Source organism: Papio anubis, chromosome 3, assembly GCF_008728515.1.
Source record: "Papio anubis isolate 15944 chromosome 3, Panubis1.0, whole genome shotgun sequence".
NCBI classification, from domain to species: Eukaryota; Metazoa; Chordata; class Mammalia; order Primates; family Cercopithecidae; genus Papio; species Papio anubis.
In genome coordinates, this window is record NC_044978.1 from 44955050 (window position 1) to 45099228 (window position 144179).

The following is a 144179-nucleotide window of genomic DNA, read 5'->3' on the forward strand; positions in this document are numbered from 1 at the left end:
ATAAAATTCTGTTTGATGCAGTAGTAAAAACTCCATATTCAATCCTCCTTTTTAAAAATGTTAACATTTTCCCCCTAGTTGGTAAGTGGGCTCACTAAATGGAGGCCTTTTTTTTTTTTTTTTTTTTAACATGGTACTTTCCTGTTTTCTAAACAGAGCTGGTATGCATGCTCTCTGGATTATATACAACGTATTGTAGCTTTTTTAAAAAGCAAAACACCGTTATAAATTTCAAAGATAAAGCATTACAGAAAATAATTGTGTAAATTATTTTACATTTGCACTACATTTTCTATTATTTCTCATTTGTATTTCCATATGTTTTTAAAATAACCATGCTCAGACCCTAAAATTGTAATAATATCCTTAACAGATTTATTTACTTTTTGTTTTACAGACTAAAAGTTTATGAAAATGGAAGAATTTGCTTTGAGCTGTTAAACAAGATTTTGTGTGTGTTAAATTCATTTTAAGATCTTACTGTTTGAGAGGGTTTCAATGAATAGTGGAGGCAGTAAAACAAAACTGTATAATCTGAAATAAATAGTAATAACTTTCCTATTAAGATAATAAGAGAATCAATATTCATTTACTTCTTGTAGCCTGCATTTACTAAGATTAGAACATTATTTATTGTTGATTGCTGTTACAGACCACAAATAGAGCAAGAATGAATTGGTAACATTCAGATATCAAAATTCTGCTTTAGGTGACAAAACCAGCTGGAAAAATTAAGTGTCCCATAGAAATAAATTCATGCTTAAAAAGATCATTAAATTCTTATTTGCGTATACATATAGCAGTGGTCTTATTTTATTGTGGTTTTAGATCTGTTTTTCCTACAGTTCTGATATTATTCACACCGTTTTGCCAAAATGCGGAAGTGTCTCATAGGACAGGTTGAGATTGGGATCCTAGAGCTGGACAGGATGTGGTTCAGAAAGCATCTGTATCTAAAACTTTGTACAATGAAAAACCTAAAATTATTTTGGGGGTATCCCAGGACACAAAGAAGCATTGACCAGCTTCCCACGGAGCCTGCAAGCCTCACAGAGTAAACCAGTATTCATCATGGCATCTAAGCAGAAGAGTAGTAATTGTGAAGTGAACTGGTTAGGTGAAATGCACAGAATCCCATAACCCCTAGCGAGATGAAAAGGAGGTACTACACCCCCAAGAGGAACACAGAGGTGGCTAAGAGAGGGCCAGAAGAGAAATCCTTCATAGATAGGGAGAGGAGAATAAAGAATAACCTATTCTTAGAAAACAGAGATTAAAGGGAAACATTCATTTTGATTTGGATGCTGTGGAGCTAGGTGTTGACAAGCAAATATAAGCAAGGACGGCACATCTTGGAACTCAATGGCAATGGACCAGATGCCTCTTACTCCATGAAAATAAGATTCCTAAATATGGAACAAAAAATAGTAGTCCAAGTAGTGCAAGTAGTCCAAGTAGTATGGACTGAATTGTATCCCGCCTGCCAAATTCATATGTTGGAGCCATAACCTCCAATGTGATGGTATTTGGTGACAGGCCCTTAGAAAGGTAATTAGAGTTAGATGAAGTCATGAAGATGGAGCCTACGTGATGGGATTAGGGCTCCTGTAAGAAGAAACACCAGAGTATTTGGTCTTTCTTTCCCTACCATGTGAGATCACAGTGAGAAGGAGACCATCTGCAAGCCAGGAAGAGAGCCCTCACCAGAACCATATCATTGCTGGCATCCTAAACTCAGACTTCTAGCTCCAAAACTGGGAGAAAATTAATTTCTGTTGTTTAAGCCACTCAATCCATAGTATTTTGTTTTGGCAACCTAAGCAGACTCAGACACTGAGTACCTAAGCAGACTCGTAACACTGACATTTTGAGAATGAAAGGGGGCCAGGGTAGGGGGGAAGAAAGGAGACATTAAAATTAATCAGAATTATACTGTTGAAATATTTATTTGTACAACCAATTGGCTATAGTATTTATATGGGCTGACTTGTAAAATAAGCTTTTTTGCAAAAATTATTTTTTAAAATAAAATTCTTTCTAAAAAATAAAATCATATATTTCCTTGTAAATTAATGCAAAATATTAAAAATTATATAGATTATCTGGACATTAAAATAGCACATCACATTTTTCTCTAAAACTGATTCATTGATATTTTTCTGTAATATGATTTTATATGCAATAATGTATTATTATTTCAATATGCTCTGATTCTTTTTACTTTTATTCTTTTTAATTTTTCAAAAATTGCCTGTAATCTTCTTAAAGTTACTTTTTATATGACTATATTTTAAATGGACACATGTTTACTTTTCTCTGTAGTCTATAACAATTTAATTGAGAAAATATTCCTATTTATGGGTGCCGATGTACCTAGTAAGCTCAGAGAAAATTCTATTAATTGGAGGATAGTCTCAATTCTAATTTTTATGAAATGTATAAATGTGCATATATTTTTATAGGTACTGTCTTTTTGGCCTCAATTTAGAGTTTCTCTTTTCCACAAATATTTTAAAAGGCAAAACTCATAAATTCTCTATTTATAATTCTTTTTAATGTTTTGCCAAATAGATGCTGCAAAATCCTAGGTCTTTCAATTTCATTCCATTCCAGTACATAATATAATCCAATTACAAAAAAGAAATGAGTTTGATCAAAAGATTTTTTCCTACAAGTCATTTCAAAGGCATTTACAGAATTTTAAAATTAAATCTTGTTCACTGTTTGAGGTCTCATCATTTAATTTGTTCATCTCCCTGCTTTTGTAGGGATACATTTTCTTTTGTTTGTAGTTATTGTGAAACTTGGAAGATTTCTGGCTTCCAATTCATTGAAGATTTTGATAAAAGATTTCCAGTCAATTATTTTTAAATGCAGAGTTATTTGAGAAAATGTGCAGAGCCATTGTGGAGACTTGCAGGTTGACTTACAAAGTAGGTCTCCATAAGGCAGAAACATTTATAAAATCTGACTGAAAATGAACAGAAAGAGAGAAAGCACATATGGTCATGCAAAAGGTTTGTTTGCTTGTATTTAACATAAAATGTATCATAATGCTTTTGTAGTCAGTTACTTTAATGCTTAGAAATCTTGATATCTACAGTTTCTATTTCAACAGATAGATTACTGCAGTTTGGTGGATATAGTTACCACAGCCAATCTCAAGAATATTTTTCTCTATATGTCTTAATTTAGTAAGACCATTATATTATTCATGATATGCTGCATTCTGCCACATTTGTATTCATATTAGTACTACAAAAATTTGTATATTAATGTTGAACTTTTTAACTGAAAACACTATAGATTCATCTTCAACAGATTGTTACATGAGCTTGATGAAAGAAATCTAACCAATAATACAAATAACTGATTTTCTATGAATAGCACCTGATTACACTTCTACAAAATGGCATTCTTTAACTGGTTACAGATGTTTTCTGCTATAGTGTGAATGTTTGTATCTCCCAAAATTCATATGTTGAAAACTAATCACAAATTGGATGGCATTACGTGGTGGGGACTTCAGGGGCCATTAGATTATAAGGTGCTGCCCTTATAAAAAGAGTCCCCAGTAAGCTACCTTGCCCTTTCCACCATGTGAGAACACAACCAGCAGGCACCATCTATGAACCAGGAAACAGGCCCTCACCAGACACTGAATCTGTCAGTGCCTTGATGTTTGACTTGCCAGCTTTAGTGCTGTGAGAACTAAATTTCTGTTGTGTATAACCTACCTAACCTATGGCATTCTTTTTTCATAACAACCCAAACAGACTAAAACATTTTCCCTTGCCAGTAAAAACAACATATTACAGCCATCACTTCACTATTCATGGGTGCACAAGAAACAGATCCAAAAGTGAATGAAATTAGAAGGACAGTTATTTGATCCAAATAAAAAGGCCTACTTCAAAGATATATATATATATACGTGTGTGTGTGTGTGTATTCGAAGATATATGTATATCTTCAAAGATATATATATATATAATATCTTTGAAGTAGGCCTAAATATATATATATATATGTATATATATATCTCAAAGCCCTCAAAGTGTATATATATAGAGAGAGCCCTCAAAGGTCTCTCTACATATACACACTTTCTGCAGATGTACCTGTGAAATTGATATATTTGGGTACAGGTTTCTAAAAATAGTCAATAACCTTTAAGTGTATGTGGTATCTTCAGCATATTTGTTTATTTCAGCTTTTATGTGATTAGTAATACCGATACACCTTCATAAAGTCAAAAATATTTTGTGCAATTTATATATTTGCCATTAACTCTCTTAAGAAATAGAAATGTACTATGTAATTATTGATTACATAGTATCAATATGTTTCTCAGGTGGATCACCTGAGATTGGGAGTTTGAGACTAGCCTGACTAATATGGAGAAACTCTGTCTCTACTAAAAATACAAAATTAGCCGAGCATGGTAATTTTACATGCCTGTAATCCTAGCTACTCAGGAAGCTGAGGCAGGAGAATCACTTGAACTGGGAGATGCAGCTTGCAGTGAGCCGAGATGGCACCATTGCACTTCAGCCTGGGCAACAAGAATGAAACTCCATCTCAAAAAAAATAAAAATAATAAAAATAAATAAAAATAAAAAAAAATATATAAGTAAAAGCTCAGGTCTTTCAGCTCTCAGATTAAGGTTTTATTATTATTACTTTTTGATAGAGAGTTTCTCCAATAGCCCTCAAAGCTCTCTTATTTTTTTTCAGAAATAACTTATTTTTTACAGCAACATGGCCAATGTTGGAAAATTAAACCCAAAATTTAACGGTGTAGGTAGCAGAATTACAATGTCAATTAAATTCACAGCTTTTCCAAATATGTTATGTGAAAGTTAAGGCATTGATTGGGCAGGAGAAGAACCTGAAATTTGGAATAAAGAATATCTGGCTGGATTCAGAGGAAGCTGTGATTAGGGATTCCCAAATCATGAGCCTTCTTTGTCTGTGAAATAGCTTGCTTCCCATGTCTGTCCCTATGTTTGAAAAGCCTATGACTTCACTTTGGGAACTTGTCATGCAAGAGGATTCTTGGTCTACTTAAGACCTATCTAAATTATCTGGTTGCCACTGTACTCATATCTAGGGCCAGATTTCATTGTGCTCCAGGAAAAATGAAAAAGATAACCTAGGAGGAAATAATTTATATACCAAAAGAAATTTTATATTGGCAGAAACATGGGAAATATGTGTTGGAATAAATTTTCAAGGTGTTAGACCAAGCAGGACAGAATATACCAACAGATTAGGCCAAATTTAATTATATGGGTTTACTTTCGAATGATTCCAGATTGAATGTATTAGCTCTTTACGGAGGATTTATACTATGCAAGCTTAGCTAGGCTGGAACTACATTTAGCAGAATTCTTTTTCATGGAGAGTTCTGGGACTTAGTGTGGGCCACAAGACACATGTGTGTGAGACTGTTAAAGTGGAGGTGAAGTAGCAGCCATCTTCTTTTTGTGCTAGGAAGTTTTGTACAGATCACTGTGTGCTATTGCAGTCCACTCACATTGTCACTGATCTGCTGAGTTACCTTGTTGGTGTGTGATGGTAGCCTGACCACAGCTCCTCTAGCTTCTATTTTATTTTCTCCTTTAGCTTCTCTGAATTTTAGATCAGTTGCCATGATAAAGGGCACCAACGTTTTGTGATTATACTCATAATCAAAGCTGGAAGCTTAGAAGTGATGGTGTATTACTTTTGTATCTCTGTCATAACAAATTACTACAAACTTAGTGTATTAAGAACACACAAATTTATTGTCTCACAGTTCTGTAGGTCAGAAGTCTAACACAGCACTGGCTGGACTGCATTATTTTCTAATGGCATGTATTTCCTTACTCATTGAGGTTGTTGGCATAGTTCAGCTCCTAGCTATCATAGCATTGAGGTTCTTATTTCCTTGCTGGCTGCCAGGTAAGAGTCACTTTAGTTCCTAAGGGATTTCCCTCATTCCTTCCACCATCTTCAAAGTGAAAAACAGTGGGTCTAGGCCCTCTCATGCCTCATCTCTCCTGCCTTTTTCCCATCACACCTCTCAATCTTAATATCTGATAAAATCTTAATATCTGATAAACAATCTTAATCCTACCTGCAAAGTTAATTCCCTTTTGCCATGCAATGTAACATAGTCACAGGGTCCAGGAGTTAAGATGTGAACATGTCTAGGGATGCCATTATTGTATCTACCACAGAAACCAACATGGGTTGCAACTCATTCTCAGAGATTCCAACTTTTTCTTGCTCATCTCTGCTTCAGTGTTTATCTTTTCTTCCCAACTTCCTCCCTATTGACATCAGGACCAGCACCAGTTGCAGAAGCAACAGTCACATGTAGACTAATTTTTTTCTACAATTCACTAAGGTCAGGTTTCTATAATAAATCTCATATCTTGAATCTCATTCCTACTTGTTCTGTTTTTTCTTATTGAAGCATTGATATGCTAATGCATATGGAAATGGCTCTAGCCATTTATTTGTCTAGTTGACTAAACTTTCAAAGATTTCTTTTTCAAGTTTTATTTTAGGTTTGGGGGTACACGTTCAGGTTTGTTACATGGGTAAGTGGTGTGTTGCTGGGGCTTGGTCAGAAAATTATTTTGTTACCCAGGTGGTGAGCATAATACCTGATAGGTAGTTTTTCAACCCTCACCATTACCCTCCCACAATCCTCAACCCTCAAGTAGTCCCCGGTGTCTATTATTTCCTTCTTTGTGTCCATGCATGTTCCAATGTTTAGCTCCATTTATAAATGAGAGAATGCAGTATTTGGAGTTTTGTTCCTGTGTTAAACTAGTTAGGATAATGGCCTGCACTGCATCCACATTGCTGCAAAGGACATGATTTCATTATTTTCTTTATGACTGCATAGTATTCCGTGCATAGTATATGTACCACATTTTCTTTATCCAGTCAACGTTTGATGGGAATTCAGGCTGATTCCATGTCTTTGCTATTGTGAATAGTGCTGCAATTAACATACAAGTGCATATGTCTTTATGGTATAATAATTTATATTCCTTTGGATATATACCCAATAACAGGATTGCTGGATTGAGAGAAATCTCAAAACTGCTTTCCACAGTGGCTGAACTAATTTACATTCCCACTAGCAGTGAAAAAGTTGTCCCTTTTCTTTGCAAATTCACCAAAACCTGTTATTCTTTAACTCTTTATTAATAGCCATGCTGACTGGTGTAAGACAGAATCTCATTGTGGTTTTGATTTGCATTTCTCTAATTACTAGCAATGTTGAACATTTTTTCATATGTTTGTTGACTGCTTGTACGTCTTCTTTTGAGAACTGTCTGTTTCATGTCCTTTACCCATTTTTTAATGGGATTGTTTTTTGCTTCTTGATTTGTTTAAGCTCCTTACAGTTTCTGGATGTTAGACTTTCATCAGATGCATAGTTTGCACATATTTTCTCCCATTCTATGTGTTGTCTGTTTACTCTATTGATGGTTTCTTTTGCTGTGTTAGAAGCTCTTTAGTTTAACTAAGTCTCATTGCCAAGTTTTGTTTTTGTTGCAATTGCTTTTGGGGACTTAGCCAAAAATTATTTGCCAAGGCCAATGTCAAGAAGGGTATTTCCTAGGTTTTCTTCTAGGGTTTTTATACTTTTAAGCCATACAGTTAAGCTTTTAATCCACCTTGAATTGATTTTTGTATATGATGAAAGGGTGTGGTCCAGTTTCAATCTTCTGCATATGGCTAGCCAGTTATCCCAGCTCCATTTATTGAATAGGGCATCCTTTCTCCATTGCTTGTTACTGTCCTGACAATGTTGTTGAAGATCAGATGGTTGTAGGTAGTAGTTTATTTCTGGGTTCTTTAACCTGTTCCATTGGTCTTCTTGTCTGTTTTTGTACCAGTTTTGTACCAAACCATACTGTTTAGGTTACTATAGCCCTGTAGTATAGTTTGAAGCCAGATAGTGTGAGACCTTTAGCTTTGTTCTTTTTTTCTTAGGATTGCTACGGCTATCTGGACTCCCTTTTTTTTTTTTTTTTTTTTTTCACAGTCCGACTCTGTCACCAAGGCTGGAATGCAATGGTGTGATCTCAGCTCACTGCAACATCTGCCTTCTGGGTTCAAGCAATTTTCTTCCTCAGCCTCCTGAGTAGCTGGGGCTACAGGTACATGCGACCATGCCTGGCTGATTTTTTCTTTTTTCTTTTTCTTTCTTTAGTAGACATGGGGTTTTACCATGTTGGCCAGCTTGGTCTTGAACTCCTGACCTCAAGTGATCCACCTGCCTCAGCCTCCCAAAGTGCTGGGATTACAGGTGTGAGCCACCAACCCTGGGCTCCATATGAATTTTATATTAGGTTTTTATAATTCTGTGAAAAATTATTTTGGTCATTTGACAGGAAGAGCATTGAATCTGTAAATTGCTTTGAGTAGTATGGTCACTTTTAACAATATTAATTCTTCCTATCAATGAGCATGGGATGTTTTCCCATTTGTGTCATATCTAATTTCTTTCAGCAATGTTTTGTTATTCTCATTGTAGAGATCTTTCACCTTCCTGGTTGACTGTATTTTTAGGTCTTTTATTCTTTCTGTGGCTGTTGTGAATGGATTTGTGTTCTTGATTTGACTCTGAGCTTGGACGTTATTGGTGTATAAAACTGTTACTGATTTTTGTACACTGATTTTGTATCCCAAAACTTCACTGAGGTTGTTTATCGGTTCTACGAGCCTCTGGGAAGAGACTACGGGGTTTTTTTTAGGTATAGAATCATATCGTCTGCAAAGAGAGATAGTTTAAATTCCTGTCTTCCTATTGGGGTGCCGTTTATTTCTTTCTCTTGCCTGATTTGCTCTAAGACTTACAGTACTATGTTGAATAAGAGTGGAAAGAGTGGGAATCTTTCTCTTGTTCCAGTTCTCAAGGAAAATGCTTCCAGCTTTTGTCTATTTAGTATAATGTTGGCTGTGTGTTTGTCATAGACAAATCTTATTATTTTGAAGTGTTTCTTGGATGCGCAGTTTATTGAGGGTTTTTAACATGAAGGAATATTGAATTTATTAAAAGTCTTTTCTGCACCTATTGAGATAGTCATGTGGTTTTTGTTTACATGATGAATCACATTTATTAATTTGTGTATATGAACAAACCTTGCATCCCAGTAATAAAGCCTACTTGATTGTGGTGGATTAGCTTTTTGATGTGCTGCTGGATTCAATTAGCAATCCTTTTGTTGAGGGTTTTTGTGTCTACCTTCATCAGAGATATGTGTGTGTCTTTTCTGTGTATGTCTCTGCTGAGTTTTGGAATCAGGATGATGCTGGCCTCATAGAATGAATTGGGAAGGAGTTCCTCTGTCTCCATCTTTTGGAATCGTTTCAGGAGGAAACTGTATAGTACTAACTTTTCTTTACATGTCTCATAGAATTCAGCTGTGAATCAGTCTGGTCCAGGGCTTTTCCTGTTGGTAAATTTTTATTACTAACACAGTTTTGAAACATGTTATTGGCCTATTCAGGATTTCAATTTCTTGCTGGTTCAATTGTGGAAGGTTTTTTGTTTCCAGGAATTTATTCATTCTCTTTAGATTTTCTAGTTTGTGTGCATAGAGGTGTTTGTAATAGTCTCCGAGAGTTTATTATTATTATTTCTGTGGGGTTGGTAGAAATATCACTTTTGTCATTTCCCATTGTGTTTATTTGGATCATCTCTTTTCTCTTTGTCAATATGGCTGGCAGTCTATAAATCTTATTTACTCTTTCAAAGAACCAACTTTTGGTTTCATTGATATTTTCTATGCCTTTCTGCTTCTCAATTTTGTTCAGTTCAGCTCTAATGTTGGTTATTTCTTTTCTTCTGCTAGCTTTGAGGTTGATTTGCTCTTGTCTCTTCAGTTCCTCTAGGTGTGCTTTCAGTTATTAATCTGAGATCTTTCTAACTTCTCTTTTAAATTATACTTTAAGTTCTGGGGCACATGTGCAGAATGCACACGTTTGTTACATAGGTATACATGTGACATGATGGTTTGCTGCACCCACAAACCCATCATCTACATTAGGTAAAAACTCTCAATAAACTAGGTAATAATGGAACATATCTCAAAATAATAAGAGCTATTTATGACAAACCCACAGCCAATATCATACTGAATGGGCAAAAACTGGAAGCATTCCCTTTGAAAACCAGCATGAGACAAGGATGCCCTCTGTCACCACTCCTATTCAACATAGTATTGGAAGTTCTGGCAAGGGCAATCAGGCAAGAGAAAGAAATAAAGGGTATTCAATTAGGAAAAGAGGAAGTCAAATTGTCTCTGCAGATGACATGATCATAAATTTAGAAAAACCCATCATCTCAGCCTATCTACTTGATATAGGTATTTAGTGCTATAAACTTTCCTCATAACATTGCTCTGGCTGTGTCCCAGAGATTCTGGTACATTGTAGCTTTGCTTTCATTAGTTTCAAATAATTTTTTGATTTCTGCCTTAATTTCATTCTTTATCCAAAGGTCATTCAGGATCAGATTGTTTGATTTCCATGTAATTGTATGATGTTGAGAGATTTTCTTGGGATTGATTTATATTTTTGTGCTGTAGGTTGAGAGTGTGATTGGTATAATTTTGGCTTTTTTGAATTTGTTGAGAACTGTTTTATGGCTGAGTATGTGGTCAATTATAGAGCATGTGCTCTGTGCAGATGAGAAGAATGTATATTCTGTTCCTGTTGGGTGGAATATTCTATAGATGGCTGTTAGGTCCATTTGCTCAAGTGTCAAGTTTAGGTCTTGAATATCTTTGCAGTTTCCTGCCTCAGTGATCTAACACCACTAGTGGGTTGTTAAAATCTCCCACTATTATTGTGTGGTTATCTGAGTCTCTTTGTAGGTCTATAAGAACTTGTTTGATGAATCTGGGTGCTCCAATGTTGGGTGCATATATATGCAGAATAGTTAAGTATGGTTGAATTGAATCTTTTATCATTATGTAATGCTCTTCTTTGTCCCTTTTGATCATTGCTGGCTTAAAGTCTGTTTTGTGTGAAATAAGAATAGTAACTCCTGTTCTTTTTTGTTTTCCATTTGCTTGATAGATCCTTTTCCATCCCTTTACTTTGAGCTCATGGGTGTCATTGCATGTGAAATGGGTCTCCTAAAGACACCATACAGTTAGGTCTTGCTTTATCCAACTTGCCACCCTGCCTTTTAATGAGGTGCTTAGGCCATTTACATTCAAGGTTAATATTGATATGTGATGATTTGATCCTGTTATTGTCCTGTTAGCTACAGTTTGTATGTAGACTTGATGGTATACTTGCTTTATAGGGTCAGTGGGCTATGTACTTTAGTGGGTTTTTGTGGTGGCAGGTAATGTTCTTTTGTTTTCCTGTTTAGCAGCTCCTTAAGGACCTCTTGTAAAGCAGGTCTGATGGTAACAAATTCCCTCAGCATTTGCTTGTCTTAAAAGGATTTTATTTACCTGTTGTTTATAAAGCTTCTTTGGGCTGGATAAGAAATTCTTGGTTGAAATTTCTTTTCTTTAAGGATGCTGAATAGAGTCCCCCAATCTCTTCTGACTTACAAGGTTTCTGCTGTGAGGTCTGCTGTTAGCCTGGTGGGGTTCCCTTTGTACAGGATCTACCTCTTCTTTGTAGCTGCCTTTAAAATATTCTCTTTCATGTTGACCTCAGAGAATCTGATGACTGTGCCTTGGGGATGGCCATCTTCTACAGTATCTCACAATTTCCTGAATTTTCAGGTCAGCCTCTCTAGCGAGGCTGGGGAAATTTTCATGTATAATATCCTCAAATATGATTTCCAAGTTGGTTGCTCTCTCTCCATCCCTTTCAGAAATGCCAATGGGTTGTAGGTTTTGACTCTTTACATAATCCTATATTTTATGGAGGTTTTGCTCATTATTTTTAAAATTCTTTTGTGTTTATTTTTGTCTGCCTGCATTGGTTTGAAGGAGTGGTGGCTGAGCTCTGAGATTCTTTCCTTAGCTTGGTCTATTCTGTTATTAATGCTTCCAATTTCATTGTGAAATTCCTGTAGTAAATTTTCATTTCCAGAAGTGAATTTGGCTCTTTCTTAAAATGGTTATGTTGTCTTTCAGCTCTTGAACCATTTTACTGTTTTCTTTGGATTGAGTTTCAACATTCTCTTATATCTTCATGAGCTTCCTTGCCATCCAGATTCATAATTCTGTGTCTTTTTTCAGCCATTTCACTGTGGTTAAGAACTATTGCTGGGGAGCTAGTGTGGTTATTTGGAGGTAAGAATAACCTCTGGCTTTTAGACTTGTCTGAGTTCTTGTGCTGATTTTTTCTCATCTGTGTGATGTTCTTTAATCTTTGAAGCTGCTGCCTTGGATGAGGCTTTTTGCCTTTATATTCTTTGATGCCCTTAAGGGTTTGACTGTGGCATAAGTTGGGTTTAGTCTATTGGCTTCATTTCTGGATGCTTTCAGGGGGCCAAAGCACAGCTCAGCACTCCTAGATGTGTGCTCTTAACCTAGGGGGCTGGGACTAGGTCAACAACTTTGTTTTCTAGCTTCTCAAGGTTAAGCATTTGCTGCACTGGGGGGGACTAGGTGTTCACAATCCACTGGCAACAACAATTTGGCTGGTGGCTGCTGACAGAAGTGTTCCAGTGGGATGGCAGGGGTCCCCATGCATGTGCATGGTGGCAGGGTGACAGGGGTGAGGCTCTAGATGAGTGTGCACTGGTGGGAAAAATCTGCAGCAGGTGTGCACTGGCGGGGTCTGTCTGCAAAAGCACTCTGGTAGATAGGCAGGGTCTGCTGGTAAAAGAGCTATGGAGGAGGCCTGAAGCAAGTACTTCAGCTGAACAGCTGAGGCTGAGCTGCAAGTGGGTGCAGCCAGGAAGGGACCCTGGGAGAGGCTGACAGACAGGGAGGTGCTCAGATCAGTTAGCCCTATCTGTCTGGGCCTGGCAGCTAACAAAGGCTAAAAGTACCCAAAGAAGCATAGCGAGACTTGGGGGATGGGTGTCCATGGCCATACTCCACTGCAACCATTCCTGCACCAAACCCTCTGGGTTCTGCACAGGCTAGAGTTCTGTCTCTGTCAACTGTCAGGACAAATTTCCCTACCAGCTCAAATGTTTGTGGGAGTCATGGCGTCTTCTGCAGCTAGGATCTCGGAGGTTCCTGGCAAGAGCAGACCACTCCATGCCCATTTTATTCACCCCTTCCGTAGGAGCCACTTGGGACCAGGAATGAGTCCTGGTACTTGACAACCACGTGCAGGGTTCCAAGCTTCCTCTTCTTACAGCCTGGGGTCTACGTCCTCCTTCCGTCCACTCTCAATGCCTTCTTTCCAAAGATCTGTTTGGAGTGTACCAGTCTATTTGATAGTCTGACCTCTCTCAGTGAGAGGAGCTCTTCTTGGTTCCATCTAGTGGGCCCTCTTGGCTTTTCGTTAACTAAACTTTAGACCCAACAGTGGCCCATGCCAGAACTCCTCTGGCCTAATGTAGATGAAGAAATTCAAGGGTGTCGGGAGATTAAAATTTTAGAGTGGAATCATTATGTGCAATCTGCACTTCTACTTCTCAATTCTATCCTATAAAAAGGCCCAGTGAATGCCTCTTTCACTAATACTTTGAGAAAAATAATTACTGAGGAAAGCACCTGCACCCTTGAAAAGATGTCTGGTATCTGTTCTCTGTTGTTTAGATATGATACTGGGGATGCTGCCATCAAAATGGGCACCCTGATTTCAATCCAAGGGTAGCAGAGGTCAGAGCACTTAAAAGCCAAAGACAAAGTGGGTATATTTACAATAAAGGGAATGAGGGTTGTAGTGTAAGGAAAATGTTTTTACTACAGGAATCTTTGGAATTAACTAATTTGTCACAGTTTCTCTAAGAATACAAATATATACATATATTTGTAGCCTTCTAAAATATTTCTTCATGTATGTAACAGGGAAGACTCCAGATCTAGTAACTAAAATCTAACTTCAGTCATTACAATGGAGACTCAATGACCTCTTCCCAGTTTCTAGACCTATGCCAGCATACAAACCCATGTGTTTCTCCTTGATGAGAAAGCTTATTTCTTTGAGCAAGGAACCTGCAACATTGCTACAATTATATACTGTAAGTTACCTTCTAAGGAACCTTCAGCTATTTACTAGTGTGGTTGAAAAGGAAAAATATATATCCTTCATTGATTATTATATACCAACTTTGAAATAATGGTTATTTCTTAAAATTCAAAACACCACTCTAGTTCATTAATTACAATAGGAGTTTATGGTGATCAAATGACTAAAAGTAGTCTTAGCCTAAGTGTGAATCACAGTGGATCTAATAGGTCCACAAAGCCACCCTGTGGCTGGAATACATACACTTGACAACTAATAGAACTCCTACATTAGCCCCCTGACTTAGGAAGAACCAAGTGGAGGGTCTTGAACTTCTTCTCCCTACCAGGGCAGTAAATCAAGAGTACTATCACATCCCTGAGTGCAACGATGAATGCTAGCACCTAAGACCCAAAAGATCCATGGTGGTGATATCTATCATAGTCCCATTTTACTTGCTCATCTTTTCTGAGAACAAGGCAGATAAATCTTAGAGGATGTTTGTGGATTATTGCAAACTTAATTAGTTGATCACACCAATTGTAGTTATGCTTCAGATTTAATGTATTTACTGGAACAAATCAATACAGTCTCTGGCACTTGATATGAAGCTATTTCTTAGGAAATGCTCTTTTCTCTATACTAATGTGCAAGAACTCAAGAGACAGTTTTCTTTTACCTGGCATATCTAACAGTATCTCTTCATGCCCTTACTTACCACAGGGCTGGATCAACATTTTATTATCTACAATACTTTACTCTGCATGGATCTTGATCATCTTTACATTACACAGAACAGCCCACTGGTCCAATACAGTGATGCCATTATTCTGAATTCATCTAATGAGAAGGAAGTAAAAAGTTACTTAGATGCCTTAGTTACACATATGTAATACAAAGGATGGAGGATCAACTCTAAGAAAGTTAAACAGCTTTCAAAGAAAGCTGTTTCCTCAGAGAAATTTGGGGAGGTCCAGGAATCTGAAACATGTCTAGATATGCTCTTCCCAGTGAAAGATAATTTGTTTTTTCTTGTGCCATCTTCTGCTAAAAGTGGGGGACAATACATGGTTGGATTTTTTAAATGTTGAAGTCAACATACACCATATTTAAGTGTGAGATTCTGACTAATTAGCCAAGTAATTTATAACATGAACAGTTCTAAGTAGAAACCAGAGCAAGAGAAGCAGCTGCAGCAAGTCCACACCTAAATGCAAGCTGCTTTACCACTTGAGCCTCATAATTCAGCACCTCTGATATCTAGATTGTCTTATGGCAAATAAGGAGGCTATGTGGAGGCTCTGGAAGAATCACATCACAAATCTCTGGGTTTGGAAGAAAATCCATGCTCTCTGCTATAGGTAAATACATCAAGAACCCTATGACCCAAACTTCTAATAAACTGAGTGTTATTGACCATCACCAGCTGAGAAGGCCCTTCTTCTCAGAAATTTGAGTTTCATTGCATTGGGGCCTCTCTTATGTTTCTAAGTTTTAACAGTTCCAACTATTTCCCTTTGTTCCTTCAGTCTTAGGTTAGGTAACTATTTTCTCTACTTTCTGAGGTAGCTACCTCTATGTTATCTTATAGGGTTGGTTTTTTTTTTTTTCAACCTTTTCAATAACCTGGTTAACTATATACATCTAGTTAGCAAGTGTTTATATTTAAATACCTCTTCAGATAACTGGTGTGGTATCTGTTTCTTGGACAATATACCAAATAATACATTAAATAATTTGCTTTAGATTTACAATGTACAATAAATAGCAAAACTACCATGGCAAGAGCAATCAGAATGTTCTTTATATTCTATAGCAAGAATGCTCAACCTCTATTTTTTGCACATATTACATGATACTCAATGTATACACTTTTTCACACTTCCCATTCTGCTTCCAATGCCTCGAGCTGAGGGGCTGTGTGCGTAACAGCTAGTCAACTGGCTGTTACACCATGTGACCAGCAGGGGCAAATACTTTCCCTACTACCACTTGAGATATAAATGAGCTTACCTTCCCTAATTGCTCATGACTTGGTGCATTTCATTTTGTGGTAAGTGCCTCACACACTAAGAGGGATATGTTAGTTTCCTTCAGTCTGGGAAAGGTTAATAAAACAGAAGCAGGTTGTTACTGGTCATCTTTCAGATTTGTCAAATGTAAAGTGAGAACTCTGTTCATTGCACATGTGTCACAAGTGGGAGACCAAGGTAGAAGCTACAAGTACAAAGGGCAGTTCTGCCAAACTAATTTCATATTATTTTTACAAAATTATCATTTATAATACTTCATTAAAATGTAAAACTTTGGAATAATACCAAGTCAGATTAGACCCCAGGACAAAGAAATAAGCCAAAGTCACAGCAGGCAAGTTGGGGTATATATAATTACTATTTATATGCACACACACACACACACTCATACATGCATATATACTTTCCTCCTCACCTCCACCTACTCCACTTACTCAATAATGTGGATTATTACCAGAGAAAAATTCAATTGACAAGGTTTGGTTTGAACTGTCAAGATTAAATGTTGTACCATCAAAGGAAATGAACCCTTGAGAATAAAAATAAAATCAGGAATAGAGAAATTTCTAATGTATACACTTAATATTTATGATTGTGGAATTTATTTCTGCTATAAACTCTAGAATGATAAAGCATCTATGAATCTTTTCTTACGTGCTCTTTTTTCTTCTACCCAATTTCTCTACCATTGTCTTATATATATTCCAGACTGACTGGACTACCGCTATCTTTAGATTATACCAATTTATTTCTTTCCTCAAGGTATTTGTACTTACCATTCCCTCTGCCTGAAATTTCCTGGCCTTCTGTTTGGCCTCTTCTATTTTTCAGGTCTCTTAGCTTTAATGGAAATTCTAAAGAGAGGTCTTTCATAATTACTATATCTAAATTAGTCCTTAGACTCTTTTTCTTTATAAATAACTCCTTGTTACTTACTCTATGGATTTTTTTATCTTGATCCCTATTTTTGGTTTATTTATTTGTTCACTGCTCTATTATTTCTCTACCATTTGAATATAAGTTCCACTAAGGGTAGGAAAGTGGCACGAACCATGTTTTTCCAAAGCATTGTGAGATCTCCAGTGAATAGTGAAGGGCCCAAAACAGAGCAGGTACTAAATAAATACTGAGTGAATGAATCAATGAATTAATGCCCTTTAAGGAATCATTGAAGAAGTTGATTCCTTCTCTCATTCTCTTATTCAGCAAAAGCTACATGAAAGATTTTAATTCAGTAAAGAACTTCCTGACTTTATCAAGATCCATATTCTTAAGCTAGATTATTTTTTTGAGATCTCTCATCATGTATGTTTCATAGGTGTCTCAAAATCAATATATCTAAGTGCACTAATTATTCTATCTTCAAATCTGTTTCTCTGTTTCAACTCATGGTAGATGGTGTTGTTCAAGCAATGACAAAATCCAAACAATTCTTGCTCATTAATATCTGTTGTATTTGTCTATTGCTTCTTCATTTCCAGTATTCCCCCTTTAGTTTCTCCTAATCTGCAATGAATTCCTAATTACTTTTCTGCTTCCAGCTTTGTGTCTTTCTTATTGTTCCCCACTATGGTCTTTAAGGCAAACTAATGCACAAAGCTAATAAGCTTAAAACTCTATAATTATTTACCATTTCCCATAGGAAAAAAAGTACAAATTTCTTAGCATGGTATAAAGAACCACCAGGATCTGGCCTTTTACTAACCTCCCTGTCTTTACTTCTCAAGACTTTTACCTCTTTCTATTCTCAAACATATCTTATAATTTTGTCCTACAGAACTACTTTCAATTCTCTGATTTTGCTGTACCCTTTCATGTTCATATCTGTACTCATCTTCCTCTCTATGCCAAAAATACCCTTTTTTTGGCCTGGGGAGAGATTTGCCTTTCAAGATTTGACCTAGACAACATGACTTCACAAAGTTTTGATCTCTCATGGAGAAAACTACAGTTAAAGATGGAATATACTGTTTTCTAAGATGTTATATTACTGATGTTTAAGAATCAATGTTAAAAGAACTAAAAAGATTATTGAGCCAGTTGGTAATTAAAGTCTCTTCATTTTCTTAGATTCTGGGACATTCAGCATCAACAAATTATCTCAGCATCAAAATTAAAATACAATGAGAAAAGGTATGGAAACAATCTGCTGAAAACTCTTTTAAATGTTGTTGTAGGCTCACATACATGGATGACCACTTTATTGCTCAATCACATTAAAAAACTTAACGAAATGTAACAGTAAAATAAAGTTGAAATAAATGAATAAATCCCCTGGTACCAACAAGAAAAATTCAAATTTCTAATGAGAATTTCAGCCCTATACACTGGATACTGTGGGTTTTCACAATCTTAAGGGAATGATTGATGTGTTCTTAAGCCCAAGAGATGTAGGGAGCTGGAATTAAGCTTCTTGCACAAAACCAAAAACTTTCTAGGCATTGAACCTGGAAGGAAAGTTTTCCCACTGCCCAGGAATTCAACAATGTAGGCATCCATCTGAGAATGTGGATAAGGAAAAAAAAAAAAAAAAAGAAACCAAAGGGCAACCCCTGGTCAGGCTTAGGGACTTGAAATAATACTATCATAATTGAGTTGAGTCTCAAGACAAAAAATAGTATAAAATATATACTTAAAAAGAAATAATATAAAATGGAATACATAAGAAATTAATGTAAAATATGAAATTACCAGATCGGGTAAAACAATCTTGAAAACAATTTCTAGGGCCATTCACACAACCCAGAGTGTGGGACTTTCACAGATTTGGAAAAAAGAGATAGAGATAGAGATAGAGATGATAGAGAGACAGAGAGAAAGCGAGAGAGACAGCTCACAATAAAAATGTGTCAACCACAGTAAGATGTTAATAACAATGAAGGAAAATTAACACATTCAATAGACAAGATAGTCCCACAAGAACTAATGGTATAGAATAATCTGTAAACAATCGTTGTGGGAAGTCAGGGACCCCAAATGGAGGGACTGGCTGGAGCTGTGGCAGAGAAATATAAATTGTGAAGATTTCATGGACGTTTATCAGTTCTCACATAATACTTTTATAATTTCTTACGCCTGTCTTTACTTCAATGTCTTAATCCTGTTATCTTGTAAGCTGAGGATGTACGTCACCTCAGGACCACTGTGATAGTTGTGTTAACTGTACAAAGTGATTGTAAAACATGTGAGTTTGAACAATATGAAATCAGTGCACCTTGAAAAAGAACAGAATAACAGTGATTTTTAGGGAACAAGGGAAGACAACCATAAAGTCTGACTGCCTGTGGGGTCGGACAAAAACAGCAATATTTTTCTTCTTGCAGAGAGACTATAAATGGACGTGTAAGTAGGAGAGATATTGTTAAATTATTTTCCTAGCAAGGAATATTAATATTAATACCCTGGGAAAGGAATGCATTCCTGGGGGGAGGTCTATAAACAGCTGCTCTGGGAGTGTCTGTGTTATGCAATTGAGATAAGGACTGAGATATGCCCTGGTCTCCTACAGTACCTCAGGCTTACCACGGTGGGGAAAAAACTCTGCCCTGGTAAATTTGTGGGCAGGCTGGGTTCTGTTGTTTAAGATGTTTATCAAGACAATACGTGCACTGCTGAACATAGACCCTTATCAATAGCTCTCCTTTTTGCCCTTTGAAGCATGTGACCTCCTCCCTGTTCTTACACTGCCTCCCCTTTTGAAACCTCAATAAAAAACTTGCTGATTTGAGGCTCAGGTGGGCATCACAGTCCTACTGATACATGATGTCACCCCCAGTGGTGCAGCTGTAAAAATCCTCTTTTTATACTCTTTCTCTTTGTCAGCAGGCCGACACTTATGGAAAATAGAAAGAACCAATGTTGAAATATTGGGGGCGGGTTCCCCCAATAAACAATTATGTACTAAGTTTGCTTAAATTATGGTAAAGGTAAAAATTAAATAGAAACAAGGGTGGAATAATTAGTCTGTATGAAAAACAAAAAGACAGATTTGAAATAGAACCAAACTGAACATTTAGAAAATTTTTTACAAAGGTGTGTAGTCACTGAAGTTGAAAACTTATAAAATGAGTAAAGAAGTAAATTAGACGTAGCTGAAGAGAGAATTAGTGAACTAGATGATAGGTCTTAGGAAATTATATAAAAAAACTAAATAGCACAGAGAAACAAAAATATGGAGAATGTGAAAGAGGTGCTAATAAACATGAATAGCAGAATGATCAAATCCAAGTTATGTTTAGAAAGAATTTCAGAAGGGTAGAGAATGTAGAGAATCTGGGAAGGCAATATTCAAAGAGATAATGAGTAAGCATGATACAGAGTTGGAAAAAAATAGATAAATAAAAACAGAGAAAAGGTAAATCACCTACAAAAAAGGTGCTAGGGAGGAGAGAGATCATCATGGTGGATGGGAGGCAGGACTATATTGCAGCTCCACACAGAGGAGCATGTGGAGGCTTGCATTGTGAATTTTAGCTCCTGATCAGCTGCAAGAACAAACCAGAAATCCTGAGAGGATCACAGACCCTCTGAAAGAAGCAGACTGCTCCTGCAAGACTTGGGAGATATACCAAATACTGTGAGTACCCCAACTGTGGAATTGGGAAAGGGAGACCCTACTCTCCTGAACAAACACTCCCACTGGAGAAGCTGAAGTTCTGTTAGCAGGAAAAGTCTCCAACTTTACCTGGAGCTGAGTCAATTTGGGGAGCCTAGTGAAATACAGGGGTAGAAGAAGCAGCAGAAAGGCCCTGGAAGCTCACTGGGTTCCCTAGCAGGCCATTCCTGCCTGGCACCACAAGGATACATCCAGAGGGCAGCTAGGGTGGCAGAGAGCAAAACTCCATAGGGAGAAGAAAATCACTAGCTGAACTTTGAACAATTTGAATGGGATGAGAAGCCTCCTGGCCAGAACTTGGGAAGGGCACAAATAGGGTGCACAGACTCCACAGGTGGGTGAAAAAGCAAGTGCTTTTCTTTCACAGCTGGGAGACAGATAGCCTGGGGCAGGCTTTTTAGGCCATCTTGCTCTCCATGTAGAAACAGACTCAGGGCTGTTGGCGGGGCATGGTAGGAGTGAGACTGGCCCTTCAGTTTGCATAGGAGCTGGGTGAGGCCTGTGACTGCTGGCTTTTCCTCACTTCCCTGACAACCTGCATGACTCAGCAGAGGCAGCCATAATCCTCCTAGGTACACAACTCCAGTGACCTGGGAATCTCACTGTCATCCCCCAAGGCAGCTGCAGCAAGACCCAGGCGAGGAGAGTGTGACCTCAGACATGCCTAGCCCTGCCCCCACCCGATGGTCCTTAACTACCCACACTGATAACTGAAGACAAAAAGCATATAATCTTGGTAGTTCTAGGGCCTGCCCACCACCAGTTCCTTCCCATACTACCACAGCGGATGCTCTTTGGAAAGTATCACCTCCTGGCAGGAGGCCAACTGCTCAATAATAGAACATTATACAACCAAAGATAAGAACCCTACAGAGTCCATTGCACCCCTCCCCCACCATCTCCACCAGAACAGGTGTGGGTATCCAAGGATGAGAGACCAAGAGATGGGTCACATCACAGGACTCTGTGCAGACAACCTCAGTACCAGCCTGAAGCTGGGTAGACTCACTGGGTGGCTAGACCCAGAAGAAAGACAACAATCACTACAGCTCAGCTCACAGGAAGCCACATCCATAGGAAAAGGAGGAAACTACAACATCAAAGGAACACCCCGTGGGATAAATAAATCTGAACAACAGCCTTCAGCCCTAGACCTTCCCTCTGATAGAGCCTACCCAAATTAGAAGAACCAGAAGGCTCTTCAACATCCCCCCAAAATAACACTAGTTCACCGGCAATGGATCCAAACCAAGAAGAAGTCCCTGATTTACCTGAAAAAGAATTCAGGAGGTTAGTTATTAAGCTAACCAGGGAGGGACCAGAGAAAGGTAAAGCCCAATGTAAGGAAATCCAAAAAATGATACAAGAAGTAAAGGAAGAAATATTCAAGGAAATAGGTAGCTTAAAGAAAAGACAATACAAATTTCAGGATACTTTGGACACACTTTTAGAAATGTGAAATGCTCTGGAAAGTCTCAGTAATAGAACTGAACAAGCAGAAGAAAGAAATTCAGAGCTCAAAGACAAGGTCTTTGAATTAATCCAACAAAGACAAAGGAAAAAGAATAAGAAGATATAAACAAAGCCCCCAAGAAGTGTGGGATTATGTGAAACAACCAAATCTAAGAATAATTGGTGTTCCTGAGGAAGAAGAGAATTCTAAAAGCTTGAAAAACATATTTGGAGGAATAATTGAGGAAAACTTCCTGAGTCTTGCTAGAGACATAGATATCCAAACACAAGAAGCACAAAGAACATCTGGAAAATTCATTGCCAAAAGATCTTTGCCTAGGCACATTGTTATCAGGTTATCCAAAGTTAAGACAAAGGAAAGAATCTTAAGAGCTGTGAGACAGAAGCACTGGGTAACCTATAAAGGAAAACCTATCAGATTAACAGCAGATTTCTCAGCAGAAACCCTACAAGCTAGAAGGGGTTGAGGGCCTATTCTCAGCCTCCTCAAACAAAAACAATTATCAGCCAAATATTTTGTATCCAGCAAAACTAAGCATCATATATGAAGGAGAGATACAGTCTTTCTCAGACAAACAAATCCTGAGAGAATTTGCCATTACCAAGTCACCACTACAAGAACTGCTGAAAGAAGCTGTTAATCTTGAAACAAATCCTGGAAACACACCAAAACAGAACCTCTTTAAAGCATAAATCACACAGGACCTATAAAACAAAAATATAAGTTAAAAGGCAAAAAAAAAAAAAAAAAGGAAAGTACACAGGCAATATAGAGCATGATGGAAGCAAGGGTACCCTCATTTCAACAGTAACATTGAATGTAAATGGCTTAAATGCTCCAATTAAAAGATAAAGAACCACAGAATGAGTAAGAACTCACCAACCGTCTGCTGCCTTCAGGAGACTCACCTCACAAATAAGGACTCACATAAACTTAAAGTGGTGAAAAAAGGCATTTCATGCAAATGGACACCAATAGCAAGCAGGGATAGCTGTTCTTATATCAGACAAAACAAACTTTAAAACAACAGCAGTTAAACGAGACAAAGTGGAACATCATGTAATGGTAAAAGACCTTATCCAACAGGAAAAATATCACAATTCAAAACATATGCATCTAACACTGGAGCTCCCAAATTTATAAAACAATTACTAATAGACCTAAGAAATGAGACAGACAGCAACACAATAATAGTCGGGGACTTCAATATTCCATTGACAGCACCAGGCACATCAAGACCAAAAATCAACAAAGAAAGAATGGATTTAAACTATACCTTGGAACAAGTGGACTTAACAGATAAATACAGAACATTTCATCCAGCAACTACAGAATACACATTGTATTCAACAGCGCATGGAACTTTCCCCAAGATAGACCATATGATAGGTCATAAAATGAGCCTCAATAAATTTAAGAACATTAAAATTATATCAAGCTCGCTCTCAGATCACAGTGGAATAAAACTGGAAATCAACTCCAAAAGGACACAAATAAATGGAAATTAAATAACCTGTTCCTGAATGAGCATCGGGTCAAGAACAAAATCAAGATGTAAATTTAAAAATTATTTGAACTGAACAACAATAATGACACAACCTTTCAAAACCTCTGGGATACATCAAAGATGGTGCTAAAAGGAAAGTTCATAGTCTTAAATGCCTACATCAAGAAGACTGAAAGACCACAGAATGACATTTTAAGGTCACACCAAAGGAGACAGACAAACAAGAAGAAATGAAACCCAAACCCAGCAGAAGAAAGGAAATAACCAAGATCAGAGCAGAGCTAAATTAAATTGAAACAAATAACAACAGCAACAAAAATTCAGAAGATAAATGAGAAAAGCTGGTTATTTGAAAAGATAAATAAAATTGATAGATTATTAGCAAGATTAACCAAGAAAAGAAGAGAGAAAATCTAAATAACCTCACTGAGAAATGAAACAGGAGATATTACAACTACTACCACTGAAATACAAAAGATCATTCAAGGCTACTACTGAGGGGTGGAGTTGGCAGGACTTCCTGGGCCAGTTCAGGGACGTTTGCAAAAGACCCCTGTGACTCAGGGTTTTGAGTTTTTAACCAATTGAGTGAAGGATTCAAAATTAACCACTCAAAGGGAGGATTGAAAAAAGAACCACTCTCAATGGACAAAAAGAAAGAAAGGGGAGGAGGTAACACAGGGATATAACCCTAATCACCCAAGCCAGCAATGGCAACCCTTCCAGATCCCCTTCCACCACGTGGAAGCTTTCCTCTGGCTTTGTTCAATAAACTGTGCTGCTGCTCACTCTCCTGGTGGACTCTTTTGGAGCTGTAACACTCACTGTGAAGGTCTGCAGCTTCATTCTTCAAAGTTAGTGAGACCGTGAACCCATTGGCAGGAAAAAACTCCTGATTCACTATGAACACCTTTACACACATAAACTAGAAAACCTAGAAGAGATGGATAAATTCCTGGAAAAATACAAACCTCCTAGCTTAAATCAGGAGGAATCATCCAATTCAGGCTATCTACCCTGAACCAACCAATAACAAGTAGCAAGATTGAAATAATAATTATGATAATTAAAAAATTACCAACAAAAGAAGTCCAGGACCAGACAGATTCACAGCAGAATTCTACAAGACATTCAAAGAAGGATTGGTACCAATCCTTTTGACACTATTTCACAAGATGCAGAAAGAAGGAACCCTCCCTAATTCATTCTATGAAACCAGCATCACTGTAATACAAAAACCAGGAAAGGACATACCAAAAAAGAAAACGGATATCCTTGACGAACATAGATGCTAAAATCCTTAACAAAATAGTAGCTAACTGAATCCAACAACATATCAAAAAGATAATCCACCATGATTGAGTTGGTTTTATACCAGGGATGGTTTAACATATGCAAGACAATAAATGTGACCCCACATAAACAGAATTTAAAACAAAAATCACATGATCATCTCAGTAGATGCAGAAAAAGCATTAGACAAAAATCCAGCATCCCTTTATGTTTAAAATTCTCAGCAAAATTGGCATACAAAGGACATAACTCAATATAATAAAATCCATCTGTGACAAATTCACAGCCAACATAATAACCGGGATAAGTTGAAAGCATTCCTTCTGAAGACTGGAACAAGAGAAGGATGCCCACTCTCACCACTCCTCTTCCACACAGTGCTGGAACTCCTAGCCAGAGCAATCAGACAAGAGAAAGAAATAAAGAGCATCCAAATAGGTAAAGCCCCAAGTCAAACTGTCATTAAGTTCTCCTCCAGAAACTCCTAGAACCGATAAAAGAATTCAGCAAAGTTTCCGGATACAAGATTAATGTACACAAATCAGTAGCTCTTCTATACACCAACAGTGACCAAGCAGAGAATCAAATCAAGAACTCAACCCCTTTTACAATAGCTACAAAAAAATAAAATACAATACTTAGAAATATACCTAACCAATGAGTCAAAACACCCTTACAAGGAAAACTACAAAACACTACTAAAAGAAATAATAGATGACAGGAATAAATGGAAACACATCTCATTCTCGTGAATGGGTAGAATCGATATTGTGAAAATGACCATGCTGCCAAAAGCAATCTACAAATTCAGTGCAATTCCCATCAAGATACCATCATCATTCTTCACAGAATTAGAAAAAACAACTCTAAAATTGATATGGAACCAAAAAAGAGCCTGTATAGCCAAAGCAAGACTAAGCAAAAAGAACAAATCTGGAACTACCTAATTTCAAACTATACTATAAGGTCATAGTCAACAAAATAGTATGGTACTGGTATAAAAATAGACACAAAGACCAGTGGAATAGAACAGAGAACCCAGAAATAAACACAAATACTTACAGCCAACTGATCTTCGACAAAGAAAAAAAAACCAAAACATAAAATGGGGAAAGGACACCCTTTTCAACAAATGGTGCTGGGGTAATTGGCTAGCCACATGTAGGAGAATGAAACTGTATCCTCATCTCTCACTTTATACAAAAGTCAACCCAAGATGGAATAAGGACTTAAACCTAAGGCCTGAAACTATAAAAATTCTAGAAGATAATATTGGACAAACCCTCTAGACATTGGCTTACGCCAGGATTTCATGACCAAGAACACAAAAGCAAATGTAATAAAAGCAAAGATAAGTAGCTGGGACCTAATTAAACTAAAGAGCTTTAGCACACCAAAAGGAACAGTCAGCAGGGTAAATGGACAACCAACAGAGTGGGAGAAAATCTTCACAATGTATACATGTGACAAAGGACTAATATCCAGAATCTACAACGAACTTAAACAAATCAGTAAGCAAAAAACAAACAATTCCATTAAAAAGTGGGCTAAGGACATGAATAGACAATTCTCCAAAGAAGAAATACAAATGGCCAACAAGCATATGAAAAAATGCTCAACATTACTAATGGTCAGGGAAATGCAAATCAGAACCACAATGTGATACCACCTTGCTCCTGCAAGAATGGCCACAATCAAAAAATCAAAACACAGTGATGTTGGTGTGGATGCAGTGAACAGGGAACACTTCCACACTGCTGATGGAAATACAAACTAGTAGAGCCACTATGAAAAACAGTATGGAGATTCCTTAAAGAACTAAAAATAGAACTACAATTTTATCCAGCAATTCCATTACTGGGTATCTACCCAGGGGAAAAGAAGTCGTTATTCAAAAAAGGTACTTGCACATGCACTTTTATAGCAGCACAATTCACAATTACAAAATCATGGAACCAGCCCAATTGCCTATCAATCAATGAGTGGACAAAGAAATTGGTATGGGCAGGCACCGTGTCTCACACCTGTAAACCCAGCACTTTGGGAGGCCGAGGTGGGTGGATCACAAAGTCAAGAGTTCAAGACTAGCCTAACCAATATGGTGAAACCCCATCTCTGCTAAAAATAGAAAAATTAGCCCGGTGTGGTGGTGGGCACCTTTAATCCCAGCTACTCAGAAGGCTGACGCAGGAGAATTGGTTGAACCCAGGAGGCGGAGGTTACAGTGAGCAAGATGGTACCACTAAATTCCAGCCTAGGCGACGGAGCAAGACTCCGTCTCAAAAGAAAAAGATGGAATACTATATGGCCATAAAAAGGAATGAATTAACAGCATTCACAGTGACCTGGATGAGATTGGAGACTATTATTCTAAGTGAAGTAACTCAGGAATGAAAAACCAAACATCGTATGTTCTCACTGATGTGTGGGAGCTAAGCTATGAGGAGGCAAAGGCATAAGAATGATACAATGGACTTTGGGGACTTGGAGGGAAGAGTGGGAGGGATGAGAGGAATAAACAACTACAAATATGTTGCAGTGTATACTGCTGCTTGGGTGATGGGTGTAACAAAATCTCACAAATCACCACTAAAGAACTTACTCATGTAACCAATACCACCTGTAAATACCAAATACCACCCCAATAACTTATGGAAAAAAATAATAATACTAAAAAGAAGGTGTCCTTTATATTGATGGCAGACTTTACATCATAAAAGACAATATAACTTTATCTTCTAAGTTCTCAGGGAAAATAAATTTTAATTAAGAATTTAAGCCCCATGAAATTATCACTTGATAAAGGTAAAATGAAGACCTTTTTATATAAGCACTAAGAATTTTTATCACTCACAGGCAGACCCTTACTAAACCAACAAACAAACACTAGAAAATATATTTCAGAAGAAAAAAAAGATGCATCTCAGAAAGGAGGAGTGAAATGCAGGTGCAATAAATTTATGTCAAGTATATGTGCCAAAAATAGATCTGGGTTGAGTTACCAGCTGTGGGACTTTATGCATTCAATTGTTTTTTCCTCAAAATGAGATTGTGCCAGATTATGAGTTAGTTACTATAAGGCCTTATCTGGTGTGATATATGAAATTACCAGAAAAGAATTTATGCTTGTGAAAAAAAGAGCATTTTAGAATTATAAATAGATACTCACATTTGTAAAGTATCTTAAAGGTTATCGAGTTCAAACTACTGTTGATATTTTAGTCTCCTCATTAGTGGCAAATGCATATTAACCTTAAATAGTTTCTTGGCCATACCCCATACTTAAACGTCATTCCTAACAGACTCCAAATTGTTAGTTCATGGAGGATTGGTGTTGGAAAGCAAGGTCATAGTGAAGCCTTTCTCTAAGTAAAAGAAATAGATTTCCTTCTGAAAGTTATGTGAGGAAGTCTTCTGCAAGTGGATCAGGGATGGGTTTGGAAAGTCACTTTAGAAGTGCAATAAGTAGCTCCCACGCCTTTGATGCTTTATTATAACCACACTGAATCTATAAATAAGGTTATGTTTGTGATGAAGAGTGTCCATCTTTGAAAGTTTAGAGAAAGGAAAGGCTCAAAGACATACATTCTTACTGAGCTCTAGTGTTTTCTGACAAAATCTGCAGAATTTCCAAGAGATATGAGTGCTACAGTATGAGGGGTAAAGCCGTAATTCTCTATCAGACCTTAAGAGAGGAAGACTTAGGGCAGGTGAGTTTTAATGGTGAAAAGGAATTTAGAAAAGATTAGGCACATTGGAGACTATAAAAGTCAGGCCTACATAAGAGCCATGGTGGGCAAGGAGGCAGCTTTACTTTATATACTTTGCACAAAGACTCTCCTGAAACAGGGTGTGTCTTATATGTGGACAGGAGAGATCCTAACGACTGTACATACTGATACATTAACATCTATCATACTGAGAGAATTGCTTCATATCTTCATTTAACAAATTTGCATCTTTCGTAACTCGTCTGACAAGCTGGAGGACATGTGAATAATTTTAGTAAAATTGTTGCTTTCTCTTGTGAAATCACATAGCCATTTGATAAGATTTTTGCTAGTACTGCCCCAAATATAAAACCAATTTGGCTATGCTTGAGGACATAATTGGGATTTATCTGTTATTTTCCTCTGAAAATAAAATTATTCTTTTATACCCTTTAATGCCTCTCAAATTGTTCTGTACTCACAGCTAAAACTGTAAAGGAAAAATTGGGATCTTCTAAGACCTTTGTCCAGCCAGGAATATGGTGGCACGTACAATGAAAGAGGAATTGCATTTGAGGACAGATAGAGTCATTTAGGAGCAAACTAGAATACAGAAATAAACAATATGCATACAGAAAAAACGGAGAAACATTAATTTATTTTCCCAAAATTATTCTGTGAAAAGACCTGCAAACTGGTTTAAATACGGATTTGGTTTGCCATGGAACTACACATTTTAATTTGTTCTTAATTGAATCAATGAATTAAAATGTCTATGTAGAAGGCTTTTGTGTATTTTCAAAATACACAGAATTTGAAAATCTGTTGTGAACTTGGTAAAATCGTGGTGGTTTGGTTGTGAGCTTTTAACCAGAGCGACCACAGGCTGCCTAAAATATGCCTAGACTATTCCTTCTAACCCAGTTTTTGTACCAGTGGTTTGGAATTTCAAAGCTCTTTACCCACCCTTGTCTGCATGTAAACAATGAAAAGCTTCCATTTATCAATACTTTGATAACCTATTCCAATATTTTTCTTAAGACTGCCAAAACTAAGCTTACCACGTCTGGCCAATTTTCCAGAGCGAGATAACCAGTCTGCACCTAATTATGATATTACTTGCCATTGGAAATAGCCTGGTATTAGCTTAACTTACAACTGGAATTAGCTTAACTTACAACTGGAAAAAGAGTATGGATCTTGAGAAAATCTTCCCCCTTTCCATATTTTAATAAATGAAACATTCATTGTAACTATAAGGAATACTTTACATCAACATAATAAACTGTAGGATTGTTGTCAATGCTTTTAAAATGATCATCAGTTCATAGCTGACATAAAAGGCAGTATATAAAACAAGGAAAATACATCATTCCTGTCCTCATATAGTTACATAACATGGAAAAGATGGGTGACATAAACATTTTGGAGCTGTTTCATATTTTGAGGGAATTATTTTGAAGCTTTTAAAATTGTGAGCAAGATTGGAAGGGATTTTAAGTATTATTATCTGTAGTGTTTCACTCAAAAGTGGCATTGCTCTTTGGGGAAGGTGCATGGGAAGAGCATGTCTTTATAGATCTCCTTTCTTTTTAAATCGCAGTCTCTTATGGGAGGGAGAATGAGTGTCCTTGAGTCATAGCATCATTTTTCAACCACTGGATAAAGTGATATCCAGTCAAGAGTTTGGGTGGTGCATTCTTTTTCCTAACACACTATATAAAAATGTATAGAGAACTATATCAATTTTATTTTTGCAGGTGGAGGGAGGGTTTTGTTGGCCCTTGAAAAAGGATGCCGTGACTAATATGACAACATTTGGTCCCCCACAAAGTCAGCTCTTCTACTTAGGAAGTGGCAGCTGTGAGAAAAGCAAGCGTCTTTCTAAGCACTAGTGCTAAGTTCATTTTTGCTTATGGAAAGTATCTATTATTAAGAGGGTTGGGAGAGAGGGTATAGGACTGATAACATCTGAAGACCTCCAACTGTGGTGCTAGCTGAGGATGCTGAAAATCTAACACACATGCAAGGGATTTGTTGATTTGTTTTTGAGCATTTCATGCACTGCTGTCCAAAGTGGACAGAGAACTCTAGAGGCAGAGTCTGTTCAACACCAACCCTGGCAAACACCAAACCTGACAATACTTTACGGGATGTCATTTCCCCGTGGGTCTCAGCTCAGACTCTTTCTTCTCAGCTCAGGTTTTCTCCCTGGCTCTGATTCGTATAAATAAATACCTCTTCTCCTCTTCTTCCATCAGCATTAGTTATATCCAAAGGATGAATGTAACTATAATTTGGGAGCAGAGAAAGGGCACTTCTGCTGATGAGCAAACTGGTGGGGACTCCTAGGATACATCAAGCCTAGATTAAATACCTGCACTCAAATCTTCACATAAGGTGATCCACTTTTGACAGGCACAGTTCCGTCTCCTTTCAGTTACCATAGGCTTTTCTAGGGAGATGGGAATCTTTTTACTCTCAACAATCTTTCAGGGTTTCTGTTTGTTAATTTACTGTGGTCCTTGGATGTGAGCTGAGACCTCTATTCCCAGCTCAGTTAGCACCTCAGTGGAGGGTGGGCTGGAAAGTGAAACTCCAAGCTAGCCATTTAGCAGCTCCAGAGGTGTGGTGGGAACGAAGGGTGAAATTGATGACTAAAATGAGGCTTGAGAATTCACAAAGGACCTTCATTAGCCATGTTCCCCCAACCTCATGGATAAGCAGCAATTGGCTGGAGTCAGACCACTTCCTGGGGTCTGAGAGGGAGACCAGAATGTTAGGAGTCAGAGGGGCAGTGGAAATGTTTTCTCATGGCTATCAAATTTCCGTAATGATCCATTTGCACCCCACTGTTATTCAGAATAGAAACGTCTTCTTAGGCGTATTTTCTAAAAGAGGTGTGAGTGTTAACATTTCACTTTTCCTTCATACCAAAATTCATCTGGTCTCAGGACACGTCTGGTCTTGCTGTTCCTTTCTGAGCAGTAGAGAGCCTGTTTCCCACTTAATTCAAAGCATTTTTTGTCATTGGATTTTAGCCTGGGAGGAGGCTAGGTCTGGCAGAAGAAAAATGAGTCTGAGTTGAAAATGCCATCAGGGCAGCTCTGCCCAGGCAGGGTCAAGAGTGTGTGCCCAGAAAGACTACCAGCTGCAGACTGCAAGGAGATAAGAGAAAAAAATGGGGAATCCTGGGAGTGAGAGAGGTGGTGACAATGACTTCAGACAGTCTTGCTCTGAAATTACATCATTCTTTCTGAATGGCTCTGGTATGGTAATTACAAATGGCCCTTAAAAAATTTAAACTACACCTAACTTGTCTGCACTAGTTAGGTTAGGCCCAACATGGGCCTATCCCAGAAAGTCAGCTAAGAGAACGGTGCCAGTTCCCTTGCCAGCAGACCACCACACCAGATAGAGTTTCCAAAGGTCCCAGAGGTAACTGGACGTTTGGGCAGTCACTGGCCTGACTACCCTCTTACAAGTCAGGGAGTGGTGAGATATCAACATTATAGGGTCAGATTTTTTTTTCCTATATACTTTTTGCTTTCTTGTGGCATCCAAACAGCAACTATAGGATGGGAGCATAGCAAAACAAAACTCTCCGAGGTAGAAAGGAGTCTCAGGGGAGTTAGCAAAGTTAGCAAGTTGTGAAGGCCCTCATCTTGTGACTTGAAGACTTACATAGCTACTTGAAAAAGTTTCCTAAGAGCCAGATAAAACTCACCGTCATAGACAACCAACTTTTATTGTGTACCTACTGTGAAGGAGGCACAGCCAGGCACTCCATATACTAACATGATGAAAATAGTCATGACTCTTAAGAAACTCACAATAAAGTACAGGATAAGACATATACATACATATATATACACATATACATATATAGATATACAGTTATATGTATATGGCAGTGTATATATGCATAAAGGTGTGCATATATGTGTGTATGTATACATACACATGACAGTAAATATACACACATATATGTATATGTTTATACACTGCCACTATATCAGCGTTGCATATGAACTGGTGTGCATTTCCCAGTAGCTTCTTCCCTAAGGTCTTATTCTCTAATTGCTATATTTTTAAATGGCATCCAAGGTTTCTAATGCCCTTGGATATCATTGCCACAGTAAATGCTCCCTGGCTTAGCTTCTAAAACTAGCCACTCAAATGGGATTGCTTCCTATGGTTAGTGGTTAGAACTTTCTTTGGTGGCTGATTATTGGTCTTGGCCTCCTCCCTTGGAATTAAAACTTTTGGTCTTCCTGAGCCTTCCTTTAACCAGGAATCAGACTTAGGTTCCACTTCCTCTGCACTTTAAAGTTTTAGGCCAGTGCCATATTCTTCAACATCAAGACCCCAGCCCTCAAAGAGCAGAGTTTCAAATCTTTTCAGAGGAGGTTCAGAAGAAGTGAGGGTGGGCCCTTGCAAAAGTCACTCCAATTCTCTGGGCCTTAGTTAATCACTTGTGTGAAAGAGCAAACAGATTAATTATTATGTAAGATCCCTTCCAACTCTAAAATATTGGACTTCTATAGAAAAAAAACATATGATAGTGATCCAATCAGTGGTAGAAAAAGAAAGTCCTAAAGGAAAATGAGAGTGGGCTAAATCTCCCAGGGCTGGGTCTGTTGGAGGCAGTGTCCATGAAGGTGGTGAGACTCGAATTTGATTTTGAAGGATGACTAGGCTGAGGCAAATGGGGAGGAATCGGGGAGGAAGAGGATACTACACAGGCAAGCAGATTGTGAACCAAAGTAGCATGAGGCACAGTAGGCAGGCATATTAATAAGCTAACACATCTGTTTGCCTTAGACAGTGAATGACAAGAATGGAACTTTTGGTGGGCACTGCGCATCAAGCATGGCTTTGAGATTGACTCCTTTGGGCCCTGAGAATGAAGAGCTGCTAGAAGGACAGCATGAACTGTTATGGGCACTGTGGGCAAGGGTGACCGGGGATGGCACAGAGTGAAGTGCTTCCTTATTGGTGGTGTATAGTCTCTTCAGGTGATAGCATTCCTGGGAGCAGGACTGTGGGGAACAGCAACTTCTCAGGGAGAATTATTCTGCCCAAAAATAGATCCAGCTGGTAAGGTTGGCATCTCAGAACAATTATAGCACCCTGTAAGAAGCATGGGATTTCTTGGAATGTAGTGATTGTGGTAGACAATGGATACAATATGAGCTAAGTATGGCCGAACAGCTGTTGCTTTTCGGCAGCAGGTCAGAAAGGAAGACAGATGTCTTCAGGATGACCTTCTTGAATGAGTGTGTTTGTGAATATAGGAATTCCCTTGGGGGCTAAAACATGTCATTGCTTGGTAATCACTGTGAACAGTGAAGCACTACATACCTCAGGTGCAAACAAACCATAAAACTCTGACAGGATGGCTGGAGAGACTATAGCAACCAGGTTTAGGAGGGTGGTGAGTACAAATAGATTTTACTGAAATAAATAGGGAGAGAGGAATTGAGGAAAAAAGCAAAGAGGCTGAAATCACCTTAGGAAGGATTATGAAACACAGAATTCTGTAGATTTAGATAAGACAAGAAAACAAAAACTGAGGGCAAAACTGAAAAACTAAACTGTAGGTAAAGTTAAAACTGAGACAGAGTCTTGAAGACCTCAGTTGCATTCACTTAAATGAAATGGGATCATCTCACAAGGGAACTATTGACAGCCTGTCTCAAGGCTACATAAAAAAGGAGAGAATTTCTTTAGTCCAAATTCCACGGACCACGTTGTGTAGTCCCATGTAATACCTTGATCTTAATCGTGGCCACAGCCTGGGAGGGCATCCATTTCTCATGTAGTATATCCAAAGGCTTTAATGACCACAAAGAAAAGAAACATTGAGTCTCCTAATCATCTAGAGATGCTAATGCATCTAAAAACTGAAAGTGCTACTATACATTAACCAACATTTATGTAAGTATATTCTGATTTTACTTTAAATTTTAAACACATACGTATGCAAATCAAATTTGCAAGGTAATTCACATTACAATAAGAATTTCTCATTTCACAAAAGGGATAGTTAACGCTCTTAAATTTCCAAATATTCTGCTTGTACCTAACTTTTCAACAATGCATCTGTCATTAAAATCATGTAAACTTGACTTTCTCTGTTCTATTTACTTGAGTAAAAACTGTTTAATAAAAATAGTCATTTATATGCACACATTTCAAAACTGATATGTATTTATCATCTATACCTATGTTATTAAAATAATATAGATTATTTTTCATTTTGAAGGGTTGTTATTTGATTTTTATTCTTCATTTCAGAAGTGCTAATTTTATTATGAATCAAGAACACCATGTAATTAGTGTGTTTAATACCTCATTAAAGATCAAATTAGATTTCTTACTACTTATAATCAAATAACATTAATACTACTATACATACTAACTTTTCTGCAAAAGTGGGAGGCATAGAGTTTTATATTTTAAAAGATACCCAGTTTTTCAGTTGGAATTGAAGAGTATGTATAATAAAACATAATAAAGGGTATTGTATTAGCAGGCATCTACCTAGAACGTAGTCATTTCCAGTTATTCATAAGTTCTTTATGCATAATGACTCATTTAATCTTTACTACAACTTTGTGAGGTAGTTACAATATTAATTCTTTTTACAGAAGAGACCATGAAGACCCAGAGAGCTTAAATTCTTTGCCCAAGTTCACAGAGCTAGTCAGTGGCAGATCTGAAATTCACATCCAGGGACTCTTGCCCTGATATACATTCTCTGAACAACACTCTTCTGCCTCTAGAAGTTTGTTTGTTTAGCGTTTTTAAAAAGTAGTCTGTTACCTTCAGTGTATAGAAGGTACCTCTTCCTTATTTTTGCTTTCTGCTACTGAACTAAATGTTTCTAGATACAACTGGCATTTTCTAGTATGTTTATTCTCTTTATATGTAACATTAAATAAAATGACTAGAAATGGAACCAGGACTGGTAGAAATGGGATCTATTTCTCCATCTCCTCCACAGCTGTTTCTCCCAACATTTTCTGAATCAGAACAGATCCGTTTAAGAGGAGCATATGAGCATTGTTCCTGCTGCATTTTCTTCAGGTTTTTTATTTGTTTTGTTTTGTTTTGTTTTTTTCTAAGCCTCCCTTATCCCTTAGGCAGAATTTCTTAAGACTGACCCCAAGTACAGCTAAATGCCTGAGACGGGTATAGGAGACTAAGGAGACTAATGTCCATCAGCTAAGGCAGCATATGCAAATCCTATTTTGACTGTCAAGAGTTTTCTCTGCATTCCTTCCCGAGTACAACATGTGCATTGCATCAAGAATGGTAATGTTCCGTGAGTCCTCCTTCCTGGGACACTGGCTACCATTGACTGCACATAGAAATCTGCCAACAATTCTTTCCTTTCCCCTGCTCTCTAATTTAGCCCACCTCCAAGGGAATAATAAAGATGTTGTAGTTTGTGGCAGGAAAATCAATTTCAGGGGCGTAGCTTGTGACACAATCTAGTATTAGTACTGGTGTAGTCCCTATGCCAGCCCCTGCCCTTGTACCATTTACTTTTTGAAATGTTTATCATCAATCTTCTTTCTTCATTTAGCAAAAATGTAAAGCTATCTGCTGGAGATTCCCATTGTAATACACTCTGCCAGCTAAACTTTATATTTAGTTCTTATAATTTCCAGGGTTCTTCTTCTAATAGTGTGTCATTTAGTTTAGCCTGTGATTTACTTTTTTTTTTAAATTTAATTTCTCCTTCCTTTATTTTCATCAAGGAAAAATGTGACATTAGTTATCAATGTGAGTAGAACATGCTTTCTCTTCATACATGCCTACTGACAAAATTTTAAAATAACCAACCCCCAAAATAAACATATACATTAATGAAACAGAATTGAGAGTCCAGAAATAAACTCTTATATTTAAAATCTATTGGTTGCCAACAAAGGTGCCACAGCAACTTCACTAGGACGTTTGGATGGCTATATGCAAAAAGGTAAACTTATCTCACACTATACACAAAAATTAACTCAAAATGGATTAGAGTTAGAAATAAACCCATGCATTTATGGTCAATTAATTTTAGACAAGGGTGCCAAGAAAATTCCAAGGACAACTGAATATCCACATGCAAATGAATAAAGTTAGACTCCTGCCTCACACAATATGTAAAATGAATTCAAAGTGGAGGCAACAGCTAGATGTTATACTTAAAACTATAAAACCTCTAGGAGAAAGTTTATGTGTAAATACTTGTGTTCTTGAATTAGGTAATGGCTTCTGAGATATGACACCTAAAAAATAAATAGACTTTGTCAAAATTAAAAACACTATTAAGTCTTTGCTTGTCTGTGAGTGTACTAAAGAATAAAAAAGTAAAATAAAATTTAAAATTTAAATTAAAAATCAAAAAATGCTATGAAGTTCTTTGTGAAAAGATAACCCACAGAATAAGAGGAAATATTTTCAAGTAATATATCTGATGAGGATCTATTAATGGTACCCAGAACATATAAAGAACCTTTACAACTGAACCATAAAAATAAAACCCAATTTTTAGAATTGGTCAGAAGATTTGAATAGATGCCTTTTCCAAAAAATATGTAAAAATGGCCAATAAGCACATGATACAATGCTCAACATCATTAGATGTAAGAGAAATTCAAGTCAAATCCACAATAAGATACTACTTCACATCTACTAATTATAATTTAAAAATAGGACAGTACCAAGTGTTGATGAAGACGTAGGGAAACTGGAATGTTTGTACACTGGTGGTAAGAATATAAAGTGAGTCTGGGCACAGTGGCTCATGCCTGTAATTCCAGCACCTTGGGAGGCAGAGGCAAGAGGATTGCTTGAGATCAGGAGTTCAAGACTAGCCTGGAAAACATAGCAAGACACTGACTCTACAAAATTTTTTTTTAAAAATTACCTGGGCACAGTGGCACAACCCTGAAGTCTCAGGTACTGGGGAGGTTAGATCAGGAGGATCTCTTAAGCCCGGGAGTCTAGGTTGTAGTGAGCAATGATCACACCGCTGCATTCCAGCCTGAATGTCACAATAATACCCTATCTCTTAAAAAAAAAAAAAAGTAAAATGGCACAACCACTTTGGAAAATAACTTGGTAGTTCCTGAAAGCTTAAAGATAGAGTTACCGTAAGACTTAGCAATTCTACTTCTAAGTATATGCACAAGATAATTGAAAATATATATTCACACAAAAACTTATACATGAATATTTATTGTCACATTAGCCATAATAGCCAAAAAGTAGAAATAGCTCAAATGTCCTTCAACTGATGAATGATTAAACAAAATATGGTATAGTCATACAATGGAATATTATTCAACCGTAAAAAGGAATAAAGTACTGATATGTACTACAAAGTGGGTGAGCCTTGAAAACATTATGCTACATGAAAGAAGACAGATTAAAAAGGCCATGTATGGTATTATTGTATTATTCCATTTAAATGAAATACCTAGAATAGGCAAATCCACCTAAGAAAGTAAATAGAGTTTGCCTGGGGCTTGTGTGGGAACAGTGATTAGCTGACAATGAGTATAGAGGATCAAATTAGAGTAATGAAAATGTTCTAAAACTAGATTTGGTTTTGGTTTTACAACTTGATAAATTTATTCAAAATCATTGAAGTTAATACTTAAAATGGGTACATTATATGGTATGAACAGGATACATCAGTAGAATTATAGAGAAACAAAACAAGAACCAACTCTGAGGGAATGCAGGAACGAGAGATGCCAGCAGACCCTGGAGTACCTGGAGTATCCCTCAGAAATGAGGTGTGCATCTAGGTCAATGGCTAATCCTTCCTGGCCCAGGAGGCAGGCAGAGGCTAAAGGACAGGACCTCATCAGGCCCGGAAGGGAAGTTAGAATGTGGTTAAGTTCTGCACATAAAGAATTTTGCTTGTATCTCCAAAAAACTCCCAAATAATAGCTAATATTAAAATGCATTTATTAAATTCTTTATGTGGATTATTTTATGCAATCTAAAACACTATGAAGTAGACATTTTCTATCATTTTCATTTTTCAGAAGAGGAAACGGAAGAAAGAGATGCTGAATACCAAAAACCATGCAACTCGCAAGTAGCTTACCTGAGAATCAAATACAAGGCAATTTGATCCCAGAGCCACTGAACCTTTTTGAGATGTGACACAGATGCATAGTTATTCAGTAAATCATGCTTTGGGCCTTATTAGGCAAAAAACATGGTCCATGGCTCAAACAAGTTTAACATGATGGGCTCACCAAGAATGCCCTTGGTGAGATCTCATTTCAGAGGCATTGAATAGTTCTCTAAATCATTTTTTAAAGGATAACAATAAAAATGACTTTTAAAAAATTAACTGTTATGTACAATGAAACCATGAATCATTTTTTGTTTTTTTATATATATATATACTTTAAGTTCTAGGGTACATGTGCACAACATGTAGGTTTGTTACATATGTATACATGTGCTATGTTGGTGTGCTGCACCCATTAACTTGTTATTTACATTAGGTATATCTCCTAATGCTATCTCTCCCCCCTCCCCCCTCCCCACAACAGGCCCCAGTGTGTGATGTTCCCCTTCCTGTGTCCAAGTGATCTCATCGTTCAATTCCCACCTATGAGTGAGAACACGCGGTGTTTGGTTTTCTGTTCTTGCGATAGTTTGCTGAGAATGATGAAACCATGAGTTTAGCAGAAAGCAAGTTAGGCTGGACAAGGCAAGGTAGAATCTATTACATTAAGTAAATGGCAACTCCCAGCCTGCCTGCAGTGGCCACAGTGACCTCCTGTGCCTCTGTCTCCTTGCTGGTATTTCACTTTACTGTGATTCATATCCTAAAATTCTGTTTGTAGGAGAGTTGTTTCAAGATTGGAATACATACACACTTTTTTATAGAAATAGTGTAATACATGCGAACACACAGATAACACACCAAACTATACAATGCATTGCAGATCCACAAGAAATGCGGATATTTTTAGAGACAGAGTCTTGCTCTGTCACCCAGGCTGGAGTGCAGCAGAGCAATCTCGGCTCACTGCAACCTCTGCCTCCCGGGTTCAAGCAATTCTCCCGCCTCAGTCTCCTGAGTAATTGGGACTACAGGCGCACGCCGCTACGCCCGGCTAATTTCTGTTTTATTTTAGCAGAGATGCGGTTTCACTGTGTTACCCAGGCTGGTCTCGAACTCCTGAGCTTAGGCAATCCGCCCCCCTCAGTCTCCCAAAGTACTAGGATTACATGTGTGAGCCACCATGCTCGGCCATGTATTTTTATAGTTTTTTTTTTTTTTTTTTTTTTTTTTTAAGAAAACACTATTATAATCAATAATGGAAATAATAGACTTTAAGGTAGATTGTTAAATCTTAAGTGGTAACTTAGTTGCCCTGTAAGATTTACTTACATGGTCAATTTACCTAACTTCTCTGAGAGTTCCTCATAAAAAAAAAAAAAATTAAAAAGGAAATTACCTGCATCACAGGGTTAGTTAGGATAAAGATGTACTTTATTTAATTACCATTTCCAAAAAGACATATATGATGGATAAAACACATAAAGCACTTAGCCCAGTGGCTACAATAGATCATGAATCTAGAATAAATACAAGTTTTCTTTCTTCTTTCAAACAATCTCATATAATAGAGGATTAAGCTTGAAGTCAAAGGACTGGAGGTTAAATCCTAACTCTATAATCATGGAAAAGCCACTTTTCCTGGCTAAATCTGTTTCTTCAGAAGCAAACATAAAACCTCTCTGAGGAATTTATCTTCGACTTCAATTATCTTTCGATTTTTTTAATACAGTGTCCAACACTCAATAAAAAGGCATATGTTCGACAGATACACATTGAAATATTTACAGGAGGTAAGGAAGTGGGTGGAGGTATAACTGAAACAAGTTTGGTCATGACTTGGTAGTTGTTGAAGCTGGGTCGCAGGTACATGGATATGTTTAACATTAGTAGGTCTATTTTTGTTTATGTTTGACATTTTTCATAATGAAAAGTTTTTCAAATAACCAAAGCATTTTCAACCCAAAGCTTTCTTTTTCCTAATGTAAACAAGCATACCACGGGCACTATGGTTAGAAGATCAGGCATGACTGTGTGTTTTCCAGATGGAATTAACACATAATAATTCTATTCAGAAGGTTAAACTATCAAAAACTAAAACTCTCTTACATCCAACGTACAGTTTCTCCTCATTCTGTTTCAGATTCATGCTTTCCATTCTGACCTGCTCACAATCTCTCTATTTCAATTTGTGTGTTTCAGGCTGACTCCTCTGGCCTCTTGGTATCCATATATCCCTGTCTAGGTTCTAAGCAGTACCACCTCATCTAAGCTCAGACTGTTCCTATGTTCCTTACAACACTCCATGATGACTCTCGGGCCAAAGACTATACACAATACAGGCCAAGTAACAGAACTGTAACCCACAGTGGCTTCCAAATGACCAAGGTAGGCCAGAGGCCTGACTAGTGACAGAAGATCCACGCCTCCTGTCCATGTCCCGACACTAAACCACAGACCACTGGACTCTAAAAAGAGATACCAGAGAAGGGAGAAAAGCCACTTAGCCTCTTTGAACCCGTTCATTCATTTGTAAGGTGGAAATAATTCACTTTTCTAATGTAACAGAGTTTGTGAGCAGCACAGAAGGTAACAAGTGCGACAACTTTTGAAAGCTAGAAAGCACTGTAAAAAACCAGGTCATCATTATTCATGTGTAACACATTTCATGAATCTAATCTGATCTTGCTCCAGACTTCTACTATACACAGATTTCCTTTTCAAGCTAAGTTTAAATCTGGCCATCATCATTACTGAACATCAATTTTACAAAATCAGACCTGTCCAAAAACATTGCCATCATAATTCAAAACTTTGGAAAAGTAAATAATGTATGGCATTGGAAAAACTAAACATTAAATCTTCCATCAAAGTTTTATTATTCACCTACCAACATGAAAAAATTTCCTATAAATACCTTTTAACCAGGTATTACTTTTTCTTTAAAATAAGTTTAAAGAAATTAATATTCTACTATCAAAGGGAAAGCTGAATATTCCTTAACATCCCAGTTAAGCTTTTGTTGGTTTTCTTTATCTTCTGGGATTCATACCTGTATTTAGTGGTAAGACAAAGACAACCTTTATTTGACTTTTGTTCCTTGGGGGGATACGGGGGCGAGGAATGAAGTTCATTTGCTGGTATCTGGAGAATTTTAAACCTCATTCTTTTATTTTTTTTTTTATTTTCCCCCAAAGATTAGTCTATCCCCTTGTGCCTTCTTAACCCCCTTTCCGTGGAATCCCTGTGTGTTCACACAAGTGTTAGAATTTGTGTGGCTGCCCCTGCTTCAGATTATTTAGTGCACATTGCAGAACCAACGTGTGTATTTTACTTGTCCGTGGGTCATTTCATTGCCACATACCTAAGCAGCTAGAAAGAACTGACACTCAGTGTTGGTAATTCACTCTACGTGATGTTTGCATTTATGTCTTTTTTAGTAATTTAAAGGCTAGTTTGGGGGTGAATGTCAATTTTAGAAACTTCTTTTCAGCCAAATTTAATTTGATTTATTTGCTTTTTGGTATACTTACCTTATCTTTAATTTTCATTTATCCATTACAAACAAATATTCTCATTAAAAGTATAGATTATTGTGCATTTTTAGCTGAAAAATTAAAAGAAATTTGTAGCACTGTGATAGATCAGAGGACAAAGATGCAAATAAGAAAAATAGGCCAATATTCGATCAATAAAATTCATTTTTATTGGATACTGTACATTGATCTATATTGACAGTTACAGGTAGAGCAGTACATCTCTAACAAGTTTAGAAGCAAAGAGAAAAGTACACATAACTCAATTTTGAGCAAGGTTTTACGAGGAAAGTTTTTATATGAAAAGCAAAATAAAGCAGAAAAAATAATTTTAAAAGCATATAAAGTTTTCCACTGAATGAGTTTATTCTTAACATACAATCACCATCAATATTTTATTTTCTGTATGTGTGTATTTCTATAATCTATTTTGGCTAATATAGCCCTATTATTAGTTAAGGCAAGCATGCTTTTACTTGTGTATATATCTAGCTCTCCAACTTTATTCTCATTTAGACTATATATACATATAGAATATATATTCAACATATATACACACATATATGTATGTGTGTATGTGTGTACATATATGTGTGTGTGTGTATGCCAAAGGCAGATCTATCTATCTAACTTCCTTTGATTTGACTTCTGTTGTAAACTAGGTAATGTTCATAATGTTAAGTCATCAGTAGAACATTAGGGAAATTGTGCATGGAATTGCCCCAGTTGTTCTTTGGCTGTGTCTATCTCCCCAGCCAACAATTTGGACCCTCTTTCACTAACAGAAGATCTATTCAGTCAAATCATTCGACTTATTTTTCACCAAATTGATGAGCTTACATTTCTTTTTCTTGAAAAATTTCTTGAATAGCTTAGTTGCCTCATTCAACTAAATCAGCCAAGTAGATCATACAACCTATGGTGAAATCTATACAATTTAAATATTTTTGGAGGGAGTTGCTTGTCAGAGTTGGGTATGTGATGTTTCTCTAGTGAAGAGCTCTGGTCTCTCTCTCTCTCCATGTCTCTGTTCTTGTTCCAGTTCCAGCTTCTGGGAGACAGTGATTCCGGAGAATCTAACTTGGCTAATATAACCCTATTATTAGTTAAGGCAAGCATGCTTTTACTTGTGCACATATCTAGCTCCCCAACTTTATTTTCATTTAGATGATCTCCTGTTTAAAGTTTCAGACAAGCCTAAAAAATCCTGCTGAATTATTTATGAACCCAACACAAATTGTCAGCAATTTGTCTTTGATTCGTTAGCTTGCAACGTTGTTCTTTCCAATTCTGAAAAGCATTCTGGAAAGTTTATTCATAGACAAAGCAATCAAAGCTGTGCTTTTTTAGTTTTGAGCGGTTTTTGTTTTCTTGGGGCAGGACTGCCACAATTTCATCATAAAAATATTTCCAAACAAAGTTGTCCTCTATGGTAAAAATGCCTGTTTGCCCACATCCATGTACAGGTAATTACCAGAGTTAACCAGTAATGTTACTTAAGTAATCATTTTTTATTGAATAATTATATAATTGTGATTATATGTAGCATATTATTATAGAGGTTTCCAAAAGCACATGGCTTTTCAGTATGGAGAGATAAATTCGAGCTTGAGGATGTAATTGGAATCATCCAAAATCATATGAAATAGTCTCTCGGAGAATCTCTGTTCTCTCTCTTTTCTTTCATTTATTTTTTAAAGTTTCTATTACCCAGAATAAAAATATCTGGAAAACTTACCCTTCACTCAAAAAGGAGAAGAGAGATTCTGAATCTTTGTATGTTTCCATTGACACAAAGATGCAAATTAGCAAAAATATATATGATTTGAAAAATATTTCTAGACACTTATTTTCTAAAATGTAATCAAAACCTTAGATAAGATCAATGAGATCAGAATAGATTAATGAAGATAGAACTGAGAAATAATCATAGATGCTTAGGCTAGAAAGCTCTTTCCCTGTACTTTATCTTTCCATGTCTTTTGTCAAGAAGGTGGATATCATCCCCAATCTTAAAGAGTTCTCACCCTAACAATACTTCCAATCATTGTGGGTGTCTTTCTACTAAATCAATGTTTCCCCTGCTGTAAGAGCCAACTCCTCTACCCTCCCCATCCCCTAGGTCCTTTAAGAAAATGAATTTTATTAAGCACATATATTCTCTTAACCTGATTATGAAGCATTTGGAAAAGATAAATTGATTTGAAATTGATTGGCATCTTTTTTTTAGTCTTTTTTTCTTTACAATACAAATATTTAGTTATATATTTTCATACAAGACGTGGTATTTGAAAGTTTTTAGGAGTGTGCTTAAACAGTGCTTCGTGCCAGTGTTTTGATGCATTTATCAATTTAAAGTGTAAATATATAACTAAACAATAAACATCTTCAGTTTTAATATGCTTTATAAAATACGCATTTCTAATCATTGCAACACCTCAGATTCTCTAAATTCCTATAGTGGGTTTTCGCAACCTCTAGGCTCTTTTCCAAATTTCTCTTCTCACATATTTTTATTGTATCAACTCTAAGGAGAAAAAAAAGTTAACTCTTGCAAAACAGAAATGTGAAGATTAGAGAAACGGATTAATGAGGCCACTTGATTTCTCTTTCTCCTTCACATCTATTAGACTATTCAAAAATATTTATAATACTGATACTATAGCCTAAGGATTAAGGTCTGTGTTTAAATCCAAGCCTTAACAAGTACCAACCTTGGACAAAATACTTAATATCTCTGGGCTTCCATTTTTCCCCTGCGTATTGGGGCACAAGGTCGTCCTCCCTTTGTGGTTGTACTGGGACGAATAAACGAGTCACAGGGTAGAAAGTACTCAGAAATATGACTAAATACATGTTATATGTATTATATGTAATATGATTAAATACATGTTAGCTATAAAGTAACAATATATTTGCATGGTAATATTTTTCCCAATTAACTCTTGCAGCATGTTGAAAATCTGAATCATGGATGTTACATAGGCACCTACCAACAAATGTCTCCTTATTCAGTGCTCTTTTCTTCCATTCTTCTTTCAGTCAAGCAGAGCATTCTCCTCATTTGCTCACTCATCTGTTACCCTAAGTCTATGCCCCTCCCTGAAGTCTTGTCCCCAATCCCATTTTATTCACTAAATCTGTTTTACCCCTTTTGTGGGTGCTATTTATTTTATTCCTGTTCCATAAAATCTTTCAAACAGGTAAGAAACTTTTACCTATTCATTGTTTATTCAATTGGATACAGCAGTATAGTTACACTCATATTTGTTTTACAATGTGTGTGTACATGCATGATAGGTGCTCATGTAGTATCTGTCTAGCTTCCTTTTTAATCTGGGACAGCAATGTTTCTACTGTAGACTGTGTGCAGAAGTATCATTCTAGAAGTCAAACTAGATCTTGTATAATCAACCCATCATCATCATAGTCTCAGAAATGGAAGGAGCAATCGGACATCTTTTTAAACTTTAAAAATGCACATTTGCATATGCTCTATATATTACAGTTATAAAATAGAGGTTTCCAAAAGCCCATGGTTTTTTTTTAATATATCTAGATAAATATGAACATGATGACGTAATTGGAATCATCCCAACTTAAAAGAGAACAATAAATACATTTATTAACCATATGGCCTCATTTATTGTTTTAATATGAAGGAGGTTTTCTTGCTTGCACATTCAAGTTATCACAAGTATTAGAGAGAAGGGTAGTCATTTAGGTTCTTTTGTATGGGAACCAGGGAAAACTAAACAAAGGAAAAACAGCAACTCTAGGAACTTGAGCAGTAGGATCTTGGGTCTTCTGAGTCTCAGCTATCCTCAGCATATTTGCTCCTTTCTTGTGCTGACTGGCTCAGAATTTACAAAACCTCATTCATCTGCATTCCACCACCACAATTTTTGCCGGGTCAGATTACCAACTGCTCTATTAGTCACTTAATATTTTTCAAAAAGCAACCCACTTTTTGTTTTCACCTTAACAAAATAATTTTTAAAGGACACTACATTTTTATTACCATAAATGGAAAAAAAATGCAGTACATTTGCCTTACTAAACAGGAAAATTGAATACAATGGCATCCTAGGCCTATGGCTCACTTCCATCTTCATCTTGATGGAGGGGAGGGAATTTGATGAAGGTTCCTCTCTGTCTTCTTTCTCCTAGCAGCAGGTTCCAGCCTTAACTGCATATTAGAGTCAGCTGGATGATTAAAAACAATGTACTTATGCCTGTAAACCACCCCCAGAGATTAATTGCTTTGTGGTAAGCCTTGAGCATCAGTAGTTTCAAAGCCACCCGAGGTGATTCCAATGTGCAGCCAAGGTTGAGAACCACTGCCTGAGAAATTACTCTACTTTGAATGAACTTTAGGGATGAGTCAAGACTGCAAATCACAGATAAAAAAAGTCAGGCAGGCTGAATGTACCCTGCCATGGTGTATACCACTCGGGCCATCTGGTTTGGTAGCAAATGGTGTATATACTATAGTTTTAGAAATGTTGGGATGGTTTCGTTCTCTCTGTGTATTCTGCTATTGTTTTTCTACCTCGTGGCTTGTTTCTTCCTAGCTTCCACCTCTTCTTAACTTGCATAACTATCATAGTTCCAATTTGTCTCATGAATTTTTCCTGTGCCTCTTCAACACTAGATCCCTTGGCCCAGGGACTCCATTAACTCTGTTTTCTAATGCAAAATGCTGACAAAGAGTAATTGATTGTTGTGGCTCATCATTGTAGGATGGTCTGCATTACTATTGATCTTAGCGTTGCCAGCATGTGGATCCAGTCAGCCTCTCTGACACATGGAGAGAGGGCAGGGAAGTAAAGTAGTCCGCCATCCAATAGGGCCACCTCTGCACTGAGGCCCAAAGATTCTCTGCAAGGGCTTGGCCCTCACTTGGGTATTGATTGGTTTGTCCTGGGCAACTACACTTGGCCCATCCATCATCAAAATTGATGCAGGACCTTGAAAGTTTTCGTTCTATCCTCCCAAATTCTAACTCAGTAAGCCTGAAGGGGGGCCAGACTTTGAGAATTAAAGTAAAATTTAATAGTCACTTTGAATTGGGAACTCTGGGTTAAGTAATCCCTATGATTTTTTATTCTACAACTCTATGGTTCAAATAATCTCTACAATAGTGATATTAAGATCCCAGAAAGCAAAGACCACAGCCTCTATTTATTGAGATTTGTGGAACGTGAGTTCTAGGAAATATTAATTAGTGCCCGGACAACAAAGGATAATAAAGGGAAATGGTGAATATTAAATGCTCTTCTTGGATATTAACAATGTGCTAGAAGATTAGAGATCCTGAGAAGGCCTGTTGTAAAAGAAATTTGTCTTTTAACCATTGAACTAATAGTGACATTGAACTAAAAGTGACAACTTTGTCTCAGTAAGTCTATTAACACTTATTTAAGTTATTTTCCCTAAATGGGATTTGGAGGCTCCAAGCCTCCACATTGTCCTGTATATGGTGATTTCTCAATAAAAGCTATTGATTGACAAATGGCTGGTAGAAGAAAAGCATAAGACTGAAACTCAGATTCATCAATTTTGTTAATTGTTAGCAGCCCTGGTAAAAGTTTTGATAAAGAGTTCAGAACTAATGGTTCCAATGAGGTTTTAGTATTAACTAAAGTTTCATTCATCTTAGCTGCCAGTGTATTTGATTAATCTACACTAGTATCTCCTCCCACCCAAAGAGAATAATAATTTTGTTTCTATACCATATGGTGGTAGAACAAAAACAGGGCTTACAAATGTGAACTGTAAGCCATTCATCATCCTCTTCAATCTCATTTGCATTTCAGAGTTTCAAGTGCAGTAGAATTAATATCCATTAATCAAATACACTGCCTATCCAGTACCTGTACATAAGTAATATCCAATAACGTGTTTGTTAAATGAATCACTGGTAATTCTTGCATCTTTGCTCTCTGGATTTTCTTTTTCAACCACACCTAAACCAGATACTGCAAACAACTAGGTGAATTAGCATTATTGATATAAGGGAAAGGGAACTAGTGTTTGCCAGAAGTTGATCTTTGCTTCGGGTGGATTAATCACAGCTGAGGTCAAGGTGAATAAATCTACATTCCAGAATGTCCTGGTTACAGTTCAAGACTAAAAGAAAACAGAGGAAGTTAGAGGCTAGAAAGAGGAAGGAAGTGAAAGACTCTCGAAAAGAAAATACAGATGTTCTAAGAGTCTCATTATTGTTATAATTTGACTTTGCAAAAAGTCCAGTTGGATTTAGTAATGTTTGCTCTTAACACGCTGTATTGTGTCAATTCCATTATGTGACAGACAGGATAATATCTAGGGGTTAGTGTTATTAAAAATTACATTTAATAAAAAGGAATAAAGTATTTTTAGTACTTTTATGTTAAAAGTTACATATATGTAAGTTATATATGTATGTTTTATATAGATATATAAGTTATACACACACACACACAGAGTTGCTATAACACTTGCTCCCTTCTACAGGAAAAATAACTCCTTTGAAACTTTTCATGCTGTTCATCTTCAAAATAAACTAGGACTGTGAATAGCTATTTTTTTTTAAGTCACTAGTTTAGGTAAAAACAGTTTAAATAGCTACTTGCAAATGCACTTAGAATATGTTTATAACATAGAAGATTCATTTTCAGTGGTATCCCACTAAAGCAGTTGCTTACATTATTGAAAATCAGGTAGTTTTTGCTGCTAGGGTCAGTCCATTTTCATCTCTGACTACCCAGAAGCATGTGTGAATATTAACCCTTCAAGAGCCTACCCAGATTCATTGTCCATGGATTTCAGTTGAATGAAGGTAGAAAATGTACTTGTTAGAAAGATTCTAGTCTGGGTGTCTAGATAGCATGGTGATAAGCATCATATAAACAAAGAGAGGGATGGAATTTAAGTTACCTTTATCTGTATCTCCTTTCATATACAGTATGTGCCATAGACAGACACCAGTGTCTCATTACATGACCACCCACAGAACATTACCCAATGTGACATTCTTCAGGGGAAATTAACAGAAATGTTTTTACCACATCAGTCTCTTCCAAGAACACTGACTCAATAATGGTACTTAAAAAGTGACCAGGGGACCATGGAAATGTCTCTCTTCCATGGTCTTGACTAGAGGGCATAATAAATACTCCACATTCTAAAACTACTTAAAGCAGAAGGATACATAGGGAAACACTTCCCCCAACACAAACAGACTCATGGATATGCACACACAGATATACATGGATGTCAGCTTATTCTTTAGCTGGTATTTCTGATTGTACAGTATTTTCTCACTCTAGGTATGTAGCTATCCTAAAATTTTTCTACTAATTGTATGTCATCACAGTAAACTTGTAATAGTTTATTGTGGTTCTTTCCCCTTTAAAAACATTTTTAAAATTCAAGAGGCTCATTGGATTTCAAAGAATAATGATCACAAATGAAGTCCCAGACTAGAAATGTTGAAGAATAGAATTAGTATTAGAAATCTTAGATATCTGAACTTTTATAACCTAATAATTTTTGAAAAATCACCATATATAAAAAATATATATGTGTATTTCATTATAGTATTTTTTTAGATAAGGAGGATCTGGCATTGTTTTTGATGCATATTGGTTTTCCAGAGAAGCAGAACTTATTTGAGGGTTGACATATTTACTGATCATTAATTGGAACATCCATGGTAGAAATGAAATTCAACCTTCAATCTCATTTTGTTTTCACATAGATAGTATATTTTATTGTGATCTACCACTGTTTATTGGACATATCATGAAAGACCATGAATATTTCTCATGTGTGTGTATGTGTGCGTGTGTGTGTGTGTGTGATGTTGTATGAGCTACAAGATGAAACTGATTTCAGGGCTTCATGTTTGTCAGCTTCGTAAGCTGTAAAAATTGGTAAAACAAGCTAACCTGTCCAATACCACTGAGTTGAATTAAATTTACATGCACTATGAAGAACCTTGAAAGTCCACGTGGCTGGATAAAGAGTCAAAGTGCATTCTCTTCTCTAAATAAGCCTATAATTATAGCCTCAACTTTGGGGCTATCATTTGTGTCCATTATCAAATAGTTTTTCACTCAAAGTGAAAAGTAAAGGTCAAATGGGAACATAAAGACATTTTTTATTCTTTTTGGCTTGCTGTTATCAGATGGCCTAAAAATAATGGATAATTTCATTTATTTCTAATTCCTCAAAATTGAAAATTTCTCAAGTTGTTTTTTTTTTTTTTTTTTTTTTTTAATTCTTAAAACTGACTACTTTGGAGGTAGGAGTATGTTAGCAAGAAACTATTTTGGTTGTTTGTTCAGAGTTCTCTACATGTAAGTTAAGTAATCTTTAGAAGAACAGGAGGTGCTGATAGAATAATTGTGTTTACTCTTCCCACTTCATGATTTCTTTCTTATAAACATCATTTGGCATTATTGGGCTCCACGTTCCTTTTTCTCATCTGATGTTTTACAAATATTTTTCTAATTGCCTGAGACAGTGTGGTCCAATAAAGTTAAATTGACTTTGGGTTGAACTTGTTTCTCTGATCTCTTGCCAGAGGTTATAGTCACCCACTTGAACTGACTTTCACTCTGTTTGTTGGTCTCTGTCTCTTTCTCTCTCCCTTTTATGTTATTTTGCACTAGTTATCTATTTTTTTGTCCCTCTAGCCTAATGTACAACCCTCAAAGTAATTCTCAAGATTTCCATAAACAGAAATTATTTTTAAAGAAATTTTATCTATCATCTATCTATCTATCTATCTATCTATCTATCTATCTATCTATCTATCTATCATCTATCTATCTATTCATCTTTACACCTCTCCACTCATTATCCATCTAATTACTTTAGCCACCTAAATCAACAGTTCAAAGTTTCAACCTAAGTCACTGGAAGAGGTGGACTAAATGCTTAGAAAACAAGAGCGCTTGGAATAGCCCAGTTGTTTGACGTCTGGAAACACTTTACAAACAACCTCCAGGAAAATAACAAAGCAAATAGCGCTGGTCTACCGCAATGGAACAGATACGGTGTGTGATCAGTTAGCTGCAACCCGCAAATAAACACAGACAGGCAATCTAGCAAGCAAAAACAGAAACCACATTATTGTCCACCACAGGCTGAAGACTTTAAAGTAAACTTAAAGCCTCATATGTGTGACTTCTAGACTCTGAAAAGGAGGTTGCAAGCTTCAAGGACTCTTCCTGGTTTTGTATAGTAAGCTCCCGAGTTTCCTTTTAACCCCAAAGATCAACATTTATTTTAACATCTACCCACTTTGACCAAAGCCTGTCTTGGAAGTCCTCATTCCTGTAGTTCTCTCTGACTGAATTTAGAATAGAGATGGCACTGCAGACCTTGACTTCTCTTGGTGCAGTTATAATTCCTTTGTCATATTTCAAACAGTTAGACCTAGGACTGGTCCATGAAAAGCAAAATGGCACCATGAGATATGAACCATTTTAATGCATTCAACTTATTTTCACATGAAGTTGAAATTAGTACCTCTGGGCTACAGCTCCACTTTTGCCAAGAGTAATAAGCATTCACAACTTTTTTAGAAATTACAAGTAATTTTTTTTCTTTCTTTAAGGTGTACGTGTTGGATCTATTATAACTTTTTTTCTCTCTGTCTCTCAGGATAGATGATCATCCTCATCTTTGCATCATATATTAATTAGAAAGGTGAGTTGTTCATCTTGATTCTTTTTTCCCCATCCCAAATCATAGATGAGGATCATCTATTCTCATCTGAACTTATCTGCAAAGTAAGATTAGTCATAATTTAGGAAGAAAGAATCTTTTTTTTTTTTTTTTTTGAGACGGAGTCTCACTCTGTCACCAAGATAGTGTGCTGTGGTGTGTTCTTGGCCCATTGTAACCTACAATTCCCTTGTTCAAGGGAAAGAATCATTTTTGTTTCTGCAGAGCCTGAGATAATAGTGTGCTCAGTCTTCCAAAATTTCTTTAAAACTTTAGTTCCTTTTATTTCTCTTCAGCACGCCACCTGATTACTGTACTTCTGATTCTTTTCCCACGGCCTACACTCATAGATTAGGTTCATGGAGCATGGAATAATACTCCATTAAACATTAAGCAGAGGGAAGAGAGAAAACATTTTATCTAATATGTTAAGATGAAATTGGCCTATAATTAGGGTAGACAAGATGATACCCGATGAGTAACTAACCTATTTACCTAATTGAAGTTAGATAAAGACAGAGGGATGGTCATCATCTTTTACTTTCCTTGATGCTTCTCAAATGACCAAGATCCTACAGCTGGGGAGCAAATGGCCAACCTGATGTTCACCTGTATTCAATGTTAAAGTTATATACGAGAGAAAAATAATAGTGGTATTATTACTGCTCAGAGAGAACAAACTCTGGTTACCTCTGACCACCCTTATTAGTGTTCTGGCAAGAAATGGCAGCACCCAATTTCTCCTATCCCCACAAATTTACCAGAATGCATCAAAATAATTCAATCAGAACTATCTTCATGCCCTGGCTAACAAAGAAGGAAGACATTAAAAGTCAGTGTAGCCCTTGGTTGATGCCACCAGTTTCCAGAGAAAGGAGGAAACAACCTGATACTACTCACAGGGCTCTCCGTACCACTGGGCTCTCCACAGACACAGAGCTCTCCACAGACACAGAGTTTATAAGAGCGTATAAGAAATTGTGAAATTTACTGGGAAGGGCCAGAGTTATGCAAATTAGAGAAATATTCTGTCTTCAATATATTGTTGACTAAACGGTAAATACTGCTTATCTTCAAAAGATTACAAAATGAGTCTTTATAAGGATCAAGGATGTTCACACTCCTTGTTAGTCTGGACACTGAAGCAGAAATAGGAGTCCTATGTTTATTTTTGCTCATGAACTGGAGCCAATACTTACCACCATTAGTTTTCTCTCATATATAATTTTAACACTGAATACAGGTGAACATCAGTTCTTATTCTGCTAACACATGGGATGTTACTGTAGAAAACTTTCACCCAGGTGTGAAATAACCTTCTTAAGAGGGCAAGGGATGGAGGTGCTGGTGGGGTGTATATTAAGAGACTGGAAGAAGGAATGCTTGTAAACAGCTAAACCTGAGGGTTAGAGAGTCAGGTCAGAAAGGGACATAGCATTGAGAGTAACATCATCCCTCAGAACGTCTGCATCAAAAAATGACTGTTTTTATTTTTTATTGTTAAAAAAGACTATTGTTTGTTTATTTGGTTAGAATTCCTTCATTCTACAAATATTTATTGAAGAGTTACTATGTGCCAGCCATCATTCTAAGTGCTGCTAGAAACAAGACAATGTCCTTGCACACATGGGCACGTTTTTTCACAATATAATGAAAGCAAAAATGGAAAATTTTACACATACACACACAGGTGTGTGTGTACATGTGTGATTTCAAATTGTAATACATTTTATGAAGGATTAATAGGGAGCATTAGGAGATAGAAGGAGTATGGTAGGGGAGAATGGCAGACTTAGCTAAGTGGTTCACACAACATCTATTCCAACCTCCTTCCACTGTTCCTTCTAGCTGCAAAGACAAAAAAAATAAAATTTTTGTTTTTAGACTCTCTTGAAGTAGAGTTCTGGATGTGATATAGCTTCTACCAATCTTTGTACTTACAAAATACTTGAATTCAGACATGAGTTAAGCATGAGACAGTCACCATGAGGCAACAAATTTTGCTGCTGAGGATCTATTAAGTGCTGAGTAGCTCTTGAGCCAACATTATGTCAGTTATATTCCTGCAGGTAACAACTGCAGTATTCACTTTCTGGTTCTTGGATGTATGGCTAAGATAGTGTGATTTTGAAGCCAGAAGTTCGGAGTGTGCTTTCTGATAACCCAGTTTCCAAAATGTAGCAAAAATAATAGTCTGTTGGTAGATGTTTTTATAATCATTTTGGAGGCCTAGCATGGAACCTCCTACCCTGTCATTCCAATAATTTGGTAAGTCCCTAATGGCTTTTCTTTTATTATAGCAAGAGTAATTTTTGCTTTTTGCAATTGATTCTGGCTATAATAAGGCACTGCTTATGCTGTGTGGTCAAGAATCACGTCTCTGAGGAAAATTTGAGCTGATACCTGAAGCACTGGAAAGAATCAGCCTAAGAACAGCCAAAAGAAGGGAATTTAGGAGGAAGACTAGCAAGTGAAAACATCTTATGGCAAAAGAGCTTGCACGTTGGGACTCAAAAAAGGAGACTTTTAGTACAAGATGAAATTAGAGAGATTGGTAGGAACCAACTTATGCCAAATAATTTGAAGATTATAATATGTGTGATAGGAAACCATTAGATGGTATGAAGCAGGAAAGTGCCATGATCTTTTTTAAAAGATCATATTGGCTAATGTAGAGAGAATGAATTAAATAGGGAGAAACAGGGGCATCCCCTAAAAGGCTACTTTGAAAATTTATGCAAAAGTTGGTGATATTTTAGAGGATCAGAGTAGTCAAAAAATTCAAATTGGTAAAAATGACATATTTAGGAAATACCTTGGAGGGAAAGTTGATAGGAATTGCTGACAGATTGGATAAAGGTATTTAAAAAGGGGGAAATAAAATTGATACCAAGGTTTTCAGTTCGAGCAACTGGGTAGCCTTGAGAGGAAAAATACAGGATGATAATCAGATCTGGGTAGGGGAATAAAGAGTTAAATTTGGTACTTGTTAAGTTTGAGATACCTATAGACTCTGTAGCAGTTATCTTTTATTGTCTAACCAACCATTTCAAAATAGTGGCTTAAAACAATTTATTATTTCTTACAATTCTGTGGGCTGGTTGAATGATTCTTCCATTGGTCTCACTTGACCTCACTTATGTTGCTGCATTCAGCCAGCATTTCATGATCTGGAAGATATGAGACTATTTCATTCACACATCTTAAAGTTGGTACCTACTGTTGGCTTTTCCTCTGGGTGTTTTATCCTCCAGTAGGTTAGACTGTCTTCTCACCATGAGAAGGGACATGAGTGCAGGATATTATCTTGTTCGGGGAGCATGTAGAATGATGGCTGGCACTTAGACTGGCTTTTTACATGGAAGTCTCTCAGGTTAACAGTCTAAGAAAATGAAAGCAGAGACTGCCAGGCCTCTTAAGACAAGAGTCTGATAATTGTATTTCTACCATACTCTATTCATCAAAGCAAGTCAGACCAGCCTAGATTTAAGGCAAAGGAAAATAGACTGTACTTCTTGTTAGGTGCACCATGGTCACAGGGCAAAGGATCATGGGAAAAATTGTTGCCATGGGAAAAATCTTCAAAAGGAATCTGCCAGAGGCATCCTAGTAGAAATATGATGTAGACAGTTAGATAGGGTCTGAAACTAGAAGGAGAAGACTCAATTCACCTATGTGACTCTATTGCCAAGTAATTATCCAGGAACTAAGTACAAACTCAGTTACTGATCTGTTAGATTAAATGTTACTAATCGCAGGCTATCTTTTCTCACTCTAATGCTGCTGATTTTTCAGCATTGTATAGGAGAATTAGATAATATAAGTACTGTATTAATCTTTTATTACTCTGTATCAAGTTATCACTAAACTTAGATTAAAACAACAAACATTGATTATCTCACACTTTTGCTGGTCAGTATTTTAGATAGTTCTCTCATGGTCTTTCATGAAGCTGCAGTCAAGCTCATGGCCAGGGCTTCTATCATCTGAAGGCTTAACTGGGGCTGATGAATCCACTTTTAAGATATCTTATTCACATGGGTGTTAATAGAAAGTATTAGTTCCTTGCCATATGAACCTCTCCACAGGACTGCTTGAGTATTTCCAAGTGTAGCTTGTTCAAGAAAGGGCAAGAAGAAGGCCAAAGTGTTTTCCACAAGCAAGTCCAAAATGACACACTGTGACTTCCACCATATTATGTTTGTTAGAAACAAGTCAAAATACAACCCTTGTTCAAGTAGTGAGAAATGATTTTGTTCTCAAAGAGGAAATTCAAATAATTTTTGGAGAAAATTTAAAACCATCAGAAGTATAGATGTAGGTGTGTATATTTGGTTGGAAAAAGGCAAAAAAAGTTCCTCTTTGATTGTAATTTGTCAGATTTCCTGGTGCAAAGCAAGGGAAAATCCAAATTAACTAGAAATTTTGTTTCTCCTATGTCTTTATGTCCTTCTGAGATTTCACTTGCCATAGAGGACAAGATGTTTATATTTTGCAGCCCAGAATGTTATACTGATGGGCTTAAAAGAGACAGAGAAGCAAGAGCAGTGAGTAGTATACACAGCTGGCAGGAGATGCTTTAGCATGTTTTATTATCTCTGAAAACCCCTATGTGCCACTCCAAATAAGCACACAATAAAAATAGTGTTCCTGGTCTGCAACTATGACTTTTAAAACACAATCTTAAGTCCCTTTCCTACTCTTACTTTCTTGTCATATTTCCACTTTTAACCTGCTTCAGTGCAGGCATTCTGGAGCTGCCTGTGGTTTTAGGGAAAATGGGGTGTGCTCTATGCCATCTCCTGGGCTCCAGAAGAGAAGGGGCTCTTTAGGCAGTTCAGAGTTTCAGTGAAGACACCTACCTTCTTGTGGATATCTAAGATAAAACAAGAAAGAGACAGTAAGAGCAAACCTCCTGATTGCCTTTAAATTATCAAGAACACCCTAAATAGTTAACATCTACTCTAAATCTACACCCAGCATTAGATGCTGAAGTATAAAAACTTCTGCCTTCTAAGAGCTTACAGCACAATATAGGGAGCTGGAATACATAAACTGGTAAGTATACAAAATTGTACACTATGATCGATATCTCTGTAGTGGAAGAATGTGGAGGTGGAGTGCCTAAAAATTTTCTTAGAGGATATTATATTTGAGTTATTCTTGAATATAAGAAGGGCATTTAGGCAGAAGAGCAGGAGGATGAAACATGAAAAGAACTGACAATCTCAAATAGAATCGTGGGGATCACAAACTTTGGAATCAGGTAATATTGGGTTTCACTAACTACTACTTTCAAGATTCAGCCAAGGGAGGGAGCAAGAGGGATATTCGTTTAGAAGAAGAGATTAGATGGTTTTCTATGAAGGGAAGAACTAATCTCACTTATTTTAATGGTTCCTCTTAAGGTAAGTCCATTCAGATCAAAAGGGTACGCATTCAAATGATTTTCTTTGAGATGTACATTCAGGATTTTTTGTAAGAGAAGAAAGGCCATATCCCATCATGTGGGACTCATTTCTTGAACTTGTAGAGAGTTTTTATATTTTAAGGTATATGCAACTGATTTAGGTAGACTATACCTCTTCACTGAAATACCGCCTATGCCTGACAATGAGTAATATTACACTTAAGTAAATGGGTTTAGGAGTAAATTTTCTACTTATATTTAATTACAATAGATGTTCCATAAGCCAAATTCATGTAAACACAGTACATAAAGAAAATATGAAGGACAGACTTTAAGATTTGTGGAGACCATTCCTGATAAAATTTCCCTAAGACTCTTTTTCAAAGCCACTATAATTCCCATCAAAAAATTAAATACTGCTGTAGACGTTAAGCCTTCTTTTAAAAGATTCAATTCAGTTTAGGTGCATTGTAGCATATTTATTATATTTATTTTTTATTAATCTCAAATTATTTTCATTATTAAATTAGAATAATTTCTTTAAGATGCCTTTAGGCTAAAGATGAAAATTTGAAGTAGGTTCCTGTCTTTCTTGTAATCATCTTCCTTCTGATTGGTGTTATGTTTTATGTTTTTCTTATATAGTCATGTCCTTTAGGGAAGGGGTTGGTAAACTATGACCTGTGGGCTAAATTCAACCTATTGACTGTTTTGGTGGCCATGAGCTAAGAATTATTTTTTGTATTTTTAAAATGGTGGAAAAAAATCAAATGAAGAATAATATTTTGCAACACTTGAAAACTATATGAAATTTTAATTTTAGATCCATAAATAAAGTTACATAGGAGCACAGTCATACTCATTCGCTTGTATAGGGTCTATGATTATTTTCATGCTGTAACAGCAGTGTTGAGTTATTGGGAAAGACATTGTATGGCCTGCAAGGCTATATTTATACCTGGCCCTTTGCAGAAAGTTTGCTTTTCCTTGCCTTAGATGATAGATTAAAATGCATCTCCACTAGATTGCATTGTGCAGCCCTTATATTTGGTATTTTTAACTATACAAATTAAGTGTTCAAAGTGTTGCCCTTCTTCCTAGCTTCAGAGGATGAAAAACTGGAAATATAAGAAATGAAGTTTCTTGGATCAAACTTATTAATTTAAATTTTACTATCTGAATGGACCTAATCTACTGAGGTTAAATTTAAAAAACTGTAATCTGGTTTTAGGACTAGGATTTTCTATGATTGTAGCATGAGTGTTGAAATTTTGTGCCTACACAGAATGCCAGGGGGCCACTCCTGAGCCCATTTGGATATAAATAAAGAGGATTACAGTGTTTTGCACACTTTTTCAGTCCGAAATTCTACAGTGCAGTAGATGAAGCATAATATGAATTGTTTTGGCATTGCTGGATTCATATAAAGCTCCATGCATTTACACATCTGTGTCTGCAAAAAGAAGAGATAATTGTTCCACTCTATTGCTGTTTATGAATCAGAAGAACAAAAAGGCAACAGAATAAACAAACTGTCATGTCCATACAAATCTTGATTAGGATAAAATCATCTGGCTGGCATTGCCTGTGTACAACATCGCCAACAGGGCGCCAGCCCATGAGGGAAGCCTGCATAAGTCCCCTGTCTTGGGTCTTCAAAGCTTGGGAAAGCTTATTTGAGGGTTTACAGAAAAGCTAGATCTACCCCAAACAGTCAAGATTTAGTCTCCAAGTCTTTGCTATTATTAACCAACTTGTCTTTTAAAATCCCTGAAGTCTCAGGAGATTTCATAATAATTGCAGCATTCAGTATAGGGTGCTTATAAAAATATGCTTGATTAATATTTAGATCAGGGTTGCTCAACTTCAGGACTATGGACATTTTGGGCCAGATAATTCTTTGTTATGAAGGTCTCCCCTGTGAACTGTAAGGTGTTTAGCAGTATTCTTAGCCTCTTTCCTCTAAATGCCTATAGCATTTTCCCAGTTGAGACAACTTAAAATGTCTCCAGACACATGACAAATGTACCCTAGGGGGCAATACTTCCCCTAGTTGAGAACCAGGATTAAGAAAATTTGTTTCACACCTCAATGGAATCAAAGGAGCTCTCAGCAGCCATGAGAACAGAATTAGATTTAAAAGACTCAGAGTCTGAGTTTTAGAGACATAAAGCAATTATCTAAAAATCAAAATAGTAATTACCTAAAATTTATTTTAAAAATCTGATTGTACATTTAGATTTCTAAAACAGTCTTAGATTTGCTTATAGAGAAGATAAAATCAGAATACATGGTAGCTCTTTTACCTATTCTAGTGTTTTACATACCCAATGGATGCAAAGGCTGAACCAGTATGCTGTCTGCAGAATTTTCTGTTCATTTATTCACCTAACTGATAGTGACTGAGCATCTTCTGAGGGCTTTGACAGGCTCTCTGCTGGGTAGGGTGGCCCATAGGTTATGGGGTCACTTTTTGATAACATGACCCTGGTTTCTGCTTATAAACCTTCCATGGCTCCTCTCAGCCTAGAAATTAAAATTAAAATTAAAATAAGTCCTTTATGGTTTACTCTGTCATTACTCCCCCCAAATCCATTCAATTTCCAATGATTCATCTAAGTTGGAGTTTCTCAATTCTGTCTATAGATTAGAATATCTTGGGGAGATTTTTTGACTCAATTACCAAGACTTAGTCCTTATTGAATGTCAGTTGTTGGGGCATCAAGGTTTTACCAAAACTCCCTGGGGGATTCCAGCATGCAAACAGTATTGAAACCCAGTGGTCTGAGCCATGGGCAGTGATTCTATTTCCCCTTGTCAATGCCTGGTTTAGGAATGAGCACAAGACCAGACAGCCTAATGGGATATGTGGAGAAGTCTGTGTATGTAGGAACGTGATTCTCAGAAAATTGTCCTGTCTTCAAAAAATAATCTTGAGGAAAATGACCTTTGGGCCCTGGGTGATGTTAGATCTGGATCACTCATCTGGAACAAGATGCAGGGCTACAGTCTTCTTGTTTCAAGCCTGAGGATGAAGTCAACCTGTGGAAGAGGAAAGAGACGAGAGACTTCGTCACAAAGATGCCTTAGTGAATACGCTTGGAGCCTGACTCCTCGGAACTTCCTCTTTCGCTAACTGCCTTATTTTTTAAAAGCCAGTCTGAGTTACCTGTTAGTTGCAGCCATAGCATTCTAACTTCTATAACATTCCAGAATCTGCTCAATCCTCCCTGAGCCAACACACTCAGTCATTTTGTCCACACAGACATGCTGATGCTGCAGCCACTTCTGATTGTTGCCACCTTCTCGTGACATTTCCATGGCTTTACTAATATTTTCTCTCAGTAGAATAGCATAGTTTTTCACACTACTTCTAGTATTGTATTCCAAATATATAACTGCTAAAACTCAATAGAACTTTATTTCTTTTTCACTGAATAGTCCAAAAAGGTTTCTTTGATGCAATGAATCAGGAACACAGACTTCATCCATCTTAGAACTCTACCATTCCCAGATTCTTGACATTTCCACTTGCTTGCAGCCAGCAGAAAGATAAAGAGAGAATGCACAAAAAGAAAACACCCGCTTCTGAAATCCTTAGCTCAGCAGCAGCACATATCACGTCTGCTCATAGAAAAAGTTGTCTTATGGCTACACGTAGTGCTAAAGAAAGCTGGGAATACGGCCTTGCTATGTGCCATGAACAAAATAAAATAGGGATTTCGTGAATAGCTAGGAGTTTCCGCCAGAAAGATGCGTGTCAAATCTCACCTTCCCAATCACTCAGCCATATAGGATTTCTCTTCTGCCTATGGCCCTGTGCACTCAGGGAGGTAGCACTAGTTGTGCTGGAATCATGAATAATCTTTCCACCTAGTTAACATTTTCTCCCACTAGATTGTAAATTCATTGAGAATAGAAACTGTTTTTATGGTCCCCTTTCCTGTCCATGGTATCTTTATCCTGAAGCAATGGTTCTGAAACTTGGGGTACAAGAGAATCACCTGGAGGACTTGTTACAGCACAATTGCAAATTCTTATCCCCAGAGTTTCTGGTTCAGTTGGTCTGGGATAGAGCCTAAAACTTTGCATTTCTAACAGGTTTCCACATGATGCTGGTGAAACAATGGACTTATGTCAATTCTTACTTGATTTTGTGGTTAACAAATGGTAAGAGGCACACTTCTGAGTTTTTAGTAGTAAAAGGGAGGCCCCGAAGTCAGGTTTATGCTACCTTCTGAGTCTATACCAAAGTCTATACCAACTACTTCTCTTTCTCTCCTCCAGATCCCTCTTATTTTTACTTGTGTACCTCCCATCTAACTGGAGCAAAGCAACCCGAGGAGAGAACCTTTTGCCATTTTCAAAAACATATATAGTTTTTGGCCGGGCGCGGTGGCTCACACCTGTAATCCCAGCACTTTGGGAGGTCGAGGCAGGCAGATCACGAGGTCAGGAGACTGAGACCATCCTGGCTAACACAGTGAAACCCTGTCTCTACTAAAAATACAAAATAGCCGGGCGTGGTGGTGGGCGCCTGTAGTCCCAGCTAATCAGGAGGCCGAGGCAGGAGAATGGCGTGAACCCAGGAGGCGGAGCTTGCTGTAAGCCGAGATTGCACCACTGTACTCCAGCCTGGGTGACAGAGCAAGAATCCGTCTCAAAAAAAAAAATATATATATATATATATATAAATATAAATATATATATAAACTTTTAAAAACTGTATATATATAGTTTATATATAAACTATATATATATAGTTTTTAAAATAGGATAAATTTAAAAATCTAGTTTGAAAAATAATTTGAGTTAAAAGATGTTAATTTAGTTTAAAAATCCTCAAATTTGTCCTGAGAAAGGAAGAGAAAATACTAATAAATTTATGACAGTAAGAACTCTTTTGAATCACTGTTATTTATCATATTAACAATAAAATTTCCAATTAGGAAAGTCAATTGTCCTTTGAAGTGACAGTGAATTTTAGGTATATTTTTAAAATTAGCATTTTTCAAATATAAACTCAATAAAGTTTTATTCCACACAACAAGGTGTTCACTTTTGAAAACTATATCACTGGGTGCAAAATTTTCCCTTTAAAATAATAAAGACATTTTTAGTCTGACAAAACATTTCTGACATTTTAACAAATTTACTGTCTTATTTTGTCTGCAAGACACAGAGTAAAATAAAAAAAAATTATGGGTCAAATGAGTTGCTATGTTACAGCAAATCAAAATGGAATCTTGTTGATTTGAGTCATCTGAAGTTGAACCAAACCCTGGGATGAGTAGAAGAAAGGGGTACAATATAGCATTAGTTAAAAAGAGGCATCAGTGAAGCATGCTAATTGGACTTTCAGAATTTGAACAATACTTCACTCTAATCCAGTGAATTTACCAAGCATCAGCCCAATATTTGCTTATAAGCCTAAAGTGGAAGGAACTCCAAAGAAGTGATCATTATCAGAGGTGAGGAAATGTAATCCCTTTTCCTAAAAGTAAAACTGGCTTACATAGTTTTAGTGTTGGGTGCAGAAAACCTGTAATGGATTAAGACAATGGCTACAACCTGCTTTAAGTAGAAGGGTCAACTTAACTTTGGTTATTAAAAAAATCTGTCTAAATGGAAGTTTCATTTAAAATATATATGTGTCACCTGCGAGGGATGGAACATTTACGTCAGGCAGAGCTTGGAGTAGAATAGTTGGTCCTAAAAAGTAAGGACTGAGGGCATTGCTTTCTGGGCAGGTAATTTTGCTAGAGAATGAGAAGTAAGACAAAGTTTCTAGTCAGTTGAACTCCATAGTTTGGGCCCCAAGCAACAGAAGCACAATGGATCCTGGGAGGGCAGAAGCCAAGAGAACCCTGACAGGTAGGATGATCAGAAATATAAAGTGGAACACTTTTATGAGTAAAAGGAGGTATTATTAATAACATCACCAGGAATATAGGCGTAAACTGGGACTGTCTCAGAAAAACTCAAGTGTATGTTTCCTTAACTAATAGGTGAAGAATACTAGATGAATTTTGGGAGATTAAGATCATTGAAAGAAAATTAAGACAAACAGTTCATTAGGTTGGTCTTAAGCCTAGTAGTGATTTTTTTTTTTTTTTTAATTATCTGAACTAGTTTAAAGTCCTGATACTTTGGGGGTTTATGAGCATTATTAGTTCTCTTATATAATTAGAACTGTTTGGCTTACAGAACACGTCCCAAACAACATGTCGGAGGCTGTACTCCACAAGGGTCAGCATGGCCTCAGTATTCACACACACCTCAGTAGGGAATGTAACTCTGTGTCCGGAATTGGTGGGTTCTTGGTCTCACTGACTTCAAGAATGAAGCCACAGACTCTCATAGTGAGTGTTACAGCTCTTAAAGATGGTGTATCCGGAGTTTGTTCCTTCAGATGTTCAGATGTGTCTGCAGTTTCTTCCTTCTGGTGGGTTTGTGGTCTTGCTGACTTCAGGAGTGAAGCTGCAGACCTTCACGGTGTTATAACTCAAAAAGGTGGTGTGGACCCAAAGAGTGAGCAGCAGCAAGATTTATTGTAAAGAGCAAAAGAACAAACCTTCCACAGTATGGAAGTGGACCTGAGCACTCTTGCGCTGGCTACCTTGGGCAGCCTGCTTTTATTCCCTTATCTGGCCCCACCCACATCCTGCTGATTGGTCCATTTTACAGAGAGCTGATTGGTCTGTTTTACAGAGATGATTGGTCCATTTTACAGAGAGCTGACTTGGCCATTTTGACAGGGTGCTGATTGGTGCGTTTACAATCCCTGAGCTAGACAGAGTGCTGATTGGTGCATTTACAATCCTCTAGCTAGACATAAAAGTTCTCCAAGTCTCCACTAGGTTAGCTAGACACAGAGCACTGACTGGTGCATTTACAAACCTTGAGCTAGACACAGGGTTCTCATTGGTGTATTTACAATCCCTTAGCTAGACATAAAGGTTCTCCAAGTCCCCACTAGGTTGGCTAGATACAGAGTACTGATTGGTGTATTTACAAACTTTGAGCTAGATACAGGGTGCTGATTGGTGTATTTACAATCCCTTAGCTAGACGTAAAGGTTCTCCAAGTCCCCACCAGACTCAGGAGCCCAGCTGGCTTCACCCAGTGGATCCGCACAGGGGTTGCAGGCGGAGCTGCCCACCGGTCCCATGCCATGCACCCGCACTCCTCAACCCTTGGGCGGTGGATGGGACTGGGTGCCATGGCTCAGGGGGCAGCGCTTGTCGGGGAGGCTCAGGCCATGCAGGAGCCCACAGCTGGAGTGGGAGGCTGGGGCATGGTGGACTGCAGGTCCCGAGCCCTGCCCCATGGGGAGGTAGCTGAGGCCCGGCAAGAATTCAAGCACAATGCTGGCAGGCCACACTGCTCAGGGACTGGGGCACCCTCTGCAGCTGCTGGCCCAGGTGCTAAGCCCCTCACCAAGGGCGTGGGCCAGCCACTCTGAGTGTGGAGCCCGCCAAGCCCACGCCCACCGGAACTCGTGCTGGCCCGCAAGTGCCACATGCAGCCTCAGTTTCCACCCGGGCCTCTCCCTCCACACCTCCCCGCAAGCAGAGGGAGCCAGCTCTGGCCTCAGCCAGCCAGAGAGGGGCTCCCACAGTGCTGTGGCAGACTGAAGGGCAGAGTGGACGACAAGGCCGAGGAGGCACCGAGTGAGGGCCGCTAGCATGTTGTCACCTCTCAACTCTACTACTTTCTGGTTTTGTTTTGTTTTGTTTTAATTTTTTTCTTTTTTTTTTTTTTCTTGTACTTTAAGTTCTAGGGTACATGTGCATAACGTGCAGGTTTGTCACATATGTATACTTGTGCCATGTTGTTGTGCTGCACCCATCAACTCGTCAGCACCCATCAACTCGTCATTTACATCAGGTATAACTCCCAATGCAATCCCTCCCCCGTGCCCCCTCCCCATAAGGGGCCCCGGTGTGTGATGTTCCCCTTCCTGAGTTCAAGTGATCTCATTGTTCAGTTCCCACCTATAAGTGAGAACATGCGGTGTTTGGTTTTCTGTTCTTGCTATAGTTTGCTGAGAATGATGATTTCCAGCTGCATCCATGTCCCTATGAAGGATACAAACTCATCCTTTTTTATGGCTGCATAGTATTCCATGGTGTATATGTGCCACATTTTCTTAATCCAGTCTGTCACTGATGGACATTGGAGTTGATTCCAAGTCTTTGCTATTGTGAATAGTGCCTCAATGAACATACGTGTGCATGTGTCTTTATAGCAGCATAATTTATAATCCTTTGGGCATATACCCAGTAATGGGATGGCTGGGTCGTATGGTACTTCTAGTTCTAGATCCTTGAGGAATCGCCATACTGTTTTCCATAATGGTTGAACTAGTTTACAATCCCACCAACAGTGTAAAAGTGTTCCTATTTCTCCACATCCTCTCCAGCACCTGTTGTTTCCTGACTTTTTAATGATGGCCATTCTAACTGGTGTGAGATGGTATCTCATTATGGTTTTGATTTGCATTTCTCTGATGGCCAGTGATGACGAGCATTTTTTCATGCATGTCTTCTTTTGAGAAATGTCTGTTCATATCCCTTGCCCACTTTTTGATGGGGTTGTTTTTTTCTTGTAAATTTGAGTTCTTTGTAGGTTCTGGATATTAGCCCTTTGTCATATGTCTACTCTACTACTTTCTAGTTGTGTAATCTATCTCAACCTATATCCTCATCTGTAAAATAGGTAAAAGAATAACTACTCTCTCAGGATGTTGTAAGGATTGAATTAAATGATATATGAGTGTTTGATACAATGTACTCAATAACTCTTTCTATTAACTCTTGTGCTACAGAATTTTTTAAATCCCAAATCCTTTTATAAAAATATTAAGATTCAGAGGGTACACGTTCTTGTTTGTTACATGGGAATTAAATGTGTAATGGTGGCAATTTGGATTCTAATGTAGTCATCACCCAAATATTGAACATTGTACCCAATAGATAATTTTTCAGCTCTCACTCTCTGGACCCTCTCCCCACTTTTGGAATTCCCAGCGTCTGTTATCACCGTCATTATGTCCATGTGTACCCTTTGTTTAGCTCCCACTTATAAGTGAGAGCATGTGATACTTGATCTTCTGCTTCTGAGTTAGTTAGGATAATGACCTCCAGGTCTGTCCACATTGCTGCAAAGAATTTATTCTTTTTTTATGGCTGCATAGTATTCAACGGTGTGTATACCACATTTTCTCTATCCAATCAACCATTGGCAGACACTTAGGTTAATTCCATTATTTTGCTATTGTGAATAGTGCTGCAATACACATCTGAGTGCAGGTGTTTTTTTATGTAATACATTCTCTTCCTTTGGGTAGATGCCCAGGAGTGGGATTGCTGAGTTAAACAGTAGTTCTATTTTTAGTTATTTGAGATATTTCCATATTGTTTTCCATAGAGGTTGTATTAATTTACATTCCCACCAACAATGTATTAGCATTCCCTTTCTCTAAATCCATGCCAACATCTATTATTTTTTGACTTTTTAATAGTAACCATTCTGATTGGCATAAGATGATATTTCAGTGTAGTTTTAATTTGCATTCCTCTGATGATTAGTGATTTTGAGCATTTTTTCATAGGTTTGTTGGTCACTTATATTTCTTCCTTTAAGAAATTTCTGTTCATGTTCTTTGCTCAATTTTTAATAGGGTTGCTTGTTTTTTCTTGTTGAGTTGAGTGCCTTGTAGATTCTGAATACTAGTTTTTATTGGAGGCATAATTTGCAAAGATTTTATCTCATCTGTAGATTGTCTGTTGATTATTTCTTTCACTGTGCAGAGCTTTTTAGTTTAATTAGGTCTCGTGTCTATTATTGCTTTTGTTGCATTTGCTTTTGGGGTCATTGTCATGAATCATTTGCCTAGGCCAATGTCCAGAAAAGTTTTCCCTCAGTTTTCTTCTAGGATTTTTATAGGTTCAAGTCTTCCATTTAGGTTTTTAATCCATATTGGGTTAATTTTTATATATGATGAGAGACAGAAGTCTAGTTTTATTCCTCTGCATATGGCTAGCCAATTTTATCTGCATTATTTATTGAATAGTATGTCCTTTCCACATTGTTTACTTTTGCCCACTTTATTGAAGATCAGTTGGTTGTAGTTATGTGACTTCATTTCTGGATTCTGGATTCTGTTTCATTGATCTATGTGTCTATTTTTGTACCAGTACCATGCCATTTTAGTTACTAGACCCTTGTAGTATAATCCGAAATCAGACAATGTGATGTCAGGGGATTTGTTCTTTTTGCTTAAAAGTGCTTTGGCTATTCAGGCATTTTTTTTTTTTTTTTTTTTTTTTAGCTCCATATGAACTTTCCATGCTACAGAATCTTAAACTTAGAAAAGACACAAAAATCATGTTTCAAATCTTTTGTTCTAATTTATTTATTTATCCAGTAGATATTTATTGAACCCCTAATGCATGTTAGGCATAAACTGTGAAAGAACAAAAGCATGTTGTTATCAAACTCAAAGAGAGTCTAGAATACTGAGGAAACAGAATATCAAATAAGGAAGCAATCACACGTAAAATTTAACTGGGATTTCTGCTGTGAAAGTTAGCTATCTGTACTTACTTACAAGAGGAATATTTGACTGATTCTTTGAGAATGAGATGGATTTTTCAATAGTTGAGAAAATTTTTGTATTGAAAAGGTAACTTTGAAATCCATAACAGAGTGGAGGGGTATCAGTGTACTACCCCTCATTAACCCAGGAAAGAGATGGTTCTGTATTTTTTCCCTCAGAAAATGAGGCGATTATACCACCAAACCTATAACCTGCTTATGAGGTGGCAGTTTATTCAGATTCATTGGATCAAAACAATACATCTATGTATTTAGTATTTGTGTGTTATATAGATGCATAAATGGGTCTTATGCATGTTTATGGTTAAAACAAATTTTCTTAGAATACCATTAGTTTATAATTGTGTGCTATTTCTTTGCTTTTTAATCATGTAAAATTTATGAGCAGGGGAAAAATTTAGGTGTGTGAGTTTAAAAGCAATATATTTTCTTTAATATATTGACTTACTATATGCAGGGAATATGCATATTACATGAGCCAGATACTCAAAGAATCTTCACCTCAGACTGTCTTCAAAATAAATTCTCATGAAATTATTTTAAATGTAGGTCCTCCTCAGCAACTCTCCCTAGTAAAATTTAACAATTTTATAACTTTGATAATGGCTTAATGTAAATTTAATTCCAGAAATTGGGTGCAAAATACTAGCTTTTTTCAAACTCATTTAAAAGTTTCAGCTCCCTTAACATGTGAATGAAGACACTGTGTAGCCAATATCGAGAGTGTGGAGATGGGCAAGGCAGAGCATGAGGCAACACCAAGCTAGAAAACTTGATTCAATGCAGCATCTGCTTGCACTGGTCCTGCTAAACACCTACTTTATTCAATGCTCATCAGCAAAATATTTTCAAAAAGCGAAAACAAACAGTAAAACAAAGAACCTCAATGCAGTCAATGTTTTATTAAATGCTTAAGAAAAGAAAACATGTACTCTGCCCATATGCTGTTACCAACTTTCATGCTCTGTTGGTGGGGGTCCCTGATTGTCAAGAAGAAAATTAAATTCTGAGAAGAGTCTTTTTCTGCACTTCTTAGACATGTACCAGTTACTTAATGCTTTTCTTTTCTTTTCAATAAGACTCCATGTATATGAGACTTGAAAGTCTTGCAAATCATACTTCTCATTTTAAAGAGCATTACAGCCAGTTGTTTGTAAGTTCAGAGTGAGGCAGATCTGAGTTTGAACTCTCCACTCATTTATTATTTGACCCTGGGCAAAATACTTAACCTTTTAATCTTCCATCTCTCAAGCAGCTAAAAATGAAGAAAGACACCTGTTTCCTAGGGTTGTTAAAATAACTAAATGAGATAATGTAAGAAAGATTCTTCACAATAACAAGCACTCATAAATTAATAGTAATAAAAACAAAAGTGGGCCTTCATTATTAAAGTGTTACAAAATATAGTAACTCTAAAAATTACCATAGTATAACTTTTATCCAGGAATATTGCCATTGACTTTTCGTCCAAGATGAAAGACTGCAAACTCTGTTTTTGCTTTGTTTAGGATTGTATCCACAGTGACCAATACAGTGCTCAGAACATATTATTTATAGTTAGTTTAGACATAAGTAGTTGGGATGATCAATCTCTTATCACTTTAAACTATTGTTCTAATGGGTGTCATTTACACAGTAGGTTAAATCTGGATAAAAGCCTTCTGATGTCTATTTCTCAGCCAAATATTCATTGATATGAGAGAGATAAAAGAAAATTTGCTTTTCACATTCAAGTCATTGTGCTTGTCTGCAGCAGCCAGTGCTTTGTTGTTTTCATAGTGTATTGTCCCTCGGGCGTTACCTGTAGGCAGAGCTCTCTGTACAGTGGTTATAACTTCTCTGGTCTTGCAATCGAGGTTATCACAAGTTCTGTGATAGTGATGCCAGGGCTTGCTTTCACTCTTAATTCTCATCTTGCTTTAACATGGAGGGCTTCAATTAACTTCAAAGACCGTAGAAAAACTCTGATGAAGTGGAACAAAAAATCTCACTTAATGTTTGAAGTTCATGGGAATGTTAATGAGAAGAGAACATAATTATCACTGTGTTAAAATAAAAATGTCTAGCTCAATTTATATATATATTCTTCATTATTTGTCACAGACAAATTCATGCAAGATATGCAAAGACAAATCAATACAACTCAGTAAGGTATCTTCTAAATTTATTTACATTGAAAAACACCACATGTTTGATAACCATTCTCTAATTAGGAAAATCGTTTCTAACTTCTCGCTTTGTTTCAAATTTGATACACATTTGTTTTCCATTATAAAATAGTTTGTAAAATGCAGTGAACCAGAAATTTAACTGTAAGCAAATTGTGCTTTCACTTTAGTCCAGCATTGTTTGATAAAGTGTTTCACAGACAATTTTACCTATTATTTCCAAGCAGTATGAAAAAGTGCCCTTTCCCTCTGATTTCCCCTAAGGAAAGTCTGCCTTTTACAGAGGGGAGTAGAAAGAGTAATATCAGATCTGAAATAATCTGTGAGAAATTTAGAACATTGGTATCATTAGACATATCCTTTAAGTAGAAAATAATAGTAAGGAGAACGTATGTAGGACATACTCATTCATTTTATATTTTGTTGCACTGTTTGGAACTATTAATAACACATAACAGACTGATCATGTTTTTCAGCCAAAAGATGATGGATATGAATTATGATGTGTGTAGAGCAGTTTCACATTTCACAATGAGATTTTTATCTCTGGGCTCTAATATGATTTAAGGAAGACAAATCAATATGCCAGACATGAGCCTGGGGAGCCAGTCTACTGGGCATAGCTATGATGGTGCCCTGGGAAGAAACCTGAGCTGAGAAGAATGTGGGAATTCCCTGAGATCCACTCTCAGTTCTATCACTTACTGCCTCCTGCTCCTGTATAGGAAGAGGTTATTTTACTTCTCTGATTGTTACACAGTCTTATTGCAAAATAAGTTATAATATAAATGAAAGTGCATTGGAAACAATATGATTGTTCTTTTAACCAAAAAAATGTTGCCCTTTAAAAGTTAGCCATAAGCTTTTTCACTGGCATTTAATTTTAACCTTGAGCAGTAAATCTTTCTATTGAAGAGTAAGGTGTACCTTGAAGTTTTGCTTAGCCAAAGTGTTTCACTTGAAATTTTGTGAGATACATATGTTTTATAGAATGACATTTATCCAGGAAGATGAAACATAATTGAAAATTATATTCATATATTGAAAATAAAGATAGAAGTTTAGAAGTAAAAAGGAGCTTAGATGATAAGTAAAAGTTACTGAGAAATCAAAAGCTAAGAATATATTATTTAAACCATTTATTCAGCAAAATAATTCATAAACATCTGCTTCGTGTAAGGCTCTGGAGTCAAAAAGTTCAGATTCAAATCTTTCTCTGTCATTATTGTCTCTGTAACTTTAGGCAAGTTACTTAAACCTTCTTAGCCTTAGTTTCCTTATCTGTGATACATGAGGAAGCTATGTGAGAATTCAATCAAATGTGATATATAAAGTGCTTAGTGCAGTAGCTATTACATAAAATATATTTAATAAATATAATTGTTATTCTTATTATCATTATTACTGCTAGGTTTTGTGGTCCTAAATAATAAGTACTCAATGAGTATTGATTGACCATGACAGATAAATGTAATATAATGGCATTTACATATAAAGAAAGGTTACATAGAGGCACTACCGTAATGGCAAGCTTAAAAATCAGGAAAAGAGGGATTAAAAGGCCAAAACAATAAGAATATGCCTAATAAAGGCCATAAAATAAAATGTTAGAAAAATTAAACTTATGGTAGATTGTGCCCCAGGCAGTTTAGATGAAATACAACTTTTCGAAAGGTCTGTAGTTAAACCTTTCAGATTCCAAAACTTTGGAATTTTTGACCTATTTATTCTTTGTAAAAATTTGGGCTAACATCATCATTAATATCAAAGGCTGATGTAATTAAACTTTAAATTTAGAATTTTTTAAATAAAATGCTCTTAGGCATTATCCCTTGGAAATTAATAATTAATTTATGTTAATCACAGTATTATACAATACTTACGTACACATAAGTAATTGTAAAGCAATTTTAGATATTTATTATTGCTGTATCATAGTTATTCATATTTTGGGGCCCGTGATGTTTTGATATAGGTACACAACTTGCAATGATCAAGTCAGAGTAATTGAGATATTCACCACCTCAAATATTTATCTTTACTTTGTGTTGGAAACGTTGCAATTCTTTCCCTACTATTTTGAAATATATACAATAAATTATTGTTAACTATAATTTCTGTACTATGCTATCGACTACTAGAAATTATTCATTCTATCTAACTGCATTTTTGTATTCATTAGCCAATTTCTCTGCATCCTTCTCTCCTTCATTCTATTCCTTACCTGTAATAACCACCATTCTACTTTCTACCTACATGAAATCCACTTTTTTGGCTCCCACATATAAGAGCACATGTGATATTTATTTTTCTGTACTTGGCCTATTTTACTTAACATAATGACCATCCATGTTGTTGCAAATGACAGGATTTTATTATTTTTGATGACTGAATAGTATTCCATTGTGTGTCTATGCCACATTTTAAAATTCATTCATCTGTTAATGAACATAGGTTGATTCCATATCTTAGCTATTATGAATAGTTCTGCAATAAACATGGGAGTACAAATACCTCTTCAATATATTGATTTTTCCCTTTAGATATATAACCAGGAGTGAAATTGCTTGATCATATGATAGTTATATTTTTGGGTTTCTTTTTTGAGGAAATTTTGTATTGTTTTACATAAGGGTTGTACTACTGTATATTCCCACAGACGGTGTATAAGTGTTTCCCTTTCTATGTATTCTCATCAGCATTTTTTATTTTTTGTCCTTTTGATAATGTATATTCTAACTGGGGTAAGATGATATCTCATTGTATTTTTGATTATTTACATTTCCTGGATGACTAGTGATGTTGAGCATTTTCTCATATACCAGTTGGTCATGTGTATGTCTTCTTCTGAGAAATGTCTATTGAGGTCTTTTGCCCATTTTTAATTGGATATCTGGGTTTTTGGTTTTTCTTGTTTTTTTTTTTTTTGGCTATTAAGTTGTTTGAGTTCCTTATATATTCTAGTTATTAAACCCTTATCGGATGGATAGTTTGTAAATATTTTCTTTCATTCTGTCGTTGTTTTTCTTCACTTTGTTAATTGTTCTTTTGGCTGTGCAGAAACGTTTTAGCTTAATGTGATCCCATTTGTCTGTTTCTGCTTTGATTTCCTGTGCTTTTGATCTTTTACCCAAAATTTTTTGCCCACACCAATATCCTGTAGCCTTTCCCTAATTTCTTATAGTAGTTTCATAGTTTCAGATTTTACATTTAAGTGTTTAATCTGCTTGAGTTGATTTTGTGTATGGTGAAAGATGGGAATCTAGTTTCATTCTTCTACATATGGATATCCAGGTTTAACAAGCACCATTGATTACAAAGGCTGTCGTTTCCCCCAGTATAAGTTTTTAGTGCCTTTGTTGAAAATGAGTGTGTGGATTTATTTCTGGTTTCTCTATTCTGTTCCACTGGTCTACTTGTCTGTTTTTAGGTCAGTATCATGCTGTTTTGGTTACTATAACTTTGCAGTATAATATGAAATCAGATAGTCTGTGCCTCCAGCTTTGGTCTTTTTGTTCAGGTTTGCTTTAGTTGTTTGGGTTTTTTTGTGGTGCTATACAAATTTTAAGATTTTTTTTTCTATTTTTGTGAATAATATCATTGATATTTTGATAGGAATTGCATTGAATCTATAGATAGTTTTGGGTAGTATAGACATTTTGACAATATTAATTCTTCCAATTTATGAGCATGAAATATCTTTTTAATTATTTGTGTCCTCTTCAATTTCTTTCATAAGTGCTTTATAGTTTTCCTTGTATAGATCTTTTACTTCTTTGATTAACTTGATTTCTAAGTATATTTTTGATAGATTTTGTAAATGGAATTGTGCTCTCGATTTCTTTTTCAGATTGATCACTGTTACTGTACAGGAATGCTACTGATTTTTATACATTGATTTTATATCCAGCAATGTTACTAAATTCATGTATCAATTCTAAGAGATTTTTTCATGAAGCCTTTAGTTTTTTCTTAAAAAAATCATGTCATTTGCAAATAGTAATAATTTGACTTTTTTCTTTCCAATTTGGAAGCACTCTATTTCTTTGTCTTGCCTAATTGCTGTAGGTAGGACTTCAGTACTATGTTGAATAATGGTGGTGAAAGTGGGCATCTGGTTTTGTTTCAGATCTTAGCGGAAAGGCTTTTACTTTTTTCCTGTTATAATATGGTAATATGTAGCTGTGGGCTTATCATAAAAAGCTTTTTTGTGTTGAGGCACATTCCTTATATACCGTTTGTTAAGGGTTTTTATCATGAAGAGATGTTGAATTTAACAGAATGTTTTTAGCATCTATTGAAATCATCATACAGTTTTTGTTCTTGATTCTGTTGATGTGATGTATTTTGTTTATTGATTAACATATATTGAGTCATCCTTGCATCCCTGGGATTAATACCATTTGATCATAGCTAATTATCTTTTTAATGTGTTGTTGAATTCTGTTTATTAATATTTTTCAGGGTTTTTACATATATGTTCATCAGAGATATTGGCCCAGTTTTGGAATCAGGGTAGTAGTGGCCTCATATAATGAGTTTGAAACCATTTCTTCCTCTTCTATCTTTGGAAATAGTTTGAATAGAATTTGTATAAGTTATTTTTCAAATGTTTGGTAGAATTTAATAGAGGTCCTGGCTTTTTCGTTGGTGTGAGACATTTTATTACTTCTTTGATCTTAATACTCATTATTGACCTTTTATGCTTTCTATTTTTTTCATGGCTCAATCTTGGTTGGTTGTATGTTGTCAGAAATTTATCCATTTCTTCTAGGCTTTCCAATTTGTTGGAGTATAATTGTTCATAATATTCTCTAATGATCCCTTGTATTTCTGTGGTATCAGTTGTGATGTTTTATTTTTCATCTCTGATTTTATTTATTTGTTCCTTCTGTACTCTATCTAAGTTAATATAGCTAAAAGTTTATTGATGTTTATCTTTTCAAAAAAACAATTTTCCATTTTGTTGGTCTTTTTATTATTTTTGTCTCAATTTTATTTTTCTGCTCTGATCTTTATTTTTTTCATTGTACAAACTTTGGGTTTGATTTATTCTGGCTCTTTTAGTTCCTTGAGGTGCATTGTTAGGTAGTTTATTTGCTACCTATTTTTTGATGAAGGCATTTGCTGCTATAAACTTTCTTCTTAGTACCATTTTTGCTGTGTCTCATAAGTTCTAGTATATTGTGTTTTCATTTTAATTTATTTCAATAAATTCATTTACTTTTAAAAATATGCTCCACATAAAAGTAAATAAATTTTTAAATTTCCTTCTTAATGTCTTCATTGACCTATTAATTGTTCAGGAGAATGTTGTTGAATTTCCATGTGTTTGTGCAGTTTTCAAAGTCCCTCTTATTATTGGGATTTTTAAATGTTCTTTTACTTTGTTGTGGTCAGAAAGAATGCTTGATGTGATTTTGGTATTTTTAAATTTATTTGGGATTGTTTTGTGACCTAACATAGGGTCTGTCTTACAGCATGTTCTATGTACAGATGAGAAGACTGTATTCTGCAGCAGTTGAATTAAATCTTCTGTAAATGCCCATTAGGTCTATTTGGTCTAGAGTAAGTAGTTTTACACTAATGTTTTTTTTATTTATTTTCTGCCAGGATGATCCATCCATTGCTGAAAGTAGAATGCTGAAGTCCCTTACTATTACTGTATTTCATTCTATCTCTTCTTTTGGCCCTATTAATATTTGCTTCCTATATTGGGGTGTTCCAATGCTGGTTGCATATATGTTTACTATTTTTATATACTTTTACTGAATTGACCTCTTTATTATTATACAATTACCTTTTTGTCTCTTTTGACAGTTTCTGACTTAACATCTGTTTTATCTAGTATAAGTGTAGCTACTCCTGTTCTTCTGTTAGTTTTTTATTTGCATGGAATACCTTTTTTTGTTCCTTCACTTTCAGCCTATGTGTGTCTTTATAGGAGAAGAAAGTTTCTTGTAAGCAGCATATAGTGAAGTCTTGGTTTTTATTTAAAGATTAGGTCTCATTATGTTGCCCAGGCTGTTCTCACACTCCTGGATTCAAGCAATCCTCCCACCTCAGTCTCTTGAGTAGCTGGGATTATAGGCATGCCGCCATGCCTGTCTGAGTTTTTTAATCCATTCAACCACTTTATATCTGTTAATTGGAGAATTTAGTCCATTAAAAATTCATTGTTATTATTGATAGGTAAGGCCTTACTACTTCCATTTTCTTGCTTGTTTACTAATTATTGTGTAACTCCTCACATCATTTCTTCTCCTTTCTTCTTTTCTTTGTGGTTAAGTGATTTTCCCTGATAGTATGTTTTAATTCATTGCTTTTTATTTTTAGTGCATCTGTTATAAGGTTTTGCTTTTGTTTACTGTAAGGCTTACCAAAAACATATACTTATAACAAATATTTTAAACTGATACCAACTTAACTTTGATAGCCAGAAATCAAAGAAACAAAGCAAAAAACAAAACAAAACAAAACAACAAACAAACAAACAAAAACCACCCAAACTAGTACACATTAAATCTTTTCTTCCCCCATATTTTGAATTTTTATGTCATAATTTACATACTTTATATTACCTATCTCTTAACAAATTGTTGTAGTTGTTATTATTTTAAATTGTTGTATCTTTTAGTCTTCTGACTAAAGATATAAGTGGTTTAAATACTGCAGTTACAATATGAGCATAAAAATTATGTTAGTGACCTTTTCTTTAGATTTGAAGAAATCCCTTTAGCATTTATTACAGAACAGATCTAGAAACAATAAATTCCCTCAACACTGTTTGTCTGGGAAAGTCTTTTTATCTCTCCTTTATTTCCTGAGGGCTAATTCCACTGAGTACCATATTCTTGGTTGCTTTTTTTTTCAACACTCTGAAAATATTGTCCCACTCCCTCTTATATGTTATTTTCTTCTTTTCTCTCACTGCTTTCAGGGTTTTCTCTTTGTCTTTGACATTTGCAAGTTTAATTATGATATGTTTTAGAATATTTTTATTTGGGTTGAATCTGATCAGTGATCTTTGACTTTCCTGTACCTGTGTATTTACATCTTTCTCTAGGTTTAGAGGGTTTTCTGTTATTATTTTTTAAATAAACTTTCTACTTCTTTTTCTTTCTCAGTTTCATCTTTATCTCCAATAATCTGAATATTTACTCTTTTATGTTGTCCCACAGATTCTGTAAGCTTTGTTCATTTCTTTTCATTCTTTTTTTTTCTTTTCTCTCCTCTGTGTATTTTCAAGTAGTCTCTCTTTTAAATCATTGATTCTTTCTTCTGTTTGATCAATTCTGCTGTTGATGCTCTCTATGGCATTTTCAATTTCATTCATTATATTTTTCAGCTCCAAAATTTCTGTTTGATTTTTTAAACACTATTTTAACCTGTCTGTTAAATTTTTTCAGATACATTTCTGAATTGATTCTCTGTGTTTTGTTGAAGTTCATTGAGCTTCCTTAAAACAGCTATTTTGAATCCTTTGTCTGAGAGATTACACATGTCCATAACTTAGGGTCACTCTCTGCTGCCTTGTTTTCTCTATTTGGTGAGGTCATATTTCCCTAAATGTTTTTGGTACTTGTAGAAGTGTGATAATGCCAATAATGCCTGTGTATTGAGGGATAAGGTATTTCAGTTTTTGAAGTCTGGCTTTCTTTGTGCCTGTGCTCCACCAAAGAACTTTCCAGAGATTCTAAGGTGACTGACTTTGGTCTTCCCATATCTTGTGACCAACTGCAGCCATCTCAGTGCTGAGGAACACTTTAAGCCCAGGTCTGCTACAGTTCTCATTAGGACTTCAAGGTTCACACAGCCTTCCAGCCTAGATGAACCTTAATTTAAAGACTTCCACAGAGACTTTTGACTGTGGATGGATACAGAATTCGTTGTTGAGGAGGGGAAATATGAGCAAATTCCCTTCTACTCTGCCATTTTTTGTAATGTCATGCCTCATAATTTTTATATGCTGAATATTTATTATAATATTCTGATTTCTTTCAAGTTATGTTGTATTTCATTCAGTCAATTTACATTTATAACTTAGAAGTACTCATGGAACAAAACCATTGTTTGCCAAAATTTTTAACCCAAAATACAAAAATCTATTTATTTATTTATTTATTTTTTTGAGATGGAGTTTTGCTCTTGTTGCCCAGGCTGGAGTGCAATGGTGCAATCTCAGCTCACTGCAACCTCTGCCTCCAGGGTTCAAGTGATTCCCCTGCCTCAGCCTCTCAAGTAGCTGGGATTACAGGCACCTGCCACCATGCCCAGCTAATTTTTTGTACTTTTTTTTCTTTTTTTCAGTAGAGACAGGGTTTCACTATGTTGGCCAAGCTGTTCTCAAAACTCCTGACCTCAGGCAATCCACCTGTCTCGGCCTCCCAAAGTGCTGGGATTATAGGCATGAGCCACTACACCCAGCCCAAAAATCTTAAATGTTAATATATCTCTCCTTTGGATGACTTCTAGGTTTCTGACCTAGGTAACTTAATGTTTTCTAAAATTTTGTTTTTTTCAGGAGTGATCTTTTGGTTCAATGGAAACAGTAAAGTCTTTCTTCCCATACAAAACCCTAGAAATAATATAGAAATATGTTAGTGACTGTGTCATAATTTTTCACATTAAAAAAAGAATAAATCTTAGAGAACCAGAAACATTGCGGAAAACACAACCTAAATCTACTACAGAATAGCAAAGCAACATCAAGGTCAAGTTGTGTCTGAACATGGCAGAAGAAGGGGGCAGAAAGAGACTGAGGGGAAATTAACAAGTGTTTAGTTGGAGAACTGTGGCGATATGAGCCAAGGCAATTTACCCCTACAAGCATTAACACCCCCGCGCACTAGGAAGCTGCAACAGAGCTATATGTTTTCAGATGGTAGAAGTGCTTAAGGCAAATTGTAGAGCAGTGGTCTGATGGCTCCTGAGACTAGGAACAATTTAGTTCAACTCAGAAATACATCTGCAAAGATACTTCACTAAGCAGCATACCTCATCAGTCTATCCCTTATACCAAAAAATAGCAAAAAACAAAAACTCCAACAGTCTCTTTTACCATTCCTCTCAGGTAGTCTGGTCAAGAAGGGGATTTCAGTTGCAAAGTATGGAAAGAAAGAATAAATACGCACTTCTCCTTCATCTTAGGACAAAGCCATTTTTAATATACTTGAAGTTTATCATTTTATCATTAGCACTTTGAAAGTAAGGAAGCAAACAGAAGAACTTATACCTGAGAAACACAGATAATAAAGCATCTAGAATTAAACTTTAGGTAAATATAATTAATATTTTTGGAAAGAAAAAAGATATCGAAGAAGAATGAATCAACTGACAAAAATAAAAATATAATTGTTAAATTTATAATTCAAAAACATAATAGATGAGATGAATAGCCTAATGGATGTACCTGAATAACAAATCTTTCAGCTACAACTTCAAATTGAGGAAGAAGAATGAATCAAGAAACAATGGCAATCAAATACATTATTTAAGCTTACTGTTGTCTAAATAAAATTGATGAACAAGAGAACCAGTGGGGACTGGAGAAGGGAGTAGAGAATAAAGATAAATAAACATAGTAAGAAGGTTCAAACAGAAATGTTATTGTCCCATAGTTCTGGAGTCCAAAAGTTTATAATCAAGGTGTTGGCAAATATATATTTCCCCTGAAATCTGTAGAGAAGAACCCTTTCTTGCCTCTTCTTAGTTTCTAAGTATTAGCATTCCTTGACTTATAGGTGCAGCATTTCCATCTCTTCCTCCATCACCACACAGCACTTCATATGTCTGTCTTCTCTTCTAAGGACACCAGTTATATACTTGATTAAGGGACCTCCCTCATCCAATATGATCTCCTATGAACTTAACTAATTACATCTGCAATGATCCTATTTCTAAATACGGTTATATTCCAACGTACTGTGAGACATTTTTTGGTGGGGAGAACACAATTAAATTCACAACCTATGCCATATGCATGGAATGGAAGTGTCAATATTGTTAAAATGCATTTGTCCCTAAATTGATCTGTGTATCTAATGCAATCCCAATCAAAATCCAAGTAGGATTTTTTTTAAGAAAGTGACAAGACGAAATCTTATACAGAAATTTTAAAAAATGTAAAATTTACAAAATCATTGTGAAAAACAGAGGTGAAGTCAGATGATCTATGCTACGTAATTCCTAGACCTTGTAAAAAGCTGCAATATTCAATGTGGTATTGACAAAACGATAGAAAAGTAAATCCATAGAATAGAATCAAGAATCCAGAAAGGTATCCAACACATAAATTTTTTATGAGAGTACCAAATAAATTTAGCAGGGAAAGAAAAGGTTTTCAACAAATGGTGCTGGAATAACTGGATATTTATATTTTAAAAAACCTTCTTCATACCATACACAAATGAACTCAAATGAATCATAAATTTAAATGTAACAGCAAGAGCTAAAAAGGAGAATATCTTCATGACCTTCGGAGCCCCTGTGACAAATTCTTAGAAAAGATACAGAAAGCACTAAATAGAAAATTGATAAATTAGACCTCATCAAAACTTAAAACATTTGATTATTAAAAGAAACTGGCTAGGCATGGTGGCTCATGCCTGTAATCCCAGCACTTTGGAGGACTGAGGTGGGCAGGTCACTTGAGGTCAGGAATTAGAAACCAGCCTGGCCAATATGGAGAAACCTTGTTTCTACTAAAAATATGAAAATTAGCAGGTGTGGTGGCACACACCTGTAATCCCAGCAACTCAGGTGGCTGATGCAGGAGAATTGCTTGGACCTGGGAGGCAGAGGTTGCAGTAAGCCGAGATAGTGCCACTGCACTCCAGCCTGGGCAACAGAGCAAGACTCTGTCAAAGAAAAAGAAGAGAAGAAAGGAAAGGAGAGGAGAAGGAAGGCGACAGGAAGGGAGAGGAGGGGAGGGCGGTGGTGGGGAGGGGAGAAGAGGGGAGAGGAGGGGAGAAGAGGGGAGAGGAGGGGAGAAGAGGGGAGAGGAGCGGAGAGGAGGCGAGGCCACAAATGAGAAAATATTCATTCACAACACATATCAATAACAGAAAGTTTGTATCAAGAATCTATAAAGAACTAAACTCAATAATAAAATAACAAAGTTTTAAAGAAAGAATGAGGAAGAGTAATCTGTTTTTAGAAAGATCAAAAGATTTGGAAAAATACTTTACAAAAATATATATACAGATATCTAATAAGCCTATGAAAATGTGATCAACATCATTACTTGTCTGAGAATTGTAAATAAAATGACAAGACAGCATTATACATTGAGTCATGGCTAAATTTTAAAAGACTGACAACACCAAATTCTGATGAGTCTGTGGACCATCTGGAACTTTCATAAACTGCTGTTATGAAAATAAAATGTTAAAACTGCTTTGTAAAACTATTTGCCAGTTTCTTAAGCAGTGAAATATGTATCTGTTCTATGACCTTAGTTGTTTAACAAGAAAATGAAACATATGTCCACAGAAAATCTCCTTAATACATTTTCATAGCAGCTTTATTCATACTGCTAAAAAATGAAAATAGCCCAAGTGTCTATCAACCAAGAATGATTAAGCAAACTATGGAATATTCATATTACAGAATATTACCTAGCAACAAAAATGAATGGACTACTGGATATTCAATGATATGGTTAAATCTATAACACAGAATATTGAGCAAAAGAAACCAGGCACAAAAAACTTATAAAGTGTGTGATTCCATTTATATGAAATTCTAGAATACATCATAGAAAACAGCCAAGGATGATAGGAAACAGAATAGTGGTTGCTTCTGCATTGGAGGATTGACTGGGAGAGAAACAATAGGAAACTTTCTAGAGAGGTGATAGAATTTTTCTGTATCTTGATGGATGTAGATTACATTTGTATGTGTTTGTCAAAGTTGATCCAACTATTTACTTAAGGTATGTATACTTCACTGTAAGTTATACCTTATTTTTTTTTAAGGACTTAAAAATCAACAGTAATGATTCTCATAACGGTCACTGGTGACCTTAGGCAGACACATTAACAAAGCATTGTTTACCAGACTGTGGCTTCAGTGAAAGTTGAGTTTACAAAGACTTCTGAGACAATAGGATGGCTATTGGTAAAAAGCTGATAGGCAGAAGAGACAGATAGGGAGATTTTTTTTACTAGGAGATCTTGCCAAGTTTGTCAAAGAACAGCATGGAATGGAAATGGAAAAGAATAAAATTCTCTGCAAAATTAACTTTGCCTGCTGAACAATTTTGTCTTAGAAGAGAGTTTATCAGCAGCAGCAGCTTCATGGCAGTCACCATCACCATCAACATCACATCAGTTCTACTAATCTCAGCCTTAAAATCATTGATCTTATGTGTATTAAGTAAGTCTACTAATTTCAAAGTCTACCTTCAAAAAACAACAGGATTTCTCTGGACAAATGGGATATTAATTCCAACTGAGGATATTAGGGACAATGGACCTGGACAATACTCTCATTGTCACCTGACACTCTTGATAGGCAGGTAAATTAAGAATTTAGTGCTTCAAGGCTTGTTTAAATCATTTCCTCAACATGTGTTCATCTTTCAGGTATTCTGTTAAGTGGTCAGAATATAATGATAAATGAATATCTAGGAACATAAAATTCAGAACAAGAAGCCTGAGGTAGCTAAAAGCTGTGAGTATAGGACTGATACTCTCTGGAGACCTAGAGAAGATAAGAGATAGGATCTGAACAGAATGAGAAAGTATATAATTTGAAATGAATCCCAGGAGATTATAAAATAACTAGCTTTTTCTTTTCATATTGTTTTGGCTTTTTGTCTCTACCAATTCCAAGTCTTGCCACCACTCCAAGCCAACACTACTCACCATTGCACATTCCACTGACACATTGTGGTAGAGTCAGGAATGGTGCTCTGATGGGAACAGTGGTATAAAGAGTCAACTTACATATTCTGATGCAGAAAGAAGAGAGATAAGGGACATGGTTTGCAAGTTGAGAAACAGGATAAGAGGAAGAAATTATGGCAGCAATAGGTAGTAATACAAGATTTACCTTTTTCTCCTCTTTCCTTTCCTATTGCTAGTTCCCATATGAAGTCATTATTTCCTCAAGTTTTCTAGAGTAAGGAGCATCAGTGATTGTGCAAAAAGAAACAGTAATATAAGACCTAGTCAGAAACTTGAGAATATTAATAGTGTAATCAACAGTGACCATGAGCATATTTCAAGGGCAGGGTTGGCAGTGATCACCGGGGTTGGTGGCAGAATTGATAGGCCAAGAGAAAGAGGAGTGGTAAGGATAAGAAAGACCAAAGTTTTTCTCTCATACTTAGCATAGAATACTTTTGTAGGAGGATTTCTACACATACCAAGCAATTCTGCAGCAGCCACAAGCTGGGTGTCCTCTCATTCAATTCAGTTCTGACACTATCTACCTGGAGATAGTATAAGATCCAAAAACCAGCCCCCATGTCAGATGCCTATTGCAAGCCCCAGGTTGTGACCTGTGCTTCTGACTAACTGGCTATAAATTGGGTTTCAACTTTCTTCTCATCTTTGAATAATTTGCTAGAGCAGCTCACAGAACTCAGGGAAACACTTTACATACATTTACCAGTTTACTAATAAATGCTATAATGAAGGGTACTCACAAACAGACAAGTGAAAAGGTATGTAGGGGAAGGTCTGGGAGGGTCCTAAGCACAGGCACTTCTGTGCTCATGGAGTTGGGGCATGTCACCTTCCCAGTATATGGACATATTTGCCACCCCAGAAGCTCTCTGAACCACACGGTTTGGGATTTTTTTTGGAGGCCTCATTACACAGGCATGATTGCATATTAACTCCATTTTTAGCCCTTCTTCCCTCCCTGAAAAATGCGACGGTGGGGCTGAAAGCTCCAAGCTTATAATCATGGCTTGATCTTCCTGGTGACCAGCCCACATCAAAAAGCCCACCAACAGTCACCTCATTAGAACAAAGGGTTCTCTTATCACCTAGAACATTCCAAGGGATTTGGGAACTCTGTCAGGAATTAGGAAGCCAAAAATCAAATATTGGAAGAATAGATTCTGTTAGCACCCTTATTGTTTAGGAAATTGCAAGGATTCTAGAAGCTCTGGGCCAATATATAAAGACAGAGACCAATATCTATGTTTCTTAATACTTCATAAGGAGACGTGAGGGGAGTTGCAGCTAGAGATAAGGTGTCACAGAAGCCACTGGATACCATTGAGAAAGTGAGTCTTTAGCTGGGGTATGTATGTGGTGATACTTACACACATATGTAATTTGTGTGCATGGTGATTCTAACAAGTGTTCAAAACTTGAGATATTATTGTATAGGAAGGCAGCAATCAATGTTTTTTTATTATTTTCATTGTTCTCTTCCTACAGGAAATATAGCAGCTTTTAGAGGCTATGTGACACTAGGCCATATAGCTTAGACATGGCTTGATATCTTTTAAACGAATCTAGTTCTTTCAAGATTAAGACTTAACCAATTTTAATAACTGAGGTTTTATATTTAATAGAATTTTACCTGAAATTGTTTTCAAATAGTTTTTAGTTTAATGGCAGTGATCACCGGGGTTGGTGGCAGAATTGATAGGCCAAGAGAAAGAGGAGTCTTAAGGATAAGAAAGACTAAAGATTTTCTCTCACACTTAGCATAGAATACTTTTCTATGTTTAGGAAATTGTGACTCTACGTAACTCATATGTGACTCTATCACAATGTGTCACTCTTTCCTAGTGCTTTTATAACTTAGGCAAGGCTTTTTCACGCTCTCTCCTCATCAACTGTCTGCAAATAGTACTTACACATACATGTGTGTTGGATGGCAGAGAGGGGAATTAACTATTTGTTAGCTCTATAGGAGAAATCTTGGAATTATATAGTCATTTTTAATATTTTTTATCAATTTACATTGTGTACATATCTGTTTGCCATCCTAATCAACATTTGGACCTGCCATCACATTGTATCTTATTCATGACCCTATGCCTAATGCCTTACTGATTTCCAACCATAGAAGAAGCTCAAGTAGTCACTATTAAGTTGCAAAATGGGCCCCTTCCTTTTGGCAGAAATAACTCCAAGTCAGAGCACATTGTTGGTGAGCCAGCAGGAGATGAATTTCAGTCCCACTCACCCCTACAGCACATTCCTTGGTGCAATAAACAACCTGTACATCATATGTGTTGGTCCAAGGATGGACATGGCAAATATTTGTTCAATGAATGTTTACATTTCTATAGAGCTTTATAATGTACAGAACCCCTTTTTGACATGTATTAACTTATTTAATTCTCATAACGATATGCAATAAGCAGGAAAGGTACTATTTTCATATTACATTTTAGAAAATAATGTTCTCAAAGGGAATTTCAGTAGCAAAAAAGAGACTACAAGAAAGCGTCAAGTGGAAATGGTAGAAATAGAAATCATGAAACAAGGAATACACAATTTATTTGACAGACTTATAAAAGGCAATACACTGAAGAATCAATAAAGTTTAAGATAGATCAATATAAATTATCAAAATTAAAACACAAAGAGAAAAACAAGTGAAAAACAAAACATGCAAAAGCTGGGGGACAATGTCAAATCATCTGATATGTGTAGAATTACAGTGTCAGAAGATGAGAAAGAGAAAGGCAAGAATAATTTCTGAAAAATTGATAGTTAAGATTTTTCTAAAATAATAAAAGGCTAACAGATACAAGAATCTCAGAGAACCTCAATCTGGATAAATACAAATGCATGTATAGACACACACACCTAGACATGTAATAGTTAACAAAAAGCAAAGATGAAGAAATACTGCATACAGAAGTTAAAATAAATATTAAAATAGAGTTTTCACAGAAACTATGGAAGTTAGAAGATAAAGTAAGATATTTAAGTATAGAAGGGGAAAAATGAATCTAGAACTCTATTTAATACAACTTTAAAATAAAGATTAATATATATATATTTACAGACAAGTAAAAGCTGAAAACATTAATTGCTAGCAACTCCACACTACAAAAAAAGTTAGTAAAAGATTTTCTGAAAGAAGGAGTACAACAAGAAGTGGAAATGTATATCAATACAAAGATATGAAGATAACTACAATTGGTAAAATAAGAATAAAAGGTAATTTGTCTTATATTTAAACTTTTTAAAAGATGATAGTCTAAAGCAAAAGTTGTAGCATTATATAATGGTGCTGGTAAGATTTGTAGAAGTCAAATTCATGATAATAATGGAGCAAATGATGGGAGGTAGAAGAGAGAGGCATACTGTTGTAAGTTTCTTAAAATAAACATTAAATGTTACAACACTATTTGAAGGTATACTCTAATAAGTTAAAAGTGTAGTTTAAAGCCTAAAAAAAAAAAACAGTAAAATACAATAAGGAGGTATCACCAACAAACAAATTGTGCAGATAAAATGGAAAAAAAAAAAAAAAGGGCGGAGCAAGATGGTCGGGACACAGGAACAGCTCCAGTCTCCAACTCCCAGCACCCATGCACACAGAAGACCCAGTGGGATTTCTGCATTTTCAACTGAGACTCCACCTCTGGGGACAGCGCACAGCCACACAACAACAACAACAACAACAACAACAACAAATAAAAAGCAGCAGAAACCTCTGCAGATCTAAATCCACTTGGTCTGGATAGCTTTGAAGAGAGCAGTGGATCTCCCACACCTGGAGGCTGAGATCTGAGAACGGACAGACTGCCTGCCTGGGCGGGTCCCTGACCCCTGAGTAGCCTAACTGGGAGCAGGTCTCCACTAGGGGCAGTCTGACTTCACACCACAGGGTGGGAGTACACCCCCAGAGGAAGCCTAAAGCAAGAATCAGACAGGTACACCCCTGCTGTTCAGAAATATTCTACTTCTGCAGCCTCTGCTGCTGACACTCCAGGCAAACAGGGATCTGGAGGACCTCAAGCAATCCTTAACAGATCTACAGCTGAGGGTCCACTAGAAGGAAAACTATCAAACAGGAAGGACACTCCACCAAAACCCATCAGTACATCACCATCATCAAAGACCGAGGTAAGCAGATAAAACCACAAAGATGGGGAAAAGCAGGGCAGAAAAGCTGAAATTCAAAAAATAAGAGCACATCCCCCGCAAAGGAGCTTAGCCTTCCATCGCCAGCAACGGATCAAAGCTGGACGGAGAATGACTTTGACGAAGATGAGAGAAGAAGGCTTCAGTCCATCAAATTTCAGAGCTAAAGGAGGAATTACTGCACTAACGAAAGGAAACTAAAAATCTTGAAAAAAGTGGAAGAATTGACGGCTAGACTAATTAATGCAGAGAAGGTCCCAAACGAAATGAAAGAGATGAAAACCATGACATCTAGAAATATCAAAGGATGAAATGCACAAGCTTCAGTAACCGAATTCGATCAACTGGAAGAAAGAGTATCAGACATTGAGTGGATCAAATGAATGAAAACGAAGCAGAAGAGAAACCAAAAGAAAAAAGAAGAAAAGAAATGAACAAAGCTCGCAAGAAGTATGGGATTATAAAAGACCCACCCACGCCTGATTGGGGTGCCTGAAAGTGAGGGGAAATGGAACCAAGTTGGAAACACTCTTCAGGATATCATCCAGGAGAACTTCAACCTAGTAGGGCAGGCCAACATTCAAATCCACAGGAAATACAGAGAATCCACACAAAGATACTCCCTCGAGAAGAGCAACTCCAAGACACATAATTGCTGTAGATTCACCAAAGTTGAAATGAAGGAAAATCTTATGGCAGCCGAGAAAGGTCGGGTTACTCCACAAAGCTGGGAAGCCTCCATCAGACTCACAGCAGATCTCTCTCGGCAGAAACCTCTACAAGCCAGAAGAGAGTGGGGGCCAATATCTAACATTCTGAAGAAAAAGAATTTTAAAACCCAGAATTTCATATCCAGCCAAACTAAGTTTCATAAGTGAAGGATAGCCAACAAGTTTTTACAGATAAGCAATGCTTAGAGATTTTGTCACCACCAGGCCTGCCTTACAAGAGACCCTGAAGGAAGCACTCAACATGGAAAGGAACAACCGTACCAGCCATTGCAAAACATGCCAAAATGTAAAGACCATCGAGGCTAGGAAGAACTGCATCAACTAACGAGCAAAATAACCAGTTAATATCATAATGGCAGGACTGCCCACGCTAACAATCTTAACCTTGTGTAAATGGACTAAATGCTCCAATGAAAAGACACAGACTGGCAAATTGATAAAGAGTCAAGATTCCATCAGTCTGCTGTATTCAGGAGACCCATCTCACACGGCATACATACATATATAGCCCAAATAAAGGGAAGGAGGACATTTACCAAGCAAATGGAGAACAAAAAAGCAGGGGTTGCAATCAGGTCTCTGGATAAAACAGACTTAAACCATCAGCAACATCAAAAGAGACAAAGAAGGCCATTACATAATGGTAAAGGGATCAATCTGGGTGGAAGAGCTAACTATCCTAAATATAGGCACCCAATACAGGAAAAAACCTAGATTCATAAAGCAAGTCCTTAGAGACTTACAAAGAGACTTAGACTCCTATACAATAATAATGGGAGACTTCAACACTCCACTTCGTCAACATTAGACAGATCAAACAAGACAGAAAGTTAACAAGGATATCCAGGAATTGAACTCATCTCTGCAGCAAGCAGACCTAATAGACATCTATAGAACTTCCACCCCAAATCAACAGAATATACATTCTCTCAGCACCATCGTGACTTACTCCAAAATTCGACCATATAATTGGAAGTAAAGCACCTCAGCAAAATGTACAAGAACAAAATTATAACAGTCCGTCTCAGACCACAGTGCAATCAAACTAGAACCCAGGACTAAGAAACTCAATCAAAACCGCTCAACTACATGGGAAACTGAACACCCTGCTCCTGAATGACTACTGCACATAACGAAATGAAGTAGAAATAAAGATGTTCTTGAAACCAATGAGAACAAAGATACAACATACTGTGAATCTCTGGGACACACGGTGAAGCAGTGTGTGAGTGGGAAATTTATAGCACAAATGCCTACACAAGAGAAAGCAGGAAAGATCAAAATTGACACTCTAACATCGCGAATTAAAAGAACTAGAAGCAAGAGCAAACACATTCCAAAGCAGCAGAAGGCAAGAAATAACTAAGATCAGAGCAGAACTGAAGGAGATAGAGACAATAAAACCTTCTCCAAAAATCAATGAATCCAGGAGCTGCTTTTTGAAAAGATCAACAAAATTGACAGACCAACAGCAAGACTAATAAAGAAGAAAAGAGAGAAGAATCAAATCGACTTAATTAAAGTTTAAAGCGGGATATCACCACCGACCCTGCGTGAAATACAAACTACCATCAGAGAATACTATAAACACCTCTACGCAAATAAACTGGAAACCTAGAAGAAATGGATAATTTCCTGGACACTTCACTCTTCCAAGATCTAAACCAGGGAAGAAGCAAGTTGAATCCCTGAATAGACCAATAGTAGGCTCTTAAAATGAGGCAATAATTATTGCTTCAACAACCAAAAAAAGTCCACAGGACCAGATGGATTCACAGCTGAATTCTACTACAGGAATAAGGAGTTGGGTACCATTCCTTCTCGAAACTATTCCAATCAATAGAAAAAGAGGGAAGCCTCCCAACTCATTTTATGAGGCCAACATCATCCTGGATACCAAAGCCTGGCAGAGAGACACAACAAAAAAAAGAGAATTTTTAGACCAATATCCCTGATGAACATCGATGCAAAAATCCTCACGCAATACTGGCAAACCGATTCAACAACACACCAAAAGCTTATCCACCATGACCAAGTGGGCTTCAACCGGGATGGCGGTTCCAACATTCTCGAAAATCAATAAAATACAATCCAGCATATAAACAGAACCAAAAGACAAGAACCATGATTATTTCAATGAGATGCAGAAAAGGCTTTTGACAAAATTCAACAGCCCTTTCATGCTAAAAAACCAATAAATCTGTTGATGGAACGCATCTCAAATAATAAGAGCTATTTATGACAAACCTACAACCAATACTTACTGAATGGGCAAAACTGGAAAATTCCCTTTGAAAAACTGGCACAAGACAGGATGCCCTCTCTCACCACTCCTATTCAACATAGTGTTGGAAGCCTTTCGCTAGGCAACAGGCAAGAGAAAGAAATCAGGGGTACCCAGTTAGGGAAAGAAGAAGTCAAATTGTCCCTGTTTGCAGATGACATGATTGTATATTTAAAACCCCATTGTTCCAGCCCAAAATCTCCTAAGCTGATAAGCAACTTCAGCAAAGCCCCAGATACAAAATAATGCAAAATCACAAGCATTCTTATACACCAATAATGACAAACACATACACAGAGCCAAATCAATATGAATGAACTTCCATTCACAATTGCTTCAAAGAGAATAAAAATACCTAGGAATCCAACTTATGCGGAGCAAAGGACCTCTTCAAGGAGTATAGTAACCACAAACCACTGCTCAGTGAAATAAAAGAGGACACACAAACAAATGGAAGAACATACCATGCCCATGGATAGGAAGAATCAATATCGTGAAAATGGCTTACTGCCTAAGGTAATTTATAGATTCAATGCCATCCCCATCAGTTACCAATGAGTTTCTTCACAGAATTCAAAAAAACTGCTGTCTATATGAACCAAAAAGAGCCCATCTCAAGACAATCCTAAGTCAAAAGAACAAAGCTGGAGGCATCACGCTACCTGACTTCAAACTATACTGCGCTACAGTAACCAAAACAGCATGGTACTGGTACCAAAACAGATATAGACCAATGGAATGAACAGAGTCCCTGTAGGGCCAATACCAGCACATCTACAGCCATCTGATCTGACAAACCTGAGAAAAACAAGAAATGGGGTAAGGATTCCTATTTTAATGTTGAAATTGGCTAGCCATCAGCAGAAAGCTTAAACCGACCCTTCCTTACCTCTTTATATGAAAATTAATTCAAGATGGATTAGAGACTAAATGTTAGACCTATCACCATAAAACCAGAGAAACCTAGGTAGTACCATTCAGGACATAGGCATGGGCAAAAGACTTCATGTCTAAAACACCAAAAGCAACGGCAGCAAAAAGCTAAAATTGACAAAACATTCCACTGAACCAAAGAGCTTCTGCACAGCAAAAGAAACTACCATCAGAGTGAACAGGCAACTCCACAGAATGGGGAGAGAAAATTTTTGCAATCTACCTATATCGACAAAGGGCTAATATCCCAGAACCTACAAAGAACTCAAACAAATCACAAGAAAAAACAAACAACCCCACTCAAAAGTGGGCAAAGGATGAACAGACATTTCTCAAAAGAAGACATTCACAGCCAACAGACATATGAAAAAATGCTCATCATCACTGGCCATCAGAGAAATGCAAATCAAAACCACAATGAGATACCCATCTCACACCAGTTAGAATGGCGATCATTAAAAAGTCAGGAAAACAACAGGTGCTGGGAGAGTGATGTGAGAAATAGGAACACTTTTACACTGTTGGTGGGATTGTAAAACTAGTTCAACCATTATGGAAAACAGAGTATGACATTCCTCAAGGATCTAGAACTAGATGTTCATATGACCCAGCCATCCGGCCACGGGTATATACCCAAAGGATTATAAATTATGCTGCTATAAAGACACATGCACACATAATATTGCAGCACTATTCAGCAATAGCAAAGACTGAATCAAACCCAAATGTCCATCATGACAGATTACTAAGAAATGTAAGACATGCTACACCATGGAATACTATGCAGCCATAAAAGGATGAGTTTATGCCCTTGTGGGACATGGATGCAGCTGGAAACCATCATTCTTAGCAAACTATCACAAGAACAGAAAACCAAACACCGCATAAAACTTTCACCTCATAGGTGGAACTGAACAATGAGATCACTTGGACTCCAGGAAGGGGAACATCACACACTGGGCCTATCATGGGGAGGGGGAGGGGGAGGGATTGGGAGTTATACCTGATGTGTAAATGACGAAGTTGATGGGTGCAGCAGACCGACGATGGCACAAGCATACATGTAAATAAACCTGCACCGCTATGCAATACGCAATCTCTCAACTTAAAGTATAATAATAATAAATAAATTTTAAAAAAAATGGAAAAAAAAAGTTAAAAACTCCAATTAATCCAAAAAAGTCAGAAAAAGGAAAAAACACTTTTTCCTTTATAAATGACCTGACGGAGCTGAAAAATACAGCATGAGAACTTTGTGAAGCATACGGAAGTATAAATACCTGAATCAATCAAGCAGAAGAAAAGATATCAGAGACTGGAAGATCAACTTAATGAAATGAAATGTGAAGACAAAATTAGAGAAAAAAGACTGAAAAGGAACGAATAACGCCTCCAAAGAAATATGGACTATGTGAAAAGACCAAACCTACGTTTGATTGCTGCACCTGAAGAAGGAGAGGAGAAACCAAGTTGGAAAACATTTCAGGATATTATCCAAGAGAACTTCCCCAACCTAGCAAGATAGACTAACATTCAAATCCATAAAATGCAGAGAACACCACGAAGATACTCCTCGAGAAGAGCAATCCTACATATATATCACAGTATTCACTCAAGATTGAAATGAAGGAAAAATGTTAAGGGCAGCTAGAGAGAAAGGTTGGTTTACCCAAAACGGGAAGCCCATCAGACTAACAGTGGATCTCTCTGCAGAAATACTACAAGACAGAATAGAGTAGAGTTAATATTCAACATTCTTAAAGAAAACAATTTTAAACCCAGAATTTTATATCCAGTCAAACTAAGCTTCATATGAAGGAGAAATAAAATCCTTTCCAGACAAGCAATGCTGAGAGATTTTGTCACCACCAGGTCTGCCTTACAAGAGCTCCTAAAGGAAGCACTAAATATGGAAAAGAAAAACTGCTAAGAGCCACTGCAAAAACATACCAAAGTGTAAAGACCATCAACGCTATAAAGAAACTGCATCAACTAATGGACAAAATAACCAGCTAGTGTCATAATGACAGGATCAAATTCACACATAACAATATTAACCTTAACAGTAAATGGACTAAATGCCCCAATTAAAAGACACAGACTGGCAAATTGGATAAAGAGTCAAGACCCATTGTGTGCTGTATTCAGGAGAGCCATCTCATGTGCAAAGACACATATAGCCTCAAAATAAAGGGATGGAGGAAGATATACAAAGCAAATGGGAAGAAAAAAAAACAGCAAGGGTTGCAATCCTAAAACAAGCTTTAAAAAGATAAAAAAAGACAGAGAAGGACATTATATAATGGTAAAGGGATCAATGCAACAAGAAGAGCTAAATGTTCTAAATATATATCCATCCAATACAGGAGCACCTGGATTCATAAAGCAAGTTCTTAGAGACCTCCAAAGAGACTTAGACTCCCACACAATAATAGTGGGAGACTTTAACACCCCACAGTCAGTATTAGACAGATCAACAAGACAGAAAATTAACAAGGATATTCAGGGCTTGAACGCATCTCTGGACCAAGCAGACCAAATAGACATCTACAGAACTCTCCAGTCCAAATCAATAGACTTCTCAGTACCAAGTAGCACTTATTATAAAATTGACCACATAAATGGAAGTAAAACACTCCTCAGCAAAGGTAAAAGAACAGAAATTGGGGGCATGCCCAAGATGGCCGACTAGGAACAGATCCAGCCTCCAGCTCCCAGTGTGAGTGACACAGAAGACAGATGATTTCTGCATTTTCAACTGAGGTACCGAGTTCATCTCACTGGGGCATGTCGGACAGTTGGCGCTCGTCCATGGGTGCAGCCCAACGAGCAAGAGCTGAAGCAGAGCGAGGCATCGCCTCACCTGGGAAGTGCAAGGGGGAAGGGAATTCCTTTTCTTAGCCAAAGGAAATTGAGAAACACAACACTTGGAAAATTGGGTAACTCCCACCCCAATACTCTGCTTTACCAAGCGTCTTAGCAAATGGAACAGCAGGAGATTATATCCCACACCTGGCCCAGAGGGTCCCACGCCCCTGGAGCCTCTGTCATTGCTAGCATAGCAGTCTGAGATCTAACTGCAAGGTGGCAGCAAGGCTGGGGGAGGGGCACCCACCATTGCTGAGGCTTGAGTAGGTAAACAAAGCCACTGGGAAGTTCAATTGGGTGGAGCCCACCACAGTGCAAGGAGGCCAGCCTGCCTCTGTAGATTCCTCCTCTGGGGACAGAGCATAGCTAAACAAAAAGCAGCAGAAACCTTGGCAGAGGTAAATGCCACAGTCTGACAGCTTTGAAGAGAACAGTGGATCTCCCAGCACGGAGGTTGAGATCTGAGAATGGACAGACTACCTGCTCAAGTGGGTCCATGACCCCTGAGTAGCCTAACTGAGAGACATCCCCCACTAGGTGCAGACTAACACCTCACACCTCACACGGCAGGGTAGACCCCTGAGATGAAGCTTCCAGGGCAAGAATCAGACAGCAACACTTGCTGTGCAGCAATATTCTATCTTCTGCACCATCTGATGCTGATACCCAGGCAAACAGAGTCTGGAGTGGACCTCAAGCAAACTCCAACGGACATACAGCTGAGGGTCCTGACTGTTAGAAGGAAAACAAACAAACAGAAAGGACATCCACACCAAAACCCCATCAGTACATCACCATCATCAAAAACCAAAGACAGATAAAACCACAAAGATGGGGAAAAAGCAGTGCAGAAAAGCTGGAAATTCAAAAAATCAAAGTGCATCTCCCCCTCCAAAGAAACCCAGCTCATCGCCAGCAATGGAACAAAGCGGGACAGAGAATGACTTTGAAGAGTTGAGAGAAGAAGGCTTCAATCGATCAAACTTCTCAGAGCTAAAGGAGGAACTATGTAACCAGCACAAAGAAACTAAAAACCTTGAAAAAAGAATGGCTGAATGGATAACTAGAATAATCAATGCAGAGAAGACCTTAAAAGAACTGGTAGAGATGAAAACCATAACACGAGAACTATGTGACAAATGCACAAGCTTCAGTAGCTGACTCGATCAACTGGAAGAAAGAGTATCAGCAATTGAAGATCAAATGAATGAAATGAAGCAAGAAGAGAAGTGTAGAGAAAAAAGAGTAAAAAGAAATGAACAAAGCCTCCAAGAAATATGGAATTATGTGAAAAGACCAAATCTATGTCTGATGGGTGTGCCTGAAAGTGATGAGGAAAATGGAATCAAGTTGGAAAACACTCTGCAGGATATCATCCAGGAGAACTTCCCCAACCTAGTAAGGCAGGCCAACATTCAAATTCCGGAAATACAGAGAACACCACAAAGATACTCCTCGAGAAGAGCAACTCCAAGACACGTAATTATCAGATTCACCAAAGTTGAAATGAAGGAAAAAAATCTTAAGGGCAGCCAGAGAGAAAGGTCGGATTACACACAAACGGAAGCCATCAGACTAGCAGCAGATTTCTCGGCAGAAACTCTCCAAGCTAGAAGAGAGTGGGGGCCAATATTCAACGTTCTTAAAGAAAAGAATTTTCAACCCAGAATTTCATATCCAGCCAAACTAAGTTTCATAAGTGAAGGAGAAATAAAATCCTTTACAGACAAGCAAATGCTGAGAGATTTTGTCACCACCAGGCCTGCCCTACAAGAGATCTTGAAGGAAGCACTGAACATGGAAAGGAACAACAGGTACCAGCCATAGCAAAAACATGCTAAAATGTAAAATCCATTGATGCTAGGAAGAAACTGTATCAACTAGCGAGCAAAATAACCAGCTAATATCATAATGACAGGATCAAGTTCACTCATAACAATACTAACCTTAAATGTAAATGGACTAAATGGTCCAATTAAAAGACACAGACTGGCAAATTGGATAATGAGTCAAGACCCATCAGTTTGCTGTATTCACCAGACCTATCTCACATGCAGAGACACACATAGGCTCAAAATACAGGGATGGAGGAAGATCTACCAAGCAAATGGAAAACAAAAAAAAGTAGGGGTTGCAATCCTAGTCTCTGATAAAACAGACTTTAAACCATCAAAGATCAAAAGAGACAAAGAAGGCCATTACATAATGGTAAAGGGATCAATTCATCAGGAAGAGCTAACTCTCCTAAATATATATGCACCCAATACAGGAAAACCCAGATTCATAAAGCAAGTCCTTAGAGACTTACAAAGAGACTTAGACTCCCATACAATAATGATGGGAGTCTTCAACACCTCTCTGTCAACATTACACAGATCAACGAGACAGAAAGTTAACAAGGATATCCAGGAATTGAACTCAACTCTGCACCAAGTGGACCTAATAGACATCCACAGAACTCTCCACCCCAAATCAACAGAATATACATTCTTCTCAGCACTACACAAACTTATTCCAAAATTGACCACATAGTTGGAAGTAAAGCACTCCTCAGCAAATGTACAAGAACAGAAATTATAACAAACTGTCTCTCAGACCACAGTGCAATCAAACTAGAACTCAGGACTAAGAAACTCAATCAAAACCGCTCAACTACATGGAAACTGAACAACCTGCTCCTGAATGAATACTGGGTGCATAATGAAATGAAGGCAGAAATAAAGATGTTCTTTGAAACCAATGAGAACAAAGATACAACATACCAGAATCTCTGGGACCCATTTAAAGCAGTGTGTAGAAGGAAATTTATAGCACTAACTGCCCACAAGAGAAAGCTGAAAAGATCTAAAATTGACACCCTAACATCACAATTAAAAGAACTAGTGAAGCAAGAGCAAACACATTCAAAACCTAGCAGAAGGCAAGAAATAACTAAGATCAGAGCAGAACTGAAGGAGGTAGAGACACAAAAAACCCTCCAAAAATTCAATGAATCCAGGAGTTGGTTTTTTGAAAAGATCAACAAAATTGACAGACCGCTAGCAAGACTAATAAAGAAGAAAAGAGAGAAGAATCAAATAGATGCAATAAAAAATGTTAAAGGGGATATCACCACTAACCCCACAGAAATACAAACTACCATCAGAGAATACTATAAACACCTATATGCAAATAAACTAGAAAATCTAGAAGAAATGGATAAATTCATGGACATATACACCCTTCCAAGACCAAACCAGGAAGAAGTTGAATACCTGAATAGACCAATAACAGGCTCTGAAATTGAGGCAATAATTAATAACTAATAGCCTAATTAATAATTAATCCATCCAGGACCAGACAGATTCACAGTGGAATTCTACCAGTGGTATAAAGAGGAGCTGGTAGCATTCCTTCTGAAACTATTCCAATCAATAGAAAAAGAGGGAATCCTCCCTAACTCATTTGATGAGGCCAGCATCATCCTGATACCAAAACCTGGTAACAAAGACACACATATACACAAAACAGAATTTTAGACCAATATCCCTGATGAACATTGATGCAAAAATCCTCAATATACTGGCAAACCAAATCCAGCAGCACATCAAAAAGCTTATCCACTATGATCAAGTTGGCATCATGGCTGGAATGCAAGACTGGTCCAATATTGGCGAATCAATAAACGTAATCCATCATATAAACAGAACCAAAGACAAAAACCATATGATTATCTCAATAGATGCAAAAAAACAGCTTTGACAAAATTCAACAGCCCTTCATGCTGAAAACTCTTAATAAACTACTAATTGATGGGACGTATCTCAAAATCATAAGAGCTATTTATGACAAACCCAAAGCCAATATCATACTGAATGGGCAAAAACTGGAAAAATTCCCTTTGAAAACTGGCACAAGAGAGGGATGCCCTCTCTCACCACTCCTATTCAACATAGTGTTGGAAGTTCTGGCTAGGGCTATCAGGCAAGAGAAAGAAATAAAGGGTATTCCATTAGGAAAAGAAGAAGTCAAATTGTCCCTGTTTGCAGATGACATGATTGTATATTCAGAAAACCCCATTGTCTCAGTCCAAAATCTCCTTAAGCTTATAAGCAACTTCAGCAAAGTCTCAGGATATAAAATCAATGTGCAAAAATCGCAAGCATGCCTATACACCAATAATAGACAAGCAGACGGCCAAATCATGAGCAAACTCCCATTCACGATTGCTACAAAGAGAATAAAATATCTAGGAATACAAGTTACAAGGGATGTGAAGGACCTCTTTAAGGAGAACTACAAACCACTGCTCAAGGAAATAAGAGAGGACAGAAACAAAAGGAAACACATTCCATGCTCATGGATAGGAAGAATGAATATCGTCAAAATAGCCATACTCCCCAAAGTAATTTATAGATTTAATGCTATCCTGATCAAGCTACCATTGACTTTCTTCACAGAATTAGAAAAAACTACTTTATATTTCATATGGAACCAAAAAAGAGCCCACATAGCCAAGACAATCCTAAGGAAAAAGAACAAAGCTGGAGGCATCATGCTCCCTGACTTCAAACTATACTACAAGGCTACAGTAATCCAAACAGCATGGTACTGGTACCAAAACAGATACATAGACCAATGGAACAGAACCAAGGCCTCAGAAATAATACCACACATCTACAACCATGTGATCTTTGACAAACCTGACAAAAACAAGCAATGGGGAAAGGAAAACTGAAAATATACACCTTCCTTACACTTTATGCAAAAATAAACTCAATAAAATTAGATGAGAAATATTTCCTCCTCTATTTTCTGAAAATGTCCTTATAGAATTGGCTTTTGTTAAATTTCTTAAATGTTTGGACCCCTTATGGACCTCTTCCTTACAACTTATACAAAAATAAACTCAATATAATCAGATAAGAAATATTTTCTCTCTATTTTTCTGAAAATGTCTTTATAGAATTGGCTTTTAAAAATTTCTTAAATGTTTAGGTATATACCCAAAGGATTATAAATCACTCTACTATAATCGTTTTACTATAAAGACACATGAACATGTAAGTTTATTGCATTGCATCAAATTAAAGATTTAAACATAAGACCTAAAACCATAAAAACCCTAGGAAAAAACCCAGGCAATATCATTCAGCACATATGCATGCACAAAGACTTCATGAGTAAAACACCAAAAGCAATTGCAACAGAAGTCAAAACTGACAAATGGAATCTAATTAAACTGAAGAGCTTCTGCACAGCAAAAAGAACTACCATCAGAGTGAGCAGGCAACCTACAGAATGGGAGAAAATTTTTGCAATCTATCCATCTAACAAAGGTCTAATATCCAGAATCTATAAAGAACTTAAATTCACAAGAAAAAACAACCCCATCAAAAAGTGGGCAAAAAATATGAACAGACACTTCTCAAAGAAGACATTTATGTGGCCAACAAACACATGAAAAAAATGCTCATCATCACTGGTCATCAGAGAAATGCAAATCAAAACCACAATGAGATACCATCTCATGCTAGTTAGAATGGCAATCATTACAAAGTCAGGAAACAACAGATGCTGGAGAGGATATGGAGAAACAGGAATGCCTTTACGCTGTTGGTAGGAGTGTAAATTAGTTCAAACCATTGTGGAAGACAGTGTGGTCATTCCTCAAGGATCTAGAACTAGAAATACCATTTTACCCAGCAATCCCATTACTGGGTATATACCCAAAGGATTGTAAGTCATTCTACTATAAAGACACATGCACACATGTTTATCGCAGCATTGTTCACAATAGCAAAGACCTGGAATTAACCCAAATGCCCATCATTGATAGACTGGATAAACAAAATGCAGCACATATACACCATGGAATACTATGCAGCCATAAAAAAGGATGAGTTCATGTCCTTTGCAGGGACATGGAGGAAGCTGCAAACCATCATTCTCAGTAAAGTATCACAAGGACAGAAAACCAAACACTGCATGTTCTCACTCATAAGTGGGGGTTGAACAATGAGAATATATGGACACTGGGAGGGGAACATCACATACCAGGGCCTGTCAAGGGGTGGAGGACAAGTGGAGGGATAGCATTAGGAGAAATACCTAATGTAGATGATGGGTTGATGGGTGCAGCAAGTCACCATGGCAGGTGTATACCTATGTAACAAACCTGCATGTTCTTCACATGTATCCCAGAACTTAAAGTATAATTTTTAAAAAGATAGATTTCAGAATAATAAATATTATAATAAAAAGGAACACTAAATGAGGAGAAAGGAGATGGTTCATTGAAAAGATATAGCAAAATATACAACGGAAAAACAGAACTGAACGATATCCTAGATGGATTTCTGTAAACATGGTTGGAGATTTCAACACCGTTTTTTCAATAGTGGATAGAATGCATAACCAACCAACCAAACAAAAACATCAGAAAGGACATTGAAGACTTGAAAAACACTATCAACTAACTTGACCTAACTGATATTTACTGAATCTTTCAAACCATAATAACCGAATGTACAATATTTTCAAATGCACATGGGATATTTATCAAGAAAGATTATATATGGGACCACAAAATACACCAAATTTAAACAAATTGCAATCATACTGTGTAAGTTCTCTGTCCACAATAAAAATACATTTGAAATTGATAACAGACTAGAAAATGTTCACATATGTGTAAATTAAACAACACATTTTGATAATCCATGAATCAAAGAAGAAATCAAAAGGAAATTAGAAAATATATGGAGTTGAATGAAAATTAAAACATACCATATCAAAATTTATGAGATGGATCTAAAGCAGAGTTCAGAGAAAAATGTATAGCATTAATACTTATATTAAAATCTTAAATCCATGGTGTAAGCTTCTGCCTTAAGTGATGAGAAACAGAAGACAAATTAAACCCAGAACGAGAGTAAGAAAAGAAATTCTAAGGATGAGAGCACAAATCAATGAAAAGGAAACAGAAAAACAATAGAGAAATTCAAAACAAAAACTAGTGCTTTGAATCAATAAAACTGAAAAACCTCCAGTCAGATTGGTCTAGAAAAATCAAATACACACAAATAACCAATATCAGTAATGAAAGAAGGGGTATTATTATAGATCCTACAGATATTAAGAAGATACAGAAATTTGTGTGGGCAACATTTTTCAACAAATTTGGAAACCAAGATTAAATGGGAAAATTCTTTGAATGACACTAATTATTTGAAATTTGGCTGGCTACAAATCAAATTTGTAGTTAAAAACCTTTCTGTAAAGGAAAAAACAGATTCAAATAGCTTTACTGGTGAATGTATCAAACATTTAAGGGATATTTTAAAAGCCAATTCTATAAAGACATTTTCAGAAAATAGAGGAGGAAATATTTCTCATCTGATTTGATGAGACAGCATTATCTTGATACCAAAACCAAAGTCATACACACAAGCACACACACAGACACACATACACAGACACACAGACACACACACACACACACGGAGAGAGACCAATACTCCTCATAAAGATTTTTTTTTTTACTTAATAAAATTCTAGCACATTAAATTAACAATATATAAAAAGGATGATACATCATAATCAAGTGATGTTTATACCAGGAATGCAAATTGACTCAACATTCAGAAATTAATCAATATAATTATTTATTTAAACAGACTGAAAATGAAAAAAATAACAGGTTTAACTCAAAAGATCCTGAAAAAACATTTGGCAAAATCAATATCTATTTTTGATTTAAAACACCCAGCAAATTTGAAAGGGAAAGGAGCTCTCTGAATCTGCTGAAGGACATCTATGAAAAAATCTGCTGCCAACATTACACTTCATGGTGAAAGGCTGAGTGTTTTTTCCCAAAGATCTGGAACAAGGCAAGGATGTGTGCTTTCACCAAGTCTATTCAACAGGTCCCAGAGGTTCTAGTCAGCAGAAAAAGCTTTAAAAATAATTAAAGCCTATTCGTATTGGAAAGTAAAAGGTAAAGCTGTCTTTATTCACAGATGATAGGATTGTTCACTAGAATACTACCCTAATGCCTTTAAACCCAATGAGTTTAGCATTGCCAAAAATATAAGATCAATGTATAAAAATTATTTTTCTATGCATGTGCAAGAATCTTTAGAATTGAACATTTTAAAAACTGTATACCACATACAATAATATCTAAAAACATGAAATAGATATAAATCTTTAAAAGTTTGCTGAACACTACGAAACATTGCTAAGAGAAATTTTAAGAGACCTATATAAGTGGTGATACACATATTTTTGTTTTAGATCAAAAGACTCAATATGGTTAAGATGTCAGTTCTTTCAAATTGATTGATAGATTTAAAACAATGCTAATCAAAATCCCAATAGGTTTTTGTTTTTTTAATCCTCTCAAGAAACTGAAAAACTAATTTTAAATTTTATATGGAGAGAAAAAGGGACTTGCATAGCAAAAACAATTTGGGGGAAAAAAACAAAATTGTAAGACTCACATTTCCTGATTTCACAAATTAGGGAAATGCTACCATTATCAAAATAGTATGCCATTGTTATAAGAATAGCTATATATATATCAATGAAATAAAATTAAGAGTCCAGAAATAGACCCACACTTATGTGATCAATTTAATTTTGATAAAGATGCCAAGAATATTTGTTCTTTGTTTATAGATCACATTTTTAAAAAATAATGCTGGATTAAATGGACACTCACATGCAAAAGGAAATGAATCTTTATGTTTACTTCATGCCAGATACAAAAATTAATTTGAAATAACCATAGACCTAAATGTAAGAGCTAAAACTAAAACTTCTAGGAGACATTATAGAATAAAACCTTTTCAGCTGTGGATTAGGCAAAAGTTTCTTAAATTGAATACCTGACAAACCATACAAGAATAAAAATAAATTGGACTTCAAATTGAACACTTCCATTCTACAAAAGCCACTCATAAAAGATGAAAAGACAAGAAATTGATTAGAAGAAAATATTCAGAAAACATATATTTGACAAAGAACTTGTATATGCAACAGAAGAAGACAAACAACCAAATTTAAAAATGAGGAAAATATTAAACAAATGCTTCACCAAAGAAGATAAACTGATAACACATTTAAAGACACTTCATATTATCAATCGTTACAAAAGTTCAAATGAAAACCACAATATTCCACTACCCATCTAAAAAAATTACTAACTTTTAAAAAAATTAAAATATCAAATGCCAGGGAGGATTCAGCATATCCACTGATGAAAATCCAAAATGGCACCCTATAAAACATTAGCATTAACATTTCCTTTAATTTATGTTGAATTTTTTATTTTTAAATGTTGTGAGTACATAGTAAATATATATATGTATACGAGATATTTTGATATTTTAAATGCATACTAATCACATCAGGACAAATTGAGTATCCATCACCTCAAACATTTATCCTTTCTTTATGTTATAAACAATCCAATTATACCCTTTTAGTTGTTTTTAAATGTACAGTAAATTGTTTACTGCGGTCACCCTGTTGTGCTATCAAATACCAGATCTTATTCATTCTATCTAACTCTATTTTTGTACCCATTAACTATCCCCGTCCCTCCCCACTACTTTCCTACCCTTTCTAAAGGGTCTATAGTGCAGATTAAGTCACATGTTTCTTTGTTGATTTTCTATCTGAAATATCTGTCCAATGCTGAAAGTAAGGTGTTGAAGCCTCCAGCTACTACTGTGTTGAGGTCTATCTCTCTTTAGCTCTAATAATATTTGCTTTATATATCTCGTGTTAAATGCATATATATTTGTGTATTTATCCTCTTGCTGAATTGACCCCTTTATTATTATATAATTACCTTCTTTGCCTCTTTTGATATTTTTGTCTTGAAATCTATTTTGTCTGATGTAAGTATAACTCCTCCTGCTCTATTTTGGTGCTGTTTGCATATAATATATTTTTCTACCCCTTTATTTTCAGTCTGTATGTGTCTTTTTAGGTGAATTGTGTTTCTTCTAGGCAACAAATCATTATGCCTTTTTTTTTTCTTTTAACCCATTCAGTCACCCTATGTCTTTTGATTGAAAAGCTTAGTCCCTTTATAGTCAATATTATTACTGACAAGTAGGGAGTTACTCCTCCCGTTTTGTTACTTGTTTTCTGATTGTTTTTTGGTCTCTTCCTTCTTTTCCTTTCTTTTTTTTTTTTTTTTTTTTAATTTATTTATTATTATTATACTTTAAGTTGTATGGTACATGTGCATAACGTGCAGGTTTGTTACATATGTATACTTGTGCCATGTTGGTGTGCTGCACCCATCAACTCGTCATTTACATCAGGTATAACTCCCAATGCAATCCCTCCCCCCTCCCCATGATAGGCCCCGGTGTGTGATGTTCCCCTTCCTGAGTCCAAGTGATCTCATTGTTCAGTTCCCACCTATGAGTGAGAACATGCGGTGTTTGGTTTTCTGTTCTTGTGATAGTTTGCTAAGAATGATGGTTTCCAGCTGCATCCATGTCCCTACAAAGGACGCAAACTCATCCTTTTTTATGGCTGCATAGTATTCCATGGTGTATATGTGCCACATTTTCTTAATCCAATCTGTCACTGATGGACATTTGGGTTGATTCCAAGTCTTTGCTATTGTGAATAGTGCTGCAATAAACATACGTGTGCATGTGTCTTTATAGCAGCATGATTTATAATCCTTTGGGTATATCCCCAGTAATGGGATGGCTGGGTCATATGGTACATCTAGTTCTAGATCCTTGAGGAATCGCCATACTGTTTTCCATAATGGTTGAACTAGTTTACAATCCCACCAACAGTGTAAAAGTGTTCCTATTTCTCCACATCCTCTCCAGCACCTGTTGTTTCCTGACTTTTTAATGATCGCCATTCTAACTGGTGTGAGATGGTATCTCATTGTGGTTTTGATTTGCATTTCTCTGATGGCCAGTGATGATGAGCATTTTTTCATATGTCTGTTGGCTGTATGAATGTCTTCTTTTGAGAAATGTCTGTTCATATCCTTTGCCCACTTTTTGATGGGGTTGTTTGTTTTTTTCTTGTAAATTTGTTTGAGTTCTTTGTAGGTTCTGGATATTAGCCCTTTGTCAGATGAGTAGATTGCAAAAATTTTCTCCCATTCTGTAGGTTGCCTGTTCACTCTGATGGTAGTTTCTTTTGCTGTGCAGAAGCTCTTTAGTTTAATGAGATCCCATTTGTCAATTTTAGCTTTTGCTGCCGTTGCTTTTGGTGTTTTAGACATGAAGTCTTTGCCCATGCCTATGTCCTGAATGGTACTACCTAGGTTTTCCTCTAGGATTTTTATGGTATTAGGTCTAACATTTAAGTCTCTAATCCATCTTGAATTAATTTTCGTATAAGGAGTAAGGAAAGGATCCAGTTTCAGCTTTCTACTGATGGCTAGCCAATTTTCCCAGCACCATTTATTAAATAGGGAATCCTTTCCCCATTTCCTGTTTTTCTCAAGTTTGTCAAAGATCAGATGGCTGTAGATGTGTGGTATTATTTCTGAGGACTCTGTTCTGTTCCATTGGTCTATATCTCTGTTTTGGTACCAGTACCATGCTGTTTTGGTTACTGTAGCCTTGTAGTATAGTTTGAAGTCAGGTAGCGTGATGCCTCCAGCTTTGTTCTTTTGACTTAGGATTGTCTTGGAGATGCGGGCTCTTTTTTGGTTCCATATGAACTTTAAAGCAGTTTTTTCCAATTCTGTGAAGAAACTCATTGGTAGCTTGATGGGGATGGCATTGAATCTATAAATTACCTTGGGCAGTATGGCCATTTTCACGATATTGATTCTTCCTATCCATGAGCATGGTATGTTCTTCCATTTGTTTGTGTCCTCTTTTATTTCACTGAGCAGTGGTTTGTAGTTCTCCTTGAAGAGGTCCTTTACATCCCTTGTAAGTTGGATTCCTAGGTATTTTATTCTCTTTGAAGCAATTGTGAATGGAAGTTCATTCATGATTTGGCTCTGTGTTTGTCTGTTATTGGTGTATAAGAATGCTTGTGATTTTTGCACATTAATTTTGTATCCTGAGACTTTGCTGAAGTTGCTTATCAGCTTAAGGAGATTTTGGGCTGAGACAATGGGGTTTTCTAAATATACAATCATGTCATCTGCAAACAGGGACAATTTGACTTCTTCTTTTCCTAACTGAATACCCTTGATTTCTTTCTCTTGCCTGATTGCCCTAGCCAGAACTTCCAACACTATGTTGAATAGGAGTGGTGAGAGAGGGCATCCCTGTCTTGTGCCAGTTTTCAAAGGGAATTTTTCCAGTTTTTGCCCATTCAGTATGATATTGGCTGTGGGTTTGTCATAAATAGCTCTTATTATTTTGAGGTACGTTCCATCAATACCGAATTTATTGAGCGTTTTTAGCATGAAGGGCTGTTGAATTTTGTCAAAAGCCTTTTCTGCAACTATTGAGATAATCATGTGGTTCTTGTCTTTGGTTCTGTTTATATGCTGGATTATGTTTATTGATTTGCGAATGTTGAACCAGCCTTGCATCCCAGGGATGAAGCCCACTTGATCATGGTGGATAAGCTTTTTGATGTGTTGTTGAATCCGGTTTGCCAGTATTTTATTGAGGATTTTTGCATCGATGTTCATCAGGGATATTGGTCTAAAATTCTCTTTTTTTGTTGTGTCTCTGCCAGGCTTTGGTATCAGGATGATGTTGGCCTCATAAAATGAGTTAGGGAGGATTCCCTCTTTTTCTATTGATTGAAATAGTTTCAGAAGGAATGGTACCAACTCCTCCTTATTCCTCTGGTAGAATTCAGCTGTGAATCCATCTGGTCCTGGACTTTTTTTGGTTGGTAGGCTATTAATTATTGCCTCAATTTCAGAGCCTACTATTGGTCTATTCAGGGATTCAACTTCTTCCTGGTTTAGTCTTGGAAGAGTGTAAGTGTCCAGGAAATTATCCATTTCTTCTAGGTTTTCCAGTTTATTTGCGTAGAGGTGTTTATAGTATTCTCTGATGGTAGTTTGTATTTCTGTGGGGTCGGTGGTGATATCCCCTTTATCATTTTTAATTGCGTCGATTTGATTCTTCTCTCTTTTCTTCTTTATTAGTCTTGCTAGTGGTCTGTCAATTTTGTTGATCTTTTCAAAAAACCAACTCCTGGATTCATTGATTTTTTGGAGGGTTTTTTGTGTCTCTATCTCCTTCAGTTCTGCTCTGATCTTAGTTATTTCTTGCCTTCTGCTAGCTTTGGAATGTGTTTGCTCTTGCTTCTCTAGTTCTTTTAATTGCGATGTTAGAGTGTCAATTTTTGATCTTTCCTGCTTTCTCTTGTGGGCATTTAGTGCTATAAATTTCCCTCTACACACTGCTTTAAATGTGTCCCAGAGATTCTGGTATGTTGTATCTTTGTTCTCATTGGTTTCAAAGAACATCTTTATTTCTGCCTTCATTTCGTTATGTACCCAGTAGTCATTCAGGAGCAGGTTGTTCAGTTTCCATGTAGTTGAGCGGTTTTGATTGAGTTTCTTAGTCCTGAGTTCTAGTTTGATTGCACTGTGGTCTGAGAGACAGTTTGTTATAATTTCTGTTCTTGTACATTTGCTGAGGAGTGCTTTACTTCCAATTATATGGTCAATTTTGGAGTAAGTACGATGTGGTGCTGAGAAGAATGTATATTCTGTTGATTTGGGGTGGAGAGTTCTATAGATGTCTATTAGGTCTGCTTGCTGCAGAGATGAGTTCAATTCCTGGATATCCTTGTTAACTTTCTGTCTTGTTGATCTGTCTAATGTTGACAGTGGAGTGTTGAAGTCTCCCATTATTATTGTATGGGAGTCTAAGTCTCTTTGTAAGTCTCTAAGGACTTGCTTTATGAATCTGGGTTTTCCTGTATTGGGTGCATATATATTTAGGATAGTTAGCTCTTCCTGTTGAATTGATCCCTTTACCATTATGTAATGGCCTTCTTTGTCTCTTTTGATCTTTGATGGTTTAAAGTCTGTTTTATCAGAGACTAGTATTGCAACCCCTGCTTTTTTTTGTTCTCCATTTGCTTGGTAAATCTTCCTCCTTCCCTTTATTTTGAGCCTATGTATGTCTCTGCGTGTGAGATGGGTCTCCTGAATACAGCAGACTGATGGGTCTTGACTCTTTATCCAGTTTGCCAGTCTGTGTCTTTTCATTGGAGCATTTAGTCCATTTACATTTAAGGTTAAGATTGTTATGTGTGAACTTGATCCTGCCATTATGATATTAACTGGTTATTTTGCTCGTTAGTTGATGCAGTTTCTTCCTAGCCTCGATGGTCTTTACATTTTGGCATGTTTTTGCAATGGCTGGTACCGGTTGTTCCTTTCCATGTTGAGTGCTTCCTTCAGGGTCTCTTGTAAGGCAGGCCTGGTGGTGACAAAATCTCTAAGCATTTGCTTATCTGTAAAGCATTTTATTTCTCCTTCACTTATGAAACTTAGTTTGGCTGGATATGAAATTCTGGGTTGAAAATTCTTTTCTTTAAGAATGTTGAATATTGGCCCCCACTCTCTTCTGGCTTGGAGAGTTTCTGCCGAGAGATCTGCTGTGAGTCTGATGGGCTTCCCTTTGTGGGTAACCCGACCTTTCTCTCTGGCTGCCCTTAAGATTTTTTCCTTCATTTCAACTTTGGTGAATCTGGCAATTATGTGTCTTGGAGTTGCTCTTCTCGAGGAGTATCTTTGTGGCGTTCTCTGTATTTCCTGGATTTGAATGTTGGCCTGCCCTACTAGGTTGGGGAAGTTCTCCTGGATGATATCCTGAAGAGTGTTTTCCAACTTGGTTCCATTTTCCCCCTCACTTTCAGGCACCCCAATCAGACGTAGATTGGGTCTTTTTACATAATCCCATACTTCTTGCAGGCTTTGTTCATTTCTTTTTCTTCTTTTTTCTTTTGGTTTCTCTTCTCGCTTCATTTCATTCATTTGATCCTCAATCGCTGATACTCTTTCTTCCAGTTGATCGAGTCGGTTACTGAAGCTTGTGCATTTGTCACGTATTTCTCGTGTCATGCTTTTCATCTCTTTCATTTCGTTTATGACCTTCTCTGCATTAATTAGTCTAGCCGTCAATTCTTCCACTTTTTTTTCAAGATTTTTAGTTTCTTTGCGTTGGGTACGTAATTCCTCCTTTAGCTCTGAGAAATTTGATGGACTGAAGCCTTCTTCTCTCATCTCGTCAAAGTCATTCTCCGTCCAGCTTTGATCCGTTGCTGGCGATGAGCTGCGCTCCTTTGCCGGGGGAGATGTGCTCTTATTTTTTGAATTTCCAGCTTTTCTGCCCTGCTTTTTCCCCATCTTTGTGGTTTTATCTGCCTCTGGTCTTTGATGATGGTGATGTACTGATGGGGTTTTGGTGTAGGTGTCCTTCCTGTTTGATAGTTTTCCTTCTAACAGTCAGGACCCTCAGCTGTAGGTCTGTTGGAGATTGCTTGAGGTCCACTCCAGACCCTGTTTGCCTGGGTATCAGCAGCAGAGGCTGCAGAAGAAAGAATATTTCTGAACAGCGAGTGTACCTGTCTGACTCTTGCTTTGGAAGCTTCCTCTCAGGGGTGTACTCCACCCTGTGAGGTGTGGGGTGTCAGACTGCCCCTAGTGGGGGATGTCTCCCAGTTAGGCTACTCAGGGGTCAGGGACCCACTTGAGCAGGCAGTCTGTCCGTTCTCAGATCTCAACCTCCGTGTTGGGAGATCCACTGCTCTCTTCAAAGCTGTCAGACAGAGTCGTTTGCGTCTGCAGAGGTATCTGCTGCTTTTTTGTTGTTGTTGTTGTTGTTGTTGTGTAGCTGTGCCCTGTCCCCAGAGGTGGAGTCTACAGAGACAGGCAGGTTTCCTTGAGCTGCTGTGAGCTCCACCCAGTTGGAGCTTCCCAGCAGCTTTGTTTACCTACTTAAGCCTCAGCAATGGCGGGCGCCCCTCCCCCAGCCTCGCTGCTGCCTTGCCGGTAGATCACAGACTGCTGTGCTAGCAATGAGGGAGGCTCCGTGGGCATGGGACCCTCCCGGCCAGGTGTGGGATATGATCTCCTGGTGTGCCTGTTTGCTTAAAGCGCAATATTGGGGTGGGAGTTACCCGATTTTCCAGGTGTTGTGTGTCTCAGTTCCCCTGGCTAGGAAAAGGGATTCCCTTCCCCCTTGCGCTTCCCAGGTGAGGCGATGCCTCGCCCTGCTTCAGCTCTTGCTGGTCGGGCTGCAGCAGCTGACCAGCACCGATCGTCCGGCACTCCCCAGTGAGATGAACCCAGTACCTCAGTTGAAAATGCAGAAATCACCGGTCTTCTGTGTCGCTTGCGCTGGGAGTTGGAGACTGGAGCTGTTCCTATTCGGCCATCTTGCTCCGCCCCCCCCCCTTCTTTTCCTTTCTATCTTCCTTTTAGTGAATGTGATTTTCTCTGGTAGTGTGTTTTAATTTTTTGTTTTTTGTCTTTTGCATATCTATTGTATGTTTTTTGATTTGAGGTTACCATAAGGCTTGCAAATACTATCTTAAAACCTATTATTTTTAACTGATGACAACTTAACAGTGATTGTATAAGCAAACTAACAAACAAGCAAAGAGAAAATTAATAAAAACTCTACACTTTACTTCAACCCCTACCCCTAATTTTTAACTTTTCGTTGTTTCAATTTATATGTTATTATGCTATGTCTTGAGAAGTTGTAGTTACTATTTTTGACTGGTTCTTCTTTTAGTCTTTCTACTCAAAATATGGGTAATTTAGACACCACAGTGACTGTGTTATAATATTCTGTATTTTTCTGTGTGCTTACTATTAACATTAAGCTTTGTGCCTTCAGATAATTTCTTATTGCTCATTATCATCCTTTTCTTTCAAATTGAGGACCTCCCTTTAGCATTTCTTGTAGGACAGGTCTGGTGTTAATGAAATCCCTTAGCTTTTGTTTGTCTGGAAAAGTCTTTATTTCTCCTTACTGTTTGAAGGACATTTTCACTGAATATACTATTCTAAAATAATTTTTTTTTTCCTCTAGCACTTTATATATGTTACACCATGCTCTCCTGGCCTATAAGGTTTCCACTGAAAAGTCTGTTGCCGACATATTAAAAAATGCTCATCACCACTGGTCATCAGAGAAATGCAAATCAAAACCACAGTGAGATGCCATCTCACACCAGTTAGAATGGCAATCATTAAAAACTCAGGAAACAACAGATGCTGGAGAGGATGTGGAGAAATAGGAAAGCTTTTACACCATTGGTGGGACTGTAAACAAGTTCAACCATTGTGGAAGACAGTGTGGCGATTCCTCAAGGATCTAGAACCAGAAATACCATTTGACCCAGTGATCCCATTACTGGGTATATACCTAAAGGATTATGTAACTTATGCTGCTATAAAGAGACACATGCACATATGTTTATTGCAGCACTATTTATGATAGCAAAGACTTGAACTAACCCAAATGTCCATCAATGATAGACTGGATTTTAAGAAATGGCACATATACACCATGGAGTTCATGCAGCCATGGTTTCGCCGTCCGCCTACCGTCCACCATGGTCCTGCGGGAGCTGGAACAACGAGTAATCATTGCCGGACACAGGGCAGGAACAACGTCGGCACCAAGTAGGCTGGGGAAGGATAGCATTAGAGAAATACCCAATGCAAATGACGAGTTGATGGGTGCAACAAACCAACATGGTACACATACCTATGTAACAAACCCACATGTTCTTGCATATGCAAATTCTGGTGGAACTTTAAAAGTATAGAGAAAGAAAGAGAGGAGAGAGAGAGAGAGAGAAGGAAGGGAAGAAAGGAGCTGAAGGAAGGAAGGAAGGGGAAGGAAGGAAGGAAGGAAGGAAGGAAGGGGAAGGAAGGAAGGAAAGAAGGGAAGGAAGGAAGGGAAAGAAGGAAGGGGAAGGAAGGAAGCAGCTAAGAAAATGCTGAAGGAAGGAAGAAGGAAGGAAGGAAGGAAGGAAGGAAAGAAAGAAGAAGAAAAGAAAGGAAAAGAAAAAGAAAAGAAAAAGAAAAGAAAAAGAAGAGAAAAAGAAAAAGTCTGTTGTGACATTTGGAGTGCATGTTATTTGTTTCTTTTCTCTTGGTATTTGTAGTATCCTTTCTTTATCCTTGACCTCGTGCAGCCTACTATTGAACAATGCTTATGTCTTGCAAATCTTCTTGGTGTCTTATAATCTTCATATACTTGAATATTGATATCTTTCTCCAGATTTGGAGAGTTATCTATTATTATACCTTTTAATAAACTTTCTACCCCAATCTCTCTCTCTGTCTACTTCCTCTTTAAGGCCAATGACTCTTAAATTTGCCCTTTTGAGGCTATTGTCTAGATCTTGCAGGCATACTTTATTCTTTTTATTCTTTTTTATTTTATCTCTTCTAACTGTATTTTCAAATAGCCTGTCTTCAACCTCACTCACTTTTTCTTCGGCTTGATCAATTCTGCTGTTAAGAGACTCTGATGCATGCTTCAATGTGAAAATTGCATTTTTCAACTCCAGAGTTTCTGCTTGATTCTTTTTAATAATTTAAATTTCTTTGTTAAATTTATCTCATAGGATTCTAAAGTTCTTATCTGTGTTATGCTGAATTTCTTTGGTTTTCTCCACACAGCTATTTTGAATTCTCTGTCCGAAAGGTCACATATCCCACTCATATCTGTAGGTTTGCTCACTGGTACCTTGTTTAGTTCATTTGGCAAGGTCATGTTTTCCAGAATTATGTTTTGATGCTATCCAGGTCTTCATGCCATCTTCTGGATGTTCATCAATGTTTGGGCATTGGAGAGTTAGGTATTTATTGTAGTCTTCACAGTCTAGGCTTGTTTGTACTCATCCTTCTGGGGAGGGCTTTCCATGTATTCTAAAGAATTTGGGTGTTGTAATCTAAGATTCGGTCACTGCAGCCATATCTGCATTAGGCAGCACCCCAAGCCCAGTAACACTGTGGTTCTTGTAGACTTATGTAGGTACTGACTTGGTGTTCTTGGATAAGATACCAAATAACTCTCTGGATTACCAGGCAGAGACTCTTTTTCTTTTCCTTTACTTTCCCCCATACAAATGGAGTCCCCCTTTCTCTCTCTAATGAGCTGCCTGAAGTTGGAGAATGGGTGACACAAGCATCCCTGTGATCACCACCTCTGGAACTGTGCTAGTTCAGACGTGATGCCAGCACAGCACTGGGTCTTATCCATGGTCCATGGTAACCACTGCCTGGCTGCTGCCTATGTTTACTCAAGGTCCTAGGTCTCTACAATCAGCAGGTGGCAAAGCCAGCTAGGCTTGTGTTCTTCCCTTGAGGGTGGCAAGTTCCCCCTGGTCCCAGGCAGGTCCAGAGATGTTGTCTGGGAGTCACAGGCTAGAGTTAGAACCCCTAGGAATCTACTGGTGCTCTAGTCTACCATTGCTGAACTGGCACTCAAGTCACAAGACAGTTCTTCTCACTCTTCACCTTTCCACCATCAGATAAATCTCTCCCTACATCCACCATATCTCAGGCCCATGGCAAGTATTGCCAAGCTACTGCCAATGTTCATTCAACGCTCAGAGGCTCTTTAGTCAGGTTGTGGGGAATGCTTTCAGACCTAAGACTCGCCATTAAGAGCTATAGGCTTCTCTCTGGCCTAAGGTAAGTCCAGAAATGTCATCCAAGAGCCAAGGTCTGGAATTGGGGACCCCAAAAGCCCAATTGGTGCTCTACCTGACTGTGACTGAGCTGACACCTAAGCTGAAAGACAAAGCAAAGTCCCTTTACTCTTCCCTCTACTTTTCTCAAGCAGAAGGAGTCCCTCCCTGTAGCCACCACAGCTGAGAATGTACTGGGTCATACTGAAGCCAGCATGTTTCTGAGTCTCACCCAAGACCCATGGTGAGTACTTCCTGGCTACCGCTGCTGAATTTAGGACCCAGGGGCTCTTTAATAAACAGGTGATAAATTCTGCTAGGACTGGGTCCTTCCCTTCAAAGTAGCATGTTCCCTTCTGGCCAAGGGTGTGTCTAGAAATGTCATCCAGGAGCTAGGGTCTGGAATGGGGACCTCAAGACTCTGCCTGGTGCCCTGTCTTACTGTGGCTAAGCTGATAGCCAAGCAGCAAGACAAAGTCCTCTTTACTTTTCCCTCTCCTCTACTCAAGCAGAAAGAAGGAGCTACATTGCCTGGGGTTGGGGAGTGTACTCCCTTGGCTGCGCCAGCTAGTGTCTCACTGGGTCACATGCACCCCAAGTCCACTGGCGTCTGAGCTCATTACAGCATGAGGACTTGTCCAGGGATTACAATCCTTGTGGACTTTTCAATTGTGGACTTGAAAATCCTAGACTGCTTTTCAAGTTTATTTAAGACCTCAATGCATGTTAGCCCACAGTGATAGGGCTTTCCAGAACTCAGGTTCCAACCAGTGCAATGGATGAGTCCCTTCTGGTTAGGGCAGGTCTAAATTCTCCCTCCATGGTCATCAGCTGAGTTTTGCCTGGTGTAACTTTCCTCTGTGAAAGAGCAGCACTGAGTTTCAAAGCAAAGCCCCACAATCAATGCACTGTCCCTCCCCGAAGTAAACAGATTCTCTCTCTGCATCATAAGGCCACAGCCAGGATATGGGGGGTGGGTTGATGCCAGCAATTCAAGACTGTCTTTCTTATTCTCTTCAGTGTCTTTTTCAGTGATATGAAGTTAAAATCAAGAACTATGATTGTTCACCTGTTTTTTTTTTTTTTTTTAATTCTTACAAAGGTGCTTTTTTGTGTGGAAAATTGTTCAATTTGGTGTTCCTATGGAGAGAATGATTGGTGGAAGCTTCTATTTGGCCACCTTGCTTTCCATTTTCTTTAAAGCTAAGCATATAGATACCATATGACTGAGCAATTTCACTGCTAGGTATTTACTCAAGATAAATAAAAACATACTTTCACACAATGATTTTTACCTGAATGATTATAGCAGCTTGTTTATAACAATCAAAAACTAGACAGAGTTCAAATGTTCATCTATAGTAAGTGAATAAATTGTGAAAAATGTATATGAGTTTATGTTCAACAGCAAACAGAAACAAAGTACTGATACATGCAACAACATGAATGAATCTCAAAATCACTCTGCTAAGTCAAATAACCCAGACCAAAAGGACACATAATATCTGATTTAATATATACAACATTGTGGAAAAGATAAAACTAGAAGGATAGAAATCAAATCAGTGGTTGCCAGAGACTGAGAGGTGAGATGAGATTGATTCCTCCAATAAAGGACATAAAATCTATACTTTGACTTTGGTGGTAGTTCTATGGCTGTATATATTTGCCAAAAGTGATAGAATTGTACACTTAAAAGGATGAATTTTAACGTACATAAATTATACCACAACAAACCTGATGTTAAAAATAAATAAATATAGAAAACAGTATAGAAGTTCCTCAAAAAATTAAAAATAGAAAAACTACATGACCTAGTAATCCCACTACTGGGTATATAGCTGAAGGATTTGGAAACTGTATGTCGAAGAGATATCTGCCCTTCTTTGTTCATTGCAGCATTATTTTCAATGGCCAAGATATGGAATTAAGCTAAGTATCAACAGATGAATGGTTAAAGAAAGGATGGCATATATTCACCATGGGATACTATTCAGCCTTTAAAATAAAAGGAAAGAAATGCTGTCATTTGTGACATGAATGACCCTGGAGGACATTATGCTAAGTGAAATAAGCCAAGCACAGAAACACAAATACTGCATAATGTCACATACATGGGAAATCTAAAAAAGTTAAACTTATGAAAATAGAGAGTAGAATGGTAGTTACTAGTGGCTGAGAGTTGGGTGGAGTTGAGATGTTGGTCCAAGGGTAAAAAATTTTAGTTAGATAGGAGGAATAATTTCAAGAGATCTATTATATAGCATAATGACTACAGTTAATAATAATGTATTGTATCTTGAAAATTGGTAAGAGAGTATATTTTAAGTACTTCACCACAAAAAATTATAAGTATGTGAGGTAATACATATGTTAATCAGATTGATTTAGCCATTCCACAATGTATATATGTTTTGAAACATCATGTTACACACCATAAACATATACAATTTATATTTGTCAAATTAATAAACATAAATAGTCATATGCTGAATAAAAACCCTTGAAAATAAAATTACTTATATAAAAGAATGACTTGTGATAATCACAATAACTAAGCAAATATGAAAAAAATTAAAGCAAACTAAAAAATAATATATATGGAAGACAAAGATATGCTAACGTAACAGTATGTGGTATCTCAGAAGTGCATAAGGCACTTCTAATCTGCAATGGAAGATATATATTCAAAGATATTATAGAAGAAAGCAACCATGTCTGTGGTCACTAGTGGAATGTTTATTAAAATGATGATTATACACCTATTAAAATGGCTAATATGAATAATACTGAAAATACCAAGTACTGATGAAGGGAGCATTGAATGTTCATACATTGTTTGTGGGAATGCAAAAGGGCATAGCCTTTCAAGGGAATAATGCGGCACTTTCACCATGTACGTAAATTTATATACTTCCCATATGTTCCAGCAATCATACTCCTGCATATTTACCTAAAAGAAATGAAAATGCATATTCACACAAAAACATGTAAATGAATGTTTATAGCAATTCTATTCATAACAATTAAAATGTGAAAACAAGCCAAAAGTCCTTCAATGGGTGAATAGATAAACAGTTATATTCACATACAATTAAATACTACTCAGCATCAAAAAGAAATGTGTTACTGACACCTATGAAACTTGGATGAATCTCAAAGGCAGTATCCTGAAAGAGTCAGTCTCCAAAGAGTACATACTACATCATTTAATTTACATGATATTCTTCAAAAGACAAAACTATGTGGCAGGGAACAGACCAGTGGTTGTCAGGGGTTGAGGTACAAGGAGGCTATGACTATAAAGGCATAAATAAGGTAGACTTTTGGACCGATAGGACTTCTCTGTGACCTGATTGCAGTGGTGGTTACACAAATCTACAGATGTGTTAACATTAGTAGAACTCTACACACACACACCAAAGAGGCAATTTTACTATTTGTTAATTTTAAAATAATATTAAAACAGTGCAAAATAAGAAAATGAAAATAATAAAGAATTGTGAAGTGTTAGTAACTAGAACAAAAAATATAAACTAAATACCTCCAAGCAAACTTGAATTTCTGGGGGCCTACTTTCTACAGGAAGATTACAAACCTTTGTATTGCATCTCTTTCACTCACAGCCAGTGTAGGAATGTGCCATGATGAGTAACTTTACAGTTTCAAGTTTCAGCTGCAGCTGGATCTCTATGTCAGTAACTGTGACTAGATGGGTAATAATGAGCTCCATTTCTTATATACTTCTAATACTCATAGGCCCTGGAGTGAAGCATTATCAGAAAGAGAACTGACATTATCCTATCAGAATATGTCATTCTGCATTGCTGATGGCCATCTTGTGTAGATGATATTGCTTACAGAGATTTTTTTTCTTTCTTTCTTAATATGGATCTAGAAGCTATACTGTAATGTCTGTGTGAATTAATGTGTTTATCTTTGTGAGCTGTGTGTGTGTGCAAGAGCCTGCGTGGTATCTGTGGTGTGCTTGCATGCTTGGAATAACTAGACAGGTTCACCATTCTGCACCTACAACTGCTTGTGGTCATTTTAAGGAACCTTGACCTAAAGTGTCAAAGCTGACACTGGACTATCCTGCTGTGAGAAGTCCCTACTCCACCTCACCTCCCACCCCCAACTAGTCTACACTGCTATACTCCAATTTCAGAAACTAAGAATGTTTTTCTGGAAACATTGTGCATTTGGAAGGGTTAGATAGAAAAGAAGAATGAGGCACCAGGCAACAAAGTCCCAGTGGAAGGGATGCGAATGTTTCCTAAAGAAAAGTGTGGGGATGTTTTGGGGAAGTCTGAAGAGCAGTAGAAACCAGGGTCTGTCTACAAGGGTACACCTAAGGAGGGGTTCATTTTAATGTGTGTTCTTTCTTTTGGAAAGAGCTAGTGGAATATACTTATATACCATATAGCCTTGTTTTACAACCTTTGTGCTAGCTTCCCTAAAAGAACCCCATTTGTCATTGAAGTCTGAGACCCCCTCCTACATTAGCTTTGTATGACAAGGGACTACAGACAAGACAGCAGAAAGTAAGGGCATGAGCAGACAGCTCCTCACGCACTCTTGCACTGATGCTGGGGAGATGAAGCAACAAGCTGGGGAGGGAGACCGAGTTCAGAATGACTAGAAGGTCTATAGTTGTGAGGTGAGTGGTGGCCCTCAGCAAGGCTGGGGCCACAGAGAGAAGATGCTCAGTGGCTGCCTTCAGGAGCTGACTTGAGATACAACTCTTTCATTTCCTAAAATATACAGGGCAGCATTTCTTAAGGGACTGTCTACTGACCTGGGGACTTATGTTTTAAATGCACATTCCTAGGCCCTACATCAGACATGCTGACTCAGAATGTCCAAAGGCAGAACCAAGACATTTTACATTTTAAAATGTAACTCCCAGGTAATTCTCAGGCAGCATGAGTTTTGAAATTTTATCCTTGAGGTGACCCTTCAGTGAGTAGGTAAGCTGAACCTTCTTCATCTCTTTCTCCTCCTCCTTTTTCTTCCTCCTCCTTCTCTTCTCTTTCTCCTTTCCTCCCTCCTCCTTTTTTTTCCTCTCACTTCTCTTCTTCTTCTCTGCCTCCTCATTATGATGATGATTGTTACTTTTATTATTATCTTTACCAGAGAAATGAGAGGGATGGGGATTTTTTTTCTACCACAGGCTAATGTAGTTATGAGTTAAATATTTTTAAAGAACTATGAAAACAGTGTTTCCCAGGGCCTTCCCTCTATCCTAATTAGGGATAAAAAAGTACACTATTTCATGCTCCCCAAAGATAATACTTCTCTATAGTTAGTAATGCTGTGAGCTGCCACTATGGAAAAATTGTTTACATACAAAGTTTCTCCCCTGCTGAAGAAGATTCATATGAGTTATGTGAACCCAGTAAAAATGTATCTGTCAGCAAGAAGAGTAATAATTCAGTTTACATGTATTTTTATATGTAGTAATTTCTATAAACTAAGTTTCACACTCTGAATATGTTGCTGTAATGCAGGAATGTTTTATAATCTGAACATTTCCCAAGTATTTTGGATTGGTAATGCCACTTTTTTTTTAACATTGTAAAACCCATCTTCACTCTTCCCCTGAGTGACTCAGATTATAAACTTTGACAATATTCAGGGCAGTTTTACTACATTTTTTTATTTGAAGTCTTATATTTTTTAATGGTTAAAAATAAATCTTTGGTCCAGACAGAGAAAAAGTAATAAAAAGATGTAATAGTTGAATTCACAAAGGAAGAAAGTTAGATTCTCTTCTACATGTGTAGATTTCCAAAGTTAGTTTCAAAATTCCTCATTATTCTATGGTCTATTTATAAGAATATGCACTCATCCATTGTATTGAGTCTCTTTTAAATACAGTATATTAGAGAAAGCTTTTCAATATTACTTTGGAAAAAATATCTTACTTCAAAATAATATCTTTATATATTTAAAATGTGTTGGGTTAGAGAATATCAATTCGGAAACACCCTGTTTTTTTTCTCTCCAACTTTTACGTTCAAGGGATACAAGGGGTACGTGTGCAGTTTTGTTACATGGGTAAGTTGTGTGTCAGGGGGTTTGGTATGTAGATTAATTTTGTCACCCAGGTAATCAAATAAAAGCCAATAGGTAGTTTTTAAATCCTCACCCTCCTCCACCCTCAAGTAGGCCTTGATGTCTATTGTTCCCTTCTTTGTGTCCATGTATACTCAGTGCTTACCTTCCACTTATAAAGGAGAACATGTGGTATTTGTTTTTCTGTTCCTGCATCAAATTGTTTACTATAATGACCCCCAATTCCATCCATATTGCTGCAAAGGACATGATTTCATTCTTTTTATGACTGCATAGTATTCCATGGTATACAGAGACATCTGCTTTTATTTTAAAATTACATCTTTGTGTCTTAACCTTGACATTTATTGACTCCATTTTATATACTCCATAAAACATTCAAGAAATGGGTGTTTGTGAGGCAACTAAAAAAAATCCTGCATGTATTAAATGCCACCCACTGTGAATTAATTCTTTATCACAACACCCTAACATTCTATTTATCCCCATTTTACCGATAAAAATACTGAAGTTCAAAGAGGTTACACAACTTGCTCATGCCCACATAACCAGTAAAGGAGGCAGCTAAATCTCAGGCTGAGGTCCTCATGACCTCCAAGCTTTTATGGTTCCCAATATGCCAGTGACTTCTCAGCTGCAGGTAAAATGATGCTGAAGTAAATAAGCCTGTTCTGCTGCAAATCTACTTAAATGCATTATTTAGAGACAAGTTTCAAATACTTTAAATAATTTTATTCATATCACTCTTATTATTGAATAAATTATGAAAATACTGCTTAGTGTCTTATGAACACCACTCCTGAGAAAAAGTATAGAATAAAACAGCATAAATTTTCTCTACCTTAGGATTTTTAAATCTTTTTAATAATCCCTTCTAATTTCTATTATTTTATTTTTTTACAAAACAGAAGAATATGAATTTAATAACTATTTTTATAGATTTAAGAATTTCATTATTTAAAATTCTAACTGAAGCAGAACAACTAAATTTACATGACTGTGACCTGTCAGAACCTTGTCAATTACTCTAACTCTGTCTTTTTAACCATTTGAAATTGTTCTGTTAGTAATTATTACAGTGCTATTCTAGCAATAAAAATGATAGAACCCATGAGTAGTTTTATTTTAGCATATGTTTATATTATATTTTATTATATGTTCTAAAATTATAAGATTTTTTTCAGAAAATAAAGCATACATCGTGTGACTTTTACAGTGGGACCTTTGTGTGAGACCGTACTGATTGACCTTTGGGAAGGACAGACATACTTGGTCATGAATCTGGGGTTACAGCTTTAGAAACTGTAGTGATCGTACCCCTACTTGATTCTTCTCTTTCTTAGATCCCTACTGTGTGAGGATCAAGGCAACACAGAAATGTATATTTACCTTGAGACTCAAGAGTTATATATACAAGAGTAACTGTTCAAAGTCTTTTTAATTTCTAAAAAATCTTTCATATATTGATTTTATTTGCAAATTTCTAGTCATTTTTATACTTATATAAGAGTTGTATATATAAATTAACTGCTCAAAATCTTTTCTATTTCTAAAAAATCTTTGATATATTTATTTGCAAATTTCTAATCATTTTTATATTAATTTTTCATGACAAAGTAGTAAGCTTAAATAAACTGTAGCCACAAAGCAAATAAGTAGCAGAATAGAGATTCAAACCCAGGTTTATCTAACTACAAAGCCTGTGCCTTTTTAGGTAGACCTCTCTGCTTTTGTGATTATTTTTAGCCCTTCTATTCTATGATTTCACTAAGCCCAGGGCATATTTTGAATTTATTCTTTTAATCTAATAAATTCCTGATAACTTCTGTCTTTGCCCCTTTCTCTAAAATGCCAAGTGATGAAAAATAATCAGTTAGTTAACGGTTTCAGACCCATTAATCAACTTTTTGTTCATATTAAATAATCAAGCAATTTACATAGGTTGGGAGTAGGGAGTGGGAAAAGGCAGAAATATAAAATTTGCTTAAAATACCAATTGCTCTAATTTTAACCCAGCAATGTGGGATTTAAAACATAGAATAGCTATTTCATTCAGTCAGGCTTTTCTTTGTTAGTTTTTAACAATTTGGTTTTTTTTTTTCTCTTTACAAAATAATAGAGTTGATTAGTTCTGTCTAGAAGTAGGTGATTAGTTCTGTCTAGAAGTAGGTTTTTGTCATAAGACTATGTGAAAATAATTTTCTTTTTTTTTTTTTTTAAACTGGTTTTGTTTCTGTTCAGTTCTTTAGATTCTAAAGTTTAGGAGATGTAAAAAAACAATTATTTATACATAGAGAATGAATTGTAAACATACTAAAAACAAGGTATCCCATAGAGATATGTAATGTAGGAAAAATAGCAATTATGATGAAAAGTCAGAGTTGACACACTGCTAACAAGATGATGAACGATTTCAAAATGGTGGTCAGTAAACCAGGGCACTCCTGGCTCAAGCGGTCTCTATTTATTTAACTAGGAAAAGCCCAGTAATCCCAAACAATATGTCTCAATGAATCTATGAATGTCATTAGTTTCATAATATGTTTTTTGTTTTTTTAAAACAAAGTGTTCTGGTGTTCATTTCTCTTTTACTATCTGTGTTTATGTCTCATTAGGCCATACAGGAAATCTGCTACTTGTTTATATTGCTCTGCCTTGGAAAAAGACAAAAAGACAACATTTTTTCCTAAAATACTTGACATATTTTAGTCTCTCATTATAACTTCAAACAATTATCTTTGCAAAGATTTGTTAAAGCTTTTTTACTTCAAAAGAATAGTAATTTACCCAATTTGAATTTCTTTTTAAACATTTTAATTGAAGAAACCAAAGCCATGTTAGACGGTTTTATTTAATTTGGGAATAATTTGGAAAATATTTCTATTCTATACTTTATGCGGGAGAAAACTACAACAGAATTCAGCAGAAGTAAAGTGAAAAAAAGGACAAATAATTTTTCTGACTAATTAGGTACTTATTAAAGAATCTTTCATCTAAGACATTTCCTGCCACTTCCTGTAATACAGCCTTCTCTTAAAATAAACAAACAAACAAAAAAAACAAAAAAACTCTTTGAAAAAATGCCACTTTCTGTTATCTCTGTTATCTCTTTAGTCTAATTCTATTTGGCTTCAGTCATTTTAGCCTACCACCAAATCTAATAAACAGCCCTATTTGGCATGTTTTTTTGTGTTTATGCATTTATAACTTTTTTAACTTTTTCATTATTTACTTTTGTGTTTCTCCACATTTTAATGTATTTTATGTTCTGTGAAGAAAGGGACTTTGTCTTTTCTTGACTTTAAAAACTTGAGCTTAAAAACTTGTCTATATATGATATTCTCTTCATCTGTTATTGAATGATCAAAAAAACCATATTTCATATCTTCAAGTAGCAGAAGTCAACAAGGAAAAGCCTACCTACTTTATTAGAAGAGAATTTATTATCACTTTTAATCATTTGATTGAGATCTTTATTTTTATCTTGCTAGATAAATGTTAGGGTATAGTCTTCCAAAGAAGAAGTCACAGTAACTACTATAGACACAAGTTGTTTAAAGGAAATATAAAATTAAAAGACAAAATTATATTAGAAATTCATTATAAAAATAAATATAAAATTAAAATATAGGGCCGGGCATGGTGGCTCACACCTGTAATCCCAGAACTTTGGGAGGCCAAGGTGGGTGGATCACCTGAGTTCAGGAGTTCAAGACGAGCCTGGCCAATATGGCGAAACCCCATCTCTACTAAAAATACAAAAACTTAGCTGGGCATGGTGGCAGGCACCTGTAATCCCAGCTACTTGGGAGGCTGAGGCAGGAGAATTACTTGAACTTGGGAGGTGGAGGTTACAGTGAGCTGAGATTGTGCCATTGTACTCCAGGCTGAGCAACAAGAGCAAGACTTCATCTAAAAAAAAAAAAATTGAAGGACAGAATTACATGAGAAATCCATAAGAACTGTAATTTTACACACATATATACACTGTGACAAACACACACAATGTGTAGTCATTCATAGGAGTTTATGTAATATAAATCCTTCTAAAACTTAGCCAGTTTTGTTCTAAGATGGATAATGTGTTAGCAATATAATAGAAGGATTTTGTGCCATGTAAACCAAGAATTCAGAATGCAAACCATTGGACCCACAGGATAAGTTTGTTTTATCTGAACTTGGAAGAACAGGACCTATGAAAACAAACCAATTTGCTTCCAATCCAAATTATCAACTGGAGAGATTCTTCAACAGAATACCAGAAACAGATGTGAATGCCTTTTCTCCATGACTGCAAGCCAGTAAATAATTTCTTGCTATTTTATCCCTTTATGATAAAACCTCAAGCTCCCATTCATACCAGGAGAGAGGAAAACCCTAGGAGAAATATGATACCATTTGGCTCAAATTTTTTCATCTCTCCTGTAGATACTGGATAGGTTACCAGGTCTCTCAACTGTGTGTTTTACACTGACAGTGTTTTTAGGATATGGCCTCATTAGAACATACTTTCTCCAGTCTGCAAAATAAGCTTAGTTTCTGAATTGTGAAGAGGTGTCACATTAAGCATCCTTCCACTTTTGAAACAAAGGGGGCTTATGTAGTAATGACTTTATGTACTAAAATGACTTAATTTTCTTTTGAGAATGATTTATTTTTCTGGAGCCCGTATTTTCCAGGAGAAGCTAATGTGCTAGCTTTTGTATCCTTGGAAGCATGAGTTCAAATTTGGCCCATGGTAAGCAACAAGCAACAGTGTTTGGCCTGGTCTCAATCTATTCTCTGGGCTTCTACATCATCATCTCCCACGCACAACTCAACACCATTAACACAACTGGAAACATCTGCTGGACAAAGAGCCCAGATTTGAGTAGAGAGGATAGCCAAAGACTCCCAATACTGCACTATGAGAAAACCAAAACTTACCGCTATAATCAAAAGCAAAGTCAGGAAACTATTTGAGATTTACATAGATTAGGAGGAGCTGGCCAATGGGTTCTAGAATTCCTTATAGAAATCTGGACTTTTAAAGACAACTGTGCTGTTCACTTACGTTTACAACTATTTGCCTACTTGGGTGGGCCCCTTTCGGAAGATAAATTCATGGAGCCACATATTCTCCAAATGTACATAGGTTGTAGATTTCAAGCGGTGTAAAATGTCCTAGATCCTTATGAACTTAAACACAATCACAGATGTTCTGGAATGAGGAAAAGGTCATGTTTAAAAACACTAGCAGGTAGAGCAGTCAGTTTAAACCAGTTTAAAACGAAATGGAATCATTTTCAAAAACTTTCTTGCTTTGTCCCTAGCACCTCATTCCCCACCTCATTCCCCTTCTTTTAACAAAAGAGAAAAAAATTAAAAATTTTATATAATGAAAGATATCACTATGATATTAAAAACAAAATTGTTTCTCGAGAGAATTTTTTAAGTCTGCTATTTACCTTAGGTACAGCATTCATCATCTGATAGCACCCTGTGAAGGCACCTGAACTCTCAGCTAAGCTGCTCCTAATTAATCCCATTTTACAGACTGATATTTCCAGTTTGTATTGTTTTAAAATCTTGTAATAAATATATACTGTAGTTTATGTGATCAATAATATTTAAAAGAAAAAAAATGGTAATCTTTTTTAGGAAATTGATCTTGAGAAACAAGGTTATACATGAATGCTTAAGAAAAGGTTTGCAGGAATGTGTGTTTTTATGACCAAGTAGAAAGGAGGAGAATTCACATGCCAAAGAGTTTCATCCAAAAGAACGATACCAACAAACATCTTCAATAAGATGTAAAGTCATCAACTGTTGTATTTGAGGGTGGAATATGAGCCAAATCCAAGAGAGATCATAAGAAAATATAGTAGAAAGATGATCTCCATACAACACTCATGTTAAGTTTACCCCAGTTAGGTTAAATACAGAATCTAACAGCAACATATTTTTGACAGGCACAGTTCGGTTTGGAAGAAGCAGTCATATTCTGCATCACCATCTGTTCCTTGGTGTAGACTAAGTAAGAAGAAACAGATACAGAGTAACTGCAGCAACTTAGTCTATCAAAGAGCTTCATACAAAATTCCCACTGCTTCACAGTAGCCTTAAGAATGAGAATGAGCCATGCCTAAAATTGACTACTGCTGAGGCTTGAGACTCAAAAGGAAGGTGCAAAGCAAGTTAGTGATTCCTGACTAAAAGCAGGCACATGGTTCCAGGAGTCTTGCCAAACCTCTAATCATAAAACCTAAGGAATTGGCTGGACGCGGTGGCTCACTTCTGTAATCCCAGAACTTTGGGAGGCCAAGGCAGGTGAATCACCTGAGGTCAGGAGTTCGAGACCAGCCTGGTCAAGGTGGTGAAACCCCATCTCTACTAAAAATACAAAAATTAGCCAGGCTTGGTGGTGTGCACCTGTAATCCCAGCTTGTCTACTCGGGAGGCTGAGGCAGGAGAATTGCTGGAAACCGGGAGGCAGAGGCTGCAGTGAGCCGAGATCGTGCCACTGCACTACAGCCTGGGCAACAGGGCAAGGCTCCATCTCAATCAATCAATCAATCAATCAATCAATCTAAGGAATTTTAGAGGCAGAGAGAATAAAAATTACCTAGTCTTATCTTTCAACATTTTACTCAAGGATACAAAATGGAAAAGGGACAGAGCCAGTTCTAGAATCCAGGTCATCCAATTTCCAGTTCAGTGCTGTTTCTACCACACCATCAGGCCTACGTGACTTAGCAAACATTGAGCCAGTGTCAGCCTTGGCTAAACCCTGGCTAGTGCAAGGTTGGTCCTACATGGCTCTGTGCCTTGAAGCTTCAAGTAAATGGAGTGCTCACATCCCTAAGTATCTCATCTGCTTATCTGAGTTTCTTTTGTGTAGTACTGGAATATGCCTATTTTTCATAGCTTTAGGAAGCTGGAAATAACTGCAGTTTGAGAAAGAAAAGCACAGAATAAATACTAAATAGTTTCACAAAAAGCCTCAAAAATTAATTTACAAAGTATGGGTTTGTCAAGTATTCTATAAATACTTTGAGTTGGGCCTGAGTTAACTGCAGACAGTTTTCAGCAAAGGTAAAATGAAGTAATTCTATTCACCTTTGGGTGTGTTGTAAATTCCAGCATTTCTCTTGAGGACCATCCCTACCATGGTTTGAACCTGTCCCCCAAAAAATGTGTGTTGGAAGCTTAATCCCTGATGCAACAGTCTTCGTAGGTACGGCCTAATGAGAGGTGGTTAGGCCATGAGGGCACTGCCCTCTTGAATAGATTAATGCCATTATCTCTGACTGGGTTTCTTATAAAAGGATGAATTAGCACCCTTTTTGCTCTGTCTCTCTCACCTTCACATGCCCTTCTCCCTTTTGCCAAGGGATGATGCAACACGAAAGCTCTTGTAACATGTCAGCTGCTTGATCTTAGACTTTGCAAAGTCTAGAACTGTGAGTCAGTTTTTGTTCACTTTAAATTACCTAGTCTGTGGTATTCTGTTATAGCAGCACAAAATGAACTAAGACAGCCTTCAAAGAGGAGATGTGGGCAGCAACTCCTGGGCTGAACGTGGGTGTGATTGCGGGGCAGGGTTAGTTGCTCAGCTGCCACAAGAGTCAGAGTCCAAGCCCTCTTCTCACTGTTTTCTCTACCCAACACCCACCCATGTACTGCACAGAGTCATGGAACAGAGTTCCTGAACAGGTCACTTCTTCTCTAGGTTAGCAGAGGGTTGGATATGTTTTACATGTCCAGAATTTTATAAACAATAACTTATTAATTATTCTTGGCAGACTATTCTTCCAACCCAACTGTACTTATATTTGCTATTCTATGAATTGATTATTCAATGACTGGACTACTTCTATGAATGGAATTAAACCAAAAGCTACATATCATGAGAGTCAGGCATGTGAATTTTTCATCTGCTCCTTTATCCCCTTGTTATAAAGTAATGACAGCACATAACAACATTTCCTTGAGTACTCTATCATAAATCCTATCTGTTTTGCATGGATGATGAGGGAAGGGATGGATGGATAGCTGTGTGTAAAAAATTCAATAAAAATAAAAAGCCTGGCCGGGCATGGTGGCTCATGCCTGTAATCCCAGCACTTTGGGAGGCCGAGGTGGGCAGATCACTAGGTCAGGAGATTGAGACCATCCTGGCTAACATGGTGAAACCCTGTCTCTACTAAAAATACAAAAAATTAGCTGGGGGCACCTGTAGTCCCAGCTACTCGGGAGACTGAGGCAGAAGAATGGCGTGAACCCGGGAGGCGGAGGTTGCAATGAGCCGAGATCGTGCCACTGCACTCCAGCCTGGGTGACAGAGTGAGACTCCATCTCAATAAATAAATAAATAAATAAAATAAAAAGCCTTAAGTTGTCTGTCTGCTTAATTGAATAAGCCATGGAATAATAAGTTTAGAAAAGCCCTAAAACTTTTCCATGGTCTACAATGAAGTTTTCACTAGAATGAGGCAAAGTAAGGAAATAGTGAGTTTTTGCAAAAGCTAAATTTTCTGTGATTTCAAACATTTTATTTCTTAGGGAGCAAAATGTCATTTTATTTAGTAAATATGGAAGATAGTAGAAAGTGGACTTGTTTTTAATGTTACAGTTGGCAAAATAAAATACTAGCTTTTCTATTTAATAGTAATTTAACCACTCTGACTCAATTTTCTTATCCATAAATGCAATAATAACATCCTTATACACCTCAAAAAGGTATTATGAGTCAATTAAAATAACATCTGAGTAATGTAAATGAATGTAAATATCTAATTTGATATGTAGTTGTCAATTATCCTTGTCATTATGGCAATCAATTAACTGTGTACAGTAAGCAAGGGGAAGCAATGGAAAAAATTCTGACTGAGAAAATAAAAAATAGAATAGCTTTAACTCCATTGGTAGGATAAATGCATTTGGAATTTTTAATGTGTTGGGGGGACACGTTTTTCGTTAAACTTGTGGAAAAGCTTCATGGAGGCTACATGGTCTAGTAATGTTTTGAATTTGTCTACAGATATAGGAGGAGGTATGCTTTTCCACCGAACAGAAACTCAAATATAAAGACAAAGAGACAGAAATAAGCAAACTTTCAGTGGAGAATGATGAAGGACTGGCCCAGCTGAAGGGGGAAGTTCAATATTGGGAGAAGTGGGAGAAAAGTTTCAATGCATTAGGTGAAGCCAATTTGTGATGGGCCTTGAAAGCCAACCTAGAGCATTTGTATTATGTTGGAGGGGAAAGGAGTGGCATATGCAAAGTGATATTTATGTTTTATCAAATAGGACATGGTATCTGCTAAAATATCAGCGTAAATGAATAACTGGGGAGATCTCTCAGGGTCTCCCTTTTAGGAGATGAAAAATGTATCCAACAAAAGTATAAGAGAGTGGATCTAATAATTAACTGACCCAGAAATACAAAGGGAGGACACAATGTTGTTAATATGTAGACTATAGTTTGAATTACATGATAACTTTTTAAAAGGTCTTAAGAACTTCCACAGCTTTTTCAAGATATGGATTCTATGCCCAGTCTTCATGCATAAGTTGAACTAACAATATCTTGATATTGGACTTCTTTGGTGCATTTTTGCAATAAATATATATTTCAAAATATTTATTTACTCAGATGAAAGAATATATAAATACTGCTCATATCTTTCTTACCAGATAATTATTTAGAGAAATATATATAAATGAAAGACTAAATTATAATATTCTTGAGATTTTTCATCTCATTTGATTCTTTCTCTTTCAATTGATGAGAAATAGCTGGTACACTAGCAAAAGTCCCAAGTTGGAAGGCAGAATAACACGTAAGTTCCTATTCCAGTTCTGACACTAATTAGGTGATGATATGGTTTGGCTGTGTCTGCACCCAAATCTCAATGTGAATTGTATCTCCCAGAACTCCCATGTGTTGCAGGAGGGACCCAGGGGCAGGTAATTGAATCATGGGAGCTGGTCTTTCCCGTGCTATTTTTGTGATAGTGAATAAGTCTCACAAAATCTGATGGGTTTATCAGGGATTTCCCTTTTTTACTTCCTCCTTATTTTCTTTTGCTGCTGCCATGTAAGAAGTGCCTTTTGTCTCCAGTCATGATTCTGAGGCCTCCCCAGCCATGTGGAACTCTTAAGTCCAATGAAACCTCTTTTTCTTCCCAGTCTCGGGTATGTCTTTATCAGCAGCATGAAAATGGACAGTAAATTGGTACCAGTAGAGTGGGGCATTGTGAGAGGGACCCAGGGGGAAGTAACTGAATCATGGGGGCCGATCTTTCCCGTGCTATTCTTGTGATAGTGCATAAGTCCCACAAGATCTGATGGGTTTTTCAGTGGTTTCTGCCTTTGCTTTGCTCCTCAGTTTCTCTTGCTGCTGCCATGTTAGAAGTGCCTTTCACCTCCGACCATGATTCTGAGGCCTCCCCAGCCATGTGGAACTGTAAGTCTAATTAAACCTCCTTTTCTTCCCAGTCTTGGGTATGTCTTTATCAGCACCATGAAAACAGAGTAATACAGGTGATAAGGAAAATCATTGACTCTTTCTATGTTAGTTTCCTTTTTTAAATGATGAGGTTAAGCAAGTTAATCCCTAAGACTTCTTTTAAAATTACAATCACCTCTTGGTATCCTGGCCCATACCAAAATCCACAGATGTTCAAGTTTCTTATGTAAAATAACATTTGCATATAACCTAGGCGCATCCTACCATATACTTTAGATCATCTCCAAATTACTTGTAAAACTTAATATAATGTAAACACTATGTAAATAGTTATACTGTATTTTAAATTTGTATTTTTTTCTTAATATTTTTGATCTGCGATTAGTTCAATTGTGGATGCAGAATCTGTGAATTTGGAACCTGCAGATATGGAGAGCCACTGTGTGGGGTTAAACAAGTTACTGTCTAAGAGTTTTTCTAGCTGTAACATTCCCTAATTGTAATTTCCCAGTCCTGTGACATTGCAATGAGTTCTTGACTACCTAGTTTAGGCATTTATAGATAAAAAATACTTTGGAGTAAACGAAAAAGAAAACATGTATAAAACTGTAAAACAGGGACTTTTTTTACTTTGTGTAAAACCATTTTTACGGATTGGATTCAGCATTATTTAGGAGATGAAAACCATGGGATTGAAAATTTTAAATAAGTACTAAATCCCATTTGTATCTGTGGAGACATATGCTAAAGGAAGGAAAGAATATTTTTAAAGTACAAGTTATAAATTCCAACCTCAGTGAAACCTATAGTTAGAGCCTTTGTTTCCACAAATTTTGGAGAATATTTTTTCTCTAGAGAATATTTTACTTTTAGAGGATATTTTTTCATTCAAGATGTGTGTGTAGTGTATATACATATACATTCAGAAACTGAACACATTTTCAAAGTGTGTGTGTGTGTGTGAGAGAGAGAGAGAGAGAAAGACATTATGCTATACACATATTATAGAAAATAAAATCTAACAGAGTACCCTTCATCTTTGAAAATATAAGACCTACCAAACTGCTGAATAAAGAGAGAATCAAATAATTATGGACACAAATAGGTTTCATTCTATTATACTCAGAAAAGTAAAGTCATATATTTGCACATTGAAGTTATATTTTGGGAGTCAAATATTTATTGATAGTTTACCTTACTTTTATAAAAAATTCAGTGTTTCCCAAATTTAGACACTTAAGAATACATCTCATGCTTATTAGCTCTTGGGAAATTATTATAGGAGTGTGACCCAATCAAAAATTCAGAGATTAATAGTTGTTAATAAGCTGAATTAAAAGATGTACTTCTGCTGTTATTTGGTTGGTTCTTATGGTGTTATTTAAGGCAAGAAACATGATACTAAAAAGTTTAACCTAGAGCTATACTTTGTAAGCATGAAAGGTAAATATCTAAAATTCATCACATCAACTATCACAGCATTGGATATAGCTCTGTACTGTACAATTTAAACTGGTGTGGGTGATTTAGATCTATGTGTTCTTTCTGAAGAGGGTTGGGCAGTACTGTATTAGTCCATATTGGAGAAAAGCTAGGGGCAATATATTAGTAAGAAGCATATATTCAGAAACTGACTACAAAATATTAATCAAATAAACATTTGCCCCACCATCTTTCTAACACCTGGATGTTCTGAACACCTATACCTATTGATATCAGGAAAATATGCAATTGGGTTAGCTCCTAAGTAACCACAGACACCAAATGTCACATAGTTAACAGCAGGAGCATTGCTTTCATCACTCCATGGTACAGACACAATGCACTCATCTCCCAAATGCTTTTTGCAAATCCACACAAAGACATCAAATTAAATAAGATATTACAGAATTTAACTGAACGTGCCATATGAAATAGAAGTTGCTGAGGAGGGAATCTGAGGAGTTGGCCAAGGTTTTACACTGAAATTTTCCCCTCTTGTGCACACTTTTTCCAGGAGAGCTATGTCCAGAAATCATCCTTGCTTGCTTTCTATGAGGCCACCGCATCTCATTAGCTAACAATTAGAGCTCTGATAGGAACATGTTAGAGTAGTTAAAAGGGTGAAGCTTTGAGTTGTTTCCTAATTACAAACTGGTATCCTGAGAACGTAGAACACTTATTAATAAACAAGTACATTGCGAGAGCATATTTTCCATTTCTTAAATCAAGAAGATTTATGACGCTATGTGGTCATGCCTTGTAACTGATGTTTCCAATGAAGACTAATCTAATTTCCCAGTGCAAATCACACTGATGTGACCTAGAGACATTTCTGTTATGTCACAACAGCATTTAATATGAGCTGAAATTAGCCAGAATTACACCATGTTTCTGGCAAATAGTATGCTCCAAAAATATTACCATAGTAACATGTGTATTCTATCAACAATTCCCCTTTCATATTTTAAGGTCACATTCTATCAATAATTTTGAAGTGCATGAAAAAAAATTGTTTTGGAACACCAATCTGTTGCTATAAGGTATTTGTAACTCAATTTAAATGGCATATAGGATTTTTTTTAATATTTCTCTTCACTTAAGGGAACATTTACTTGCTCATTAGGCCAGATCAACTTTGCAGATGTAGTGAGAGCTTCCAGAGATGTTTTATATGACCAAGTGCTGAAATTCATTTTCTTTTTACTGTTTCTTTCATCACCTTCTAAGAAATTATATGTTCATTCCAAGGAGTTAAGTCTCAACTGACCATGGAAAGGTAATTTTTTAAAGTTTGCTTCTTTAAGCTACGAGGAATCATAGAGGAAACATTGCAAGTTCATATCCTCAAAGAGGCTTTAGTTCTCACTTCAGCAATTGATGGAGAAATCTCTTTTGATTTTGTATATATATAAAATCATATATATATATGAATGAAATGGTTATAACTGGCCCTTCACAGGTTTAAAACCATTCATTTCCTCCTTTCATCAACTAGGTTTGGTATGCTAAATGTTTATGTAAGTAACAATTTGTATGGGGTGAATTTAAAAAATGACAACTAAATTTATTATAATACTCCAGGTTGATGTGTGGATGGTTAAAAGAGAAAAAAAAAAAAAAAGAAGAGAAAAGAAGAAAGTGAAGACAAAGGGAGAGAGGGGATAATATTTCAATGCCATCGGTTCTCACACAATGGACATTGTACAAGTAACAACTGGGTTTTAAAGAAAAAAATGACTTTTTTGGTTTTCCTGAAAAAGGAGCCAAAATTGTACGATACTGAACATGGGCGCTTGTGGGTGAAAGGCAAATAATGATGCCAGAGGATGGGAAATAATTTCAAAAAGCTGTAATTTGATAAAGGCTTAAAATTCTCTTAAATGAAGTAATGGCCTGTCATGTAAAGATCATGTGTGAATACTTCAGTTTTCTGTATATAATAAGCTTCAGCTTGATACCATTAGGAATGATAAAAGGATTGTTTTGTATAAAAAGATGGCATTTGATTAATCATATTCAGGGTACTGTATATGAACAATGAACTTTTCAAAGATGTTAGCTCTATCTTTATGTTTTTGTCACCATCTGTAAATTAATGATCTAGAAAGCAAAGCATTTCATGTAAAGTCATTTATTTTTTAGTTTGACTTGAACTCCTGAACTATATTGCAACTCTATGTTGGCATTTTCTCTCATAACAACATACTTCGTGTGCTCTATTGGCCTCATTTGAAATAACTTTTTGTTTGTTTCTCTCTGTGTTTGTTATCTTTCTGGTTGCTTGTATCGTGTTTCATTAAGTTTATACCAATGTGGACAGTGACCTATATTTTAGTTTTTTTCAGTAGAATTCTTCATTCTTTGATAAACAACCATTTATAACTTGTGGGAAACTTTGGCACAAAGAAACAGGACCATATTTTGTTTAAACTATGACAACAGATAGAATTTCTTTGATATGGCATTCACTTATTCAACACTGTTTAATTAATGACTATGCTGTTCTAGGTGTTGTGCATTTCAGTGGGTGGAAATGTGTAAACAAAATAGATATGGTGCCTCCCAACTTAAACTGATAATCAAAAAACAAAAACACATAGCAACATTTCTAATAATGAATATCAATAGGTGTTATAAACAGTATGTAAGTCTAGAGAACAAGAAGATGGGACACAATTTAGATTGGGGAGCTAAAAAAGGTCTCCCTAAAGTTTAATCTGATACTTGAAGATTTGTCAAAGAAAGAGAATTTGTGTGATGGTGGCTGGTTAAAAAAACAAAACAAAACAAAACAAAAAAAACCCTGTGTATTGCAGGGGTCGGGGCAGAGTACAAGATGGAGGGAGCTACAGATCTGCATCACAAGGAGTTAGGACAGAGCAGTGACAGATGATGTGAAAGAGATGGACTGGGGTCAGAACCACAACCCAAAGGCCTTACTAAGAGGTTTGAATTTTATTGTAAGGGTGATCTGGTGTGATTTGAGACGATTAAGACTGACAATGTGTGGGGCCGGGCGCGGTGGCTCAAGCCTGTAATCCCAGCACTTTGGGAGGCCGAGACGGGCGGATCACGAGGTCAGGAGATCGAGACCATCCTGGCTAACACGGTGAAACCCCGTCTCTACTAAAAATACAAAAAACTAGCCGGGCGCGGTGGCGGGCGCCTGTAGTCCCAACTACTCGGGAGGCTGAGACAGGAGAATGGCGTGAACCCGGGAGGCGGAGCTTGCAGTGAGCTGAGATCCGGCCACTGCACTCCAGCCTGGGCAGCAGAGCAAGACTCCGTCTCAAAAAAAAAAAAAAAAAAAAAAAGACTGACAATGTGATGTTTTCAAAAGATGACTCTAACTACTTTCTGAAAAATGAAATAGAGGGAAGGAAGAGTAGATATAAGGAAACTCAGAAGACTAAAAGACTAAAATCCAAGCAAGATATTATGGTCCATTTGATCAGATACTTGGCAGTGAAGATAGAGAAAGGTAGATAAATTTGAGATATATTTTGGAAGCAAATCAACAGGACTTGATGAGATAACAGATCTTAGAAAATTATTCTCAGGTTTCTGGCAACGGTAGGTAGCCTCTATGATGCTCCCAATTATCTCCACCTCCAAACCTGTCCCTCTTTGTAACAGAGTTGGTCTGTGTGTTCAATAGAATATGGCAAATGTAACGGCACATAATTTCCAAGACAAGGTCATAAAAGACATTGTAGCTTCTGCCTTGTCATTTCCTCTTGGATCTCTTGCTCTGGAGTAGCAGCCCCATGAAGAGGCCTGTGGTGGCAGATCCCTGAGGACTCCTGCCAACAGCCACCCAGCAGCTGAGGCCTCTTGCAGAAAGCCATATGAGTGGGCCAGCTGACAAGCAAATCTTCCAGCCCTGGTCAAACCTTCAGGTAACATTTGGACCATGATCTCATAAGAATCCCCAAACCAGAACCGCTGAACTAAGCTGCTTCTGAACTCCTTATCCACAGAAGCTGCAAGATAATAAATTGGTCATTTGAGCTACTGTTTTGCAGCAATTTGTTGCATAATAGTAGATAAGTAATGTTTTTACTTAAGGTCATTGGGAGTACTATTTACTAAGTGGCTAAAGACTAGGGAAGAAAGAGATTTATAGGGAAGGATCAAGAGTTAGGTTTATATATCTACAGCTGTATATCCCTTGAAACACTCTAAAGTTGATGTCATGCAGAGAACAGAATACAAGAATATATGGAATTCATAAATGTGATCTGAGATAATGATATAAATTTTGGAATTATAAGCTTATCGATAATATCAACCATAAAAACAGATATAATCACTGAGAAAGAGTATGATGTATTAATAAAAACGATGGCCTAGGAATCCCAAAACTCAGGTGTCTGAATCTGAATTCAGATATCTAGAAATCCCAAAATTCAGATATATTGAACCTGTCTTACACCACTTTAGTCCACTTCTCTCTCCAAGTCTCTCTTCTTCCAGCCACTTTGAAGGTGACTAATTCTACATAGACTTCTACAACTTTTGAACAGTTGCAACCTGACAAGCCCTCTTATTAGCCCACACTGGAACTTCTCTGTGTGCTTCTTGGGACACTCTCAGGAGCCACTCAGCACTCATGCATGTATAATTTGAGAGTGAAGAGCAATTATTGCCCATGCAATCACCAATGGGCGATCAACCAGTGATGGATAAGTGATTCTTCTGTTCTTCCACAGGCACATAGTTCTGAGATGCATTTCAAAGGGTCCTCAAAAGCAACTCCAGGATCCAGGACAAATTGCTCAAAATTGTGGCTGACTTATTTTTGTATTGTTTTTCTCTTTTTTCCTATTTCCCTTTCTCTTTCCCTCAATCCTGCTTCCTGGGATCACAGCATGAATAAACTATTTGCCTGCAAGGTTTTATCTGCTTTCTGGGAAACTCAGTGATATGGTTAGGCTTTGTGTCCACCCCCCCAAAATCTTATCTTGAATTGTACTCCCCATAATCCCCACGTGTCAAGGGAGAAACCAAGTGGAGGTAATTGAATCATGGGGGTGGTCTCTCCCATGCTGTTCTTGTGATCATGAGTGAGTTTTCACGAGATCTGATGATTTTATAAGGAGCTCTTCCCCATTCGCTCAGCACTTCTTCCTGCCACATTGTGAAGAAGGTGCTGTGTTTCCCTTAGCCTTCCACCATGATTGTAAGTTTCCTGAGGCCTCCCCAGTCATGCTGAACTGTGAGTCAATTAAACCTCTTTCCTTTATGAATTACCCAGTCTTGGGCAGTTCTTTATAGCCATATGAAAATAGACTAATACACTCTTTCATATCTACACTCAGTAGATATGAAAGAAGTCAAAGAGGTGGAGGAAAACCAGAAAATGAGTGCCATGAATGCTAAGAGAAAATGAGGGTCACCTATGTTGAATGATTCTTAGAGGACTAGTCAAATGACGGAAGTTTCACAACACTTTAATTTTCATCAAAGTTTCGTATCCTGTGAACCTCATAGCAGTTTTATAAGGTAGGCAAGACAAATGTTTCTCAAGGCCCAAGTAAGATTAACATCCAGAACAGTTAAGTATGTATCCAAGCTTATGCATTAAGGGTCCACATGTTCTGACTCTAGTTCATTTATTTCACAGAGCATTATGTATATCATGGTTGTCTGAAATCAACTTCAATAAGTACAGATGCAGTCCATCATTTATAAGAATGTCATTGTAGACACATGTTAACAGTGTAGAAATAGTTTAAATTCTGGAAGTTCTTTGAGAAACCTTATACCAGAGAAAATAGATATTTTAAAAGGACTTAAGTCTGACTAGATAACCATAAAGTGTTGTATGAACTACAACTATTTTACAGCCGCTAAAACATTACTAAATAAAAATTATAGGAAAGCAAAACAGTTCAGTCAGATTGAAGACTGAGGCCATTTCAACCTGAGATGTAAGACTCCGTTATTCTAGAAAATTTCCGGGCCAAATAAATCAGTGGAATAACTTGAAATTTTAGATTGCAGTTGTTCACATAATTGTTGGGATTTAAGAGTGCCTGGTAAATGACACCCCTTTCCCTGACTGAATTCTGAATATGTGAAACAGGAGCCAGTCTGTTGGACATAAAACTTTATGCAAGAGCTGGGTTACAGGACATAGCTTAGATATCCAACCAGTAGGATTTTTACCATTCAGTGCCCCTACCATTCTGAATCAAGGCTTGTGAAAATATGCATCCACAATACCTAGTATTGCTGCGTTGGATTGTTCATATAAAAAAGAAAAGAAGTTTCCAGTATATATAGTCTTGTAATATATCTGCCCTCTCAATTAAGATATGTTGACTAATAGATGTCATACACTGATCAGACAGAGGAACGGACAAGAATGAGAAGTGAGTCAGAGGTGGGGCAAGCCAGGAGTATCACTGTTGCATGGTTTCACTCTTTAGACTAACCTAATGACAACTGCGGATCCCTAGAACCTAATCCTGCATTGAGAAGATTGGGTTAGAAGGAACCACATGGCAAAATAGAAATACGATGACATTAGAACTCTATATAGTCTCTAAAAGAAGTATCATTTTGGATGCATACAATTGCACACACAGGAACACACAAATGATGATCTGGGAGCCTCCTGGGAAACATATATTTCATCCCCTACCAAGTGGTTAATCACTAGGTTAAGTGACTTTGGCTTTGCTTGCTTCATGTCATTAAACAGTGCCTAGACACGATACTAATATTTTTCAATACTGCAAAGCACATCAATTTGAAATAACCATGTTTGCAAAACTCTTCTTTTAGGTTACCAGTTCTTATATTCTGAAATAGACACTGATTTAATTTTCACTAAATCTTTATCAGAATAAGAACTTTTTTTAAACAAAATCCTTTCTTCTTAAAAGTTTTTTTTTTTTTTTTAAAGAAGTTAAGCCTTTTACCTGATCGTAGAAACCACATAGTGTTCCTTGCAACACATACAATATAAAATTATCAGTAAAAGCGGCTGGAGCAGACACATAGGAAATAGCAGAACAAATAAGACAAATAAAGAAAACCATGGAGGAAAAAAAATCTACATTTTGCATTTCATCATTAACAGTAAAGCCTGTGGTGATGGAAGACCGAAAACAGCTTTATCCATGCAAAGAAACACAAAATAAGCAAAATATTTCTTCCTTTATAATTTACAATGTTGTTTCTTAAGCTTCATGAGCAAAACTCCAAAGAATACATACTAATTATTAACATTTTTGAGGCTAACAAAATAGCCAAAACCTCAAAACTACTAATAACAACATTTGGAATACACATAATAGTTTTAAAATGTTTTCTTTCTCTGGCAACATTACAAGGCAACCTATGTAGGCTATGAAGATTATTTAAGGGACTGGAAGAAATACACATACTTGGATGCCTAAATACAATTGAGAAAAAAATGTCAGTATAAACCTCGAAACCAGTAAAAATTGGAATTATTGTTAAGAATCTGGTCCTGGGACTTATTCTTGCCTTTTGAATTTAGACACTTAAAAACACAATCCTTGTATTTCAAGTTTGCCATAGTTCATTGATGAAAGAAGGGATTTCATAAGTCTGTGTTTATTCATCACGTTGTGTTTAAACAAAAAACTAGCCACATGCATAAACATCAAAACAGTTGTTTTTTTGCTGGTGGTGGCTGATGTGTGCTGCTTTTACTATTCTTTTTTTATTTGTTAGAACTGTCTTTTTCTGATAACTGTTTTCTAGTGAGTATGTGCTAGAGAAAAGCTATGCTTGTTGGGTTTTAGAATTGCTAAATAGTTTAATTAATAATTAGGAGTCAATGATGATGGGACAGGAGGTTTTACTTAAGCCATATTGAAAAATACTTTGTGCATAAACAGAGTAATTTTTTGAGTACTTTCTCTGACTGCTTGCAATCAATTCCAGTGCAAGGTCCCACACAGAGTGTTTAGTCACTGGGTGCCAACTGATGGCCTGGTTCTGTTCTCTGTGACGGGCGTGTCCTGAAATGATGACATTACATATGTAATGAAGCTCTGCGTTGAGTGAGCTCATAATTCCTGCTTTCTGAAGATTGACTTATTCTGCATTTTCTCTGTATTCATGTACAAAATTTCAAAATGAGCTCTAGTCCCAAGATATTTTAGAAATTGTACTGGTTTTGAATCAATCAAACACTGTTAAAAACCACCTCATACCTTATATTTGGCTCAATTCTAAAGAAAATCTGAAAAACTTTTTAAACATAGTCTCTGACTTAAAAAAAAATCTACAACCTAGTTTGGAAGAAAAAAAGTCACACAGAAATGAAGTAGAGAGCAATAGAAGAGAAGTCCAGAACCTAGCCGTCTTTGAGCTCTATGCCCACACTCTCAGCTACTAGAGGATGGAGACTGGCAGGAGAAAAGCAGAAGGTTCTGGAGTCCCAGGTAAGCAGAACCTAAAGAGATTTCACATCCAGGATTTAAGGCTGAAACTCATTCTTCAGCTGTTGGGGTGAGACCAGGGCTAGGGAAATGTTAATTGAAGCACAGTTCTGCAGTTTGGGATTTTTTTTAAAAAATTAACTTTTAGACAGGCAATACTAAGTCTGTAAGATGGGTCAGTTGACCCCTAAATGCATGGACAGAAGGAAGACAAAGGCCAGGAGCAGGCAGGGGCTCACACACCAAGCTGTCTTCTCCGGATCCCATGGCTGTGGTAGCAAACAGGCTGGTGCTGTGATGATTCGAACCTATTAGGTTCTGCATGAACCTAATCGGCTGAGCATTCACTCAGTGAATGAAATAGAGGATGGTCCTAATCCTGCATGATAACCATTTAATATGATTTCTGTCTGTCTGTCTCTCAACTCAACAGTAGGTGTAAAATGTATTCTATATTTAAAAATGAAATAAATGTTTTTCATAGATGGTATGAGCTCCCTAATATAACAGAAGACTTCTCAGGACAGAAGATGAGCTTTTCAGGGTCCTATAAAGCAAAGCGTCTTCATAAACTGCTCTAGAGGAAATTGTCCTTGGGAATCTTAAGTCTGTGGGCCAGTTTCCTCCTTCTATATTATCCCTGAGCTGAGCACATCAGTGCTGTGTCTTATGTTGCATTAGAAGCCTTCCAACAGCCCAAGGACTAAACACTTTTAGTGTTGCAATCTCCTCTCTTATCTCTGAACATTTCTTTAGAAAACTATAACTGTCTTTGCAAATTAATATTTCCATCATTCTAAGGCTTTCATTTATATATAGGGCAAAATTAGTAAGATCATTTGGACTAATGTACTTAATCCACTAATCCAAGTGATGCTTCTTTGAGCATGTTCAGGGTTTGAGAATATATTTGTTCATTGCAAAGGATTATTCCTTACATCCTGTGCTCGCTTGTAGACTGAGCTTCAGAGACACTGTGGCAAGTGGAGTCCATAGGTTAAGCCTACCTGAATGTTAAAAATATCTGGTGAGAATTCCAAACTCAAAGGTGCTTACCTCGGGTGTCACTGACAGCGGAAGCCCTTTCATTAGACACAGCTAGATTTACCACCACGTCTGGAAAGCACTAGAGAAAGAGAGTCTGGGCCAGGGAGTCAAGGGGCATAAAGGCCACTCCCAGTCCACTGACTCAATATTTAACTGGGGACAAGTGGCTTAACTGTACTCAGATTCCTCAACCCTAAAGTCAAAGGAAAATAGTAATTAACATGTTTTAGTGCCTTTAGTGCATTCCACCTGATAGGTTAGTCTTTTCTGACCTAAAGAAATGAAGTGACTTGTCCAGGGTGAAGAGTTTCTTAATACCCAGGTAGGGAGGTGCTCTCATATTCCTGCCTTGAAGCACAGTGCTCTGCTTACTCTACTGTCAGCATAGCTATGCTGCCAGCCCTGGCTGGAGGAAAAATTATGAAACCATTTAAATTTGCTTTTGCTGAGTATTCAACTCAGCCTTTTATGAAGTTATAGGCCAATGTTTCTTTTTAAGGCAAATGTTATAAATACATAAATAAGCTGTTTCAGGCTTGCAAGTAAGGTTTGTAAACTTGAATTTCATCCTTGTTTAGATGCTGACTCAGGCTGGAGTTTGTTCAAACTCCTGTTTTAGCTCAAAAGAAAAATGGCTCCCAAACATAGCCTCTCAACACTTGTGCTTCAAATCAGCCAGTAGGTACTGAGATTTCAATGGACTATTCATGTCTGAAGCAGAGAACAGTACCCCAAATACACTGACATTCATGTTAAGTTCTCGAAGACTATTTGTCCATTTGTTTGTCAGTCTCTTTGTAAATCCAGATTATCTAAGAGAGATTTAAGTATCTAGCCATGTTTATATTTCCACCAATATAAGTATTAATCTAACTTTAAAACCAAGAACATTTTTCTTTACTGATATAGAATCTATCAGGCGTTATTTTCTATGCCTTGTTTGTCTACACTGACAATTTGTTAGGAAAGTTGACTCCTCCTCTTGGTAATCTCGGCAAGTGTGTCAGGCAACTCCTTGGCCACTTTTGTGTCTATGCTGCTGCCTTGCCCCTTACCTTATGTTGTGTAGAATCCAATCAGCAGCACTCTTAACATGCTTACTCTTTCAGTCCTTGAACCAATGTTTAGTCATCTCTTGAATCAATATTGGGCTCGTAGGCACTTAGCCATTTATCCTGATCCTTTGGCTACATGCTTTAAGTGTTCTATTTTTCTCTGCAGTAGATATGATTAGTTGCATCCACTCCCTACTTCTTCCTCAATAACAGAATCCTAATTGTCTCCAGGTATTCACTCCTATGTCACACAGGTAAGCATCTCCTTAGGAGCTATCACCTTGCCTCATCCTTGCCATTCCTGTTCAAAGAATGGATCTGACTGAGAAAATGTAAAGACTTCAATTTCTGTGACTGATTTAGAAATAGATATGGACACAAAGCACAAAAGAAGTGTGAACTAAAAGGAACAACTACATTATAGGGCAATGGGTAGCTCAAAAATCAAGAATTAAATACCTGATTAACTACTAACAGTATGCATAATATCTCTCTGCAGAGGCTTTTGTTACTGATTTGAAAGGTCCTAATAACGGTCCTCTACATACCATTCTTAGCCTGTCAGTGAGTGAGCTTTTATGGGTATATTAGTCCTTTCTCACACTGCTATAAAGAACTACCTGAGACTGGCTAATTTATTTTAAAAAATAAAATGAGGTTGAATTGACTCACAGTTCTGCAGGCTTAACAGGCAACATGGCTGGGAGGCCTCAGGAAACTTACAATCATGGCAGAAGATGAAGGGGAAGCCAGCACCTTCTTCACATGGTGGCAGGAGAGAAAGAGAATAAAGGGGGAAGTGCCACACACTTTTAAACAACCAGATCTCATGAGAACGAGCACAGCAAGGAGAAAATCTGCCCCTATGATCCAATCACCTCCCACCAGGCCCCTTCTCCAATTCAACATGAAATTTGGGTGGGAATAGAAATCCAAACCATGTGGATAGGGAATTCAAAGGATTTTTATTCTTGAATAAGTTAATTTGCCCTAAATAGGTTTATATATCTTGTCTGTGTGGTCAAAAGGGTGAAAAGCTGAACTATGTAATAATATGTGGTATGAGATAAGCAGAAGAAACTGCCCTAGAAATTCTGGTATCACCTTGAATGATTAGATCAGAATATTTCAAGATTGCTGTACTTTGAAATTACTGGAATGTTTTGAGAATACTGAGTCCATGAAATTGAGAAAATTGTAAAAGTAATACAAAGTAGAGAGAGAGAGAGAGAGAGAGACCATAGGAAGAAGCCACTCCAAATAGGAATAGTGAGATTAGATGGCAAAATTATAAAAGTAGAGCAATAATATCTTTGTTTGTTTTGTTGCATGTTTGGGGGAATAATATTTAAATGTTAAATATTTGCAAAACATAAAATAAAATGTCATTTAGTAATATGAATGTGTGCCCCTACCTATCCAAACCCATACAGCATATCCTTCATTCCTTTAGTCCTCCATCCCTTCAGATTAGTTAGGCTTTGCTGTAGAACTTTTTAACTTCAGGAAAGGGATGTGACAATACAAGGCAGAGTGCTCTTTCTGCCTGTTTCTGGCTCTCAGTAAATAGAAAGGACTCATAGCATGGATAAAGTATTTTGGAAAAGACATCATGAGTCAGAGCAAATATTCCTCATCCTTTATATTCCACCCCATCCTGGGCCTCAGACTAACAACAAACAAAATTTTCAGGTTGGAAGAAGAAATGAACATCAGAGATAAGCCATAAGAGAAAGTTTGGTGGTTGAAAAACATAACTGTAAAATCCTTTGACACTCCTTCCATTGAAAAGAATGGGTCTGCATCCCCTCGACCTAGATCTGTATGTACTTTT